The sequence below is a fragment of the Puma concolor genome, chromosome C1 (genome assembly GCF_028749965.1).
Source record: "Puma concolor isolate L17-30 chromosome C1, mPumCon1.1.hap2, whole genome shotgun sequence".
NCBI classification, from domain to species: Eukaryota; Metazoa; Chordata; class Mammalia; order Carnivora; family Felidae; genus Puma; species Puma concolor.
Window position 1 is genome coordinate 207,423,286 of NC_141674.1, and position 144,179 is coordinate 207,567,464.

At 45.2% G+C, this 144,179-nt stretch overlaps 2 protein-coding genes and 1 long non-coding RNA gene across 5 annotated transcripts; 1 reads left to right on the forward strand and 2 right to left on the reverse strand.

Annotated features, from left to right (window-relative positions):
• Positions 1-8,770: 8,770 nt before the first annotated feature.
• Positions 8,771-106,678, reverse strand: PAX3 (paired box 3). Of its 2 annotated transcripts, none has more exons than XM_086719743.1 (9): positions 106,245-106,678; positions 104,710-104,945; positions 103,263-103,389; positions 101,995-102,129; positions 40,666-40,871; positions 30,839-31,004; positions 29,533-29,747; positions 10,801-11,047; positions 8,771-10,302 (listed from the first exon to the last, which is right to left on the reverse strand). In XM_086719743.1, exons 1-9 carry the CDS (start codon positions 106,327-106,329, stop codon positions 10,268-10,270), a joined length of 1,452 nt encoding a protein of 483 aa, XP_086575869.1. In that variant the 5' UTR covers positions 106,330-106,678; the 3' UTR covers positions 8,771-10,267. The 2 variants fall into 2 exon arrangements, with proteins under 2 accessions (XP_086575869.1, XP_086575868.1); XM_086719742.1 differs by having other exon boundaries at positions 103,263-103,392.
• On the forward strand, positions 50,792-62,072 carry LOC147578694 (uncharacterized). Of its 2 annotated transcripts, none has more exons than XR_015255580.1 (3): positions 50,792-51,340; positions 55,620-55,704; positions 60,858-62,072. It is a non-coding gene; the product is annotated as an uncharacterized LOC147578694 (long non-coding RNA). The 2 variants fall into 2 exon arrangements; XR_015255579.1 differs by lacking the exon at positions 50,792-51,340 and adding an exon at positions 53,883-54,480.
• A 19,143-nt stretch (positions 106,679-125,821) lies between the features above and the next one.
• On the reverse strand, positions 125,822-129,527 carry RNF228 (ring finger protein 228). The gene has a single exon (XM_086719744.1). It carries the CDS (start codon positions 128,586-128,588, stop codon positions 127,551-127,553), a length of 1,038 nt encoding a protein of 345 aa, XP_086575870.1. The 5' UTR covers positions 128,589-129,527; the 3' UTR covers positions 125,822-127,550.
• Positions 129,528-144,179: the final 14,652 nt, after the last annotated feature.

Genomic DNA, 144,179 nt, shown 5'->3' on the forward strand with positions numbered 1-144,179 from the left:
TCCGGCTCAGGTCATGATCTCACAGTTTGTGAGTTTGAGCCTGAATGGGGTTTGCTGCTGCTCAGCGCAGAGCCTGCTTCCCTGCTTGGGATCCTCTCTCCCCCTCTCTCTCCGCCCCTCCCCTGCTCGTGCTCCTTCTCTCAAAAATAAAACATTAAAAAAAAAAAAAAAGACTGAAAAGAATATGCAAAGCTGAAAATGTCTCTTATGTTGGTGGAACAACATATTTGTCAAACGTTCTCCAGAGTTGGACTATGGTCTTTATTGTTTCAGAACTGGAACCAAATTGAACTGATAGAACTTGTTTTATTATAGAACAGTTTTATTACTGTCAAATATGTATAGTAACTTCAATTACCAACAAATAAAACGTTGCCAGGTATAAATTTCTATCAGTCTTTTAAAAACAAAAGACACGTTCCTCTGAATAATAACTACCATATAACTTTGTTCATTCTTTTTTTTTTTTTTAATGTTTATTTATTATTGAGAGACAGGGCGTGAGCAGGGGAGGGGCAGAGAGACAGGGAGACACAGAATCCGAAGCAGGTTCCAGGCTCTGAGCTGTCAGCACAGAGCCCGATGTGGGGCTCGAACTCACAAACCTCGAGATCATGACCTGAGCCGAAGTCGGACGCTTAACCGACTGAGCCACTCAGGCGCCCTTAACTTTGTTCTTTCTTTAATGATTCCTGTGCTGATCTCCAAGGCCTGAGCTTTTTAAGTAGGCTGATTACATCGGTATAAGCATATTTACACCATAATTTTTTTTTTTTTGGCAAATGTTTTCTTCGGTTTTAACACAAAGGTATACTAAAACTTAGCTTTCATCAAATAGTCTTACAAACTACATCATAAATTCATCCATAGATGTATTTATGAGCTTCTTTAAGCAGGAATCATGGTTTGTTTTGTCTTTTCAAGCTCCCCAGTCCTGGGAACTAGAGTAGATTCAGTGAATTCCCTGAAGCCCTACACACTCTCAATATTTTTCGACTCGTAAGACACCGTGCACGTTATATTATCAGCAAACTATAAGCACTAAAATACTACATAAAATTCTATAAAATGCTGTAGAATTTAGTGCTGAACTCAATTACAGCTGAAAACAAGTGAATCTCTTGTATTCAAGGCGCAAAGAACTGTTCGAATGCTTCACAACAACCAAGCATAAATAGTAAGTGACGATTTGGTTCCATTCAATAAACGCGTCAAGCAGGTTGACAGCAAACAAAATAAAGCTGGAAACGCAAAAATAACTGAGCCGCTGGCCTTGTCTTCCAGAAACTTAAATTGTGGAGGAGATAGACAAGTTTAAAACAGTTATAAAATTATATGGGCAAGGCTTATATTCCAGGTTTCTTGCTATGATAACTATAAAAGAACATGGTCCCTTTCTTTTTTATGTCCAGCTTTTTTTTTTTTAATTTTTTTTTTTTTAACGTTTATTTTTGAGACAGAGAGAGACAGAGCATGAACGGGGGAGGGTCAGAGAGAGGGAGACACAGAATCTGAAACAGGCTCCAGGCTCTGAGCTGTCAGCACAGAGCCCGACATGGGGCTCAAACTCACAAACTGCGAGATCATGACCTGAGCCGAAGTCGGCCGCTTAACCGACTGAGCCACCCAGGCACCCCTTTTACGTCCAGCTTTTTAGAGTGCACACGACCATCCTGCTTAACCCCAAGAAGTCGATCCTGTGACTAGATTCCTCTCACCCGTGTGTCCCCGGAAACTCTTGGCAGATGACTACCTCTCCTGTAAATCTGACCTGCCACCTCAGTCAACCCTCTGACTTTGGGAAGGTGCTGTGCATGACGCCCCTTACCCTCCCCATATCAGCAAACAGTATTTGCTTGTGTGTCCCCTTAGCCCCAACTTGGGCATGGACCCTTCCCTTAATTCCTTAGGATGACAGCTAAGGCCTGACTTCTGTGGAGAGCTGGGAACAACGGGAAAGGACGACAAAACAGAGCACTCAAACCTAGGTGCAATTTGTGGACCCTCCCAGATCCCTCTCCGTCCTTCCCACCCTGCTCTCCACGTAGCAGGCTGCTATCCGGGCCCACATGCGTGGCTCCTGCACCCTCTGGCTTCTAACTGGGTTCGGCCAATGGGACCCCCAGGAGGAGTTGGGAGAGACGAGGAAAATGAAGCCAGGATATTTTCCCCTTGGCTCCCTCTCCCTCGCAGTTGCCTCTGGATGTCTGTGTCCTTTCAAGAGCCATCGCTCTCAGAGCCAACCGTTCTACGTGACGCTCTCTTTCCAGGTTCCAGTAAGTTCTCCCTTCCCGTCCCATAGCAGCTCTCCTCCCCTCCCCAGGTTTCCACATAATCCCTTGTGATTGCCCTACACCCTCCAACTTTATAGATAATCTCCTTATTAGGAATCCTTCTCTAAATTTCCAAATTCAAGTGTGGCATCTGTTTCTGTTGACTGAGACAAAACCACGGTTGCCTGAGAGCACAACCCCCTCCCCACCACCCAAGACCCAAACGTTTCCAGAAGGACTCTCAGCGTGCCACTGTGCTTTTGGGAACAGTTGACTTCTCTCAAGCAGGCCTCTGCTGCTGTAAGCCCAGAAAGAAATAACTGGTCCCCTACAAGTAAATATAACACGCAAAGCTGCCTAGTTTCCCGACATCTGTACCTCCACCTATATGTTCTTTATTCCCCATCGCAGAGAGGATATTTGCTCCCTTCTATGTGACCAAGAAACCCAATAGGGTGCATTTGGGAAGGGGGAATGGGTACAATTTGTCCAAAAAGAGAATTTAAACGTGGAGCTTAAAAAGGAAGAAAAGTATTGCTTCCCATCTTTGCCCATCAAGGTTGAGCAAAGAGATCTTGGGGCCCAAACTCAGCGGAGCACCCCATTACACACAATTTGGATAATTAGTCACAGTGGATCGTCTCAGTCAGCCTGTAATGAAAGGTACTGCAGGTTCCAGACCTGCGACAAAGAACTTTCCACTGATGAAAATGCAGCTGGACCACAAGAGTTGGCATTACACCCCTCCCAAGCTTTTGAAGATCTGTTTAGAAAGGCAATAATCGGGGGGTGCCTGGGTGGCTCAGTCGGTTAAGCAACTAACTCTTGATCTCAGCTCAGGTCTTGATCTCAGGGTTGTGAGTTCAAGCCCTGTGTTGGATTCCGTGTTGGACGTGACGCCTACTTAAAAAAAAAAAAAAAAAAGGCAATGATCATAGATATGTGTTCCTTCTCCCCCAAGTTTCTTATCAGGTTCCCTAGGTAGAAAGTCTCTCAATCCATTATTAAGGAAAAAAAGTAATTGCTCATTTAACCTAATCTCCTATCCTTTGAACTCTATAAACTAGGGACTCCCAGAAGGCTCTGGCTTCTTTTGTCTGGAGCCCCCACAGCTAACATCATATAAAAATGAAACTAGGGGTGCCTGGGTGGCTCAGTCAGTTAGGTATCTGACTTTGGCTCAGGTCATGTTCTCACAGTTCGTGAGTTTGAGCCCCGTGTCAGGCTCTGTGCTGACAGCTGTTTCAGATTCTGTGTCTCCCTCCCTCTCTGCCCCTCCCCCACTCATTCTCTCTCTCTCTCTCTCTCTCTCTCTCTCTCTCTCTCTCAAAAATAAATAAACATTAAAAAAATAAAAATAAATGGAACTGACATGCCCTTTGACACTGCATCTGCCCAGTAACTTCCTATTTCTCCTTAGATATTCTGCCCCAGGGTCCCTTCCTCTGAAAAGTATACAATGCCAGGCGGAGTGATGCCCTGTCTCCTGGTGTTCCCACGCTCACTTTCCCTTACGTATCGCTTTGTGTCCCAACACGTTATTTACTGAGCCAGCTAATTCGGAGCTGGGGTCCTCTGGAAGCAGGGACTGTCTTACTTTCCATTAAAACCCCACTGCCCAGCATACAGGAGGAGCTCGGTAAGTATCCAACAAATCATTTAATTAGGAAATAAAAACCACTATCTCCCTCCGTCACTCTACAAGTAGTGAAAAGAACTGGCATTTGTGGGTTTCTGTTCAATGCTCAGGAGCTCAGGAGCTCAGCGTCCCAGATGAGCGGGACCAAACAACAGTCATGTTTTCGGTCCCATGATTCAAACTCTCCCGAATGCCACAGGATCACAAGAGCCTGGGGCACAAGATGTCAATGCACCACTTGGGGAAAAGCCCCACCACTACCGATTGTTGTGTGGTGATGTCCAGCTGGAGAGGTGATGGGGTCATAACACAATGCCAATCAGTGATTCCACACGTTTCACCCTCATTTATGTCACCCAACTGCCGCCTCTGTACATTTTTCCCTCTGGTTCAAGAACAGGGGGAATATAAGGCTAAGGTGACCTCATATGCCAAAGTGACCTCCCTCGGCTGCGCTGTGAAGAATGACCCTGACCGTAGCTCTGAGCCCCAGAAAGCCCATCAGCCAGTTCCCTGGTCGAGTGTGGCCAAGACTTCAATCCAGCCAAAGGCTTCTCTCTGAGCTCTTGCTTCATCGACCCTCTCTCTGCCCATCTCCGTGGATTCTGAGTCACAAGGCTGGGTAGACCCAGCACTACTTTTTAATAATTAGGTTATGGTACAGGTAGGTGTGAGAACCAGTGCCATCAGCCATCAACCAACTGGCTCTTTCACTGCCTTGTGCCATCTGCCTCGGTCAGAAACACCAGAAAGATGACTCTCGAGTGACTTGTTAGACCCCTGACTCCCGCTCCTTCCCTAAGCTTTTCTACTAATCCAATCCAAGATAATCTGTGTGCCTTTTTGGTCTTACATTAGCCACCTAGCTGGTCCCGCCCGAAGGATTATTGCAATATCAGACTTGTTCACCCCACTTCACACACCCTCAAGATTGAGCTTCTTCTTCAGATCATGTCAGGAGTACAGTACAAGAGAATCGCTCTTCATTCATTCATTTATTCATTTATTCATTTACTCAACCGGCAGCTACTGAGTACTCATTATGGGTCAGACATGGTGCTAGGCTCTTGGGATTCAACGGCCGGTGATACCAAAGAGTGGATCTATGAGAAACAGACTAGTTTGTATCACCAGCATTGACAAGAAGGCTGAGCCTAGTTCTGTTTCTTTCTTCTCTCTCACATATTATCCAACACTGATTCCAGACCCATGAGTGCTTGTCTGGGGCTGAGGTTGGCCTTGTAGATCTCTTTGCATAAACCCTGCTCCTTGTCACTTGCTCTGCTCCTCAGTGTTCAACACCAGCTCTCCTTATCCATAAATAATTAAACACCAAAAATCATTTACTCAGGATGAGGCCCAAGCCTGCGTCCCCAAATAGATTTCCTTTCCATAGACATCTTGGTTCTAGCTCCATAGAGTAATTACGTATTTGGAGGATTGAGTCGTCCATCATACGTCTGCACAAAGGGCATCAATAAATCTATCCCCTCCCCCCATTTCAGACTCTTTCTAAACTCACACCCACGAGCTAGTGACTTTGTCCCTCCCACTGGTTCTATTGCCAGGACTGAGAAGATCCCTCCGAACATAGGATGTTCCCCCAAATACCCAGCGCGTGTGAAAACCCCTTTCCAAACTGGACTAAAACAATTAAGTTTGTTCCCATCGCAGATGTGAAATATGATAGCTATTCCTAGGAACATTGCTGCCAAGGAAGGAATGACTCAGCAACTAACATTCCTACATCCGTTATTTAATAATTTGAGGTTCTAATGTTCAGTTTTTCCTTGTAAGTTTTCAAGCTAAACTGTATTACTATACGAACTACAGGAGCAGGAACTCCAACGAGTGGTCAGGACCGAGGGGAGTCAAGTCCTTGCTCCTCTGGAGATGGATTGGGTACAAACAAAAACACATAAATACGTCAGGGAAAAAAATGATTTCACAGAGACTTTCAACATGAGGAACATGAGCCGAGCAAGAGATCTCAGAGACACGCAGAAATAAGGGCGTCAAGAAGCGTATCAGCAAGAGACGTGAGCGACACACGCCAAGTTCTGAGATTGGGAGGGAAGGGAAAGTGATGTGAACGATCAGGTTCTGTCGTGTAATCCCACCTCCTGGAACTTCTGCTCTCATGTCCTGGGAGTGAATCATTATTATTTTTTTCAATACCTGCTTTCAGCTTGAGTTTGGCCCGAGGGTAGGTTGACGTCAGGAAGTGAGGACTGTGAGCAGGATTTGGAAAGGTAAAATGAAGACAGTTTCTGCCACCAGGCTGAGCAGAAGTCACAGCCTGCTTCTACTACTTCTGTGTATGACCTCGGCCCAACTAATAAACAGCTCGAGGCCTCAGTTTTATTTATAATTTGGGGCTAATGATGCCCACCTCACGGGATTGCATGAAGATTAAACAGGATAACCAAAGTGGTAAAGATGACCTTCCTACCCTGTTCTTGAAACATTTTTGGGGGTGGGGGGAGGGGGCGCTGGGTGGCTCAACGGGTTAAGCGTCTGACTCTTGGTTCCGGCTCAGGTCATGGTCTCACGATTCGTGAGTTCGAGCTCCGCATGGGGCTCTGCGCTGACGGTGAGGAGCCTGCTTGGGATTCTCTGTCTCCCCCTCTCTCTGCCCCTCCCCTGCTCTCTCTCTCTCTCAAAAATAAATAGGGGCGCCTGGGTGGCTCAGTCCGTTAAGCATCCGACTTCGGCTCAGGCCGTGATCTCACAGTGCGTGAGTTCGAGCCCCGCGTCGGGCTCTGTGCTGACAGCTGGGAGCCTGGAGCCTGCTTTGGATTCTGTGTCTCCCTTTCTCTGACCCTCCCTCGTTCATGCTCTTTCTCTGTCTCAAAAATAAATAAACATTAAAAATTTTTTTTTAATAAATAAACATTTAAAAAAATTTTTTTTGCAGTAGATCATTGTCTCTTTCTTTCTAAGGTTTATTTTTTTGAGAGAGCGAGAGGGAGAGAATGTGTAGGCAAGTGGGGGAGGGGCACAGAGAGAGAGAGAGAGAGAGAGAGAATCCTAAGCAGGCTCCAAGCCATCAGCGCAGCTCTCACAAACCCTGAGATCATGACCTGAGCCAAAATCAAGGGTCAGATGCTCAGCTGACTGAGCCACCCAGGTGCCCCTGGAAAAGATAACTGTCAAAAAAAAAGAGCAACATACTTGACTGGAAACAAGTGAGCTAAGAACACCTGACACATTTAAAGAATTTGGAAGTTTTACCTCCTGCACTTCAACTCCTGGGGGTTTTAAAAAGACATGCCTTGGGGTGCCTGGGTGGCTCAGTAGGTTAAGCGTCCAACTTCAGCTCAGGTCACGATCTCGCGGTCCGTGGGTTCGAGCCCCACGTCGGGCTCTGGGCTGACCGCTCAGAGCCTGGAGCCTGTTTCAGATTCTGTGTCTCCCTCTCTCTCTGCCCCTCCCCCATTCATGCTCTGTCTCTCTCTGTCTCAAAAATAAATTAAAAAAAAAGTTAAAAAAATAAATAAATAAAATTAAAAAGACATGCCTTAGATCAGAGCTGACCAACAGAACCTTCTGCAATGATGGAAATGTTCCATGTCTACACTGCCTGATATAGTGGCTTCTGCCTACATGTGGCTATTGTACACTCGGGACGTAGCTAGTGCAACTGAGGGACTTTTTAGTTTTATTTCCTTCTATTATAAGTGTAAACAGTCATACGTGGCTAGCTGCTTATGGAATTAGATGGCACTCCTTTAGATTTTTCTAGAACTTTCTCTCACACTGGACTTGAGGAGCCAGAAGAGTGACTTTAAGCTCACAGGCTCTGGAAGCAGTGTGCCTGGAATCAAATCCCAGCTCTGCCACTGGAGGATCTCACAAAAGTGCCTTATGCCTCAGTTTCCGCAACTGTGAAAGAGTAATGCTAATGATGCCTGCCTCATATAAGGTATTGGGAGGAATAAATAGATTAATGGAAGTAAGAGTCTCCAAGGGTATTATGACCCATTTACTCAATACTAACAGTGCCCATGGGGCACCTGGGTGGCTCAGGTGGTTGAGCATCCAACTCTTGATTTGGGCTCAGGTCATAATCTCACAGTTTGTGAGATCGAGCCCCACATCAGGCTCTGTACTGACAGCATGGAACCTGCTTAGAAATCTCTTTCTCTCTGTCTCTCTCTCTCTCTCTCTCTCTCTCTCTCTCGGAAGGCGGGGGGCGGGGATGAAGGAAGACAGAAGAGTGAATGAAGTAGGCAGTAAGGTTTTTCATGAAGAGTGAAGACAACTTCTAAAATAAAATAAATGACACAATATGAAAGCTCTCAATAAAAATTTCAGCAGGTGACCACTGAAGATGAAGACAGAGAATGTAGTCTGGAGGAAGACACACTCCCAAGTGGTAGTTGAGGAATTCGATCGCTTGGAGAACCACAGAGAGAGAAAAGAGGGCAAAGGGGTCTACTTAAACACCACATATACAAAACTAAAACCTTCAGGGGTGCCTGGGGGGCTCAGGAGGTTATGCATCCAACTCTTGATCTCCACTCAGATCACGATCTCATGCGTCATGAGCTCGAGCCCCGTATTGGGCTCTGCACTGACAGCAAGAAGCCTGCTTGGGATTCTCCCTCTCCCTCTCTCTCAAAATAAATAAATAAACATTAAAAAAAAAAAAAAAGAAACCTTCCGTCATTTAAAAAGTGTGCTCAACCAAGCTTGTTCAAGACAATACAATTGTCAGGTATGTGACCCTATCTGTCCATGGTATAGTCTAATCCAAAAGTCACCGTTGTCAGTGAAGTGTGTGTTGTGTGGACTTCCCATACCCGCATTTTTATTAACCCTACAGTCACCAATTCCCCAAAAAAGCAGTATTGGGCAAGTTTTCATAACTGTTTATTCATTATAAATAGTAAATATTTACTGCACTTTTTACATGAAAGACATTTTTACAACACATCGTTGTTGGTTGAGGCTGTGACACAAAGCCCATCGCCTTCTAGGACCAACGTATGAACTACTCTGGAACTACGCCTAATCTCACTAACCGACTACATCATCATCCTTAACTCTAAAGGGAATGTATCTGTGCCTACCTCGCTCATGGTTCCAAGAATAGAAAGAAATAAATAACACTGCCTTCCACCTTCTCGTTCCTCATAACATCTCGAAAAACAAATTTATTGACATTCTAAAATGTCACCACACAAACGTATGTAAACCTCAGTTCCTCTGGTCTTTTAATGTTGGGTATCCTTGTATAATTTAAAAGTACATGAGAGCCACGTGGACATTTCTGTTCTTGCCCTGCCTTTCATAGAAAAGAGAAGAATGTAAACGTCGTCATGTTAAAAGCATTATTCTCGAACATGGTCTCTAGTCAAAAGGAGCAAGCCGGGTGTTGGTTGTCCATTAAATGGCGAACATCATGCATTCTACCGCAATGAATCATGGGCTGCGAAAATAAAGCACCTGCAAAAATAGAGTTCTGATTCTGTTTCTACGGCCCTGGCCACTGCCAGAGCATCCGTGAGGTACACAGTATTGCACACCGATAAGCAGCTGTGGGAACGCACGTCACTTCTTCTCCACCACGCCCTCCCCCCAGGTTGGCCAGGTTGGCTTCCAAATGAAAACGAACTGGGAAGATGTCACATACCTCTCCCCACACCGAGAAAGAAAACAAGCTTTTCTTCCTGTTATCCCATATCCTGTCAGCAAGGCTGCCCGCCCGGGACATTATTTATTGACAACTGGGTTACAAAGGAGGGTGAGATCACAAATAATTTATTTGGGAGGTCCTTTACATCTAGTCTAGCTTCCTAAAAATGGTGCCACTTATTTTTATATCGATTTCCAGTGTGTAAAGGTCAAGGATTCCTCCGTTCCTGCTTCGTTACGTGAGCAGTTTTAAGATCGTAGAAGTGTCAGCATTGAAACATCAAACATGTCATACTTTAGAGTACTTTCTGACTTTACTTTAGAAACATTCTGCTTGCCTGAACCAGTCCAGATAAATCTCACACACACACACACACACACACGCACACACAAATGGAATGTTTTAGCTCCTTGATCATCAGCACGTAAGAGTTGGGGTATTTGATATGTAGCCATGTTAAATCATTGCCTTCAAATGTTGTGTTTGTCTTTTTACGGTTCCAGGCCTTCCTTTCTTCCATCGCGTTTGTCCAACATGTTCAAAAGAATTTGAGACCAACTACCGGAGGGGGGAAAAAAAGAAAAAAACCACTCTTCTTGGTCTCCTGTCGAGACTGCCCCCCAAAAAGCTGTTTTTGTTTTCTGAGGAGATTCTTCATGTGTAGGCTGGGGAGACCGAAACAAGGCCAGTTCAAGCTCCAAGTGGACAGTTCACTTACGCGATATCAGGCTTGAGATAATGAAAGGCACCTGCAAGGAAACACACACAGCTCTTTAGGTCACGTTGGGACAATTCACAGCAAGAGGCAAAATCAGCTACAGGCTGACGATGTCATATTTCATACCCTGGTATCAAAGGATGGAGACCAATATTTTTATTCCCGGGACAAGTTTGACACAAGTCTGTGTCCTTGGGATTATACCCCATGTGATCCTTGAGCTGACCTCATTAAGAACATGTGTTTCTAATGCCAGGGGTTATTTCATTTTGGCCAACCCTCGTGTTTTACCTAGTGGCAATCAGGTTTCACATCTCAGCAATTAATAACCGCAAGATGTTGTTGACATCAGTTAAGAAAATAATTAGACAAGGGAGCCCTTGCCGGGACAATCGGCTGGCTTTGCCACAACATTGATACTGGGATGTAAGGCCTAATGGTGCCTCTGCTCCCCCCCTCTTTCTTAAGGAAGGGTGGGGACTTTTCGCCCTTTCAGGAGGAATTCCCCCCCAGAAAGACCAAGGCTTACTTTGTCCATACTGCCCATATTGGTAGCCGGTGACAGGGTCCATACTGTAGCCCGTGGTGCTGTAGGTGGGTGGACAGTAGGACTGAGACGTTGGCAGACTGTCCAAGCTCTTCATATGGTCTAGTCTCTGACTGCAGCTGGCCGACACCGTGGTGGTAGGTTCCAGGCCCCCGGTGAGAGGGGAGAGAGCATAATCGGTCTGGGGCTGATGGGGCACACCACCGTGGTTGGTCAGGAGTCCCATTACCTAAAGTAGACAGGCAGATTGGGAGGAAGTAAGAATGCAGGGCAGACCAGATCAGAGCCGAAAGCTGAAAGCATCACCGGAAAGGTCCCCTTTTTATTTCTTCGGAAATCTGCTGTTATAGGGCCTTCCAGAAGACAATGACTGCAAGGCAAAGGGGCGTGGACACTGCCTCATGCGCAGTGATAACATCTGACTGCAGTTTCAGAAAAAAGGAAGGGGGGGGAGGAAGGTGTAGGGGGAGCGGGGAGGGAAAAGAAAAAGAGGTGGAAAGAGAGACTCACCATGCCTCTCGTGATAAAATCGGACTAGAATTTCAAAGAAGGGGAAAGGAAGGAGGGACAGAAGGACAGAGGGAGACATTATATCTGTTCATGTAGAGCACTGGCTAATCATAGATTACATCTGGAAGTTTCACATGTGATTTTTAAACACACGTTTGCTTATGTTTTTTAAAAAGCTCGGTGGAGTCAAATGAAATCCTCCTTGTGTATTTGCAGATGTCTAGGTCTACTTTCATAGCGTTCCCTCTCCAGAAGGTTCCTCTCCCTAACGCGGCCATCTTTCAGTAATTAGAAATAATTACTCTCTCCCCGATGTTCCCAAGCGTTTTATTCATCCCTCCCACTGCGCGATCATGACTTTGCTCACCTACTTTGAATTATGAGAGTTTTGAGGCTAATAACCTACTTACCTTTATAGTCCTAGAACCTAACTTGGTACTTGTCACATATTAGGTACTGAGGGAAGGAGGGAGGCAGGGAAGGAGGGAGGCAGGGAAGGAGGGAGGCAGCGAAGGAAGGATGAATGGAACGAAGAAAGGGAGTAGTAACCAACTGCCTCCATTACCTGCCTTTTCACTTCTTCTCTAAACATTTCATATATAAGAAGTGTTAAAAGGAAAGAAAAGGTGGAAATGCAAACATGTTCTAAAAAGTCCATTCGGGGGGCGCCTGGGTGGCGCAGTCGGTTAAGCGTCCGACTTCAGCCAGGTCACGATCTCGCGGTCCGTGAGTTCGAGCCCCGCGTCGGGCTCTGGGCTGATGGCTCAGAGCCTGGAGCCTGTTTCCGATTCTGTGTCTCCCTCTCTCTCTGCCCCTCCCCCGTTCATGCTCTGTCTCTCTCTGTCCCCAAAATAAATAAAACGTTGAAAAAAAAAAAAAAGTCCATTCGGTGTTGTTAATAACCCTGGAGAGCAAGAGAAGTTTAAAAAGAAAAGAAAAGAAAGAAAAACCACCTTGTGGTAACAGAATGACTTTCAGATGCGCATGGGGGAGCGTTTCGCAAACTCAAGCTCGCTGACCCTTACAGCCCCTCGTGATGGAAGTTAAGTGGCTAATTAATTTGGCAGCTGGAAAACTGCCACCCGAGAGAGGGAGGGATTTTTCTCGGCTGCTCTGATCTAGCAGCCGGGGTCAAGAAGCAGTTGCAGAAGAAATCCGGTACTGTGTGTAGAGCCCCCCCCAAAATATTACCTGTTTCCCAAGTATTTTAGTGTAGGAGCCCACAACTGCAGGCAATGCCATTATAGTCCTGTTGTGTCAGGGCGCCCGGGTGGTTCAGTCAGTTGAGCATCTGACCTCAGCCCAGGTCATGATCTCGCTGTTCATGAGTTCGAGCCCCTCATCGGGCTCTGTGCTCTGCTGAGAGCCTGGATCCTGCTTCAGATTCTGTCTCCCTCTCTCTGCCCCTCCCCTGCTCATGCTCGCGCTCTCTCTCTCTCTCTCTCTCTCTCTCTCTCTCTCAAATAAATAAAAACGCTTTAAAAAATTATTTAAAAAATATTCCTGTTGTATCTGAGGAAGAAATTAAAAGTACAAATAAGGGCAGGAGGAGAGAGTAGCAATGAACCCCAAGCCCCATCTCTGGCCTCGTGCTGTCCCCCGAGGTAATTCAGACCACAAAATCCTGGATGTAGGAGCTCCAGCAAGGGACTACTCTTGCATCCCAGAAAAGGCCCTAAATTAGATTTCAAAACCGAGGATGCCACAATCCCCTTTGGGAGAGGTCTGCATAATCCTCATAGCCAAACAAAATCTTCTTGAAATGCAGCTTTAAACAGATCTATCTTCAATTAGCCCCATGAGACAAAAGGGGGGGTCTGCTTACCACCTTCTATGGATTACCCTTTCTTCCTGTATTTTAACAAATCACCGATTTCCCTCACCTTTTCCCTTAAGAGCTATTCTCTGTTTCCTTGTCTGCCTTTCATTTGACTTGTGTGTGTGAGCATGTGAGAAAGGGGGGCCAGTGTGCAGAAAGGGACACAGCAATACCCAAATTTTTAAAGATGTTCCAGGGGCTCTAAATTTCCTTGAGTTATGTAGCAGAATAGCTTTTTAAAAAGCTTTAAAAACTACATATATTTTAAAAAATAATCATGTGACAGAGGATAGTTTTATTTTACTGGGCATTTGGAGAAAACGAAAGTCACAAAATAAAGAATCAGTCGGATTCAGAGCTGCAGTACGACAGAGGTCTCTAGAACATGGGGTTCTCATGGGCCCTACCCGACGCCGTTTACGGTCAGTTGATTGCTTCATTTTCTCCTTCTAAAAACTGTGAACATAACCCAGAATGCATTTGAGTTATTTCCTGAATGTTCTTCCACCTGCATGGGTTTTTTTTTCTTTTTTTGCCTTTGAGTTGGTGTAGATGATTTTACAGTATATGTTTGGAACATTCATAAAAATGCTATTGACAGTCTAGTTTATTAAGTATTTTGTTTCAGCCCAAATTATCCATTCATGTCTCTTAGAAGAAAAGGATCTAAAACGGAAGTCTTTCAGTGCCAAGCACATCCCTTCAAATCATGGGTATCTGGATAGGGAAAATAACGATATGAAAAATGTAACTATTTCAGTGAAAGGGGGTTAAATACACAGGGCACAAATACTTTACTGCAAATAAACTGTGCTGAGTAAAAACAAGTACTTAGAAAAAGCCGTTTGGTAATTACATGAATCCAGAGAAGAAAAATGGCCAATGGCACTGGGTAAAAAGGAAATACGTTTTAAACTAAAATAGCATCCCTTGTGAAAATACTTACCTGTAGTTAATATTATGTTATGATATTATATTATTACAATTACAAATATAATATATATTATATATTAGTATATTATAAAATATATAATATTAGTATATTATAATTATGTTATATTATAATTATGTTATGTAATTATAACATATTAATATTAATAAATAGTTAATATTATGTCACTTCAAAGGAGAAAAGGAGTACTCTATACACAATGAAGGTTGAGGAGTGAGAACGAAATGTTATTCAAAACATGCACACTTGCCCATGAGGTATCCTGTACATTTTTGTGATAAACTTTTTTTTCACCCTCTGCCATATATTTCTTAGTCTGCATAACTTTGAAAGCGGTAATAATGTTGTCCATTGGAGAAAACCTTGAAGATCCGAAAAGAGAAGAAATGAGTCCTTCCTGTAAGCAAAATTCAGCTTACGTTGTTCAGGGAGAAACTTTTTGCAGTTCTGAATTTATGAAATACTTTAGGACAAGACTTAAATCTAAGACCTAGAAGTGTATCTGCAGGAGGATGGAGAAGATCCAGCCGTATCTGCCAGAGCCGTTTTCCAGGGCCATTGGAAAGATAGTTCCTTAAGGTTCCAGGCACAGCGTCCTTAAGATGTTGCAGAGCATGACCCGGTCAGGAGGGATGGCTGCTGCGTAAATGGAACAGGAAGGAATCCGCGCTGGGTCTTCCTATCAGCATTGCCAATGTCACACACAGAAAGCAAGTGACAGCTTCTGCTTGAGCAAGAGCCCTTCGCTCAGCAGTCCAGGACTTGTAGTGGCCAATGTGAAACACTTAAAAGGACCAGAGCCCAACTTTGGTCTTCCCTGATAGAGCCTAAGAGACATACAATTTCCTACCAGTTCTTTCCACTGTGATGGTCACATATGGCCATCATTTCTTTCTCCAGAATTATTTAAGGATGGGCAAGAGGCACTGGCCCAAAATGGACACTAACAAATAATTCTAAACTAACATGATTGATTTCAGGGTTTCACATGGAGAAAACCTGAGAAATGTACATCTTTTCAAATAACTTCTCATTTGAAAACTGAAGAGGATATCTGTGTCGGGAAGTAAAATAGTGAATATATCAAGGCAACATGCATTACTTTCCCCTAACATAATTTAAAACCTCAAATCTCTATGGAAGGGTCCCATTACACTTTCATGTACATTTCTTTAAAAGCTATTTTGTATTTCATGTGGTTCAAGAGAAGCTATGGAAATTTCTTTTTGTGCTCCACAAAGAAGTTGGTAAACGAACTTCTTAGAGCTCCCCCAATATGGCTATGGAATGTCTTCTAGCCATATTTTCTTTCTAAGAATATTGTCACGATTTCTTTTATACATGTTTTTCCTACAGCAATTTGTCATTTGAAGCCTAAAATAAAACCTCCATTTGTTGCAAAGTGGGGTATGTTCCCCCCTCATAAACCATTAGTGAGCTATTTCTACTACAGGACTGGCATTTTTGCTAATTTTTTTTTTTTTTAATTTGGAGTCAAGGGAAGAATAATTGCCCAGTTTTCACAAACAATTTCAGAGGAAAATAAGTGCACTTGGAACTATTCAGTTCTGTCTACGGAACACTGACCACATTCTTACTAAATGCCACAGAAGCCCAGAAGATACAATGACCAAGATCGCTGTCGTGTCCCCCTGGGACATACAACTCCTTTGAGTCTGAGTACAGCTCCCAGGTGAGGAGTCTGAAAAGGCCTATTAAGTATATTTCTAAACTGTTACGTCCAAAAACACTTCCCAGACACTGTTTCTAGATTGTTTTAAGGATAAGCTTTTTAAAAAAAAAAATTCAAAGCCTTAGAATCATGTGCCGACGCTAATGCTGATTCCTCAGTTATTCAAATGATCAGAGAAATTTTCTGAAGATCTCCTTAAAGTCATTCTCCAGGTTCAGAATTCCGACCAGGGTGTTCATATCTTGATTGGAAGATTATACGGTTCAGGAAAAACTAACTCTCGACAATTATTCCACGACATCTTTCTCTTGAATTAATTTTCCTATTGTAAGATGAAATATAAAAGATAAAAACTATGGGCCAAATGAAGATTTACATTGAAAACAACGTGTCTGGAAAATATTTGTCTTCGCGGGTTACGGTTTTTGCCATCAGCTGAAAGGGCTCAGAGCTCATCAAAAATCTCAAATGATTTAGCAAATTATGGTGTATATCTCGGTGCATCTTTTTTCCTTAGTGGGAATCCTGGTTCGTGTCTTTGTTTTCTTGTTTGTGCCGAACTAATCTTGTGATTTCACATTTAATGATGCACATTTATTTACATTTTAGAAAACTGTCGTGAAATATAGCTATGTAGGCTATAAAGGGGTTTTTTTTAGTTTGTTTTTTTTTTTTTTAGCTTCTACCCCCCTCCCAAACTCTATATACTGGTTGTATATATATTGAATTTGGCTCTAATTTATTTTCAAAATGAAACAAAAATACTCGAACGTTTAAGAGTGTGTGTGTGTGTGTGTGTGTGTGTGTGTGTGTGTGTGTGTGTGTGTGTTTTGCTAACACGGCTGCTCTGGGAGTCATCTGATGGTTATATTTCAGTGACTGTACCTTTGAGGCTTAAAAAGCCTAAATTTGGACAAGGGAGAACCAGAACATTGCCTTCAGATTCAAATGCCTTAGGAGTTATCCTGCAGTTGATTAGTATCGAAATAATTAGATTTTTGGCCCTGTCCGTTAAAAAGCTGTAAGAGGGAAGTAGCCTGAGGGCAGAGTTTCTTTAAGGTAAGTATGGTGACCTTCTCACCCACACCCACAGTTATGGGAAGGGCATGGCCGACCTTTACCTAACCAGATAGAACACCAGTGCTTATAAAACAGCTACCACATCCTTATTTTTAATTTTAATCCTTAGCTTGCATTTTGCAAGGAGCTATGTTTAATGCATGATTCAAAAGTATGAGTGCCGGACAAGTGTGGTTCATACGCTGCGCGTATTTCTAAGATTTTTTTGAAAAGAGCACAGTGTTGTCTCGGATAAACCCTAAGTTCTAGGTGCCCTTTCATCTCCAGCCCTCTGGCCAATCACAGAATAACTTTTGTTTCATCAGTTCTCCAGGCTACCTATTTCTCAATAGAGCTAAGCTGTTAAATTGATAGCAATACTCTTTGGGCCCTGCCGACTAACACTTAAAACCAGGCAAAGACTCAGCACAGAAATGGTTTGCGGTAACGACGTGTATGTGCACGCGCATTCACACACACATACACACATGCACGTATACAGTGTTTACTTCTGGCCAATGATGAGCACGTCCATCTAGTACCAACAAAATAAAGCCCATTGAGAAAACGCTTATTCCACCTAAATGAAAAAGTATGCCAGTTAATAACAGTTGGTATTTGACTATGTTAGACCCACCATGGGTCATAATAAAATTCTCATATGTTTTAATTCATTTACGCATGCCTGCATTTAATATGCTTTGTGACCATGTCTACAATTAATATGATTTATGGGAAAAGAACATGTGCAATATTGGGGGGGGGGAGAGTATAGCGTAGACTTTTTTTCTTCTATGAATGAAAAATATAACAAAACGGCTCAAGGAAAATCGTTGGCTGTTAGCATATTAAGAGGGACTGACAGAGCCCTGAGTAAACTTGAGGGAGTTAATGATATCCTCTTATCTGACCCTGACACATTTGCAGCATGTAATTTACAGAAGCTCTGTCCAGGGAATCTTGACAAATGCTCCTAACGATGTCAGGGCAATGTTCCATTCTAATGGAAAACAGATGTGGGTCAGATACCCTCATTCATCACTTACCACAGAGAGTCTCAAACTCTCTCTGGAAGGAATGGCATTACCTGCTGTTAACTCTTCCCATCACCACCACAGTCCTCTCCAAGGTAAGTACTCAAACCCATCACCGCTTCAAAAACCTGCCTGAGTACATGACTGTAGAAAATCAAACATATATCTGGGTTTAATTTCATGACCACTTCAGGACATGTTTGCTAAATATTCACTGACCCTTTGGGATCTAGGATTCCAAATCACGAAAGCGAAAAGCTCTACACTTGGGTATCTCACAATACTTCAGGGATTAAAACTTCATCTCTAATTGCCCATAAACTAAACCTGCATTCCAGGAACTGGAGGGCTGATTCACCTTCATAACCATTCATAAATGCAAATCTTGCTGCACACGGTTCACACACACACACACACACACACACACACACACAAACTTATAATAAACTTGAAGTCCACGTTGGCTTTTAGAAAGAAGGGCTTCAACTCTGCCCCTCTGAAACCATGGATGTTGGGCTACACTGTATTCTCTTTCCCCCGAGATTTTCCCTTCCCCCCGGTGCTCTAACAACATGGAGGACAGACATTCCAGCCTACCAAGGGAGAAAAACAGTGGCCCATCTCAACAAGGAAATCTCTTCTTCCTTCCAGACCATGTGTGATGTAGGCAAATATTTCTATGGCTGCCCAAGTCCTAAGATGGAGTCCTAAGGCTCCATCTACTAAATGCCTAAAATTACAGAAGAGAAGCTTCCCTACCCTTCTCTTCAAGTGAAAGAAGGTATGTTCTCAGGGTAGAGAAAAGAGCCAACTGAAAAGACCAAGTCATACTAATTTAATGAGTAGATCTCAGAAAGGCGATTTCTATTAACCATGGGAAAGCAGAAGGCAGCCTTGCAAACGTCGAAGAATATACCTTTTAAGAAATGTGTTCCTGCCTATTTCACAGGATTTCCGAGATGCATGGACACTTGCAGCAAGGCCATCAATATGGGACGTCTGAGAAGACAGTCTTCCAAGAACCAGAAGCTACTACCCCACTAAGCTAAAATCCTATGTACCTTAATTCTCTTTCTTACCCAACTCCAGGGACACCGAGCCAACACAAAGATGTTGTGTTGCTCATCCACCTGAAATGTGCTTGTGTACTTTGCGATCATCAATTGGACAGTGGCTATGTCTCCTATTGCACAGGCAACTTGATAGATGCTGGGAACTTATGGGGCCCACAGTGAAACTACTTACATGGTTCTCTGAGCTACAGAAACTAAACTTGCGCCTCCCGATCTTGACTAAAGAGAGTCTTTGTAATTTACTGACTAAAAGACTATTCCCCAATTAGTAACTCAACTACTCAGATTGTCCCTTACTTTCAAAGATCCTTCCACTGTACCTGTTATTTTAGCTACCTTTATCTTCTACTGATGAGAGAGAAGCATAGCGTTCATCAGATTCGCTTATCTTTCCAGTCCCATAGGAGCTGAACCGTAGATTTTTCAAAACGTGTTCATGTCAATATTGTATTTCAATAAATCAAAATGAGAATGAGAAAAGGAACCATTAGGATAACCCTGCCCCTCCCCACTCTAAGGCCCATGGAATGACGGATCGTGGCCCTTATTCTTGCTGGAGTAAGTGTTCTTACATTCTTGCGATCTGAATTTCTCTTTAAAAAAAGTTTATCTAGGGGCGCCTGGGTGGCTCAGTCGGTTGAGCGTCCGACTTCAGCTCAGGTCATGATCTTGTGGTCCGTGGGTTCGAGCCCTGCGTCGGGCTCTGTGCTGACAGCTCGGAGCCCGGAGCCTGTTTCGGATTCTGTGTCTCCCTGTCTCTCTGCCTGTCCCCTGCTCATGCTCTGTCTCTCTCTGTCTCAAAAATAAATAAAAACATTAAAAAAAAAATTTTTTTTAAGTTTATCTATTTTTGAGAGAGAGAGCAAGCAGGGAAGGAGCAGAGAGAGGGCGAGAGAGAATCCCAAGCAGGCTCTGCACTGACAGCTCTGACATGGGGTCAAATTCACAAAGGGTAAGATCAGGACCTGAGCTGAGATCAAGAGTCAGACGCTTAACCGACTGAGCCACCCAGGCACCCCGTGATCTGAATCTCTCAAACAAAACTAAGTGTTGTACATTGTATTTCTGGGGACTCTCCTGTCTCAGGCACATGACAATTACTGCATTCTAAGCAGACAACAAAAGGAGTCCTTACTTCTGTACCAGTTTAACAAGAAGATGGAACAGAAGTGAAGACAGTTTAAGCAACGTGCCTGAAGACACACAGCTGATCAGTTTTGGGATCTAGTTGCTTTTGACCTTGAGGCCTCCTTCTTGAGATCAATGGGTTACATCCACACTGCAATCTAGTCACTAGAATTCTCTTGCCTCTCTTTACACCCTTCTCTGCCTTATCTAAACATTATTAAGCAGTTAATAGCTTCTTCCTTAAAATTACTCTTTTGCATGCTACGTTATTATTATACGGGTGGTGGGGATGGTGTGGACAATGTGTCCAAGCAAAAGATAACATCAGACATTAAACAGAAAGAAAATTCGCTTGCGGAAAAAAACCAAGGGAGGCGTTTTAGAAATGGACAACTCATGAGCAGATCTCCACCCATGTTTTCTCTCATTTAGCACTTCCTAGGAAGTGTTCCACAAAACCTGGTAGTTTAATACTCAACAAAAGGGCTCCACAGTTGAATTAGAAAACACTGAATTAGACAAACGTGCTTCCATACTGCAAGCCTTGTCAGAGCCTTTAGTAGTCTCATGGGCCCTGGGATTTTGAAAGATAACACTTATCAAATTGTTGACTCAGAATCCCTTTTCCCCAAACCACTGTTTCAGGGAGCCCACTATGGGGAATGAGCCTGGATTATGAGGCACTGTTTGGGTTTCTGGGTGTTCAAAGATGATTATGACCTAGCACCACTCCTCTAGAAGCTCACAGTAAAAGGGGGAATGGGTGCTTTGTTATGTAATACAGCCTGGTACGTGCTTTAACAAGGTGCAAACACACCGATGTACATCAACAGAGGCTGAAAGAAAAATTCTGCCTGCGAGAGTCATGGACGGGCTGACACTGAACTAGAAATTTTCCTGTGGAGTCACACATAAATAGACGCTCACCACTACGGAGCGTTCTTAAATCAGAAGTTCAGTTAAATTTTTTTAATGCAAACTGTCCAAAATGAGACATCAGTTTTGTTTTGTTTTGTTTTGTTGTAAGATAAAAAGATATTTCTTTCAAGAACGCCTGCCTCCTTCATTGTTCAGGGTTGAGGTTCTCTCACCAGGAGGAAATACCCCCTTTCCAGGTGGAAACACTATGCTGTGAGTCTACAAAATGCACTGTCTCACAATCTCCCATCGTTCTCATAGGGACAATCAGCAGGAACAGTGCTGTCGCTCATCTCAGCAACTCTGGTTTACCAAACTCCAGCTAAATGTCAAGCGTAATTTTTAAATATCATACAGTACATTGAAAAATACACACCTCTGATGAAACCCAGACTGTTTCGCAAAAACAGATTTCTTTAGAAAAAAAAGAAAACAAAAAATAGTACACAACTAATGACTAAAGCCAGTCTTCTGCGTCTGCACTACAAAGCACACATTCAGCCCCTAATTGAATAAATATGCAAGTATTCAGATTTCTGTAGATATTGCCATTTTGCAAATGCAGTAATAAATTAAAAGCTTTACGTTGCATTCCAACCACATATAAAGGGTTGATTCAGACCAGTGGCCTCACACTAGGACCCAGCACGGTCTTCCTGTGTTTTACCGACGACAAAGAAAAACTTTTTATTCTAGTAGCTTCGTTATAGACCCAGCAACCACACACAATTTTTTTCTCCCCCACAGCTAAAAAAATCCGAATGGGCCTAAAAACCATGGGCGTGTTGCGTTTGATTTGTGCAATGTACAGGAGAAAGCAGCTGATGGAGTTTCTATTTAAATCAACTCAGCAGACACACAAAAAATTTAATTCAGGGAGAAAGGTTTGCTTGTGGCTCATTTCAGTGAGATGATGTAAGATTCAGTCATTGATGCTGCTCCCGCCCTTCTTTCAAAAGGAGATTTTGGCCAAGTAGCTGTTTCTTTCAAAATTCTCCCAATCTGTAACTAACTCAAGAGGCTGTGGCCAGAGCTGACACAAACCAGGGCTTTCCTCATATTCTGTAAGGGTAGCAACCACAGCCTTCGGAGAAAAACCAAAGGCACCAGGTCAATTACAGCCTGCACTGAATTCAACAGATGGATTAGCAACGATGTTTTCACCACGGAGAACATCTGAAAACCTAGGCGGGGAACAGAAACATGCACACGGTCAACAGTGATCCTGGTGTGGCTGAAATGGGCTCATTTATGGTCATAAACATCCTGGAGCCTTCCTCAACACGGGAGGCTTTGGCAGCCTTGGATTTGAGCTCACGGCCTGCTTCAGAAATGAAACAATGAGACTCGAGCCTCGGAAGGGCTGCTGCTTTTGCATGGCATGTCTGTCTCTCCGTCCATCCGAGCTTTGTTTGGACCAATCTCTTTAATCAAAATCCCTCCTCTTTGCTCCACAGGTGACTTTCTAGAAAGTGTAGACAGAGGGAAGCGCCTCTTTGGGACATGGGCTGCTGGGCTGGCTCTTTGCAATGATAAAAGAGGGTGGAGGGCACAGATCCTGCAACCGAAAACAAATGGCCTGGCATGAAGCGGCTTCTGCATGTACGCCCGAAAACGTCCAGAAAAATCCCTCTCCTGAAACAGGAGCCGGCCCCGCCACCAGGGTGAATCGTACTGCTTTTCCATGGATCAGAGGCACAAGAAAAGGTCAAGGAATTACCACGCCACAGTGAAGAAGATTGCTCCTTGCGTGAAACAGAAAATCACCCCTTGCAACCGTTCTTAATGACTACACCTCATCCACGTAACAAGCTGATCCGCGGTAAGCTAGCCCTTATTCCTTCGCTGGACAAAGAACCATCAACTGGCCTTGCAGCTAAGGAATCTGAGATAATGCGAACACCGTGGTGAAAAAAAAAAAAAAATGACAAGCAAAATCAAAAGCAGTCTTGAGTTTTGTGTACACATATTAACACTCAAATGCTTCTCCCTAATAAGTTTCGGGATTAACAAATGTTTGTCAAAAGAAACTGCGCTGAGCAATTGAAGTCTAATTTGAAATGGAACCACGACGGTCTAATACATATATGCATGAAATGAGGACACTCGCTAACAGGCACGGCTGCCACCAAATATGCAATTTACATACATTACACACTAATAATCTCAATTTTAATATTATTCTTTAAAAGCGACTGGATGGGCGGCGGAGCTAAAGGTTTTCTTTTGTAAAATGCGAATAAGAACAAAAGTTGATCCTGGTTGTCCTCTGCCGTTAACCACGATCTCATTACTGTGAGGAGCTATTGGCTCTTTCTTGGGTCTGCCCCATCCCCTCCGAGCTGCGAGGATACAACCAGACCTCACAGATGAGTGGTCGACAGCCTTGATGAGACGTGCAGACCTGTGCTTTGTTCCTTAGGTGACGAGCGGCGAGCAAACATTCGAGCATTTTTAAGCCTTGTACACAACGAGTCTGCAGGAGAATTTTTTTTCTTTCCTCAGCAGATTATCCATGAAATAGGACAGGTGTACTGGTTACTCAGTTACATCTTATCCCAGACCGGGACGAAAATTTGAGATGAGGCCTCCGAGCATAGCTCTTACCGTGGGGATTTATTAATAACAGTTATAGGTTGCTTAACACAAAACTTTTTTTTTGTAATTTAAGCCTATTTTCTTATTTTGTTGTTGGTTTCACCCATAAACCAGAAACGAAAATCTGCCCATCTGCTCTACACATAAAATGTGTTCATAATAATCCAGATTTATACCAAATGTATTTTTAAGTATTGCTGAATCGAGAGAGCACTAAAAATTTATGGCCTCTGAGGTTGCAAAGAGGATTTCCTCTTTTTTAAGGAGGAAAATGCTTAAAATGAACATAGGAAAGGCTCAGAAAGCTTCTTGGATATCAAATGGCTCCGTAGGAAAAAAAAAGAAAAAAAAAAAGGTCCATGATATAAGAGTAAATGAATCAAAACCATATGGATCAAATTTTCCCTAAAATACACAGTTTGAAAAATTAAGGAGGAAAAGTGCTTGGCAAAATGTGTTTTAGGTTTTACCAAACCCAAAACATTTGAAGAATCATTTGCAATGGTTGATGAACCCTAAATGCAGCCAAGTTGGCCCATTTTTGTATACAACATAACAGTAAAAAAAAGAGAGAGAGAGAGCTTTCTAGAAACCATGTAACCCCACCGATACTGTATTTTACTCAAGAAATCATTAGAAGCTGTGACCAAAAACTGTGGTGACTGTAGACGTGGGATGGGGGTGGGGCACGAAATGATAGAAGTTTGTGAAATTAATTGGCCTTGTTTTTGGGGTTTGGCTATGTATGTTCTGGGGGGGGGGGCAGTGAGGGGAGTGTTTCTTGCAAAGGAAAGTTAATTGGAAGAACATGGGCCAAATGTTAATTAGTCTCATGTCTTAAGCATCTGGTAGTATTTCCTCGGCACTTCATACTCCAAGTCGACATTCCTTTTTCTCTCCTGCATGTGCAGCAAGGTGCTGGTAACATGCCATCCGGGTCTGCAGGGGGAAACGCGTGGTCTCTATTTCCCTGCGTTCTGTCTGCATTGTCCCCACACCAAGAGAACACAACTTTTCGAAAGAAGGCTGCTACCAGGGCGGGGCGGGGGAAAGCCCTCGCTAGAGTGACTCAAACGGTTTTCTTCTCCGGGGCTGTTTGTCATTCATGATACAAGCCCCATCTCCTAAAGGCGTTATGTAGTTCAAACAAAATGCAATTCAGAGACGGCAGAAAAGGTTCGGGCCATAGCCTATCCCCTCTGTCACCCATCACTGAGACTCTTGCCTCAGGTCCCCCTGACAGATCCAGTCTTTAGGGGAATATGAAGGCAAACCCTCCATTTGTGAAGCTTTTGGCCACGCCTGCAGGGAAATCAGGTCAAATATCATCAGTGCCAGAGCCTATGGAAAACTTGCTAGGCTATGACGCTTCTTCAGCAAGCGAAATGTGTGTACTTTGTGTTTATACAAGAATAACAATTGGAAGAGAGAGAGATTTGGCTCTTAAGTCCGCCGGTAACTCACCCTGTCATTTAGATGACCGCGTTGCACTGGCCTCAGTTTTTCCATAAGAAAAATGGCCGTGTTCCTCAGATATAGTTACTGATTTCCTCAGAACAAGATAAACTTGCCAACGATTAGGTGGTGCACAGACCCTTTCAGCAACTCGAGGAAGGCTATGCCCAAAGTTCCTAACAGTTTTTGTCAATATTCTGATATTTTGTTCAGATGCGTGTCAGTCCATTGCTGCTCAAATCTGGCCAGCTGGACAAGTGTGACCTTCCTGAGTCACTGCTTCACACCTGTCCCTCATGAGGCTGAGACCCTCCCTGAGAAAAGCACTGAGGACATTTAAGAAATACCATTTGGCTAATGGCTCCGATTCCAAGCTTCAGAGGAATCTTTGCTTGAGGGAGCAGACGTGTTGGAGGCTCCAAAAGAAACGCACGCACACACAGAGAAACAATCTGCCCTTCTTTATGGTGGTGTCTATTAATTTCTTGACAGGAAACTAGAAAGCCCACACCATCACAGTTCACACACATTCTAGTTCGTGAGTTCCAAGTGTGAATGGCCAACACCACTAGAAAAAGAGTCAAATAAAATGGGCAAATTATTTTCAACATGTCAACCAGCCTCCACTGGAAAGATCTACAATGAATTGACCATAATAACTCCAAAACCATTAGGCCCGATTCCATTTAAGTTAGTAGGTAGGGAAAGGCCTCTGATGAAATGTAACGGTAGAAAGAAGAAAGCTATATACACTAGTATCTCAGTTATATATATATATATATATATATATATATATATATATATTTTTTTTTTTCAAAGTTTATTTATTTCTGAGAGAGTGTAAGCAGGGGAGGAGCAGAGTGAGGGGGAGAGAGGATCCAAAGCACACTCCGCGCTGACAGCACAGAGCGCAACGCAGGGCTCGAACTCACCAACCGCGGGATCATGCCCTGAGCCAAAGTCAGATGTGCAACTGACTGAGCCACCCAGGTGCCCCAGTTATATGTTTCTTTAAAGGCATAAGACTCAAAAAATCTGGAAGGCAATATGCAAAAATATTAACAGTATTGCCCAGGGGAGTTTTTTTTTCCACTCTGAAGACACTCTTAAAAAAATGTTTTCCGGGGCGCCTGGGTGGCGCAGTCGGTTAAGCGTCCGATTTCAGCCAGGTCACGATCTCGCGGTCCGTGAGTTCGAGCCCCGCGTCGGGCTCTGGGCTGATGGCTCGGAGCCTGGAGCCTGTTTCCGATTCTGTGTCTCCCTCTCTCTCTGCCCCTCCTCCGTTCATGCTCTGTCTCTCTCTGTCCCAAAAATGAATAAACGTTGGAAAAAAAAATTAAAAAAAAAAAAAATGTTTTCCATTTTCTACAATAACCACGTAGTACCTTTATTATTGGGGGAAGTTAAAAGATTGGTAGACAAACTGAGTGAAGCTGCAAAAGCATGTAAAAAATGTATTAGCAAGAGTATCAGTTAACCTGAACCAAAAGTTTAGAAAATTTGTCTCTACTAAATGATTTTAAAATATGACAAAAGCCCCCCCCCCCCCGGACCCGCCGCTATTTTTCATGAAACCTGTTTCCTCTTTGCCCAACTGTGTACTCTCATGGGGGAGAGCCTACTATGGGCCGAGCCTCCCAGCTTCCAACCTCAAATCTCTCTATCTGGTGGTCTTCAGCAGGCCTCAAGCAAGCTCTCTGAGCCTCGGTTGATTTGTCTGCATATCGGATGGTCCAGAGAGAAGCAGGGGAAATGTAGGAGTAGGAGAGGAAGAGGAGACATGGAAGGATTAGTTCCATTTTGAATATCATATGATCTAACATGTTAATAAGCACTTCTATATAATAAGTCATAAGGCTGAAGACCCTTCCTCTTTATTTATTTTTGAAAGGGAGACAGAGTGAGCAGGGGAGGGGCAGAAAGAGAGGGGGGCGGGGGGGGTGGAGAGAGAGAGAACCCCAAGCGGGCTCCACGCTGTCGGCGCAGAGCCTGACGCAGGGTTCGAATTCGTGAACCATGAGATCGTGACCTGAACTAAAACCGAGAGTCGGATGCCTAACTGACTGAGCCAACCAGGTGCCCCTAAAGACCCTTTCTTTACTCTCTTCTTTGGTTAATAGGTAAACCGGGCTGTTCAAAGTGGCCTCGTCTTCAAGTTGTCTTTACAATATTCCTAACAAAGCCAAACAACCAAGGCTTGGTCCTCCCCCCTTGCTTAAATAGAGGCGATCCTGAGAAGTGATGAATCCCAAAGCTATAGAAATCCAAGTTCTAATTTCCAATTCTCCTACTCTGTTGTTTTTTAAATGTTTGGCATGATTCTGATCCACTCGCCATCTTTCACTCCCCAGCTCTGCCTGAAGAAATAAGGAGGAATTTCATCATGCATTATTTGTCCCTTTTCCAACTCACTGGGGATGTTGTGAGGACTAAAACAACATGGATTCCCCGTGGTAGTTTGAGGGGGAAATGTCTGGCTGAAATGCAAAATATCCTGAATATGTATGAAGTAATAGGTGAGAAAATTAACAGAATATGGAAGAGCATAGAAAAGAAATACTAGAGGAGTTGCCTGTGGAATTTTCCATTGCTTGATATTGGAATGATTCCCACTCTACTGTCAACTCTGGAATCATAAAATGAAAGATTAACAGTTTCAAGACTAAGTGCTAATAGCTCCAATTATATACTATAAAACATATAATATAATATACTGATTATAACATACAAGCTCATACGCTTACACGAAGCCAGGAGTTTCACTTCTAGAATACAGATTTGTGTCATTCTTCTGGTTGCTGCTGAACAGGAAAGAAATGCCAAGGGAGTGCTGGGTCTCACCTTACAGAAGCAGTTAGGGTTATTGAGGGTTACTTTTATTAAAACATTCAACCAAACCGTGTTCAAAACAGCTCTGCTATGGCCCCAGACTACTGATGCTAAAAACCGCAGAGATAACTACTTCTGATGTAACTTCTAAACTGTAGAAGAAGCTTATACCCTCTAAATCTGGGCATTTTAAAGAGGAATCTACTAATCGAAGTCTATGGTTTTCATGCAAAAGCACATTTACAAATGCCAGCACTTGGAAATTAAATGTATTAGAGTCCTGTAAGAAGCACGTTCATTGTTTTCATGTTGTTATTTTTCAGCCGAGGTTTAAAGCCACCTTATTTCTTATCCCAGGATGTGCTATAGGAATCTATGAAACTTAATTACATTGACTGTTACAAAAAAGGATTTATGAACTTTTGCCTTTAGGCAGAAATGTTTATTTCATTGCCTTTGCTATTCATTCTTTTCAACTCCGACGGCTTTGAACTTTTCAGCTGCTCAGAGTTATCACCCTCGTGCAGAGCCCAGGAACTGCACTCCCAACACACAAACCACAAGTTGAAGAAAACGAAGAAGGCGAAGATATATGAGTCGTTATTTTGGCCACCCTTTGTGCCATTAAAATCTCATTTTCTGCCTATTAGAATGCCCTCTTGGTGCTTAGGCAGCGGTGATAGTCGGTGATTAGTGTGTAATTGAGTATAATTGTCTTTTCACTTTTCATTTCTGTCATTCTGAGCTTCTCTCTGTTTTTCTCACCACCAAGAGGAAAAAGGGGGTTAAGAAAAGATAAAGCTGTTAAAACTCTCACTCTCCGCCCTGAAGAGATTCTCGATTGCAATTATAGATTGCAACCCCTTTGTGACATTTCTCCAAATTTAGTGGGCAGCTATCCTCACCACCTGGGCCAAGAGCTCTCTTAATAAAATCAAGCGATCTGTATTTAAACTAGTGCTAATAATGTCAACCTCACACAGATGCCACATGTAGGAAATTTATCCAACCCTCCAACATGCAATTACCAAGGCAATTTATTAATATGATCTCTGAAGAAAGGCTCACAGTCCAATGCAAATTAGAAAAACAATTACAACATTCAAATATCTATATATTCCCAAAGTAGCAGTAATTCTCCTAATCTGTGCATTTATAACTCATTTATCCCAGAGTTCTGTAGTCATCAGCTGATCTCTCCCCACGCAATTTGTTTGCTTCCCCTCCGATCGCTTTATAAAAGCTTTGGTGTTTTAATATTGGGTGCTTTTGTTCACAACCGTATCAGCTGATCAAGTACCTTTTTGAAAACAACAACAACAACAACAGCAACAAAGGTGCGTGAGCTTCTGACCCAAAGCTCAGACCTAGGGGTGGAGCCAACCACTGCCTTGACAACTCGGGGTAAACAAAGAATATCCACGATGACCTTAAAAATCACTTGGGTTTTAAGTCCAAGCTCCAACTTTTGATACGGGCCCGTAGGAAGGGTGGAGAGAAAGGAAACCAGAAAACTGAAATCATGTGGCTTGTAGAAAGAATACATTATGGTTTAAATTTGGCAATTCATTATACGACCGCCTCGGGGAATTGACTGTTCGGTTCTGGTATACAGCAAATCGTCTGTCTGGAAACACGGGACTGACCTGAGGTGAAAGGCCATTGCCAATGGCGGGGTTCATGGGGTTGGAGGGTCCAGACGGAGGCACAAAGCTGTCTGTATAGCTGGAAAATCCATGCCTGGTGCTGGGGAGGCAGTAGGCAGTGTTGCCGTCTGGGTTCGAAGGAAGAGTGCTTTGGTGTACTGTGCTCGGAGGAAGAGGCTGAGGTCTGTGAACGGTGCTGCTGGGATCCGACACGGCTGCAAGGGAGAAGACTGTCAGCTCGGAGGCACCGATGCAGGCCAGCAGAAGACGGTCACATCACCGAGCCACCGGCGGTATCTACCGCTCAGACCAAACAGTAATTTCAAACTGCATTCCATAACATGCGTATAGAGCCACTCATAACAGCCACAGCCACATCTCTGCACTTACGCGCAAGTACGTAACTGACGTCCATACTTCCCTGGCATACTCACCCAGAAAACGAGAGCAGAAATCACGTTAACAATGATAATGAGCCTATTTTGGTAGCGAATGTTATTAATCAGGGTAAGGATTAACCAGTGTCAGAATCGCAAGGCTCACATTTCTTGTCAAATATTCTTTTTTTTTTTTCATGTTTATTTATTTTTGAGAGAGAGAGAAAGAGAGAGAGGACCAGCAGAGGAGGGGCAGAGAGAGAGGGAGAGAGAGAGCATCCCAAGCAAGGTCTTTACTACCAGCTCGGAGCCCAACGCAGGGCTCGAACTCACCAACGGTGAGCGAAGATCAAGCCAAGATCAAGAGTCAGACGCTTACCAACCGAGCCACCCAGGTGCCCCCGGTCAAACGTACTTTCAAAGCACCTAAATATTCGTGTGGAACATCTGCAGTGCTATCTTTCGTAATCCCAAGTAATTTATCACTTATCCCATTTACCTCTGTATGCCATCCAGCAGTGACTTTATCAAAGCTTACCTTCGCTCGATTACTATTGTTAGTAACCATCATAGGACTTTAGTTAACTGCAGACTGGAGTACAAACGAAGTAAAATTTTAATAAAGCCATAGCTAATCCCATATTGATTTAGGAGAGCTGTTTTGTTTGGTCTCATTGTTTTTGTTTTAAAATAATGAAATCGTATTACATTATAGCACGGTTCATCTAGAGAGATCCAAATAATGTCATAGAGCCAACTATGTTTCTGAAATGTGACAGGTACATGTAGGATCACCTGATACCATGCAATCAACCTACAAGTAGCAACAACGTCAGCATCGCCCCGGGTTCCCCTGGCTGTGTAAAACAAGCAGCAGAGAAAGCCTTGGGAGTTACGCTTCAACCCCTGGACTCCCCCTTCCCCCATACCTTGCGGAATAGCTGTGGGCTGGTAAGATGTCTCCGACAGCTGGTATGTTGGCAGAGTCGGCATGGCGGTGGGAGGGAACCCCCCCGGAATGAGATGGTTGAAGGCCATCAGTTGATTGGCCCCAGCTTGCTTCCTCCATCTTGCACGGCGGTTGCTAAACCAAACCTATGGATTTAATTTAAAATTTGAGGATTTCACTGATGAAATAATAGTACATTCTTAAAGAATTTTTCATGCTAAAACAGATGAAAGGCCCCTTACGGACCTTCTGTGTTGTATTGTCAGGGGAGAAAGGAGAGTTAAATGTCAGGGGTCGGGAGAGGGGTTTCCAGGACCAACCTCGGGCCCGCGGAGCCCCCACAAGCCCCATGGCGACCATGGGCAGGGATGGCTGAGCATGACTGGGAACCACAGGAGCTCTCCACTGTCCCCATCACCAACACCTACCCACCTCGATCTCTTTCCACATCGAAGCGAGGACACAAGCACCTCTCGGACCCGTACGTGACATATATCCTAATTAGGGCTTGCCTATCACGCTAACTTTGTATTTAATATTTTCATCAGTCTGACTTAGCATTTCTATGTTATAAGCATAGCTCCTGTGTCATGATAATTGATTAAATGAAGCCATCTTACCATCTCTTTCAAAGCTGACACATTGTTCTGGTCTTAATGGAAATAAATGCCAAAGAGGTAAGTATTTCAAGAAATGAAAGCATTTTATTTAAGAAGATCCTTTAAATAATTAGTTTATTATTTCTCTCAACAACAGCTTAAAGCACCTAATCTACGCTATGCCAAGCACTATGATAACCACATATACTCAGAAAAACTTTGGTATAATATAGTAAAATGCCTTGAAAGAATTCAAAGTAAGTAGCCGGAGAGATGGCAACCATAGGGGTGAGAAATGTAACTTTACACCCAAATGTTAAGCAACTGTGATATAAGGCTTTTAATGGGACCCATCATCTTGCTCAATTCTTACAGCTGCAGCTTCAAAGTGGAACCTTTTTTTTAAAGTTTGTTTATTTATTTTTGAGGGCAGGAAGGGGCTGAGAGAGAAGAAGAGAGAAAATCCCAAGCAGGCTCTGCGCTGTCAGCACGGACCTGACGCAGGGTTCCAACTCACAAACCATGAGATCATGACCAGAGCTGAAGTCGCTTAACCAACTGCGCCAACCAGGCACCCCTTAAATGTGGAACCTTGGATGATTTGAGACAGCGTGTATGTGACGTTTCCCTTAAAATCAGAGAGTATTTCTACCAACTAAAGATAGTCTAAGTCCTATATCAGAAGTTCGTCGAAAACTTCACATGGATAAAGTACTGTGCTTGGGGGTCAGAGGGAAAAAGGGATGAATAAAATGTCAGTATAAGCCAGAATTCCCTGCACTCCAGCAGCTTTCAGACTTGTCCTCTGGAATGCACAGAGCGCTTAAGGAAACCAAAATAATCGCTGCCTGGAAGCAGAAGCTCCATATTTGGAAATGCAGAGCATCAGGGAGCGTTTGGAGAGGGGACGGAATTTGAATTCATTTTAGAATATGGATATGATTTTAACAAAAGGTCACTCCTGATGGAGGTGATAATACAGGAGACCAGAGTGTCCAAGAAAAGGTAAGACCTGATTTCCTTACAGAGCAAGGTTAACAATTAGACAACTTCATTGTTTTGTTTTTAAGTCATGGAAACTTTTAACAGAGTGGGGGGAAGACTTTCTCCATCTTGGAGCAAGAAAACCCAGTTTAACAAATACCTTGCCAGGGTATCTGCTTAAACTTTTGTGATTCACCCAAGCATTTGCCTGGAAAGCAGTCTAGTGTTCTCCTGCCATGTTGTAAGACACTGGTAAGGAAAGCTGTTTGAACTTCCTCAAAATACTAGCATTTAATGCTCCTTAAGTTTCCAACGGGAAAAGAAGGGAAGTCAATATTTTCCCATGTTGATACATAATTGAATTAGAGTTTTACTTAACTTAATAAATTGCCACCTGGGATAATAGAACCATGAACAGCAAGCAGTCAATTTCAGGTTTGTATCAACTGTGTTTTCTCACTGCAAAGCTAAGCATCTGTTATCATGACTCCCAGAAGTGCTTAGCACAAGCTGTTTGGGGCTGAAGGAGGCTGAGAGTAAGGAATGTGGGCTGTGTTCAAGCCTGAGTGTATTGTACTATCCCACACACCGTGGTCGTATTTTATATTATAAACCCTTCAGATTAATGAGTCACACGCGGCCCAGGTGAAGTGATCTCTGACACCTATGTGCACTGTCGGCTGGGAAGAGAGCTGAATTTTCAAAAGTTCACTCATTCGGACTAGCTATCCTCCCTTCTTCTGTTGAGATCGTTTGTGAAGAACTGAGTCCATACTTCCATCGTTATCAGAACATGCTCCCGACCTCTCTGTGCCAACCTCCTTCTGTAACCTTTAGATAAGTAGACCAAGTTTGATTTATCCAGTGGGTGGTGATGCCTGATCACTCCTTCAATCTCAACCTACTTTGATCCAAGATCACTCTAACTCCTCCATAACCCACTTTTTTTTTTTTTTTTACATGAAAAATGTCTTTGCTCAAACAAGAAGTAATAAGAAACATCACAACTTCCTACAAATATCTTCAGGCATCCGAAAGACTAGGGATGTATGGTTTTGGGGGGTTTTCTTTTCATTTTTCCAAAATGATACAAATACTGAAGACACTGAGTAAACCTACCAGGAGTTGTATTTAAAAGTTCTTAAAGTATTTACAATGCGATTTCTATTATACCTACCACAAAAGATGACGAGAAATTGTTGGGGGAAGCAAATCTTTACTGCAAAACAAACCTTCGACAGGAGGTTCAAGAGTTTGCCAGTGGAAGGAATTTAAATGATGTTTAAATTTAGGCTAAATAAATCCAGAGGGCTATTCCTGAGAGAACCAGAGATTACTAAGGACTGTCCTTCCTGTCTCTAGCCATTTAACCAGATTTTTTATTATCTTGCCATTGCATTTCCTAGAACCAGCTGTATCTGCCAAAAGAAACATTAATATATATATTAACAATAATATATATAATTTTATATATATTTTATATATAATTTTATAATTACATCCGAAAGTAGTCCTTGCCTTCTTTCTACTTTGAAACTCATAAAAGACGTAGCTACTGTTTTTAATAGGAAAAAAGTGTCCTTGAAATAACCTTCATTTTCAATATCTAAACTGACCAAGCACAGGGATCCTGGGGTACTGTTATGACCCCATCTTTGACTGAAAGACATTCTCTTAGCGTTCAGAGGTCTTATGTTGTATCACTAACATTGTATTCAATATTGTATCACTAATGCCTAAACATCAATCATTCATCTACTAAATGAGCTGGGTGAGTGCACAGCACTGAATAACTTCATCTGAAACGGGCGGAATGCATTTATGACTCAGTTGTTACAATTACTAGAAACTGCTCTTTGTTCTGCAAAGAATAGCATGGGCAACAGAAACAAACCGGCCTCTGATGTTCCAAAGGAGAATATGGGTCTTGCACCAATTTCTTAGCCAGTAGGGCAGAAAGAACAAGTTTTACAAAGTTGGCTACGTACGTGTTAAATGTAAGTCTATGATCTATAATTCAATGTAATCTCACCCTCCCCACACATTACCTGGCCTCCCACATAACACCTAACATGGTAAGGAAGTGGGGCAGGAGGCATACGTTGGTTGATAACGATATCAGCTACAGCTAAATGCTGATAATTAACTTGTATAATACCACAGGGCATCAAAACCCTCCCTCAAAGCAAGTTTTTAATTCATCTGATGAACTGCCACCTGGTTCATTTTCATCTGCCCCCGGATCTTTCCCTACTGGTCCCTCTACAGACCCCTTCCACAAAGCTGTATTCCTGCCTTTGGAAATGATCTTCAGACCCATTTCTGAGGTACTGTACTATCCAATGAATTTTTGAAGCAAAATTTAAATTGATTGAAAGATCCTCATCACATCATGATAACTGTGGGAAAAAAAGATAATGATCCACAAAAAGAGAATAAGGTTTTCTTAAACTTTTCTCTTCTTGGGTCACATACATAACCAATTTGTCCAGACTTTCAACAATACAAGTTGAAGAAAGCTTTGTGCTTTAAAAGATACAATAATACCTTTTATTTGCCCAGGTACAATGCAGACCGGGCAAAAATTGAATCCCATGCCCCCCACCTTGCTACCTCTGTGACCCTGAACAAATTGTTGACTATCTGTGGGCCTCTGCTTTCTCATCTTCTAAATGGGAGAAACAAAAAGCTACTTTACAAGATTGTTGTGACAATTAAGTAAGACACTACAATCAAAGCCCTTGAAAGAACACCTAGGATGTATTTAGTGTTTAATAAAAGTTAGCTATTGGGGTGCCTGGGTGGCTCAGTCGGTTAAGCGTCCGACTTCGGCTCAGGTCATGATCTCATGGTTCGTGAGTTCGAGCCCCATATTGGGCTCTGTGCTGACAGCCCAGAGCCTGGAGCCTGCTTCTGATTCTGTGTCTCCCTCTCTCTCTGCCCCTCCCCTGCTCATGCTACGTCTCTCTCTGTCTCTCAAAAATAAACAAATGTAAAAAAAATAATAATAATAAAAAGTTAGCTATGAAGTATAAACATCATGCCGTCACTATCTTAGACACCCAAGAATTAAACCCTTGCTTTGTCTTCCCAGCTCTGTGGTCTACAGCCAAAGCCTTTTGTGCCCATGAGCAAACAGGAAAGTGCCCAAATAACACCTCAAATAATTGAAAGCCAGTTTGGCTTGAATGGAGACTTGGGTTAAATTTGCTTCCAAGTTTCATGGATTAGTGCTAATTATCCCATGGTGTAAGTCTAATTTTGCCCATCAAGAAATTACTGGTTCAGATTTTTGGTGTGGTTCTCAAAGGCAAGCTAACCTACATTATTCCAGATGGGTTATTTCAAATGTAATTGGAAAAATGGGGAGAGGATATAATACTTAATGCTTAGAAAGGGAATTCACAGCATTTAAAATGCTTGATTAAACACAACATTCAGCGATGTGTAATGTGACAAGGCCAACATAGTGCTTTCCAAGTAGGTAAATTCGGGATAAGCTGCAATATCCCTGGACCTTCTCATTCACTCCACACCCCCTCTCTTTCCACATCCCACTCTCCCAGTGCTGCTTTCCAGCTGTGACCACTGTACAGAGAACAGGTCGGGGGCGGGGGGAAGAATGGGTAAGGTTGACAAGGAGAAGCGCCAGGCTCTGAGGAATGTCAGAGGACCGTGAACACACAGAAAGGCAAATTCAACTGCATGCATCTTCATTCACCCCAAGAGCAAACTCCTGCTGAGAATTTCAGGGTGATGATATTTTTGCATCATTACGGAATTCAGGCCCAAATGTTCCATACCTATCTTAACTTCTGAATGACACAGATTTGCTGGATGGCTTCAAATTCCCATTGGATCAAAAATCCAAGAAAACACGTGTTTGGCGAGAATGTAGAGAAAAAGGAGCCCTCGTGCACTATTGGTGGGAATGCAAACTGGTACGGCCACTGTGGAAAACACTATGGAGATTCCGTAAAAACTTAAAAATAAAACTGTCATATGATCCAGTAATTCTACTACTGGATATTTACCCAAAGAATATGAAAACACTAGTTCAAAAAGCTATATTCACCTTTATGTTTACTGCAGCATTATTTACCATAGCCAAATTATGGAAGCAGCCTACATGCCCATCGATAGATGAATGGATAAAGAAGATGTGATATATACATAGATAGATATACATATACATATACATATACACATACATATACATATACACATACATATACACATACATACATACATACAACGGACTCAGCCATAAAAACAAATGAAATCTTTCCATTTGCAACAACATGGATGGATCTAGAAGTTATAATGCTAAGTGAAATCAGAGAAAGACAAATACCATATGATTTCACTCATGTGAAAACTGAGAAATAAAATAAAGAAAAAAGAGATGAACCAAACACCAGACTCTTAACTATAGAGAACAAACTGATGGTTACCAGAGGGGAGGTGAGTGGCAGATGGATGAAATAGGTGAAAGGGATTATGAGGACACTTATTCTGATGAGCACTGAATAACGTATAAAAATGTTGAATTTCGGGGCGCCTGGGTGGCGCAGTCGGTTAAGCGTCCGACTTCAGCCAGGTCACGATCTCGCAGTCCGTGAGTTCGAGCCCCGCGTCGGGCTCTGGGCTGATGGCTCAGAGCCTGGAGCCTGTTTCCGATTCTGTGTCTCCCTCTCTCTCTGCCCCTCCCCCATTCATGCTCTGTCTCTCTCTGTCCCAAAAATAAATAAATGTTGAAAAAAAAAATTTTTTTTAATGTTGAATTTCACTATATTGTACACCTGAAACTAATACATCATTGTGTGTTAACTATACTGAAATTAAAATCAGTCAATCAATCACTCAGTCCCTATTGGATTTCCCTGAGAATCTCACATTACTGATGAGAAATCACGCATCCTAGATATTTAGTTATTTACTTATTTTGTTTTAGAAAGAGAGAAAGAGAGGGCAGGGGAGAGGGGCAGAGGGAGACAAGAGAGTGAATCTAAAGCAGGCTTCATGCGCAGTGTGGAGTCCAACACAGGGCTTGATCCCACGATCCCAGAATCGTGAACTGAGCCCAAATCAAGTCAGTTGCTCAATTAACTGAGCCACTCAGGTGCCCCTTAGTTATTTTTAATCGGGGGATGGGAGAGGGGAAGATGACATTTGAGAATATGACAAAGTCAGGGACCCCTCTCTGGTTAACGCTTGTGTATACACATACATATGCACACACGCACACACACACGCACACACACACACGCACACACACACACAGAGGCAGAGGCAAAGGCACAAAATTGTGTGTACAAATCTCAAGTCCCCTAGATTTCTTGAAGTTCTTCCATGATTATCCTGGTCATCTGTGGACCCAAACTGAGATCATCTGATCTAACCTATCCCATATTTGAAAACAAAACAAAACAAAACAACAACGACAACAAAAAACTGAAGCCAGCAGGATTACAGCAGAATCAAGTGACTTCCTCAACAAAACACGTTTGGCAAGCTGAGACCAAAACCCACATCTTGTGACTCCTAATTAAATGCTGTTTCCTCCAACAGCTTCCTTTGCTGTCTTCCATTATCCTGGTGGGAAAAGTGATACTTCTCTGCTTTGTGGAGTTCTCAGATGGAATATTTCCCAAAACTTTTGCACATCATAAATATTTGCATTCTTCCCCACAAAACGAATGCTTCCCATTATTTGCATAATAATACCCAGGAGGGAAATTGGGCACATCAGTCTTTGGTGTAATTCTTAGATTGTGTACTCAGATTCGGTTGTGATAAACACGACATAGCTACTGTCTAAACAAATTTTTATGAAATACTAACAAACGCCTAAGTTATTATACGTTAATGCCATCTGTACCCAGAAGACTTTAGAAATATTTTACTCAGGGGGAAAAAATAGAATGTAGACTTGTTTGGGGGGGGGGGGCTTCGTTTGGTGTTTGGTTTTCCCAGGTGCCCCAAATTAAACTAACTCACACTTTCTGGCTATCACTCAAGCTGAGTTGACTTTGTTACTGCTTTCCCAGATCCTTCTAAAAACTAAAGGATTTTGTTCTGGCATTTTAATCAGTGATTAACTAGTCCCTTCTTTTTCCTGCTGTGTTAAGTAAAAGATCCATATGCCGGGTGTTGTAGGGAATTTGTTAGGCTGTAGATCATAGCTGTGGTGCAAGACATGATGTGTCTCAAGGGAACTAATGAAGCTATAAGGAATGTAAAGAGTCACCGGGTTAAAGCCACATTAGGACAGCTGTTAGGTTAATGAGGGCCCTGCTTTGGAGAGGAGGTCACTGTATAGAAAAATATGAACCACTCTTTATTGGTTTGATCCCATGTCCTCTGCAAGTTCATGGGCCTTTCTCATTCTCCTCTGACATTCACGGAGCCAGATGTGAATGCAGGGCACTGCGCAAATTGCAAGGGCTTGAGATTTATTCCGTCCCCCGTCCTTGTTTTTGGCAAAGGCAGGAACGAGGTACAACAACACTGAACATTCTTTTAGTTTCCCGTCACTCTCTTTGTTTGATTTCTTTAAAATCCGTGCTTATTTTTTGACTCCGAGTGCAGAGCTGTCTTCTGTCTGTCTAAAGGACAGACTCGGGATGTGGGCTTGACCAACAGGGAGTATAGGGACCAAAGCCTGGAATCTAGTGGGCACTCAATAAAAGTTTGCTGGAAGAACAGAGATTGGAATGGATCTGACTTCAGATTTAAATCAGGTCATCACAGAACTATAATAAAACAATTAGATTTGAGGTATATCATATTTGTAACACTGTGATATGTAATAACAGAATACGTACACCACATATATTATATAATACAGTATTTATGTACACATAGTATCATAATTTGTGGTTAGTGGTGGTCATTTCTGGAGAGGAACACCGTATCCCAATGTAACAGGTAGAGAGATTCAATAGTTCCAGCTGTAAAACACTTGCACCATAACACCTCCCCAGATCTGTGGCCCTTCTCTTCACTCACCCTTCCATCCACGTCCTGCTTACACAATCGGTTGCCTACATTCCAGCTCTGGCTACCTTTGGCCACCGTCCTTTCCCTTCCACTCCCATGGCCACTGACCCGTTTCATGCCCACGGCTTCCACTGCCTATCACATCAACTGTGAGAGCCTTCCCCTGAAACCCAAGCCCTCCACAGGATGTGCTCAGCCTAGATGTCCAACTCTATTCCTCCCTGCCCCCTCTTACCTCTCCCTAGCCTCCAGCCAAATTGAACAATTCACTGTGCCTTCAACATGAATGGAAATGAAATGTCACCAGGTCTGTAACTCATGTGGTGACTCACGTTGTATTCACCGCACCCTCCCTGACCAGTGAATTTCTCTTTAGCTTCGAAAGTTCATCTTCAATCGGCCTTCTTCATGAGCCTCTCCTGTTACTCCAGCAAGATCTCATTCTTTCCTCTTCTTAACTCTCACTGCACTCTGCTTCTGCCTTAGGGTACTTGTTATATCTGGTTTATTATTATTATTATTTGTGCTGACTGCATTAACCATATTAGACTGCAGCTCCTTGAGACATTTCTCTTAATCCCTCTTAGCGTCCCTTCACTTTGTTAGCACTATGATACACGGAAAGCCAAGTCGAGTGAGACAGTTCTTCTGACGAGGCTTTGTAACCTGGAAAAGGCTATTTCTGAAAAAGTCTATAACAGGAGAGGTAATCAGCTGCATATGAGACGCACTGATCAATCTAGAGACCAGGTCAACTGAGCAGTTCACTGCTGAGTCTCCAACCTCACTTTGACTATGAAAGTCAAGTCACCGGGAAGAACACAGCATCTCCAGATGAGGCAACTTAACCAGAGAGAGGGGTGCCTGGGTGGCTCATTCGGTTAAGCATCTGGCTCTCGGTTTTGGCTCAGGTCGTGGTCTCACGGTTTCTGAGTTCAAGCCTCTCTGCTGACCGCACAGAGCCTACTGGCGATTCTCTCTCTCCCTCTCTCTCTGCCCCTTCCCTGCTCTCTCTCCCTCCTCTCAAAATAAATAAATAAACGTTTTCAAAAAGGCACTAGAGAGAAAGGTGGGACCTTTATACTACTAAAGGCTACAGTTCACAATGAAGTGCCTTCGCTAACATATTTATTTTCTTGGTTTCAAATCTGCTTCAGATGAGAGGACACTTTTTTGTTTCCTGTCCAGATTCAATCAGGACGTGGCTGTCTGGAGTCAGTACCTGTACTCGGGCCTCCGTGAGCTTCGCCCTCTGTGCCAGCTCCTCCCTGGTATAAATGTCAGGGTAGTGGGTTCTCTCGAAAGCTCGTTCCAGTTCCTCAAGCTGTTCTGCTGTGAAGGTGGTTCGGCTCCTGCGTTGTTTTCTCTTCAGGGGCAAATCTGGTTCGGAGTCAATGTCGGAGCCTTCATCCGATTGGGGTGCTGAGGCTAAAGGCACAAGAGAGAGAAGGTGATAAAATGGGGGTCAAAAAACAAGGGCGACCAAGCCTTAATGATTCAAATCCTAACGTCCATCCCCAATGTCTTCCCTGGGACACCAAGCCCCTCTCTGCAGCATTATATTATTAAATGATATCTCCTCCCCTATTTTGTCTCCAGGCCCCCCAGGCAGAAATCATTGTTCTCTGCATCTGTCAGTCGTGGTCCATTATGAGATCTTAGCAAACAGGGACGGCATTCTTTCACTTTTATGGCCCTTGTCCTTAACACTTAATGGGTACTCCATCTGTGTTTGATGAATGAATCATTTAACTTGGTTCCAAATTAACTTTCTCCAACTTTTACATGAGGAAATCTGTTTAAAACGGTGGTTCTTTAGAAAAAAACTCCAGTGGTGCCTGGGTGGCTCAGTCGGTTAAGTGTCCGACTTCAGCTCAGGTCACGATCTCGCGGTCCGTGAGTTCGAGCCCCGCGTCGGGCTCTGGGCTGATGGCTCAGAGCCTGGAGCCTACTTCCGATTCTGTGTCTCCCTCTCTCTCTGCCCCTCCCCCGTTCATGCTCTGTCTCTCTCTGTCTCAAAAATAAATAAACGTTAAAAAAAATTTTTTAAAAAGAAAAAAATTCCAAAACTAATGTAGTATCTAAAAAGCCAATAATAGTGAACTGTTACAGGATCCCAACAAATTTATAGACTCTACCGCTCCTACAGAAGAAATCATACTTATAGTTAGTATCTTATTACCAGATACTGAGAAATATTTAAGAAGAGTTTAGATACTGTTGATGTAAACCTCCTGAACTGACTCCAGAAAAAGCAGGCATAGTCTAGTGACCTGTCCCTACACCAAAAGTTCAAAGTCTGGGTCTCTGCTGAATGGCGAGCAGCTGCCCAGAGGCTGTCGCCTCATTTGAGGAACACGGTGAAAAATTTAAATACGAGTGCCTGTGTTCAAAAATTGTCGCAGTTGTGAGATGGCCACAACAGAGCATAAAAAGCAAACACAGAGCCCTTCTGAGCACGGGGCCATGAGTGAGTGACTGCACAGGTCACATGTCCCTGAAGCCAGGCCCGTTGCAGGCCCCTTCCCAGCAAGTTTGAGTTTGTCTGTGTTAGCAGACATCAGGGAAGGAGATTTTCCATAGTTAGTGTGTGAGCATCTCCGAAAGAGAGGAAGGAACCGGGAAATTAGATAGGAATTTGCATTAATGATGCAATATGGCATCCGTGAGTTCTGGCAATAACACAGTAACTGTCAGCCTGGAGAGTGTTCTGAGGTTTGTGGGCACAGCAGACACAGGGCTCTGGGCAGGAGCACAGCCATCTCCCGGAGGCCCTGGACATCAGGGCAGTAGCAGGGGGCCATCAGAGGGCTCTCAGGCCACACACTCTGAGCAGAGCTCAGGACACCCAAGGGCCTTGCTCCTGAGCATATCCAAATGCACTCTGAAAACTCCCCAAATAGCTGAGGGATCCTCTGGGGAAGGGGCTGAAGTGTGCTATCTGCAAATGAGGAAGGAATTGTAGATCATTAATGTCATTGTCAAGGTAACTCCTTTGCACACCCAGGCTGTAGGACCCGAGGAAACACAGGTGGTGCCAGAAGCGATGACAAAATGCAAAAAAGTACCAATTCTCATTTATCTTAAACTCCAACAACTCTGCCCTACAGAAATCAAAAATGTCATTCGACTTCAGTATCAATTATAAGCTGCCCAAAAGGGGTACACGTCCAACATAACCCATAAATATAATTTTAATTTTTTAATATTTAATACTTTTGTAATTTACTCACACTCAAACTTGAAAATTAAGAGAGCGAATTAATAATCTATATGACAAATTAAAGAAAAACAAGTTCCTGTACGTAAAAGCAAAATGGAAGCATCATATATAATGCTCTGCTATATGTTAGCCATGAGGCTTGGTTTTTCAATTATGTTGTCTAATTTAACATAAAATGGTTTCATTTTCTTAGTTTATTTTATTTATTTTGAGAGAGAGACAGAGAGAGAGAGAGAATCCCAATCAGGCTCCACACTGTCAGCACAGAGCCCAATAGAGCTTGAACTCACGAGCCAGAAGATCATGAAATGAACCGAGATCAAGAGTTGGATGCTCAACCGACTGAGCCACCCAGGCGCCCCTAAAATGGTCTAATTTGATATAAATCTTGTTTTAGGATACTTAGGAAATAAAACCAGACTTTCTTTAAGTGTGGGAATGTTTCAAAGGAGCAGTAACATGCTAAGAAATGTGCCATACGTTGCATTATAAACTTTAAACGCTCCCAATAGAACTTATGTGTGTATGTGTTTGATAAATGTGAATCCGATTAAAAGCGCTGTAATTTGTGCATCATTGTAGGGCAGTGGATCTTGAGCTGTTGGAGCATCAGAATCACTTGAAAAGCTTGTGAAAACACAGATTGCTGCCCCTAGCTCGTTCCAGAGTTTTCTGCTTTCACAGGTGGTATGCCAACTTTACTGATCCTAAACGATACTTTGAGAACCACCTCTACAGAATATTCCAGACTCTCATTTTCTCTCCCCAAATTCCCCAGTATATAATATTTTTCCTGCTGTAATTTATCAAAGCAACACTTCCACATACATAATACACTTTTCAAGAAATGGATTAGTTGTTCTCCTAAGACCATTGCGTACCATAAAATGCTTCCCTTCCCTTCTTCCAGTTTCTGTTGCCCTGACTTTTCTGTCTTCTGTAAATTCAGGTGCAAACCCCAACAGCATTTAAGGGCTGACCAACAGCTTCCTCTGCCTGTGAGAACCTTAAATCTTTGCTTCCCCTTTCTCTGACTATGATCCCATTAGGATAATAGTATGTGGAAATTTTCATGTTTCCTCTGGGAGTCTCTAGGGTTATTAAATCCTCCCAAGTAAATATGATGTGCCATGCACTGTCAGGTCAATTAATCAACATCACCTCTAGTTTCTGAAGAAAGGGGGCTGCTTACATTTGCGAGTACCAGTGAGAGTTAATTCTGAGGGTCAAGGCCACCGTGTTCCACCTGAACAATCCACATCCCCCTGAATATAAGCTTTGTGAGCCTCTCTCCATCTTGTTCACTGTTGGAAGCCTTGGAACACCATAGGTGCTCAATAAACACATGATGACTGAATGGAAACACCAGGTAGAATTTAAGTTTTGGACCAACACTGATTTCTCTGCCACTATTTTGCACCTTTAAATGGAAATGCTGCCCTTCTGAGTCTCCCAGCATGGACTGAAATGAGGTTCAGGAGTCCACAAATCCTCAAACATTATTTGGAAGTTTTTGCAAGTATTTGCGTAACTGTATTTTTCTGGGAAATAATTATCAATTTTTTCTGAGGATTGTGATTTTTTTTAAAAAAACAAGTTGATCACCAACAGCTAGTAATTAAAAAGACTCAGAACGGGGCGCCTGAGTGACTCAGTTGGTTAAGCGTCGAACTTCAGCTCAGGTCATGACCTCGCGGTTCACCAAGTTCGAGCCCCGCATCGGGCTCTGTGCTGACAGCTCAGAGCATGGAGACTGCTTTAGATTCTCTCTCTCCCTCTCTCTCTGCCCCTCACCCACTCACACTGTATCTCTCTCTCTCAAAAATAAATAAGCATAAAAAAAAATTAAAAAGACTCAGAATGTCTAGGAGTTCAATAATACAGGCTTTGCCACTAAAAATAAAATTTTCTTTGACAAGCTAATAAGTCGCTACTTGTATTTCTAGACTGCTTATTCAAGAGCAGTCCAATGGTTGTGCCTAACTAGGAAAACCTCCATAAAGCACCATTTCAAAAGACACTGAGGAAATGACTTGCCTGATTTCTCTGCAGGAAAATTATCCGAACCAATGGATCCTTTCTGGCAACATGAAGCCACAGTTGTACCAGTTAATTCTAACTTGTCCCCATCTGTACAGCCCAAAAGGATGTGGGCTTGAAGATATGTTAAGTCAGCCACCCAAGACTAATCTACCAGCCAGGAGATACTAGCTACTTCTAAAGATGGAAACACTACCGTGTCTTGTATCACCAATAGAAATAAGATTCATTATTTGTGCAGAACACGAATCACAATAATGTCATGAATGTGAATCATTCCGTTTTTACCAAAAACAAGTCTGACACTTACATTTTAACAGCACAAGAAAAAATATTTTGAAGTTCATCTATTTCACATATTCAACTTTCCTCTAGATACTTGATACAAAATACCTAATCCTCCTAAATATTACAGCAAAGTAAAAACAAGGCTTTTTTTTTTTTTTTTCAGACAACTCAACACAAAGAAATTACAGTTTTTCTAATGCTATGACTTGGACCCCACAAGACAGTTCTCTAAAATAGACTGCCGGGATATAACAACTAGATTAAATATAATCTCTTCAGTAATATAATCTCTTTGGATTACTTCTTCTGTCTAGCCTTAATATTAAGAGGAGATTTTCAATGGCATTTAAGTTACTCAGTCATATTCTACACACGCCTTCACAAAGTTTGCTTTATTATTCATTAAATAGAGATATTGTTCCCCAACTTGAAATTCCAGAACCGCTCTCATAAGAAACCCACACCAACATATGATACATGACTTTTTGAGTGGAGATTGTATTGCTCTAAATTGCATAATTCTCCAATTTTACCCCAATCCATATTCTTATCAGACCTTGAAAGTTTTGACTCTATTTTCAAAACCCCCTCACAATCCATTTTCTGACTTACACATTAGTGTAATTCAATGTCTCCAATGAGCCTGGAGCAAACCTCTCTCTTACCAATGTAAGTACACAAAAACCCTGTGAAATAAATACCCCTTTGTACAAAAAAAGGAAACTGAGACTCAGAGACAACATTATTCAGATCACGTGACTAAGGAAGCTAGGATTTGACCCAGGTGTATGGGGCTTCGGAGGACATTCTTTCTTCTAGCCTGGTATGTTCTAAATAGGTGCTCAGTTCCTTCCTTTCTCTCTCTCTCTCTCTCTCTCTCTCTCTCTCTCTCTCTCTCCCTCTCTCTCTCTCTCTCTCTCACGTGTGTGTGCGCACATGCACACGTGTGCGCGCGCGCACACACACACACACACACACGGTCCTTTTGAAGAGAAATACCAGAAACAAATCCAAACAGGAATTCTAATACAAGTTATTTAGCTGATTGCCACCAATGACTCATTTGTCCCAGGTTTTCAAAAACCTCCTAGAATCAAATGAAATTTATGAAAACACAACCGTTTAATATTATACACCAAATCAATTTCCTGATCGAATTTAACTCCATTCAATGAACATTTATTGAATTCTTTGTATATTCAAGTGTAGTCATTAAACAAGGGTAAAGCCCTAAGAAACTAATCCATTTGCCAAGATGCTGAATGAATTTATTTAAGAAAACAAAATAGTCTGACCATTTGAAGTCTCCCTTAAGAATCATTGCAGAGCCCTGGTCATAAGATCCAGCGTCAATCTAGAAGATACTATTGGTCACAAGCAGTTGAACTGATCACTCATTTTACAGCTTTACTAAATCCTTCTTTTTTGCTATTAAAAACATCTTAGTGAAAGGATCTCAAGCCCTGTAAAGTAACCTCAAACTGTTTTCAGACAAAAGTGCAGGAATAAATAACTTGAAATCTGTTGGGGTATTCACAAGTTATTCAGTAGATGCCCCACAGTGATCCCAGGCCAACAGTCACCTCTCCCCAGGTGCCTCAGTGTTTCAGTTCCGTGCTTTGTATGAAAGGTCATTTCTTCCTTTTCCCTCTCAAGCTAATTTTAGGTCTCAGGAGCCAAATTTTTAGTGACCCCAATGATTTCACATTAACTCCCAAGATTAACCTTGGGAACGTGGACATCATCAGTTTAAAAAAAGAGAGAGAGAGAGAGAGAGAGAAAGAGGTCAAGCATAGGCAACAATCATTACCCCCACAGGATTACAAATTCTTCCTTCGGAAACAAATCAAACTGGGAGGAGAAGGCAGAAGTATTTACCACCAGTGGACCAACCATGAAGTTTAATTAAAGAAGGAATTACAGAATTAGAGAGTATGTCTTTGTCCGTTAACCCCTTGTGACCTCTTCTGTAGCCTGAAGAAATATTTCATCCTAGTTAACGCTATTATACATGAGATCTTACCTCAATTTTATAGGGATTTAGTCACGTGGACTTCTATAATTATTGGTTTCCAGACCAATATAATTCAGGGATGGGAGACAGGCAAAAAATGGAGAAACAAAATAATTCACAAGCATGAATTTGGCACACTGTCTTTCTTCTCAGCAAGACCTTTCATTTGAATAATTAAAGAATCAAAACATGACAACCATTTAAACTCTATGTTTGTCCCAGATATAATACGATGCAATTTACAGACACAGAGGAGGTGGGGGGGGATCTCTCTCTGCGGGCTCTGAGGCTGAACGTCATCATCAGTCATTCACTCTAAGATGGCCCCAGACCACATCAGACGGTCTTTTCGTCTGTACTAATCTTTGCAAGCTCGACCTATCAGCATGTGTACTCAAAGCTGTGTCTTGCTGATTAAAAAATAACAAGAATACAACACAAATTAAAGTAAGAATCGTGCCTGAGAGCTCCCTGAGATCACTTCCTCCCATATCCGAAGGTCTTAGGGGACCTCGCAGGTATATTCCACAAGGTCTTTCACGGGTCAGCTCAAAGTTTGAGGCACCCGCTTGGCTAACTGCAGAATGTCTCCTGCGTTTGTGAGTGTTGCCATCCAGCATGAAGGGGACGATGGGACAGCTAACTGTTTTCTGATGTGAAGTGGCCCTTCTCCACTGAGAGAGATGTGAATGACCTCTCTCGTGTTTACTCGGGTGAAAGCCAGGAGGAGTGAGGCAAGACTGATATTCCCTCACAGACCCAGAGTAAATGACAAATGACATTTTCCCTTTGTGATCTTTGGGATTTTTGTTGACTTATTTGGAGGCTTTTGTTGGATCCCAAGAAATGGCCTGTGGCTGAGGCCTATTCTACCGATTTCCACGCTCCATCTGTGGAATCCATCAACGGGGCATTTTACCCTCATTCAGGGGTCTGACACCTGCCTGGCAGGGAGCAGCAGACACAAAGAAAGCCAGGAGTGGATGAGAAAGGGGAGGTTGGTTGTTGTTTTTTTTCTTCTTCCAGGGGCGGGGGGAGGTTGAAATGGATGCACAGTAGGGGTTAATCCAAGCCAGTCTAGAGACTTCAGCACCTGGAACCTTCTCTTCCACATTAATTCACAAGCTGAGAAGTAATCGGCGACATTATTTTTTTAAGTGTGTTTAAATCCTATCTAGGTCAAGAAAAGAAAAGAGATACAGAAAGGAAAAGAGATACCCGCCTGAAAGGAACACACGGGAAGACTGACGACCAAATCCAAAGGTGGACGTAGAAAGTGCGCGGACGACCTAACAAACGATCAAGCATCCAAGAGAACTTCCCAGAATTCCTGACTCAGGGACGATTTGAGGAGTTGTTATTTTGCTGGTGGATAAACAGGGAGAAATGGCCCGTCACCCCACCGGTGGTCCATGTGGAGGGGAGGGGGTCCTGTTTTGCTTTTTGTCGCCTCTACAACTTCTCCAAAGGTGCCAGCCAAGAATCTTTAACAAGTACCCCTCCCCCCCCCCCAAAAAAAGAATAAGAATAAAATAAAAGGAGGTAGGACGATCTGTGGCAAGAATATTCTGGGCTTTCTCCAAGAAAGGTTCTTTTCAGAACACTCCATCTAATTAAGACCCGCAGCCACTTCCCCACTGCGGCCCCTGCCCCGCAGTCCCCATTTGGGGGTTGCAGAGATGTAACGCTATTCCCCTCCCCCCGCCCCCAGGTCCTTCCCTCGGAAGCCGCCTTCTCCCAGCACGGGGTCATTAGAAGGAAAATAAGCTCCTGCCAGGTTGGTGCTAATCAAAATAGCACAAATAAACCCTGACACTCAACAACTCCCCGAGTGCCTGCCGCCCCGGGAGGAGAGTACAGATTGGTTATGAATCCGGCCAGCCGCGCGTGCTGCACACCCGCCCCGGAGTTCTCGCAAGTGCACGACATGGACCGTTGGGTGTTTACTTAAGATAAGAGCTATGGAGCCGCCAGAGCGGCCAAGCTGCCTCCCAGGCGATGAGCAGCACGGCCCCAAAGACCCCCCAGAGCCTAAGGTCCCGATCTCGGCGCAATGTCAGGTGCGCGGCGCACCTGCAGCTAGGTTACGCTGAGACACCTTAACTCGGAGTGGAGTTCCTCCCAACCGCCTCGCCTGATCATCGGTCACGGCAAAGGCCTCCTTTGTAACAACAAAGCCAGAAAGAAAGGCTTATGCTTCCTTGTTCGTCACAGCCCCGCCAGTAAGTGGCCTGTAACAGCTATATGCACTTGATACATTTAAGGAAAAACCTGCCTGGGCCCTTTTTCTTCCCGCGATACAGCAGCATCTCGTCTGGGGGAGCCGCAGAATCGTGACCAAAGTGTTTCAGCACCTTCCTCCCCAGGCTTCAAGTGCAGGACGCATCCTTGCTTGCTTAGAGACCCTGACGCTGACCCAGATTACCTCGGTGGCTTCTTGAACCCTCTGGTTTACGACCTGGAGGTGCGCGTGACGAGAATTGCTCTCAACAACATGAATCTCTCTCGCGGAGGGAAAAGATGAAGTGACACTTCCCTACCCCACCCCTGCAAACGATTTTTATTTGCAGTTGTCTAAGGGCTTTTTAAAAACGCCGCGGTCACTGCCACTGGAGCATTTCAAAGAGGAACAGAGGAAAGCCCCCAGAAAATGTGTTGCTATTCAATTAGGAAAACTGATTAGTTGACTAATTAATCAGTTAACAGCTTTCTAAGAATAGTCTCCCATGATAAGAATTTCCCCCCTCAAGAGCTTAAAAGTCAGTCATAATTAAAATTAAGAACCAGAGCTCGCTCTCTCCGTGTTAGGTCCCCATGGCCCTAAAAGCAGGCAAGCTAGGTTCTGGTTTCCCGGGGACTGGGCTGCATGGAGCAAAGAAAGGTAATTTGCACACTGAAGGGGAACAGGAAAACGGTAGTTCTCGTGAAAGGAAAAGAGCCAAGTGACTTTTATTTACAATTGCCAAGAGAGAGGCCATTATTGACCATATGTGCCACAATGGCCCTCTTATCACGGGCTGGCCATCATGTCCTTTGGGAGCTGTTAATGAACTGGGTAATTGAGCTGCTGACATGTGTTACCAAAACAAAACAATAGGAAGAGGAGACAAATGAACATTTTATTTGCCAATCAGAGTAGGTTCGCCTTTTCACGGAGTTGCGGCTAAGTTACTGACTGAATACATAAAACAGTGCATTGAAAGCAAGCAGATGTAGACACAATAATAGTTAACTGACAGCTTCTGGCCCATCTGTGCTTAACATTTTGTTAAAGAAATTACTTGACTTGCTAAAGAGGCCAATCATACAGCTGCCCCGAGTGCTACATTATAAGAGATAAATCATTAGCTAAACTGTTTCATGTTTAAAATGACAATGCTTATTAACAGTTGCGTTGGGACATTTTTGCCGGCACAGCTTGACACAGTTATTACTTGCTAAAAATGGGACAACTCCTGGATTTTCAACAGAAGGGAGTTGGGGCAGGGGGAGGAATCAGAACACTGCAAACCCTTTGAAAGAACAATAGGCATTTTTAATCTCTCACGATTAAGTCTGCATTTCTAAGATGTTACAAATTGGGGGGGGGGGGAACCTGTGAAATGGACCACAAGATGATGTTCCATGTGGTAATTAGGTATCTTTCTTCCATATCTCTTTACTATGGTGGGGGGTGGGGGACACCATGTTGCAAAAGACTTGCTGTCTGAGAAGATTTGGCTAATGTTTTTGTTACTGCGTCTGAATTGAAACCACATTTTTTTCCTCCAGGTCCAAGTGTGGTTCATCCACTGCCATGCAGGACGGCTTACCTCTGAAATCATGTCTTTGTAAACTGGTTACCCAGAGATAGAACATGGGTCCCTCAAAGCCCTTCTTGTGATGATTCCTTCAACATTCTGGGCAAAATTGAGTCAACAGTAGCAACAGTGATATATGAAAGGCTGCTATTCTGACTCACTGACTGCCTGGTATAGTCAACTCCTGCTTCCTTCCTCCTTCATGTACACGTTCTTTCATTTTTCCCAAAACCCTATTGGAGGAGTGTTGTCACCCCCATCTTATAGATGAGAGGGGGAAAAAAATGAGGTCTGGGGAGTAATGTAACCTACCTGATCCATGAGAACGCAGAGAGGTTATCCAAATATAAGATCGTATATATCAAATATAAGATCTAATTAGCATTGCCATTTGAGGAGGAAGATTGATGTGGGCTGGAAGAAAAACTGTAGCCAATATCATCACATTTTTTTCCCTTCCTGGTCTACACTGCCAGGACTCAGATGTCACAGTCAACTCTGCAAATCAGTTGTGAAAACACGACTATAAAAGGTGAGTGGTATTCTCAGTGGTGGTTGGTGTGTGTGAAAATTATGTTATGCACAGTTACTAACAGAGATCGCTGGCTATGAAACGGAAACCCTAGCTATGTATACAGAGCTTTAAAATAAGACACCACCTGATTCGCGACACAGTGGACAAAGACAAAGAACCACCCTGCCTTCACCTTTATTTCCCACGACTGGATATTTTTGCCATTGTGCGCATCAGTCACTTTCACGTCGACAAATAAATCCAAAGCAGAATATATAAAACAGATAACAAGTTGCACAAAGAGCCTTTCAGGGGGTAGAAAAACAAAAGAACGCTTTTGCCACCCTTATTGAGACAGGACTAGCAAAGACACACGCGACCCACGCTGTTTTACCGACAACTAAATTTTGTCAGGATTAGCATGGCGGGAGATATTCGGGGCGGGGGGGGGAAACCAAACACAAGAAAGGCAGATTTAAGAAGAAAGTTAAATACGACACCTTTTGTGCCAGAAACCTACATAAAGAGATAGACGCCTGACAGCCTGGACAGACCAGGGGAAAGCATTCCTGCAATTGCCGAACCATCAGAAACCCTAGGCCAGTCCCTTCGTCTCAGAGCCGAAGCCCAGAGAGCAAGCAGGGTTGTCCAGAATCACACACATGCTTCAGGAAACAGCGGCTGATGCTGTCCTCGGCACCAAGGATGCAAAGACGAATGATGTGTGGACTTAAAGTCAGAAAGCAAAAGTCGCATCACCTGGCTCCCACCTCAGTGCTCTCTCCACGGAGGCCAAGCCCGGGTACACACAGAAGATAATCCAGCCGTGTCCTGCAGCAACAGGGGGATTAAACGGCCTCTCAAGGCTGAAACACCTAGATACATTATTTACCAAATAACGGAGCCATAGATTCTGTGAGCCTGTGATCTTTAATATAGAGATCAAATTCGTACATCGATGCTTTCACGGACACCTCCCATATGGCATTTCAAGATTGTTTCTTCGCTTTTTGTCTCCTACGGGATTCCGTGAGGGCTTCAGAAAAGGGGCAGCACAGGAAGCTTGTTTTGAAAATCCAAATCTTACCTGGGCCAATTATGGCTTCTTGGAAGAGAGAAAGAGGTAATAACTGCACATAAGCGAAAGAGGAAACTTTTCCTGGAGGCAAGAGAGGAGGCTGAGCGTAATTCTCGCTGGCACAGGAATTAGTGGCAACATCAAGGTCACCGTCAGAAATCATTCACGGGGGGCGCCTGGGTGGCGCAGTCGGTTAAGCGTCCGACTTCAGCCAGGTCACGATCTCGCGGTCCGTGAGTTCGAGCCCCGCGTCGGGCTCTGGGCTGATGGCTCAGAGCCTGGAGCCTGTTTCCGATTCTGTGTCTCCCTCTCTCTCTGCCCCTCCCCCGTTCATGCTCTGTCTCTCTCTGTCCCAAAAATAAATTAAAAACGTTGAAAAAAAATTTTTAAATAAATCTGCGACTAATTATTAAAAAAAAAAAAAAAAAAAAAAAAGAAATCATTCACGGAATACCTACTGCGCAAGAAACTTCAGTCGAGGCTGGGAGGGAAGGGAAAACGAGGAAGAGACAGTGATTTCGCCCCTTCAGCCTGCAGAGGTATGAGGCTCAGGTCTGGGAAGTTGGCCAACCAGTTGAGATGACTAAGTAGAGGGTATGAGCGATTTATCAACCTCCCCGCTTTTTGAAATGTTGTTTTCTTCTCTTTGCGTCTGAGCGACAGTCACCATTGAACTCAGAAGTGATTCCAGAGGTCTGGGCACACAAAGCTGGCCGTCTGGCAGAAGACCTCCAGCCCTGGAGACAGGCCAGTCGACTCCAAATGCCCAATGGGCCACTTCCTCTCTGATATGGGGAAAGCTGCTTAACCCTTGAAACCGGTTCTTTCGTTAGTAAGTGTGGCTCAATACACCTGCCTCAAAGGCGGATTTAAAGGAAAGGCAAGCGGGGCGCCTGGGTGGCGCAGTCGGTTAAGCGTCCGACTTCAGCCAGCTCACGATCTCGCGGTCCGTGAGTTCGAGCCCCGCGTCGGGCTCTGGGCTGATGGCTCAGAGCCTGGAGCCTGTTTCCGATTCTGTGTCTCCCTCTCTCTCTGCCCCTCGCCCGTTCATGCTCTGTCTCTCTCTGTCCCAAAAATAAATAAAAAACGTTGAAAAAAAATTAAAAAAATAAATAAATAAAAAATAAAGGAAAGGCAAGCGTTTGTAAAGCACAGAACAGTTCCCGACGAGCAATATATCCTCAGCAAATATGGCCCCCCTCTGCCTCCCTTCACCACCATATTGTCCAAGCTCACCAGGCATAAAGGACTAGCATGAGGAAAATGCTCTCTCTAGGTTAAGACTGAGGGAAAAGTGGCCACTGAAGCCTTGTAGAAATTTCCAAATTTGTGAAATAAGAGTCTCGTCCAATGTCTCATCTGCTACCTCTTCCAAAGATCCTGTCTATAATCAGCCAGTATACATGTATCCAATTAAAAAGGGTATTCAACTCTTGCTCCATATCTAATTCCCTTAGAAACCCAAAATGTTGGCCAGGGTACTCTACTCCTGCTGACCCAGGACACGTGTCTGTGCTGTGTGTCAATGTTTAAGGTAGCTCTGAAAGTAAATAAATTCTGTGCTCCCAAGTACCTCAGGGCCTGAACAAGAAGGCTGATGGATCAAAAATCAGGCAACTAGCCTAAAAGAAATTAAATATACTTGGCCTCCCCTCTATGCCAACATTCATTTTGGTTTCCATGGGAAAGAGCTTTGAATATGTTTGCTCGGAGGCAAATTCGCATCTGCTTTTATGTCTACTGATACACGTCTAAAAAACAAAATTGAAATATAGTTTTAAGCAATTCACTCTCTGATCGTGTTGATTAGTGTCCCCAGCCAGTGTGAACAGCTCAGGCACCCAGTCTCAGAAGAAGAAGGAAAAAAAAAAAAAAAATACAAGGATGTCTTCGGGAGCCGGCTTCTATGTGAATTACTAGACAACTGCCTTGCCCCTCTACGTTGCCTTTTCAGGAATAATCTTTCAGAACTGAAGGGAAATTAATAAGGAAATGCCGGGTAGAACGGAGCAATGGAGGGAGAGAAGAAAGAAGAGAAGAGGGTTAGCTGTCCATCCTAGCAAAGACGAGTAATAATGCAGTAAGTGATTTTAGAGTCAGTGGGTTGACCCCAGACACTCTTTTCCCAAAAGACTGATGACAAGTCCTTTTGAGTTGGGAAAGCCTGCTCCGAGGGACGAGAGTGGGAGAGTGAGGGTCTGAAAACATGTCCTGATCCTTGGCAGCTTTGAATAAATTACAGACCCTCTTGGATGGAAAGCAAAGATAGTCCTACTCATGTTTTCCACTCACGCCAGCCAGTGATTTTAACTGGGAATCACCCCATCAGCATGTCAGGATAGTGCTAATGTTTAATCCAATTCAAACTCAAGTCCTACTCTTCACTACCCAACGATAAGTTTATTCCTAAGAAGAGTTTCATGGACAAAATATATTTTCTATTTTTGGGGGCACTTTTGTTTTCACACGGTAAATGTACATTACAGTAAAAAATAAAATTTGGGCAGTGCAAAAAAAAAAAAAAGATAACCCCAGAATCCAAAACAATCACTACTGATTTTAAATTAAGGAGTTAGATTCTATAAATGGACGTTTGGCTGGCTGGCTGGCTGGATGAATGGATGGACAGAGCAAGAGTCAGATATAGATTGGCCAAACTTCTTTACTTGTTTCTTTCCAGTCTTTTGTTCTGTGTATATTATTAACGGAATGTAAGGTTTTAAAAACTCTTTCTTGATTAATTACACCTTAAAAAGGTAAATAAAACTCTTCCCTCCAGCAAGCATTCAAATGAATTTATCTTTGTCGTTTCGGTAATAACAACAAATTTGGTTGATAGTATTATTATGTGCAAATTTCACTTGAGCTCTGAGATTCTGTAGCACTACTCCTTCCTGTTTACTCATATACACCTGCAGATACACTTGAAGGTGCAAATATAAGCATGTGCCCATCTCTCTACATACGGACCAAGATAAATGACATGTACTCGCACTGCATTCACAGGACGCCAGCGTATAATTCACTCCAACGAGCACAGAAGCTGTTCCCATACATCTCACTATAAATAAGCCAGTCTTGTTTAAAAGCTTCTCAAAGGCCTGAAGCATCCAAGGTGGTTGTCTTTACTGGCCATTCCTCCCAATCCTTATCCCCATTTCTAACTAGGCTATCACTAAGTAAGAGGGGGCCCCTAAAATGCTTCCTTCTCCCTGATAGAAGCCAGAGCAGGATCAGTATGTGCACAGAGCGGGACACCGGCTGGAGAAGAAAACCAGCAGAAACACAGCAAGATGACATCCAGGTAAATAACAATGTAAATTACGGGGGGGGGGGGGGGCGGGGATATGAATACATCACTGTTTAAAATCTTTTTTACCACTACTTACTAGTGGTCATGCTTTACGTTAAACGTGCTGCTTAGCATTGGAACTTTAAAAGCTAGAAATCATTTTAAAGATCATCAGACTGTACTTTACCTTACAGATTCAAAACAAAACAAGACTGAGTTTCAAACAGATGAAATGATACTTCTATCATCACCTGGCCTGTTAGTGGCAGCGTTAAATCTCAAACTTACATCTTTGAATTCTAAATTTTGGTTCTTTCCTTTTTATCACAGTGTCAACGCATAATTTTCTGTGGCTCTGTGGCTGAATTGACTTCTATATTCTAGTCAGCTCTGGTAGCTACAGTCCCCCTCCCAGAACCACTGAATCTAAAGATGAATCAGGGGCGCCTGGCTGGCAATTCTTGATCTTGAGGTTGTGAGTTCAAGCCCCACGTTGAGTGTAGAGCTTATTTGAAACAAACAAACAAACAAACACTTTTAAATAAATATGAACAAAATGAGATGGACTTTGGACTCAAATTGGGCCTTGGGGGGAAAAAAAGTAAACATTTAGCCTCCCAACCATTCTATGTACATCTAACCATTACATGATGCTGTTTTTGTTCCTGACTTTTAACACTCTTTATTATATCTTTTTAACAATTCTGTGAGTTAGACAGTATTATCCTTTTTAAAAAAATAAAGTTGACACTCGGAGTGTTTAAAAGGATTTGCCCAAAGTCTCAACAAGCCAGCTAGGCATTAGCCAAATAAGTGTTGAGAAGATAATCATCAGGCCTTCTCTCTTAAAATGCATGAAAATAATTTCTATCATCTTAGTACCATTAGCAAATTTCTTTGCTCAAGTAACATATATATTCAAATATAGATGACTAATAACCATTTTTATAAGAAATAATGATTAGTGTATTTCTGAGTAAATCCGCTTTAAAATGTAGAAACCTATTAATTTTTTTTAATTTTTTAATGTTTATGTATTTTTGAAAGAGACAGAGAGAGCGTAAGCCAGGAAGGGGCAGAGAATGAGGGAGACACAGAATCCGAAGCAGGCTCCAGGCTCTGAGCTGTCAGCACAGAGCCAGACGCAGGGCTCAAACCTATGAACCGTGAGATCATGACCTGAGCCAAAGTCAGATGCTTAACCAGCTGAGCCACCCAGGCATCCTGAACACTAATAATTAACGCGAAGTTGAACACATATGCAAAAATCTGCTAAGGGTTCACTGTATGGAACTATTTTCACTGGACTGGAACAAACATACTTTTCCAGAATCCCATGAACTTGCCAAAAGGGACCAAGGACTGGTCCTATCTTGATTTTCCCACCCTAACTAACTGAACCTGGCGTGCCCTTTCTGCCCATCTTAATGTGATGTCCTCATAGGTCCCCAAACTTCCCAGGAACCCCCCACCCATCAATACCCCTCTTTTCTCTGGACTGCAAGAGCACTTCATACTTTCCATACATTCAGCACTTGTGCTTCTTAACTGAACTATTGACTAAACTTTGAGGTCAGCTCTTTTGCAACCAAACATTTCTCTGACCACTTCCTTGAATTACTATAAATTTAGTTGTGCGTCCCAATGGTGCTTTTTCATTTAATGGATCAAACAGTCAGAGGTCAGCAGAGCAACTAGTAAGTCCATACAGACAAATCTAATGAGTACAAACACCACCGAGAGCAGGTTTTGAGGGATCTTGGTTCTGTGCTTGCCAGATGAGTAGTTTTGCGAGCAAAAACTTAGAGGCCATTCTAAGAGCACTGGCTTTGTGTGTCAAAGTTCAATGGTTACTTTGACCGCCATGATGCTGAAGAATTTGCAAAAGAGAAGCTGACTGATGGTGTCACGGCTCCATCACAAAATAAGGAAAGAATATTGAGGGGCGCCTGGGTGGCGCAGTCGGTTAAGCGTCCGACTTCAGCCAGGTCACGATCTCGCGGTCCGTGAGTTCGAGCCCCGCGTCAGGCTCTGGGCTGATGGCTCGGATCCTGTTTCCGATTCTGTGTCTCCCTCTCTCTCTGCCTCTCCCCCGTTCATGCTCTGTCTCTCTCTGTCCCAAAAATAAATAAACGTTGAAAAAAAAAATTTAAAAAAAAAAAAAAAATAAATAAAAAAAAACAAAATAAGGAAAGAATATTGAAAGAAGCACAGAGACCCCATTCTACCTCAATCTTTCATAGAACTCCAGTTAATTTGGAAGGCATCCACAGGCCATAGGTAAAGAGACTTTCTCTTGGTTTCGGTTATTACCAATGAGAAAAAAAATACGGCAAAGTGCTCAGTAAACTGTAACGGTCGCATAACATGCATGTTTTTCTCATCACCATCACCGCCATATTGTCACTATTATTGTAGGAGATGATGCAGCACCAATTATACAAAATGTATTAGCCAATGTCAAATTAAAATGGCATTACATTAAGGCTTTCACTTTCTCTGGAAAAGAAAAAGATGAGTGTATAAGAGGTTCTTCTTTGATCAGCTAAAGACACGTGCCCCTCTTTTTCCCAAACTTCTCAAATTTCTTTGAATACAGGAGGACACCAACAGCGTCTACGTGCTTCTTTCCCAGAGAAGATCTTTCCCTTTCACAATTTCTTCTTCAACTGTAGGCCTTATGGAAGATTAACCCTCAACTTCCAGGATCCTACTTATCTTTCAACAAAGACGTTCTTCTTCCCTTCCAAAAAGGTTTGAGTAAGTCCCACCCTGAAAATATAGAGCCAGAAGCAGATCGATGTTTTGTGGAGCCTGAAGTTTCTACAATTTGGTGGCTGGGAATGCTGCTTTTAAACAAAGAACAGGGGCACCTGGGTGGCTCAGTCAGTTAAGCGTCCAACTCTTGATTTCAGCTCAGGTCATGATCTCAGGGTTGTGAAACTGAGCCCTGCGTTGGGCTCCACATTGGGTGGGGAGCCTGCTTAAAATTCTCTCTCTCTCTCCCCACCCTCCCTCTGCCCCTCCCCCACTCGCTTGTGCGTGTACACACTCTTTCTCAAAAATAAATAAATAACAAATACATAAATATTTTTAAATGACATAAAACTAGCTTAATTTGGCATGTTTTACAAAATTACATGACCATGGGACACACTGTTGAGGCCTTTGCAGGAATTTGAAAGGCATCCTTATCAGTGAAGGTTCTGAAGTTTGCTTTGTTATAAACCCACTACCACTCATGAATTGCTGCTAAAGCCAGAAAGCCCCTAAATGCAATGCACAAGAGAAAGACGCTCGCTTTCTACATCCACACGTCCCTCCACGAAAGGTCTAAACACCCATCAACAGCGGCAATGACAACCCATCCTACCACAAGTAGCAGGGACAGACAAGTCAACCAGTAGTCATAATTATAAGCTACCTAGAATCTTTCACAGGCGCATGGCGTTTCTTGCCCAATTCTGCTGAAATCAACTCTTGGACGTAGCCACTTCCACAGCCTGCGAGTAAAGCTTATCCTATAAACTATAACAGTGGAGACATGCCCTTCACAGATCGTTCAGAGAACCTCATGATAAATATGGAAGCCATTTTGCTTTGTCTTCTAACCTTCAGGAAGTATCCTGGAACCTGGAACATATCCTAGGTAGGGATCTCATGAGCCTGGTGACACCCTCGCGAAATCACTGCCACGAGTGTGGTGCCTTCCACGTGCATGTTGCTTATACCCATTAGGGCCTCAAACGGAATGCAATTGAAATGTTTGGGGAAAGTCTACTTTAAGATGTTTTCTGCAATAAATACGTATGACTTTTATAATAATGGAAACAGTTCCAGTGTTGAGAAGTACCCTCAAAAAAGCCTGGGTCTTCTTATGAGAAGTTGCAAAGAATCCCAACAAGCAGGCTCTGAGCCGTCAGCGCAGAGCCCCACGCGGGGCTCAAACCCACGAACCATGAGCAGAAGTCGGACACTTAACCAACTGAGCCACCCAGGCTCCCCTGCATTTCTTCTTTACTTGCATCTGAAGATGTGGCTTTATTCTCATCTGAGATTTCTTAAATCCTGAATAGGGTATAGGATGTCACATAGCTTTACCCCAAATGACTCACTGGGGACTAGATTCCTTTACATTTCCTCGCACTTGTAGATACATCAGACACTACTTTCCGCTAATCTCAGAGCAGTTCTACCGCATCATGTGAGAAAGATTTATTACACATGAAATTTTGAGCCAACCTTGCTAAGACTCCACAAAATTAAAAATGTACATTTGCACTTATGGACCATCTACCCTATCACTTCAATGGTCTTCTAGAAGTGTTCCATTTGGATAGCCAATTTGGGGTGAGTGAGGAAGACTGTCAACCCCCCTCGCCACCCCCTCACCCCTCCCACTGTCACGTGCTTTGCTGCATAACCAGAAGATGCCAACAGAAAGAACCCTAAGCATGAGAATCACCACAAACAAAGATGTGGCGCTAGGAAATAACATAATTTCTTCCAAATTAAAGACGTGAAGGTCTACACCAGGGAGCAGCCAAACACAAACCACAGTCGATATCTGCATGTCCTGTGATCCAAGGATGGTTTTTATACTCTTAAATGGTTGGGGGGAAAATCCAAAGGAAGCAGAACATCAAGAGCAACTGGGTGGCTCAGTCCGTTAAGTGTCTGACTTCAGCTCAGGTCATGATCTTGCAGTTCGTGAGTTCGAATCCCGCATCAGGCTCTGTGCTGACAGCTCAGAGCCTGGAGCCTGCTTCGGATTCTGTGTCTCCCTCTCTCTCTCTGCCCCTCCCCTGCTTGCTCTCTCTCTCTCAAAAATAAATAAAAACATTTAAAAATTGTTAAGAATAACATCAGCACAGAAAGACTAAAGGAAATCTTCGCGTCTATAAATACAGATTATTAGGACATAGCCACACGCTTATGTATTTTTTGTGATCACGTGCTACAAAGGCAAGCTGACAGAGACCAATGGTCTGCAAAACCAAAAATACTCACTCTATAGCCCTTTGCAGAAAAAAAAAATGGCCTGGCCTATACAACGACCAACATTTTATGGGGACTCAATTTGCACCAGGTACCATGTCAAGCACCTTTACTTGCTTTCATTCATCTAAAGCAAATGAACACTATGATCATCCCTTGTTTTGCAGATGAAATGCTGAGGCACAGAAACAGTCAGGTAGCTAGTATGGCGTGGGGGGGGGGGGGTCTGATGTAATGTATACGGAGATTCATGTTTATTGATTCTGGGCCAAGCTTCATCCCCAAAGCCCATCATCACTACCACCATCCGAGGGCACGCAAAATACAGAGCCAAAACTCTCACTTTTCCCTAGCATGTCTCAAGTCCCAATCCTCCTGTGGCGTGTAGGAGGGGATGCCTGGCCCCATCTCCTGCTGCTGTCATTCCCTCATGTCCAGGCATGAATGAAGCCAGAATTGTGGGGGACTTTTTCCCACAAGAATCCAGGTCCCTGTGTTGTTACTCAACTTCATACAGCCGGTGCCACATGTAATTCACGGGCTAATTACACCCAAGAACCACGCTATTGCTCAGCGTGAGCAATAGCTCAGAGAGAGAATGAGGAAACTCTTCTGATTGGACAACAGTTTCCCAGGGGATGTGAGTCTTGCTGTTGTGGTTACTTAAGTTTCATGTTGACGTTTGCTTTGACTTCGGACTCTTGGATTATCTTGGATATCTTGGATTATCTTGGATATCTTGGATACCTTGGATTATCTTGGATATCTTCGGACTCTTGGATATCTTGGATCTCTATGTTATACACTCGATGACCTCTGCCATGAACCGCTGGTTACACCCACAGAAATGGTAGAAACGCAGTTGTCCCCTCACTCCCTAATCCTATGCCCCTGATGCCCCATACATCGCTCTCACCCTGTTTATCCAAATTGCCACCACCGGGGCAGCAAATTTACCAATCCGCTAAACAAGGAAGCTAGAAGCAGCACAGAAGAGAGACATATTCTATTCCCAGGATCCTGTTCTCAACCCAGATGGTCTGTTGGGCACGTTGCCTAAACTGTATCGCTCTCACATTCCCCATTTGTAAAGGAGTAATAACAAGCCACAGGTGATTATGAGGAACCAATTTACAGGGGTATGAATAGCCTCTGAAAAATGCAGAGTACTAGAGAAAGGCAAACTAAAGGTAAGCCACGGTGTTGAAGTATAAAATGTATATCCTGGTTTGACATTAGTGTGCTAACTTTCTCGAACACTGAAGACACGCTGGGGTGTGATTCAAGGATTCAACACTTCATGCTAAGGAAGACTCCGGATGTCGATACCAATCAATCTAGATGGTGCACCACCAGAAACGGCAATAAAACAAGTTGTCAAAGATAAATACGTTGAGACACATGCTCTCTTTCCCAGGGAGGAAAAAAAAAAAAAAGGTCAAAGTTTTTAATAACTTCGTCACAACACTTTTCTCTAATTTTACATTCATTTATTCACAAGACAGTTGGACTCCCAATCCCAGTATGTGTTCGGTAGATACATTCTTTGCCAGGGGATGGGAGGGGGTGGCCGTCACAGTCTTGTCCCACCCTTACATTTAGATTGGGTTTGTTGGATCCAAGTATGCTGGCCTGTTCTGACATGCTTCCTCCTACAATAAGAACCATCGATGCTTTAAACATACAAGGTTACCCTGGAGGTCTGAAATTCAAGGACTCTTCCATGTCCAGAAAGACCTTTGGAAATCTAGATTTCCCAGAGTCTCTGGGTATTATTTTACGACAAAGGCACCTCTGAGACCCACCTCTGGGTCTGCCCCTCCACTGATGGAGACATCAATGCCATGATTACTTAGGATGCAAGAGAGTATCGTGGCTGGCTGAGAACGCCCAAAGATCTCTTCGAGATCTTCTTTTCATAGTATCTTCCTATCGCTCTAGGGCATGAGGATATCAAACACCTCAGTTAATGTCAAAACGCATGTATCACAGAGTGTCCTATGCTTAAGGCTTACAATTAAACGTTCTATTCTCAATTCGGTTGAGCACGTTGCGATATCAATAGAAATGGAGATTTTGCCTGATTCAATAGCCAAACACATTTACAGATTTCACTGGAGAAAGAGGGAATGTATATAGTCTTCAAAACCATGAGCCATGGGATCTGATTTTAATACTGAGAATGAGTCAGGCGTATGGTAGGAAATGCCTGCCCTGCCTAAATGTGGTCAAAGTCTCAAGGAGATGGAGAAAGGGGTATCCTTCTTGCTGGAGCGTCCTCACTGGGTGATAAAATCTTAGCATCACTATTACATGGGAATATTGTGCAAATCATCTACCAACATCTGCATCAGAATCACCCGAGGTGTTTGAGGAAAATGATGATATCTAAGCCCGACCCCTGTTCTGCAAAATCCAAATCACCTGAAAGTGATCCTAGAAATAGTCTTTTAAGCAAGGAACCCAGAAATTAAGTGTAATAATGACAACATTTGTCTGGCGTTTACCGCGTCAGTCAATGTTCTGAGCACCTTACATACACTAACTCAGGTTCTCTTATGTGTGACTGGTAGATTCCATGAAGTTGGCGTACCACTGGGCTAGGTTTTCGCCTAACGCGTGGAGAGTCAAATCCTGGATCTGTCATTTTTCTGCCACTATGGCCCTCAAAGGGCTACTTGATCTCCTCCAACCCCAAGGAACTCATGTGTAAAACAAGGGTGATCATTCCTAATTTGCATGGTGTTGTGATGATGGCCTTTCTTTTCTTTTTCTCCTTTTCTTGGGGGGTGGGGGGAGGGGGAGGATAGCATATCTGTTACACATTGAGCTCAAAAGAGATGTGCTCCAAAACTCCTCCGTGAACTGACAGAGGCACACCCTTCCTACCACGAGAGCTCAGGTGCATTTGAGAAAACGTCCCTAACTGGGCAGTGATGATATATATGCCCAGTCATATGCCTTACCCACAGTTCAAGAGCCTCCTTGAAGATGAGCTATCACCTCCCTATGGCTTGTGCCAGGTCCTGTCATTGGAAGCATCAGAGCCCACGGACTCTTTCCTTCCTTCTGGGATTGGGGCTGTACCAGAACCAATCACATTCCAAGGGGGCAAACTGGCCCGACAGGCACATCCTCTTGAGTGTTTTCACAGTTCCCATGAGGGACTTTTTCTGCGCACAGAAAACCATTCTTCCCTCCAACCAGCCACAAGGACTCTGCTCACCATCCCTGGAAGATTCCCTGATCCGCGCCACCCCTCCCTCTCAGCCCGCTCCCCCCTCTCCTCCCCCATCCCTCCTTGATCCCTGGGCTCACACCGAGGAAGGCACTTCCTGATCCCTCCCGCTCCCTCTCTCCACTCCCACTGAGACAATCCCCCAGGCACAAAGACCCCCTAACCTCCTCCAGGCTCAGCCCGGGAGACTCGGAAACCGCTCTTTGATTTCTCTACTGCAAGGAATTAACTTTTCTTCCCTAGTAGCCTGGAAGTCTCAATTTCTCATAAATACAAAAACAAAATACTGTATCTAACAGCGATGTTGAAACGGACAGTCTTTCACATTTCCTTTTCCTGAAACTCAGGACGTGAGTGCCAATACAGTACTTTTAATGCGATGCTCCCGGACACGACTTGTGTTGGGGAAAGTAACCTGACTCCATCCCAGAAAGCCGGCATTGAATTTGATGAACTGGCTCTCCATTTTGAAATTTTACACTGTCCCTAGACCGACTCTCCCTCAAAGCACAGATGCGGCCACCGACCCTAAACTCTAAAGCTCAAACTGCAGCACGGAAGTGACTCCTGGAGCTGTGAGATAACTTTTGTTTAATAAGGCAAGTTGGAGACAGTGAAATACAACTAGTAATAGTTACAACATGTTGTATAACCCGCTAGTAAAATCTGGAAAATATTCACAGAATGAGCACACAACAGGGGCAACAGTCCACAGGCCATTTTTTTTGGTGAGGAAAAACAGTACTAAATGAGGGGCGGGGGGGGGGGGGGGGAGCAGGTTCCACATAGATATACACTTTAAACTGTCTACACTTCGTTTAAATGTCTCCGGGTGCCTTCTCCCAACAGGGACCCAATCAATATTTCTTCAGTAAATGGCTCCGCATGTTCAGACCTTCAGAATTTCTAACTCTTCACCCTCTTTGTCTGCCTATTGGAATTTTGCACATCATCGTAATTCAAGATGGATTTTGTTTTCCTTCGCTTTTAACTCATGCAGCCAAACATAAAGGGCCAATTAATACTACACTTTCATGTTTTGGGCACTCGTACAAGCCTAGGACAATTATTTTTCTGCCCCAACAGCTACCAGAGAAGTTAAAACCTGCATCACCAGTGAACTTTTAAATAATTCTTTGAGGCTTTATCACGCTCGTTCCGGAGACTCCTGTTGCCCGTGATCTCCACGAAGCAACTCACTGCTTATTTTCCAGACATTGTTGCAAAGTCACTCGTGATTCTGTGTACGAAAGGTCACCAAATGAACTACCTGCTCATTGGTCTGTTTAGAAGGCCCAGGGGCATGCATGCCCGTGGCCACCGATCCCAAAGTCCCACTGGGATATTTTTCCAGGAAACAATGAGGAGTCCTGGGGACTCTGGGGCCCTTGGCATCTGAGAGAGACGCGCAGAGCCCAGGGCCTCCGGGGCTGGAAGGCTCCCGGCCGCGCAGGGACCTTGCGCTTTGGGCTTTGGGGCCCGCGGGGGTCGCCTGCGCCGCCTGGCCGTGGTGGCGCCCCCCTCGAGGCGTTCCCACACCGGAGGGCTGTGGGAACCCAGGCAGGGACAGAACCGCAGACCCTTCTGGGGGAAAGGGGAGAAAAAAAAGGACCGCTTCAAGGAAGAGGAATATTCGAGAGACGTCCTTCCATCCTAAAACCCACTTGGTTTTCTGGAACGCTCTGGGGCACATTTGTATTTTATGTTAAATCAAATGAGGACTAATTCACATCGTCACCCTCCTTTTATTGTTTGTTTGTTTTTGGAGGAAGAGGGGTAGAAGGAACAGTGTATTTATGTGCCCCTATCTATAATTTTAGAAGAGATGCTCATGCATCTAAGCCTCTAGTATTTCATCCACAGAGTGGGCGTATGTCCCTCACGGCATTGTTTTGACGATTAAACTACGTATGTGAAGATTTATTTTCCTACACCTATTATTAGTATTATTACTCCATATGAATTATAAGTGAGAACAATTTTTATTCCATTAGTAAATAACCTTTAATAAACCTTATAGGGTAATTTTTTAAGAACTGAATATTCTGCCACAAATTTATTTAAATACAAAGCTTATATTCAGAGCCTGAAGGATGGCCCTCCCCCCCCCTCCTTTTCATTGACCTAGAGATAAACTTTGACCCCTTGTTTGATAACCACATTTTTCTGAAGATGCCTTGTTCCTTTCAAGAACAGCAGCTTGGCCCCAGAATCTGGAAACTGACATGCTTCAGTATACCTCTTTCCTCCCTTTTTGGCTTGACAGCAAGAACCTTTAACCTTTAGGCTTGATTCCTAAACCTTGTGTATTGTTTGCAGTGAGAGAATATTCGGGGGCAGACGGAGAATTTGCCTCATTCTAAATTTCATTGGGTTGCTGACTATATCTTTCTAAAGTGTGAATCTGAAATTCGGTTCTTAAAAAAAAAAAAGTATCTTATTGGCAATGCTGAGATTTTTTTTTCTTTTCTTTTCTTTTCCCTAAGTCTTATTCTCTTGGGTCAAATCATGGCACTGATTTAACACACACTATAAAAATCTCAACCCCTGAGGCATAAGTGAGCCGCTAAGCTGACCTCGACAAGAAAACTGGAATGAGGAAACTTTTTCCCGCAGATTGGAAGTCCCATGGCTTCCTCAAAAGAAAAAAAAAAAAATTAAAATGTAAAATTTTCCTAAACCAAATGTATTCTATATTTTACCTTATCTACAGCAGCTGAGAACCACTTTCCAAGAATGATTTGTTGGAAAGCAAAAACCTGCTCTTACTGCTTCTAAACGAACACACACATACTTGTAAGCAACCAACACAATTCATCCAACAAAACATCATTGTTGAATAAACCCATTCCCCACTTCCGGCTACATTCTGAAGTGCAAATTCCTAATGTCTGGAATCCTATTAAAGACAGGAATCACATTGCTTCTGCCTGTTTTATCTTAGATCAAAAGGTAAAACCAAAAGATTGTACAAAGCAAAGAAGAACTTTGCAGGTAATACATGATATATCGAATATAAAGACTAGGCATGGCATTCTACCAATCAACATCTATTAAGAACATCAAAATAAAAGGGATTTATAACTCCGAGTCCAAACAGAGAAATGACACTGGGAAATAACACTGTGTTTAGAGAAAGAAAATGCAAGTGCCCATATTGTTTAAATAGTTCCAAACCAGAGCTGGTGCCACAGAATTCAACACTTTTGCCTTTTTCCTTTTTGTTTTAATGGGGGGGGGGGGAGGGAAGACAGGGGAATCTCATAACTTGTGCCTTCGAATCAGAAGTTTATCAGTGGCCTTGGATCAGTCACTTAACTTCTCTGAGCCTTGCTTTCTTCATCTCTGCGGTGGGCAACAAAATGCCTTTTTACAGCCCATCACAACACTGAAATGGCTAATAAAAACTACAGGTAAGGGTGCCTGGGTGGCTCAGTCGGTTAAGCGTCCGACTTCGCCTCAGGTCACGATCTCACAGTCCATGAGTTTGAGCCCCGCATGGGGCTCTGTGCCGACAGCTCAGAACCTGGAGCCTGTTTCGGATTCTGTGTCTCCCTGTCTCTCTCTGCCCCTCCCCCACTCACGCTTTGTCTCTGTCTCTCAAAAATAAATAAATGTTAAAAAAAAATTTTTTTTTAAAAACTACATGTAAAGGAACTATAGCCAAATGACACATTATAATTATCATGGCTGGATTGTGACAGTTTTACTGAGCTAGATTTCTATTTTTTTTCTTTAACTCAGAAATGCAATAACTACTTTTCATTTACGGGTGGCTATATTTCAACACCATATGGTCTTAGCTGAGGAACAAAACTAGAAGTATTTCTGGCAACGTAAAATTTAAGAGTAATGCTTAGAATCACTGAAGAATCACCTAGACTTTGCATAAATCACGGAAATGAACTCAAGTGGCCACAAACGTGGAGCACCGAATCCTTCAGTGCAGCACAGTCTCAAGGCGAAAATTCCTGAAACTACTTAACTGATTAACCTTGGATATTCATTTCAACGTACGGTTTTTACGGAGTAACCTGAATTCAGCGGACTTATCTGGTCCAAAGTTTCCAAAATCAGGCCGACACACCGAACTATTCTGGCAGACCTGGAGTGCCCATGACAAGCTGCCAAGTTGCCCAGGATGATCGGTTTTAACAACCTCCCTAGAAAATCCAGGAGTTTGACAGCCATCTCTGCCAATCTGAGAGCCACATGTTGGATCCTTGATTACGTTTGAGATTCACGTGTTGAATCATTGGTTAAGTGTTCACTGTGAATTCTGCTCTACATGTTAGAAAGTGTGGAGGAAAAAAAAACCATGTTAAATACCTGGCATATGTGTCAATTTCTATAAAACATTAGGACAGAGCATTCAAAGTTCACTGGAATTTGGCAAAGAAATTCTAGACTCGGAGGAAAGGATACCAAGATTATAACGTCTCTCATTATTCCTTTCTGAAGCAGAGCAGGGGTGGTTTTCTTTCTTCACTCAAAACAAGAAAGAAAAAAAGGGGGTGCCTGGGTGGCTCAGTCAGTTAAGCGGCCGACTTTGGCTCAGGTCATGATCTCACAACCGTGGGTTCGAGCCCCGCGTCGGGCTCTGTGCTGACAGCTCAGAGCCTGGAGCCTGCCTGGGATTCTGTGTCTCCCTCTCTCTCTCTGCCCCTCCCCTGCTCACACACTCTCTCTCTCTCTCTCTCTGTCTCTCAAAAAATGAATAAACGTTAAAAAAAAGAAAGAAAAAAGCAAAGCCTCCTGCCATCTACTCCCCTCCCTGAGTTTCTGATATCTTAGCATTTAACTCATGGGCTAGACCATTGACCTGGAAACCCTATAATATTGCACATTTACAAATGTTTTTGAAAGGACACAAAGACTTCAAACCATATACATTTAATAAATGATAAAAAAAAAAAAGCCATGGGTAGATTGACCTGGTCTTCATGAACATACATCAAATACCTTCCTTGTTCTCCGAGATCGATTTTAAATGTTGCATGACAAATGCAGGAAGCAGGTGAAACGCATGGTGATTCAAAGTTCATCTCTGGGGTAGACATGACTTTCCTCAACCTCTCTGACTTACAGCCAAACATTTCACTAAAATCAAGCACTTACACAGAGGAAGAATTGGTAACAGAACGACATCCCCCATTTGGAAGATAATGTTATTAATTTTACATGGAATAGAAACAGATTCATTTTATTATCACCCTCTGATTGCTAAAATGTTTAAAGACCAAAACAAAATAGCTTTCAATAAATGAATTCTTCCCAGCAGAAATTGTTAGTAGATACAGACAAATGTACATGGAAAAGCAACAAAATGGATACAAACAATTTTGAAAAGGAAGAAAAGGTTGAAGGAATCACATTAGTGGATCTTAAGAATTACGACAAAACTATAGTGGTCAAGACATTGTGGGATTAGGAAAAGGAAAGGCACATAAATCAATGGAACAGAATAAAGTACAGAAAGAGACCTATACAAATATGGCCAGTTGATTTTGACAACAAAGCAAATGCAATTTGGTGAAGAAAGGGCAGTCTTTTCAACAAACGGTGTGGCAACAATTGGACAAATGAAAAAAATAAACAAACAAACCTTGCCCTACACATAAAACCACAAGCAAGAATTGATTAAAAATGGATTACAGACCTAAATGTAAAATCTGTATTTAATACGAGAAAATCTTCATGACCAGAGGCTAGGCAAAAAGTTCTTAGATGTGACGCTAAAAAGCACAACCATAAAATTAAAAATTGACAAACTGAACTACATTGAAAGCAAAACTTTTGTGCTGCAAAAGACACTTGGAAGAATTCGAAACAAACAAACAAACAAAAACCAAGCTAGAGACAGAGAGAAAACATTAGCAAATCATATATTTGACAAAGGACTTGTATCCAGAATATAAAAAGAACTCTCAGAACTTAACAATGAGAAAACAAAATAGCAATTTAGAAATGAGCAAAAGAGTTGAATAGACACTCACCAAAGAGGACATATGGGTGGCAAAAAAAGCGTATGAAAAGATGCTCTATATCATTAGACATTAGGAAAATGTGAATTAAAACCATGATTAGGTTTCACTGCACATCTGTCAGAATAGCTAAAATTTAAAAAAGAAAAAAATACTGATAATACAAAGGCCTGGCACAGATATAGAGCACCTAGAATGTTCATGTGTTGTGGGGCGCCTGGGTGGCTCAGTCGGTTGAGCATCCGACTTCGTCTCAGGTCATGATCTCATGGTTGGTGAATTTGAGCCCCGTGTCGGGACTGTGCTGACAGCTCAGCGCCTGGAGCCTGCTTCGGATTCTGTGTCTCCCTCTCTCTCTGTTCCTCCCCCGCTCACACTCTGTCTGTCTGTCTCTCTCTCTCTCTCTCAAAAATAAAGATTAAAAATTAAAAAAAAAAAAAAAAGAATGTTCACGTGTTGCTGGCAGACCGATATAGCTACTGTGGAAAACAGTTGGGCACTTTCTTACAAAGTTAGAAAGTTAAACATACACTTAACACGTGACCTGACAATTCCACAACCTGGGGTAAAGATAAATGAAACTTGTGTTCACACGATATCTTTACACAAATGTTTATAGCAATTCTATTCACAATGAACAAAAACTGGAAGTAACTGAAATGTTCAACAGGTGAATGGATAAACAAACTATGACACATCCATTCAATTGAATATTATTCAGCAATAAAAAGGAATAAAATGTTGACACATGCAATGACTTGAGGGAATCTCAAAATAATTATACTAAGTGAAAAAAGCCAATCTTAAAAAGCTACATATTATATGGTTCGATTTATAGGCTATTCTTTTTTATTTTTTTTAATTTGAGAGAGACAGCAGGTGCACATATAAGCAGGAGGAGCGGTGGAGGGAGAGGGAAAGGGAGGGAGAGAAAATCCCAAGCAGGCTCCTCATTCAGTGCAGAGCCCAATGCAGGGCTCGATCCTACAATCCTGGCATCATGACGTGAGCCAAAATCAGGAGTCCAATGTTCAACTGACTGTGTCACCCAGGCAGCCCAATTTATAGGATATTATTTTTTTTAACGTTTATTTATTTTTGAGAGAGAGAGAGAGACAGAGCATGAACGGGGGAGGGGCAGAGAGAGAGGGAGACACAGAATCGGAAGCAGGCTCCAGGCTCTGAGCCATCAGCCCAGAGCCCGACGTGGGGCTCGAACTCACAGACTGTGAGATCGTGACCTGAGCTGAAGTCGGATGCTTAACCGACCGAGCCACCCAGGCGCCCCTAGGATAGTCTTAAAAGAACAAAACGACACTGATGGACAACAGATCAGTGGTTTCCAGGAGTTAGGGGTGGGAGGAGGGTATGATTTGAATGGGACAGCAGAGAGAGTTTTGGGGTGACAGAACTATTCCCTGTCCTGATTGTGAGGCAGTTACATGAATTTATATATGTGTTAAAATTCCAAAAAAGAACAAGCACACATGTTCATAGCTGCACCATCCATAAGACTCAAAAGGTGGAAACAGTCCAAATGTCCACCAATGGAAGAATGGGTAAACAAATTGTGGTATGTGCACACAATGGAGTATTATTCAGCCATAAAGAAGAATGAGGTACTGATATATACTACAACATGGACAAACCTTTAAAACATTATGCTAAATGAAAAAAGCCAACCACACATCATATATCCTATGATTCCATTTATATAAAATATCCTATGATTCCACTTATATAAAATAAAAACTATCCCAGAAGAGTTAAGGACATTGAGACAGAACACAGATTAGTGGTTACTAGGGATTAGGGAGCATTTCCTTAAAGGTGCAGGCTTTCCTTTTGGGGTGATGGAAATGTTTTAGACGTAGACAGATCTGCTGGTTGCACTACACCACGGACGTACTAAACGCCACCGAATTGTTCCGTGTTTTTTTTTTGAAATTCACAAATACAAGAAATCCAAGAAAGTCTATTTGGGACAATTTTGTAACAATAAATTTAAAGTAAAAAAAAAAAAAAGAGAAAATTATAAAAATGCAATGAGTTGATAACTCCAGGCTCCAATTACCTCCTTGAACAGAGCATAAAAGTAAAGATGTTACATTCTAGAAGACTTCCCGTTTGTGTCCATTAGGCTCCGGTCTTCCTGAAACTGCTCCTGCAAGACGGTCACTCACAGGAGGAGAATGTTTTGTCCAATTAAAAAAAAAAAAAGCCTCAGCTGTCTGAAATTCATTTTCTTTTCAAACACTTCCTTAATGACCATGTTAAACTGACCTACCTATGGGGACAACATAGATGGACCTTGAAGACATTATCCTGAGTGAACTAAGTCAGACAAAGACAAATACTTGATGATCTCACTTTTACCTTGGATCTAAAAAAGTCAAATTCATAGAAACAGAGACCAAATGGTGGTTCCTAGGGGCTGGAGGATGAGGGAAGGGACGAGAAATAATGACTACGAGACGTGACGCAGGTGTTAGCTCAGCTACGGTGGTAATCATTTTGCAATACATAAATGTGTATCAAACCATCATGGTAGATACTTAAAACTCACACAGTGTTATCTGTCAATTATATCTTAATAAAGCTGGGGTGGGGGGGAAGCAACCCACTTAGCCTTTGGAAAATGTGGCTGTGTTTAGAGCATACTGCCTGTTAATTTTTAACAGAAGAGAGATGAAAAGGGGGAAGTTTATTTTGCTTTTTTTTTTTAATATATATTTATTTTTGAGAGTGAGAGAGACAGAGCATGAGCAGGGGAGGGGAAGAGAGAGAGGGAGACACAGAATCTAAAGCACATTCCAGGCTCTGAGCGGTCGGCACAGAGCCCGATGCGAGACTCGAGCTCACTGACAGCGAGATCATGACCGGAGCTGAAGTTGGACGCTTAACCGATTGAGCCACCCAGACGCCCCTTATTTTGCCTTTTAAGACTGAGGAATTCTGGTGACAGGACCCCTTTTTGTGTTCAGCTGCTTGCCAATTCCCACCTACACTGTGTTTTGGCCGCTCCGTGTCTTTGCCCATGCTGTTCCCTCTGCCTTTAATACCTTTCCTCTTCAGTGCTTTTTGCTCTGGCCAACTCCTAGTCATCTTCTAAAACTCAGCTCTGAGATCTTGTCCAGGAAGCATCCCTGAGGCTGGGGATGGCCAAACAATTTCCCCCTGCATTCCCACAGTGCCCTGGGCTTTACAAGCCCTTCAACGAGTGATTGGCAGTGATCTGCTCACGTGACCATCTTTCCCCCAGGCGATAGGCTTCTCAAGAGGAGAGGGCATATTTTGCTCATCATTATTCTTTCCAGTAACTACTGTAGAGTAGACATTCAATAAGTGTGGTTGGTTTGTGCGGATTGTTGTGTTTCTCATAAAACAATCTGAATTGGTGTCTGAATAAGTTCTAGTCTCTCCTCATTCACACAGGTTGTTACTCTTGCTTTGTGATCAATTCTGATTCTCCAGGTTCTATATTTTCCCAGTGGTTCTAAGTTAGTTTCGTGTGGACTTCTAATATCTGGAACAAGGTTTTTCTGCTCTTTCAGAATACCAGAAGTTGGGACATTTGGCAAGCCAGACTTCAAACAATTCCAGAACAGGATGATGGTTTTGACTTCTTTAGCTCATGTACACATGCATAGAATCTGACAGCACAGCCAGAATTCTCAGTTAATGCCTGTGAATGAATCAAACTCAACCAACAAATCAGGAAAGTAAGCCATCTCCTACCTCCTGCCATCACCTGGCTCCCCGTGCCTACAGAGGGTTTCTCTCCAAGGGTTTAAAGGCAGGACAAACACAACAGTGCCGGAAGTATCCAGTAGCTAACCTAGGTTTTGAAGGACTCTCTTTTTTTTCTTCTTAAAATCTTATTTTTTAGAGAGAGAGCACGTGCACAAGCGGGGGGAGGGGGTGGAGGAGAGAGAGAGAGAGAGAGAGAGGGAGAGAGTCTCAAGCAGGCTCCATGCCCAGTGCAGAGCCCGACGTAGGGCTCGATCCCATGACCCTGGGATCATGACCTGAGCCAAAATCAAGAATCAGACACTCAATCGACTGAGCCACCCAGACGCCTCTTCGAAAGATTCTCTTTTTTAAATAGATTTACAAACACAGGAAACAACAGGTGTTGGCAAGGATGCAGAGAAAGGGAAACCCTCTTACACTATTGGTGGGAATGCAAACTGGTGCAGCCACCCTGGAAAACAGTATGGAGGGTCCTCAGAAAGTTAAAAACAGAGCTACCCTATTATCCAGCAATTGCACTACGAGGTATTTATCCAAAGCATACCAAAATTACTGATTTAAAGGGATACATGCACCCTGATGTTTATAGCAGCGTATCAAAAATAGCCAAGTTATGGAGAGAGCCCAAATATCCATTGACAGATGAATGGATAGAGGATATGCGGTATATATATATAATAGACTATTACTCGGCCATAAAAAAGAATGAAAGTTTGCCATTTGCCACAACAAGGATGGAACTAGAGAGTATTACGCTAAGTAAAATTAATCAGTCAGAGAAATACAAATACCATGTGATTTCACTCATATGTGGAATTTAAGAAACAAAACAGATGAACATAAGGGGGAAAAAAAAAAGAGAGAGAGAGAGAGAGATGAAACCAGAAAACAGACTCTTAACTATAGAGAACTGAGGGTTACTGGAGGAGAGGTGGGCAGGGGGACAGGTTAAATGGGTGGTGGGTCTTAAGGAGAACACTTGTGATGAGCACCAGGTGTTGTGTGTAAGTGGTGAATCACTAGGCGCTACACCTGAAACTAACGTTACTCTGTGTTAACTGCAGGGATTTTAAAAACTTAAAATAAAAAAATAAATTAAAATAAAATAGAATGGAATAGAATAGAATAGAATAAAAATAAAATAAAACAAAACAAAACAAAACAAAACAAAACAAAACAAAATAAAATAAAATAAAATAAAATAAAATAAAATAAAAATAAAATAGATTTACAAATACAAAATCCTTAGAATGGGGAGAAAAATCACCGTAAGTTAGGGGCTCCCTCCGGTGCGTCTCTGTCCAGGCGATTTGCTAGGAACGACTACACAGAAACAATTCGTGACTGCATCCTGACTTCCCCTCCCCACCTAGAACACCTTACAACACCCGGCAAACAGCCAACACGCTCAGGGGTTCAAGTAAATTCCTGGGAATCCCGCCTCTGAGCCACACCCCACGAATAAGATGAACAAAGATAAAGTCTGGCGCTTACTGCGGGGCACAAAGTGTCCCTGTGTACTCTCTCATATAATTTTCAATCACGATTCTATATGGCAAGTACTATTAGTGGCCCCTTTTCATAAACCTACCAGCTGCAGAAGCACTTAAGTACACTCCCTGAAAACAGACCCACTCTTCAATACTCGCTCAATGCGGCTTGTCTCCCAGAAGCCACGACCCAGTTAAGCGCGTGCCAGTTGGGATACAAGTTCTGGAGTCAGGCAAACCTGGACTCTGAGCCCAGAACCACCTCGACAAGATGCATTACCCAACCTCTCTAAACTTTCGCATCCTTAGCTATCAGATAGGATGTACATTCTCATTATTGCTTTGTTGTTATCTGTCTGGCCCCTAACTAAAGGGCCGACTGTGAATTCAAGGATAAATTCTAATTGGGGGGAACCATTAACACCAATAGATCCCAAAGATCATCCAGATTCCAGGAATTCCCTATGTGCTTCTAGGATGCAGCTTTGGAATGACAGAACTAGGTTGCTAGCATCGTAAACCTGAGAAAGCATATGGCATCGAACCTGTTTACAGCAGGAGCTGCAAGTCTAATTACTATAACCTTGCTCTGTAAGCTAGATTCAGCCCTTTCAATCTGAAATGCACCACGGGATAGGCGGAGCACATGAAATAATCTATCTGGACCTCCGAACCACAGTCTCACCCAAAGGGGCATGTGATTCTGATAGTTCAGGCCGGTGGGCAAATTTAAAATGAGAGGAAAACAGGATGATAAATTGCTCTTCACTGGTCCCCAGCCTTCACTTACTGAAACAGAAACTGGGGGTTCGTGTGGGAAAAGGAGTAAGAAAACAGAGGCTAGAAGGATAAAAGTTGCTGGAAATCTGTAAATCACCCAGAAGTGGGGAGAGCATGGTGACAGCAAAGGCCCCCAGTTTTCCCACGAGAGCTGATTTTGATCTGAAAGGTACACCAGCATTTTCAGTATTCTAGGATCATGGACATCTCCTAATAGTTCCAGATACTATGATTTTTAATCACCCTGAAAAAGGACATCCAAAGGAGTCCTTTGATAAAAGAAACGCCCTCCTTCTAGAAGTAGAAAAGTTTCCGCGGTTACTACTGGTGAAATGTCCTAGCTCATTTATTCTACTTCTATTATTGCCTATGTTTTTCCTTATTTCACAATTATTGTTTACTTAGGTTTTATTATTATTTGGGGTATTTGGCGGTACTTTCCTCCCAAGACACCTAAGGGAATTTACAAAATCACATAGTTGATTCCTGCTAGTTAAGCTGTTACTGTTCTGTTGACTGTTTCTGTGGTAGAAAACACCTCTTACCCACTCAAACATTGTTCTGTCGTAGCCTTAAACAGGACAAGGAGGGAGAATGTGTGGGTTGACTCTACTATATAGCTAAAGTCATTACTAGATTCAAAAATTAACCATATAATTTGTTTTTCTAGTTTTGCATACCGATCATCATTGGTGACCCCCCCAAATCAGGTTTTTTTTTTAAAACAAGGAAAGTTTTCAAGCACCAGGGTATGATTGGTGCGTTAAAAGGCAGAGTGATGGAGTATTTACTTCAATAATGGACTTTTTACAAAGGCAGAAACTTTTATATTAATAGCTACATTCTGGAACAGTATGTCAAAAAGCTGCATAACAGATCCTTCAGATGAATTACTGTCCCTCCAAACAAAATCCATTATGCACAAAACGCGACATCAAACGACAATGTGCAACAGCCCATGTTTCAAAAAATCCGAACAGCGTCCTCAGGGACCTCTTTACAAGCCAGCCTCTGTGTTTTGTAATTTAGAGACACCTTTGGTTCGACCTATCTGCAGACATTTATACAGGTGTTTGGGGTTTTCTCCGTCTCTTACCTATCCACCCCTGGGGAAGCCTGGAAATCTTTTTTTAAAATCAGTTTGCTCACACTTGCAAAGAAGTGCTCGGTTAATGTTTTTTGTCTTTCAAAATGACCCATAAAAAGTGGAATCCAAAATTATCCCCGCTCAACACACTGATAGAAACCGATCCAGCCTCCAATCAGACCCCCAGCCCTGCCACCCCACCTCACCCCTCTAGGTGACGTCTACGAACCCCCAGCTCAGCTCGGCGGTTACCCAGGAAGGCTTTCCAGCCGCTTCCCCCCAAGGGTGTGTCAACAGCCAGCCACGATGGGGAAAGCTAAGACAGGAATCGCCGTCCGCTCCAATCTCCTCTTCTCCACGGGGGCAGAGTGGAGTGTTAGCCAAATCCTTCACATTATTTAAGCACAGCTTTTGCTGGCTAATTTTTTTTTTTTTCCTAAAGAACTTTCCTAGATGGGTAAACATGTTTGTCTTTAAGGGTTGTTGAAGAAGCAATCCTGCATATTTCAGCCAGCTCCAGATGAATCGAGTTAAGTGACTCTCCAGCATGCTAATGTTTGAAAATCCCATATTTGTGCCATATTCGGACTTTTTACTAGGAACTCGACTTCAATGCAGCCCCCGCCCCCCCTCCAGCCTCCTCCTACCCCTCCTCCTCCTTTATGTATATATGTTGCATAATTATGGAGCAGTGAGTATTTATCACCTTTTCTGGGCAGTAAGCAGAAAGAAATACAATACCATTACTTCCAGTTACTGCCTTTCCCAAGATAATTAGGTAACACAGCGGAGGGAGCCTCCGTAGGCCTAATGCTGTCCAAGTTAAGTGATTGACATGGCTCTGTCTGGCTGCTCTATTAACTGTTTCATTTTGTTGCTATTTGCAGTTTGCTTGGCTAATACTCCGAACAAATACAGACTGTTTCTTTAGCCCCTTTTTTCTCTTTGACCTTCTCCTGCCCATTTTCTTTGACTCACTTCAAACTGCCTTGAAAAGGCCTGTTGAATACACACAGTCCATCAGAGGCCCAGGTTCATCCCTACCCTTGCCCCGAATGCCTTACTTCAAAGATGGGCCGCATTCTTTAATTGCCCTTTGAATTGATATCAAAGGGTCACAATGCGAGTGCCAAAAGAGAAAGGGGCTTTAATGAAGCGAAGAGCTGCCATTCATTTGCAGATAAGCACGTTTTTATGCCTGAATGGTCACCGCAGCTAAAGGCTTGGGGAAGGGGAGGAAAAGACCTTAAGCAGTGATTAGTTCAAACAAACAAGAGTAAACAAATACAAAAAAAAAAGTCTACAAACAGCGACAACATAAAATAAATAATAAGGCTAAATTCGTGAGCCGCACATCCCCTCCCAAACATCCGTTAAAAAAAAAAAAAACAGCAAAAAAAAAAACCCCTGTATGTCGTTAGCAAATCCATTCACCATTTTTAATCCCATATTTCAACACTGAAATTCCAAGGGCGGGACTTAACAACAGGCCGGAGATAAAGTATTTTCGCTTTGTGCCATTGGTAACACCGAGGTAAAATGTTAAGACTTTAAAACGTAGGGGGGGAAACATGTACCCTTCGCAAAAAAAAAAAAAAAAAAAGTCCCAGTGCTCCGGACATAATTACTTTGGATGTGAACATGTGTGTTGAAATGATTGATGCTTCACTAACCCTTCCAGCGCAGAGAATTTAGTTTGAGTCTAAAATAGTAAAACGCTTCTATCAGTCATCTCTAGATGTAGACGAGATCTGTCCCAGGGAAATCACTATGTGGTGGTGCCTTCATTTGTCCCCTTGTGATACTGTAGCTGCAACAATAGACTCAGTCTATCAGCAGCACCGGAGGTCAACAGAAGGTAAAATACTGCTCAAATCGTAAGTGATCATAGTGAAAGAGTAAGCTTCGCTTCTCCTCTCCATCATTCTTCTTTTGGAGAGGCTGGTGATTGAAGGAAGCATTTCAGTCTCAGTGAATTATCATCTTAACTAAAGCTCAGACAACATCCTTGGTGCCCGGATACAAAGTGGATGGATGGCTGGCCTCTGGCAGACGCAACATTCGGACCATCCCCTGGACTTTCCTTCCCCTCCCCCCCCCCCCCCCCCCCGCGGATGCCTGATAAACAGAGTTCAGTTTACTCTCCATGACGTAACAAGGAAGGTCCTTGTTCAAATGGTTCAAACGGCCTCTGAAAGTGAGATGCCAATTTTGAATTCGTGCGCAGAAAATTGCCACTGCAGGGGCGCCGGGGTGGCTCAGTCGGTTGCGCGTCCGACTTCGGGTCAGGTCATGATCTCACAGTCTGTGAGTTCGAGCCCCGGTCGGGCTCTGTGTTGACAGCTCGGAGCCTGGAGCCTGCTTCGGATTCCGTGTCTCCCTCTCTCTCTGCCCCTCCCCCACGTGTGCTCTGTCTCTCTCTGTCTCAGAAATAAATAAAAACATTTAAGAAAATTTAGAAAATTGCCACTGCTAGGTCAAGAGAGAGAGAGAGCGAGAGCTTATCTTTGAAGAAATCAAAAGCACCTTCTCTTCACTGGCCTTATTTTCCATGAGCTTGTCCCTCTGGTTCATAGTTGCCAGAACAGAGGGAGAAAAGGGCAGCAAATAAATGTCAGAGAGGCAGTCAATCTGCATAAATCTCCAACTCCTTCCAGAGAAACTCCTTCCTGGCCTGCTGAGCCTTCTAATCTTGTGACAGGAGCCAAGAGGCATCAGAACAATGTAGAAATCAAAAGCCTTATTTTGCCCAGATCCAAACCCCTAACAGCACTTTCTCCCATCCTGCTTTTCAACCAGAAATGCACCAGGGTGCTGCTCTGCAGTAAAGCAGTGTGATCTCAACAACTAGGTCCCTTCAGTCCCGCATACGGAAGGAATTCTGTTTTGGGCTGACCACAGGAAGATCCACTTTATTCTTATTAGGCCATACTCAGAAAGCATTAAGGCAACTCAATCAGCTCCCAAATCTTGTTTCAATAAGCACAAAAGCAAGGAGATTAGGAGTAAATAATGCTTCATATCTGTTCAGAACTCCCAATGTGTTCAGGGCGTTAATACCTCCCTCCCATGCTTGGAGCTGGTGGAGCAAATATCATCAGTCCCACCTCAGAAGAACCCAGCTCAGGGTGGCGAGTGAGTTTCCCTCGATCACACAGCTAGTAAAGAGAGTAGACCGGCTCAGAAAGTACAGTCATTTAACTCCGAAGTCTTTCATGAAATCTCAGTTACATCTGGTGCAGAAATAGATTTTGGCAGCCCAACGTGCTCTGGTTTCTTTACCGACAGCCACAAGTGGAATAAACTTCAACACACTGCAAATCCAGCTTAATGGGCCACAAGAGAAATGTTTGGACCATGTATTTCAATTTCCTCATACAGATGCAACCATCGATTGGCTCCATTCAAACGAAGCAATAATAGCAGTGCCAATAGTAATGATTATACTTCACAGGCATCCAGGGCTTTACGCGTACAAGTGTTTTCACACCCACTACCTGATGTCATTCTATTTTTTCAGATGGGGGGAAAAATACGTTTTCACTTTCATGTCAAGCGCCTAGGAACGAAGCAGTGTGAATCTCGAATATGCCCTGGTGTCAGGTGAAGGAAAGCATCGGGAAGTTTTCACATCTAAACAGTCTTCTCCTTAACGCTGCCCGAGTAACGGGTTTCTTATTTCCTCTGTGACTCTCGATCAGACTCAGGGGCGTTTGATACTCCAGCAGAATCGATGAGCCAAGGGACAGATGGCTCATGCCAGCATTCTCTTCTCCACCCACCTTTCCATTCACAGCTGGCAAAAGAAGTTTCCGAAACTCAGGTCCGGGGGAACCACCCCTCTCTGAAGCTTTAGCCTGCAACGTGCCAACACGGGAACAGGAACGCACCCAACGTCACAGTTAGCTGTTTTGTTAAAGGGCTCTCCTAAACGTAAACGGGAGTCTTGTCCCCTCTGTCCTGAAGGTTCGCACTTTGCCTCTCTCACCAACTCATGACCACAGGGCTGAGCTGCTGGCTTTGCGCACCACCCTCCACACGGACAACCTGGCCCGGGAGATCTGATGAATATTTAGTGCCGAAGACACAGCAGCCACAGCTCCTACCCTTTATCCCCTGTTAGGAATCAGAAGCGTGCTCGCAGGAAACTCTCACCTTCAGGGAAGAGCAAACAGAGCAGCCTGTCCTGCAATTTGCAGACTTACAAAAGTCGCATTCGCTCGGCTTCTTAACACACGTGAAGTCTACCTCTTCCGCTCTCGCCACTTCTCCCAAGAACCAGCCCGGAGTGAGTGTTATGTCAACTAAAGGGGCTTAGAGGGGAAGAAAATGTGATCCAAACAAACCTCTAGGAGCAGACATCCTGCTGTAGGCCTTCAATGGGAAACAGTTGTCATGAAGTAATAAGAATTTGCATAATTTGGGGGAAGACTGTTTTCAAAGTCATCTTCTTTTTCACCTGCTTAGGCCTTTGCCGTGTATGGCTTTGGTTAAGTTTTGTTGATGGAGGCTCATGTTTAACCAACTGTTTTTAATTTACAAATTAAACTTGTCAGAAGTAGAAATCCTTCCCTTGGAACTCTTCCAATATGTCAAGAATTAATTCTAATGAAAACGGCATTGCCTAAATGCAGGATGGCCAGTCGCTTATTTTATTTACACAAAGTCCTTCTCAGTTTCTTTGATAAAAGCAGCTAAATCTTTTTCCTCTTTCATGTTTTGTCAGCACTTGATTCCTTTTGTCCCTTGGCTATTTGCCTAGCTGTGGACAATAAGGCAGGAAGAAAAGAAGCAGATTGTTGGAATGGCCCTCAATAAACCTAATTATGACATGTTGACTGCCCTCACCATGACAAAGTCAAGGGACCCAGGCTTATTCAATTACCCTTGCCAGGTTTCCCTTTCAGACCTAAAGTTATCCTTTGACTGTTTGTATTTCTGAACAGTATTCATGTTCATTGTGAAAGAAAATCCCCCGGACTTTGAGGGGTTTTTAAGTTGATGCTGTTATTGTAGCTAATTTTTATTAACTGAATGATAACATGATAAAGAAATAGACTTTTGTGATGTAATAAGAACAAATCAGTGTGTGCTGAAAGTTACACCTCTCTTGCCTTTCTCGTCCAGCCACCCTGGCAGGACGTGTAACCTGAATTAATAAACAAAATAATTTTTCAACCTGCGCGTCCCTTACAACATGATACAGAGTCTAGCGCCACAGAACGGGACTGTTGCTTCGGTGTGATTCTTCTTAACTTAAAAAAATAATAATGACACCATTTTGGTGTGTGTGCGTTCTGCGCGTTTTGTTTTGTTTTGCTTTTTAAGCGCCAAGAAGGTTCTTGGCCCCATTAACACCAGAGAACATAAGTTCATTGATACCTTTATGCCAACAGCTATTTCTTCAGCTGTTTGAGATAGACAGGATGAACAGTATTTAATTAAAACTCTGGCTGCTGGTTGGACGAGCCCTTTCCTCCTCGAACAGATTGTTCGGAGATCACGCCAGTGGTTCCCGCAAAGCCAGTGTATAAAAGCTGTGTGTCAAGTCAACAAAAGAGTGGAAAAATGAAGGAATGCCAAAAATCAGCTCCTGATCCATCGTAGCTTTTAAGTCAACTGGGTCTGATAGAATTAATATTCAATTGTATTTAAAGCTGCACAAAGCTTAGCAAGAACAATTGTTTTGTAAGTTACAGCATCCCTCGGTAATTTCTTTTCCTTTCTTTCTTTTTTTAAATTTTCTGTTGAGAAACTCATTGTTCTTTTTAGGTAATCTGGCAGCCCTTGGGACTATGAGAGAATAAAAGTTCAACCACAATATGACAAAGTAGGTGTTATAATTTCTTCAATTTGTTCGTCAACTCATTCCCTTTGTTAGAAAATTCCCATCGTTTGAATAAAAGCGAGCCTAAATCGTAATCTGCCCTGCTAGCTCATTTGGACTTTGGCGTTTATTTGCTTTCTAGGGAAATTACTTTTTTAATCCTAATGTGAGAAATCAACTTCACAAAGGACCTTGAGAAATGAAATAGACGGTATCCGCAGCGTTTGAAGAACGTTCAGAATAAGTTCTCTCTAGAACGTTTTCTGCTCAGCTAGCCCCTCTCCTTGCACACAGCAACACTTTCATTTTCTCCAAATCCTAAATGGATATTTTTAATCTCAAGCACCCAAAATGAACTGTACAACAAAGTCTTTCAGCCTCGTTAACATAAATAATTTCAGCGAAATGCATCCCTACCTTGTATGTTATAGACTGTCACTCTACGGTTAGCTGTAGCATTTGATTTCATTTCTTCAGTGAATATCAATCTGTATTCACACTGACTTTAAAATCCCTCTGAGCAATCACAAAACAACCATAATAGCACTCTACTGAGAAACAAACAAACAAACAAACAAAACCACCTCTTTTAATAGCACAGCAGAAAACAGTAAATGCCTCACCACAAGAAAGTTGAAGTGTTCTTCCAAAGTGTTCAAATTACTTTAATCAACGAATGTAACCTCCTGTCTAAAGGAAGTTAAAAAATAAGTCTGCTCTTGCTACTTTATAGTGGAAATATTATTAAAATATCCAAGATGTCTCAATATTTTAACCTGAAGCATATGTATTCCTGCATTCCCTAAAATGCTTTAATGTTTTCATACAGTTAAATAGAATGGCAACTCTTCTCCGAATCTCGAATCTTGCTAGCACTTCCCTAAGAAAACATGAAAGAAAGTAAGTGGAGGAAATCAAATACTAGGTCGAGCACTGCTCACCACCCCAAACTTGGCAACGCATTATAAATGCCTGCCGTTCTAAAAGTTATGTGGTTATCTTACTATTCAAACTATATTAAACAAATATATGCCATAACTCACCAAATCAACTTCTTCAAACCTGCTGGGAGTGCAGTTCGTGGGCAGCGTAAGTCGGAGGTTGGCTTATGGATACGGAAAGGCGAGTCGACAACCTGAATTGTTTTGATTTGTATGGAGTTACTCAACAAAAATTCTAATGTTGGCTAAGAGTAGCTAAGATCAGATTTCTTCTTTAATCTGCAGGTCAAGTGGTGACTGTCTCTCTTATCACATAAAAATTTTCATTTGCGATTCAAAGTTCAAAATCGCAATACATTGGATCTGACTACAGGATAACGACTAAGAAAAATAGAAACAAACTCTTTCGTATGGTAAACAGTAGTTCTTATTATTCTGAATGTATAAAGGGGTAGAGTTCCCCTTCCTGATGTTCTCATTTTATAACGTTCAGCTTCTATTTCAGAAGATTAGTTGATATTTTGTAGCAATATTTGCTCACACGTGTTTCCACAAACCTATTTGTTTAAGATAAGGAAAGCCTCAACAAACCTTGAGCCATAGATTATCAGATACGTAAGAAAAATTATGCATGCAGAGATTAGTCTGGATATTTTCATGCTCTAAAAATTCTTCAAAAAATAAATTTTCACAATGCATTTTACATTGTTAGCTTTGTCATTTTGCCTCTGCAGTGAAGGTTCACCATATTTGAATGATTCATTGTCTATTTTCAGAATATAGACCTATAAAGTCAATAGGTAGATGTTGACTCCTCAAATAATTTTCTTCCGCAAAAATAAAAGAATAAAACATTGAAGAGAAAAAAAAAAATTCAAACCTCGTCTTGATAGGCTATGACATCTTGCCTTGAATTGTTTTCAATGCAAGAAAATTATTTCTTACATTCTTTTCAAATTTCTAAAACGCTTAATTGCAAAGGCCTTGCAAAAACAACAAAAGTTTTCAGATTTGAAATTATATACTGTTTAATCTTTGAGTTTTCTCTCAAACTCTACTATGCATGAAAAAATTTAATTGATTCAAATATGATTTTTTTTTAATTCACGAGTGTCTATGCGTGTCTTTTAACCCAAGGCAAAAAAAAAAAAAAAAAAAAAGCCACTTTATCTGATTTAGTTTTTGACAACTACTGATGGGGGAGTTAATTTATGTTTAAAATACGACAGCAGAATCAGATGAAGTGAACGCACCATTGTCTGATTCTCTCTCCTCAAGCCCAGTTTCCAGCTCTGACTTGGTCAGCTACCAGAAATCTCACGTGTCCCTCTCTGGTCACAGGAAAATATGTCCAGACACAGACGATTTGAAAGAGGGAATGTTACTGTCCTGCTTCAGCAACTCTAGCTTAAAGGGAAGCTCTCCAAATAATATCCCCAGGGGTTTCCAGACGCTTCTGGAAGCCACAGTTTTGACAGGAGGTACAAGAAACCGTGCACTGCCCCACGTGGACGGGGAAGAGCCAGCGGGTCCACCTGTTCAACAGTACAGCAAGCTTCTGTTCCCACCCTCACCGTTCCAGCACCTGGAATCCTTCTTTCCACAGATGAGACAGATAGGAGTTCCTTGCCTTCTAAGACATCCTTGCCCTGATTCTCCGGCTGCCCAGAGGCCCCACTGTTTCTTCAAACAGCTGCCTGGGGCTCCCGGCAGAGTCTGCTGAGAACAGACGCGACACGTGGCCAGAGCCACCACGTCCTGCCAGAGCTGGGACAGACCATACCCTTCACCTCGCCAATGCCTCTGTTCTCGGAGGAAAGGAGAATGAGGCCCAGAGAGGGAAAGCGACCTGTTCATAGCAATGGTTTTGGAGACCTACAAGAAACATCTAAAAACTGCCTATTCCAACTTCTACAGCTGAGGAAATCAAAGCCCTCCCCCGCCAAAATTGGGGCTCTTGCCCACCTCTCTGTGTCCAGGGAATAGATGGATGTTCCTCATCTTCTGGTAAGGAATCTGTCCAGGATCCCTCTAAGGGGCTCCCTGCAAGGACCTAAGATGCTGTGCGATATCAGGGCCACATAGGAAAACTCTCAGTAGCTCAGACTTTGGTCCCCTAAGTAAACAGGATAAGGCATGAGAAATGAGGAAGCATCCCGGCCAACTCTAAGGCCTAAGACACAGTGGAGGGAAATTGAGTATTATTATTATTATTATTACTACTACTATTTTGCTCTCACACAGGTGTACCAGGCCGTCTCCATGCTCAGGGACCATCTCTGCTCACTTCTACCTTTCCCACCCGAAACTAAGCAAGGACAAGGATAAACGCAGCTTTGAGGGACCCGAAGCTTTTATAGTTGAGGGAGCCCCTTCTGAGCAGTAAATACGAGCAGACCTTAATTTTGCACCATTTGCCAAAAACCTAATGGCATGAAGACGCTGTAGGTACCCTTCCAGAGCCTGCAAGGGCCCACGCAGGTGAGGAGCCCCGGAACTCAAGGTTCATTCACTGTATGATAAGCTCACCTCTCTGACAAGGACTCGTCTTTTATCCTCCACCTGAGGAGGCCTGGGGGAGATGTAGACTGTTTCTACGTGCTTGTGCCTGCTGCCATTACCTAACACTTGTAAAAGGTCGATCAAGTCTGAGTGGTCAAGCCCCCACTTTGGGGGCTCAGCAGGAATCCAGGGTCGTCAGTTCATAGGCCACAAACATGACAGGCTATTTCTGAACCCCATATATCATGGATGCAATAAATCCCAGCTGTTCCCCTGAGGCGCTCGTGGCATACGTTCTCCAAAGCAACGTGTTGCTGAGGCTCTCCAGGACTCCAGTACTGAGAGTCTAGGAGTCTCTGGCCATCCAGAAGCTTCCTAGAAGTGCTTCAGTGCACTTGCCGGAAGCTTTCCCAGCCAGTGGATCCATCATGGCTGCCCCTTGGGCCCTAGTCCTCTAGAGGAGGGAGCCTCACTTCTTCTGACCTCTGCCATCTGTCCAGGTGGCACTAAAAGTGTTAAGAGCTCAGATCAGATGTCTGTTCCTTAGGAGGGTTTTGAGCTCTGAGGCAAGATAGGCCCCTCAGTGCCCTCCACGCCTGTGGCTCTAGGCCAGAACAGACCCTTTCTGTTCTTCAGGAAGTCCAAAGGACACAAGCCAAGGCCCTTCCCTGGCACCCAGGAAGTGTGGAAAATCTACCTGCGATGGAGAATGCTCTCGGCCCTACCTGGACCTGCCTCCTCCTGGATAGCTCAGTGGTGTACCACACCCGGGCAGGCCATACTCACCAGCAAGAAGCTCCCTCATTTCAGAATGAGTCTCACCACTCACAGTGAAGAGAGGATCCACAGGGGTGTGATTGAGGGGCACCAGAAACCCATCCCTTGCCCCCACCCCCCACAAAAATGTCCTTCCTACTTGGACACCTGGAATTCTACCACTAGAGTTTCTTTCTTCCACGCTAGGTTATCAGCTCCCAGGGTCCTTCTGGAAACTACCAACATCCCAGGAAGAGGTAATGGGTTGAAGTCTCGATGTGAACGAGGAAGAGTTGGTGGAAATAGGACAAGGGGTGGGGGACACAGGGAAGGAGAGGAGACGACATCCAAGACCGACCTCCCTCTTTTTACCCCAGGTCAGCCCAGAGAGCCCTTTGTGAAAGGCAAATGGGGGGAAACATTTTCAAAAGATTTGAAAGGCAGAGCATTGGGGTAGGGAGATTTTCAAACATCCCTGTAAAAGGCCCAAACTTGTTCCGGTAATATCATTTCCTATACACTACAGTTTGAGTGACAGTTCTATTTTTCCTGAAGCTTTTCCAAAAGGATTTTCCAAGTACCAGGAATTGCAACGTGAAAGATTGTCATTGTCCTTCCTAATGAATTTAATTTGGGTCTTCAACTAAAGGAAAAAATAAAAAGGATTCATTTCCGGGGGAAAATTGTTAAACTAGTAACATTAAATTATAGTAATTCAATAAAATGATAAAGTTAGCAAACCAAATTCAGACCAAATTTGGTGCTCTGTGTCATTTGTATTTTGTAATAGGGAAATTGTTCCTCTCCTTATCTGCCCAAGGTATATGCTAATACCCCATTAGAAATAAAAGCCCGTTAGGGGCGCCTGTGTGGCTCAGTCGGTTGAGCGTCCGACTTCGGCTCAGGTCATGATCTCATGGTTCGTGGGTTCGAGCCCCGCGTCGGGCTCTGTGCTGCCAGCTCGGAGCCTGGAGCCTGGTTCAGATTCTGTGTCTCCCTCTCTCTCTGCCCCTCCCCTGCTCATGCTCTGTCTCTGTCAAAAATAAACATTAAAAGAAAAGAAAGAAAAGCCCGTTCAGGGACTTAGTTTCAACTTCCCTAAAAAAGGACAGACCCCATGACACAAGTGCACCAGGTAATGAGGACTTGCTCCCATCTGCACAAGAGTTGTATGTCCCCACCCTCTACTGACCACCACATGAGCCTCTGAGGGACACAAGGTGAGGCGGCCTTCCCAGCCACCAACTGGCTTTCGGCTCAGGAATGGCCTGAGACACACCAGCTGACAACTTTCCACAGGGAAGAAAAAGACACTGAGGATTCAGGCCCAGAAAGTTCCCCGAGAAGAGCCCAGAAGCTAAATCCCAAGTAGGCCAGTTGACTTTCCAGCCTGGCCTCCATCTTGGAACCCAACCCCCAGTGTGTGTGTGTGGAGGGGGGGTGCCAATACCCAGCATCCCCCCTAAGCCCTGGACTCTTCAGCCTGGCTCTTTGTAGTGTCTGACCTGATGCTGAGATCCCAGTCTTCCGTTTGCCATCTTTTTTTCAGACAAAAATTCAGCAAGTATTCAGAGCTTGGCAGGGCCAGTGACCACAAGCAGACATTGGCTTCCAGGAAGAAACCATAGAAGTTGCCTTTCTGCCGCCCTCTGACAAACGTGTGTCGCGCGCACACAAACCCCGGATGTGCCCTGTCTGCACAAAAGCCAAGCAAGCCTACCGCCTGGAAAGTTTCCACACTGGATGGCTTCCCAAGTCATATTCCTCTCTGGCATGTTGCTCGTCTGCCGGAGGCACCGTGAGGAGACCCCATTTATTTGCTGGACTTCCTGAAATGGACTCCCAGCCCCTTTTAGAAATGGTCTGAGAAGATGTTAGAAGTTCCAACATTTTTCAGATTGAACCAATGATTCCGGACCCTGAGGTCCCATTGACTTGGGAATCACGAAATGGAAAGTTGAAGTATTTCCCCTAATGAATTCATGGGTCCCTTTTTATTGAAAAAAAAAAAAAATGGCAAACGTACAAATCAGAAGAGGGAGCTGCTCTCCCACCAAAATCCCTGCTCGCTGACCCTGAGCCAGCCCGCTGGAGAATGTTCTCCCCGTACCTGTGTGGATGAGAACCGTGTAAAGACGCGTCAAGTATCTCAAGTTCGGTTACTCTGCCGACACAGCTCTGAAAACCGCATCTTTCCCGGGGTCTAAATTTCTGTTGGGAACGTCACAGCAATCTGACAAACAAATCAACATTTCTTCAAACTTAACCCCTCCCTAGCCACCCCCACCCCCACCCCCAGCACCCATCCTATGTGGAGAGTTGCCTACTTTTGCCGGGAGTAATCAGATGTCACAAATTATGGGCCTGATTCGATCCAAATTACGCACCGAGCTGGGAGAGGGCAGGGGAAAAAAAGCTGCTTCTGATTCTTCTCAGCTCTTCACAGATGCTCTGGACACCAGGCCTGTTTGCATGTTCAAACTGACTCCTTTAGATTTCCATAAGCAAGTCAGAGAGGAAGCAGGGAGAGGACCGAGAGGATCCCCCTAGCTGCGTTCTGTCGAAGCACACACAAAAGTTCTAGCAGGAGAACTCACCTTCCTGCCACTGCCTGGCACAACCGTGCTCTGGGGACGGGCGGCAAGAACGGTCAAGAAAGAAGACGGGTTCTGTTTCTCGGTAATGTTTGTTTTTTTAACCAAATCAAGATTTTGATTCTCAAAAGCAAATCCTAGCTCCTAGCTTATTCTCTCATTTCTGCAAGGCCCATTCCTAAAAAGGAATGACTCGAAACCTTCACTTCATAACATTTATTGGCGCTCACATCTTCAGTTTTCCCTAGAGGGTTTGCAGCGGGTTGTTTTTCTCATAGGGTTGGAACACAGCTCTCTCTGGCTCATTTCACAGACTCGGACTTCCAGCTTAGGTAAGCCAGGTACTTAACAGCATCAACAACTGAATTCCTGGGCATCAGATTGAAGGGAAAATAGGCTGAAATGATTTGAGGGAGGCGAGGTATGTGCAAAAACATAAAAAGTCCTTTGTGCATAGGAGGGAATGGATACATGCCCCTTAAGAGTTTGCAAAATTAAAAATCAGCCTTTCCCAAACTCGAGAAACCCCCGAGAGCACCGGGCCAGCCCGTCTCAAGAATCAGAAATACAAGACGTGTTTTACTATTCATGACCTGCTCTCTTACTAGTTCAAACCGAATTTGGTGACCCTGAAAGACAACTTCTCTTTCGTAACTAAACCATCAGGATAAGTTGCCACTAAATTGTTATAAAATTATCCATAGTTTTTCCAGCCCAGAAGGAAAAATAACTAAGAAGGCTTAACATAAATATGTTAATAAATGACGGGGGTGGGGAGTGAAGCGAACAGTAGATAAGAAAAAAAGAGGAGGGGCGCCTGGGTGGCTCAGTCAGTTAAGTGTCTGACTTCGGCTCAGGCCATGATCTCGCAGTCCGTGAGTTTGAGCCCCGTGTCGGGCTCTGTGCTGACAGCTCAGAGCCTGGAGCCTGTTTCAGATTCAGTGTCTCCCTCTCTCTCTCTGACCCTCCCCCGTTCATGCTCTGTCTCTGTCTCAAAAGTAAATAAACATTAAAAAAAAATTTTTTTTTAAAGAAAAAAAAAGAGGAACCAAAAAGTCAAAGAAAAAAGCTTTCCTGGGATTTAGAGATTTCTCCATTTGGAACAAAAAGAGAGTAGAGGAAATTTCCAGAGTGTAGTCGCTACTGGAAGACCAACTTCCTAAGCAGAAATTTCAAAATCTCGGCTCCTATAAACATACAGCGGTAGAGAAAACTGTTTCATTTCTCTCGTGCACGTAGCCAGCATGCTCCTGTTCCACGCTAAGTATCCCATGATTTGTTCTCGACACAGTACTAAAATTCCACCAAAGCCACCAAAGTTGCAAACACTTTCTCTTTGTCCCTACCATGGAGGAATTATTTTATAAATAAACTCACACATGTTAGATTGGAAACTGTCTAATGCTAAATAAATCACCTTTTGCCATCGCAATGGAATATTATACAGCTATACAAAAGGCTGCGGAGACCATCAGACCCTGATGTGGAGTAATTGCTGAGATACAGTCTCAAATGGAAAGAAAAAAAAAAGCAAGGCACAGAATAGTTTCTATAGTGAGCTACCATTTGTGCAAAAGGAGGGAGAATATTTTTTAAAGAGAGAGAGCAATGTAATTATTTATGTGTAGACTCTCTAGTGGGGTGACCAAGATACTGAGGGACATAGATGAGAAGAAAACCTATTAACACCTGTTCCTGTAAATCCTTCTGTATCTTTGGAATTAGGCGCAGAGTGAATGCTTTACTCAGTCAAAGTAAATGGGACGATTTAAAAATGAAATCTGACAAAGTATATATTTCTTTTGAATGTTTGCATCAACACGAGTACAATCCCCGGAATAAAAGAACGCTTCCCTTTTGAGGCTGAGAGTTGGCCCCCATAATCCAGGAGTCCTCTTGCATCTAAAAGCCTTCGGGGAGGGGGGGGCGCAGGGGTGCAGCACAGTCCAGAAGGAAGGCCCAATGGCTCGCCAGCGAATTTTTATCAGTTCACTGGGGGCCGCCTGCCGGGACGCCTAAGCCCCAACAGCTGCATAAACTGGCTGTGCCCCAGCCTGACCTATTTCAGAGACAGGTCAGACCAGTGCATGCGGGGATAAGAAAACAACCTTCCTTTTCTGCAGTGGCTGCACCAGCAAGGCGCTCCAGCAGGGGAAACGCGGGCCAAGAGCTCTCCAGCCCCCTCCCCCCAAGCCTCACAAGCCAGGCTACTTTGTTTTCAACTCTCCAAACGGCACCCCGGAAAACACAACACACAAGTTCCCGAGCTCGGGAACTGGATGGAGGGAAATCGAATAGAAAGGTCACCGAAATGTATCCTCCAACTTCACGAATGCTATTTTGGAAAGTTTCGTTAATATTTCTGAACTCGAATTTGATAGGAGAGGGGTTAAGAAGAATCATGCACAAAGAAAGAAGAATGCACAAAATCTCACGTGCAGAGCTAAGGAGATATTTAAGAACACGGAGGGGGCTGAAGAGGGGACAGACAGAATGAGAGATGATGCAAGACCAATTCCGGAAAATGCAGCATTGCAACAGAATTTCACAAGTAAGAATGCATGTATGAGACCGATTTTCAAACAACAACTTGTTTGTCAATCTCTGGAGAGAAAGGAACTTGTGCAAAAAAAAAAAATCGAAGAAAAGTTTGATATGGAGGACTCTTAAAGAGCCAAGTGAATCTAAGAGAGAAAAGTAATCTTTGTAGAACTAGGAGAAAAACATAATTTAGAAATATCTTTTGACATCTCAGTGAATGGCTTTAGAATTTTGTTATTTTTCTTATCTATTAAGACAATAAAATCTGTTACATTAAATAGTGGCTTACAAACTCAATCTTTTTGACTCAGTGAAAGTGGACTCTGTGTGCGTGTGTGTGTGTGTGTGTGTGTGTGTGTGTGTGTGTGTGTTTCTTCATTGTTGCTCCTAAGCCCTGAATTAAGCTTTTATCTGCCTTTGGGCAGAGCCCATCTGCCAGCAGGCTGGTCATTTTCTGCACATTCAGAAGGTTTTCTCCCCCAAGATTTTGAGTGTTCCTATCATACGTGTAATTTGCACATAACTTGCATTTTCTCATTTTCTTCTCATATCACCCTGGGAAAGTAGTATGATGTGCCCCATCTTATAGACTTCAAAGCCGAAGTTCAAGAGGATCACACCTGAAGTGTGGTTGGTCTCAATTTTAGAGTAAAATAAGGGACGCAAGAACCCTTTTTACCTTGGGTACTGGGCTCTTACAATGCAAGCAAAGGCAGGAAAGAGGACTTTGGGTGTGATTAAGTCAGAACATACAAGAAACACTCAATCAGGAAACTGGCCAAGTAGGAATTCAAAAAGAAGAAACCTGTTGCTTTTCTTATAACAAAATGAATTGGACCAATTAGTTTTCTTTAGTTCAGGTTAAGCTCAACCATGGTAACTGAGACACACACACACACACACACACACACACACACACACATAGCCAAGATTTTCTTAATCATGGTAATATATTTGAAAACTGGCCAAACTTTAATATGTTTGAAGACAGACTCCATAAGTCTACAGTTATTTAAAAATAAAATGCTTTTGGGGGTGCCTGGGTGACTCAGTTGGTTAAGCATCTGACTTTGGCTCAGGTCATGATCTCACAGTTTGTGGGTTTGAGCCTTGCCTCAGGCTCTGCGATAATAGCTCAGAGCCTGGAGCCTGCTTCAGATTCTGTGTCTCCCTCTCTCTCTCTCTTCCCCTCCCTTGCTTGTGCTCGCTCTCTCTCTCTCTCTCTCTCTCAAAAATAAATAAACATTTAAAAAATGTTTTTTAAAAAAGATAAGCCCTATAAGGAAAATAAGGAAGATATTAATATCCCCATACAATGCCCAAGTGCCTGTCGACTGGATAAGTCATGTCTATATTAGGGTTTGCCAAAAAACATAGATAAGAAGGGTATATATTGACTGTACTATTAGCATTGCTGTGTACCTATAAAATCACCAGCCTACAAATGCAAGCTTTCTATTAAAAATGCAAATTTGTGCGTGACCATGTAAATATTTACTATAAAAGTACATTAAAAACCAAACCAATCCCTTTGGTTTAATTGCACAGCAATTAACTTTCTTTTCTTAACTATTCTACCCTAACTTACTTATTATTTCCATCTAACGACATAAAGGCAAGGACATTTAATTCTGCGGCAGTTTCCAGAAATATGCCTACCAGCCGATCATAAAAATTCTGAAAATTTACATTTAAGCCTCCGTAAAACTATACTATTTGAATTCCCAATATGACCCTGGACATTTGTTAATGCTGAAAATTAGTGGTATTTCCTCTCCCTCAGCCAAGAAAAGTCTCTCCTATCCTCGTCACAAAGCGTTTTGAACAGCTATTTTTAAATGGAATCCATTGATTACCCCCCTAGAACTGAGATTTTATGTTAATATACTGTTGTAGATGCATTGAATCTGGCCAAAGAAAGTACATATAGTCACAAAATCCCAAAATATAGTTGAAGGAGACAAATATACAGCTAGCTTCTTGTTGCCTGTCATGTCTTCTAACTTGTTTTACTGAGGGAGATTGATTCCTCAATCACTGCAGTAAGGAGGACATAAAAACTCAAGACTACTTTGATCAAGTTGCTTCACCCCAACGAGAAGAGTTTCTTTGTTGTTGTTTACTTAAAATCCTGCAACAAAAATCAAAATGCTACAAACTTTGCTACATGCAATGTGCAGGATAAAACTCTTTCTCAAGATTGCCCTTCTTAGGAGAAATGTGCATTGAATCAAATTCTAAATTTTGCATCACCCTTTATGATGAGGCACTTTCTTCTACCTTAAAGAGAAGTGGTCACTTCCATAGCAGAAGTCTGTTAGTCTTAGTTTTTATCAGGAAGGAAGGAAAACCAACATTGAAGGTACGAATTCATAAAACCTTTCCTCAAGTGTCCTCAGCAACTGCTTTGCATGGTTTTCATATCTGCTTCTGACAATGATGACGTTTCTAACTCCTCTCCCCTGAACATATGTTTTATAATGTTAATGGGCATTTTGATAACTGTGCGTGTTCCAGTAACAAACTGGAAATTATATGGTTGGGGAGCATAATCCTAATACAGATAATTTGAGAGAAAGATTTCTTAGAAGACAGAGGTCTTGATTCCAGCAAAAGTTCCATGCTTTTGAGGCTCAGTGTTTGGCCCGACACCACAAGGCAGAGCTGAAAGGTGCACTGTGACCCTCTCCACCAGAGACTGGCAGGTACAGGGCAAGAAAATCTTTCCCAATAGAGCAGAAGATGGTCCTCTGTTCCTGATTTGCTGTGCATCTTCCAAGAGAAAGACAACTTCTGAAATTCCCTTCCACTTTCTCTGATCATAGTTCCTCGGTGAAAGGCAACCCATCCTTTTTTTTTTTTTTTTTTTTTTTACAATAATATCAAATCGTATTTTCCCCCCCAACTTGATTGAGATATAATTGACACAAGCCAATTCTCATATCAGGAATTCTGCCTTGGTACTGAGATCAGACCCAGTTTGGAGCTCGATTCTGCTGCCCCCCGCCTTCACAGTATAGGAATACATAGCCTGATACCCAAGGGGGAACAGTCACTTAAGCTCCATATGTATATTTCATATACATGCACATATGACGTATGCAACAAAGAACGCCCTAATGCTGCATCTGGACCCAGGACAGGGTAACCATAACAGATCTGAGCTGACTCACACTTCCAGCTTAATCTATTTCAGGCAGTTGCTCTACACTGAATGATTGGGACTATATCAAAGAACATTTGAGCACAGGTAGGTTATTAATTAATTGGGAGATGATAATAGAATAGAAAATATCCACTAGTAATTCTGTACGTCAAGACTCATCTTGTTCAAGAGTGAGTAAGAAAGAATAAAAACAAAATAAAATAAAATAAAGCCCTATGCACAATTATTTAGGACTTCAATGAACACAATCAGAGAAGAAGATTCAGAAAGACAGATCCATGATGCATATTTGAATAGCCAAAGCCTGAATCTGGCATAAATTTCACAACCTCAGAGTGATTTGTTGGAATTTGCAAATTAAGCACAGAGATGGTATTTCTAAAAAAGGTCTTGCAGGAATTTTAACTCTCATAATAAAAGAAAAATTTATCTAGATATGTTGAATTCTTAAACTTAAAAAAAAAAAGTCTAATAGTTCATCTAAACATCAACAGCCAAAAAGTCATAAAATCATTCAGGGAAATTTTTTTCCTAGCATTAAACAGAAGGGCTGAATAAGAATTGGGAGGTTGTGCTATTATCTCAAATTCTGATGACTCTAGAAAGTGTAATCCATTGGACAAATAAGTCTTTACTTTGCGCAACTGGATATAGTTTACTGCCAGCATAATTCATAGTGAGCAACTTATAAATAAACTCCAACGATGCACAAACTATACACAAATACATATCGACCCCTACATTATAGAGGGTTAAAAATATGCATGAGACTCATGTAAACAAAAAATATAGAAGCACATGTAGAGAAACATACTTAGTGTAACTCTCAGTTTCCTGGGTATTTAACTAGTCCCCACCTAGTTTTACATAAAAATCTGACCTCTTTCCTTTCCATCCTTCCAGCTTTGAGGGCAACTTCGGCGAAAGCAAGTTCCACATTTAGAAATTTAGGGATGAGAGAATGGTAGGTGCCATGCCTCCGGCCACCCTCCAAAAATGAGAATCTATTTGATGATAAATTCACCATCTTAGCCTAAGCTCAAAACAAGAAATCACCATAGGATAATTAAAAACACCCCATGAATCTCTTCTCTACAAACCTACGACCTGTAACTGGTTTGGGTTCCTATTTCTTAAAGAGAATTTGGCCAATCCTCCTTAGAGATTTCAGAGGAAAAGGAGGATTTTCCAAGACAGATAAGTTGAAATGATCCCGCTTTGATCTCTGTGGTTAAGAATCCCTCACAATAGAAGATGGCCACTGAGGGGCCGCGATCCCGGCCTTTTAATGCGTAACAATGCTATCAACAAACAGCTACTTAATCAATATTTGGCCAGAGCTGCTGAAAACTTCCTTTTCAGATTTTAATTCCTAGTTGTAAAACAACCCCAGAGCAGCCAGTGAGATAAGGCATTAAACTGACTGCTTAATTGCCTGTTAGTGTCTTGTTAGTTATATATGTACATTCTTAATGGTTCTTTAATCTTTATTTACCCACATAAATAAGTTACCTGTCTAGAACCCCACCGAACTGAACCTTCTCTGTCCTCAGTCCTGAACAAACTTTGTCTCACTCTTTGTTTAGGGCTGATGTTGCGACTTTTAACTTTCATTGGCTATTTACTTATGTGCAGCTTAAACATTTAACCTTATGGTTAGGAGGGATTTTTTTTTTTTTGTCTTGAAAACATATTTATTCATGGAAATTGAGTTCAGTGGCAACGCTCCTATTCACCTGATTGATTTCCACATATCCCACTCTCCTGAACCGCGGGGCACTTGCTGGTTCCGCCTCACTACCCCGGTGGGTTTTATTGCGAAGCCCTGGGGACTCTTAAATGACCCTTCAGTAATTATTACGCACTTGAAGCCCCTAGTCCCCGTTCCGGTGCTATCAACAATCAAATCAAGCCCCAAAATAAACATACGATTTCAAGCATTAATTAGAAAATCTGCATGTTTTCAATAAGGCCAGAAAGTAAGCATACAGCAGCCAAACAAACAAACAAGCAAAAAAGAAAAACCTGCAAAGATCTGAACTCTGGTGGTTTTCTTTTTTCTTTCCTCTTTTGTTTTCTTTCTTTCTTTCTCTCTCTCTCTCTCTCTCTCTCTCTCTCTCTCTCTCTCTCTCTCTCTCTCATCATTCCAACAGGAAAATCGCTACCATTACGTCCCTGAAAAGGACCCAGCCTGGTGTTTTAATTTAATTCAAGTGCTGATATTTCCAATACACTTTTACATGGGTGCTATTTCCTTGTTGCGTATTTTAAGGACTTCAGAAAACATAAACTTCACTCAAAAGACTAGAAGGCGACATTGGGGTCAAATTGAGGATTCTGACAAACGGACTTGGAGAGTGGCCTGTCCACTTTAATAAAGGTTCCGATGCCACAAACCTAAGATCTTATACCCCGGGATTTCAGTCTGTGGGAAAGTTCCTCCCCCCCTCCCCCGCTTTGCCTCGCGCCAAAACGTCCTTCCCTTGCTAAGTCGGGGGGAAGAAATGGCCTTCGTTCCTCTCGACTTCAGTAGCGCCCCCGTCAATGATAAAGTGTTCTTTTCATGATTCCATTGGAAACGAAATATTTCAAGGGCCTTTAAAACTTCTGTGCGTTTTTACTTGCTTTATCTTCTGCCCCGCCGAAAAACTGACAGCGTCCTAGTTATTTCAGAAAAGCTCACAAGGTTTCAAACAAAAAGGGACACGAGCAAAACTTTGGTCACTTTTACTTTCTCAAACAAACAAACAAACAAAAAACAAACAAAAAAAAAAACCACACAGACCTGCTTTTCATAAATGTCAAATAGGAAGGGAGAGATATGAATGGAGTATAAGCCCCAACCGACCTATGCTTGCGGTCTCTGAGCTCAATCTTTGAAACTGTTGCAAACCTCCCACACTCACTAGTGATTTTTAAAGCGGGAAAGGAAAGTCCTAGGAAAGTGTATCTCCAGCCTCAATCAAAACATCAATTGGGCAATCTGGCCTCTCCCCCCCCCCCCCCCCCCGCACTCCCGAACTGCCACATCAAAGCCTCTGCAACAAGTCGGTAATTGTAATGTTGCATCTAAATATTTAAGCGAGAGTCTTGCCGTCGCGTGTCCATTTACAGTCCTCATCTGTCCTCTAATTCCATTACGGCACAAAGCAAAAATGTTTCCCAAAACTCACAAACAGGAAAAGCGTCACCCTGCTGGAGGAGGAGGAGGGGAGAGGGAGGGAGGGAGGAGGAGGAGGAGGAGGAGGAGGAGGAGGAGGAGGAGGAGGAGGAGGAGATGATGAAGGAGCACTTTCTATTGATTAGTCACTGCTTTTGTGTTAAGGGCTTTCTTTAAAATAAGAAAAAAATGGGGGGAGGCTGCAGAAATTTCACTAATGTGAGCCTCAGGCAAGAGAGGGGGGAAAAAAAGGAGAAGAAGGGGGGGAGGCGGGCTGTGTCTAGATGAAAGTGAGAAGGACATAAAGGAGGCAATTGAGTCGGCTGCAGCCCGGCGAGCTAAGCTTCGAGCCGGCCGGAGCGCAAGGGAGGGGGCGGCGCGGCGCGGCGCTTTGGCGCAGGGCGCAGGAGTGGGGGCCGACCCATTGTGACGGCGCCCGCGGGCCCGCTCCGCCGCGCTGGGGGAGGAACAGAGGCGCCCATTGAGTGGCCGCGGCGGAGGCTGTGCCCACAGCCCCCGATGCTGCGACCGGGGCTTGGCTCCTGCGACTGCGCCTGTTCCGATCACGGTGCTGGCCGGAGGGCCGGGACCAAGCGGGGTGGGGGTGGGGATGGGGGGCGGTTTGCTGTCCCCCGGCCTCCCAGCTTTCTCCTTTCACCCGGGCAAAGGAGCTGGAAGGACGGACGGAGGAGGGCTGCACAGCGTCTAGTGCGCTCCAGGGCGCAAGGGCCTGAGCGCGCCGAGTCAGCACGCCGCGCTGCCCTTGGATTGGGCAAGGGGCGAGGGAAAGTTGAGAAGGTAAAGGGGGTCACCTAGAAGAAAGGCCAAACGCTGGAGAAAAACGAAGGCAGTTCTGACCTCTTTCAGGGTGCCTCTCTTCCTGTGCCCTCGAGTCTGACAAGCGGAAAGACGTCTCCTGGAAAGCCAGTCTCAGCTTCCGTCGCCCCCCTTCCCGGCCCCGCAAGGAAGCTGGAACCTCCAGAGAGAGTGCGTCCCCTGCTCAGAGCACCCAAAGGTCCTTTCTAGGCCAGCCTCCTCCCCCTCCCCCAGAGAACTCAGACCCCTTTGTCAACATTCATCCCGTTTTACAAGCGGGGGCAGTCGATGACTTTTGGTGCCCAAAGAACAGAGGTAATTTTTTTAGGTTCCTAGATTTCCCTTTAAACTATACTTCAGTCCTACACTTGTCCTTTCTCTGGGCCCCATATGCCCTCCAGGGCTTATCTGGAAAGGGAGCTAGAGCCGCTAAAGAAACGGTCGCCGTATCCTCTCTGACAACCCCAAATTAAATTAGGCTTCAGCCTCCGCGGAGTGTGTGTGTTTTCAACGGCACAGCCCCCGCTGGGGAGAATACTCTGATTTTAAAACTGGTAGCAATCGCCCTTGAATGGCAGCCGGCCCAGCTAGACGGCCCAAAAGACTAGAAACATTTTGTAGGTGAAATAGCCACTTTTTCCACGCTGGAGAGTCCATAAAACTTCCTGGCGCAGCAGCTATTGGAGCTCATTGAATAATTCATCCCTCATTGCAAGCCCATAATGTCTATTCTCAGCCCTTTGTGGGGCTGTTTTCTCTTCTTTTCTCCTTGAATTATAAAAAGGTTGCCTTCCTTTGTTCACATCAAGCTGCTGCGAGCTGGAGCTTTGTCTGGGCCGAGCTAAAGTGTGAGTTTCAATGGACTCTCCAGGCTTTGTCTCCCAAGTTCATCTCCAAGTGTAGATTGTGTAGAGAAGGCCTTCTTTGTAAAAGCTGGAAAAGTTGTACAAATGTTTGACCAGCTCATTTGGGGCGTTTTGTCTCCTGGGCCTCGGTTGCCTGTGCTGTGAGGGAGCGGCCGCTCGGCCGCCGGTGCCTCCAGCAACAAGTAGCAAAGCCGTGCCCCCCCCCCCCCCTTCCTGAGCCTCTCTGATAGCTCTGGGCTTCTGGGCTTCTTGCCCCTGTGCCCGCAGGGGCCCGTTGGGTTTGGGATTAGCTGGTTCCTCTCCTTCCTCCCTCACCAGTACCTCTCTGCTCCATCTAGGTCTGGAATAAAAGCTGGGGTGTCTCCTCAGAGACTACAGCAGAAAATCACCCCTCCCAGAGGAGAGGCTTAGACTAAGACTTTGTGAGTCCCCTGCTTTAAAGGGAGGGAAAACAACAGCATGTGTATCGCCCCTGCCGTGGTTGGGGGTGTCTTTTCTTGGTTGTCCGTGTGTACCGGAGCATCTAGGCTTCTGTGTATCCCCGAAATCTGCTGTTTGGGTTTGTAACATCTAAATCTGAGTGTCCCTTCAAGGTTGTGTACAGAGCTTGCCTCGCTTCGCCAAGCTGCTGCCATCCGCCAGGTTGGGCAATGAAGGCAAAAGCAATAACCAGCTTTCTACCCGCAGTCCTGACTCTGGAAGCCACAGTCCTGACTCTGGAAGTCACAGTGGGTGTTCAAGCCCATCTGGAGAGCCGCCTGCCCTTCTAAGGCAAGTCAAAACTCATCTCTACCCACCAAAGTCCAGGCCCAGAAGCAGGAACTCTAGGCATGGCTGGGACTCCAGGTGCCTCCCGACCGTCCATGCCTTTGAAGAGGTGCAACCATCCCCAAGGCCAAAACTGCTCACGGGAAAACTGCTGCAGTGACCCCTTTCTGGTTCAACTTCTGCCTCCCCTGGGGGGCTGCCTTTCCTTGGGCGGGGGCGGGACACCTTTAGGCTCTCCAGACCAAGTGCTGCAGGTATACGAGAAGGAAGCCGCACTTATGGCTCCAAAGGAGAGACTTTCTCTTGATGATGCCAGGTCACAGCCAACAGGGAGCAGGTGGCCTGTACCTTCCCGTGGAGACAGGGTGCCAAACCGGCGGGCCCAAGAGCCCACATCTTAGGCTGGTTTTACTTCCTAGACACACACAGAAATCCAACCCTATCGCATTTGAAAAACAATTTAAAGCACAAAACAGCCAACTTACATGTATGTATGTATGTATGTATAAGGCAACCGATGGCGTGGAATTTGGGCGCCCCCCCCCCCCCCCCCCCCCCCCCCCCCCGCTGCACCAAAGAGTTTTGAATCCTTCTTTCCCCGCCCTTCCTCTGATAATGGGAAACTCTGGAAATCTGGGCCTTTCCTGAGGGCGCAAAAGTTCCTTCAGCCTCCGGGGACTCACAGACTGTCCCCAGCCCCTCAACCCCCCACGCCTGGTCCTGTATACCTGAGGGCAAGTGGGAAGCCCTTCACCAAACCGCAGCTCGCGGTTCCAGACTCCAAGGGGCTGAGGCTGGTACAGAAGAAAGGCTTACAAAGTAGAAAAAAAAAAAAACAAGACCAGAGATTTTTGTTTTAATTTCAAGTGCGTCTCTGGTCTTTCATGTGAATGCTCCGTACGCGGGTGCAGTGGGTACCAAGGGAGAGACCTTGACACGAGCGGGAGCTGGCCGGCGCTCTGGGCGCCGACGTCAGAGCGCGGACGTGGCCGAGGCGCGGGCCTCCGTGCGCCGCCCGAGCGCGCCGCCGCTTACCTCGCTCGCTCAGGATGCCGTCGATGCTGTGTTTCGCCTTCTTCTCGCTCTCCTCTGTCTCCTTCCTCTCCAGGTCAGCCTCCTCCTCTTCGCCTTTCCCGAATTTACTCCTCAGGATACGGCTGATGGAACTCACTGGAGGCGGGGGGGAGGGAGGGAGCGCGGACGACTGAGCCGTGCCAGGCCAGGCCGTAGGAGCCCCGAACCCCCGACCCGAGCCGTAGAGAGGCTGCCTTGCACAACTCGCCTGTGTCTTCGTCGTTCTACCACCCCATTCACCCGCCCACTCCAATCCCCCCACCACACAGTCTGCACCTATCTACGCGGAGCTACTGGGAGCCCTAAGCCTGGGAAGCCCGCACCTCCCAAGTTAGGGCCGGGAACCGCCTTCTGTGTCCCACTTGGCAGAAAGCATTCCCCTTTTTGACCCTATAGACGGGGCTCTGGATCTCCAATCCAAGAGAATTCTCCGGCCATCCCACCACCCCTACCACCACCTGGGTATTGGACCCCCTCGGTTCGCGTTAAGGGAGGAAGAACCACAGCGGACCCGTCCCCTGCAATTCAACGTTTTTTTGAGGCTATAAAGGGTTTAAATTTCAACTGCAGAATCGTTTCCTATTGTAAAAAATCAAAAGAAAATGCACTCTCCCCCATTTATTTTTTCCAGATTCCAGTCTGGTAAACAAATCCATACTCTGAAATATCTCGTTCTCGCAGGGGTGGTGGGGGGGGGAGGGAGTTTCCTTTTAATTAAAAACAAACTCTCCCGCGCGCCCGCGCGCTCGCCCTGCGTTCGCCCCTCTCTCCGCCTTCCCCCGGCTGCCGGGGGCGCCGGATGGTCCCTGGGACTCTCGGGAAAAAGCCGGGCCGTTGCCGAAGCCTCCCCTCCTTTGCGCACTGGGCAGAGCCTGGGCTGGCGCGGCCCCATCTCCCTTCGGTTGGGGTTACCAAAACATTTGTTTCTCTTTAAAAGGGAACATCAATATTAATAAACAGTTGGCCTCCGCCTCGCGTTTCCTGCTTTCGTCCTCACAGAAATCCTCTTTGGGGAGCCGTTGGCGGTCTCTCAACCCCAGGACCAGCAGCTGTGCCCTCCCTGGGTAAAACACCCAGAGCGCGTCTGGCTCGTGAATGTTTCAGGGCCCTGGGAGGGGCTGCCTCCCGATCGCCCGGATGGATCTCTGGGGTGATTGTGGCTTGGATGACCCGCCCGGGGAATAGCGACCGACGTTGGCGCCTGGGGACGATGTTAATGGGCCTCGTACCTGAGGGCACAGTGTTTCGATCACAGACAGCATCCTTGAGTAATTTGTCTCGAATTTCCCAGCTGAACATGCCCGGGTTCTCTCTTTTGTATTCCTCAATTTTCTTCTCCACGTCAGGCGTTGTCACCTGCTTTAAGAGAACAGGCAGGCAGGCGTTGGTACCCAGGACTCTGGGCCAAATGTGGTGGCCCCATCGCCTCCAGGCCCGGTGGGATGCTCCTTCCTGAATCCCCTGGGAAGGTCCCCCTTGTTAGCAAAAGGACCTCATTGTCTGGAGCAATTTACTTTTAGGAAGGGGTAGAAATGAGATCACCTCACCCCTGTCGACCCTGTTCCTCCCTAGGTAAGCTTGGGCACTTAGGATAAATTAAGAAGACTTATAACATCGTGGGGGAGAGGGGTTTACTTTCTGATCCCTGAAAATAAAGTCAACTTCTTACACAGAAACATGAAAACGAAACTAAAAAGGGGAATGTCTGAAGGAGAAGCAGGAAAATCAAGTTACAGCTACAACTCGCACCTCTCCAAAAATAAGCACAAGATTTTAGCTACCCTCAAGAGCAGAATGCAGTGTAAAAGGTGATTATATGGGTTTTTAAAAATCAGAGTGGATAAACAAATACGGATAATTCGAAACACTGGGTCTTTTTTTTTTCTCTCTCTCTCAATAAAAGTTGTTTCTAGAGATTCTCGGAGAGGTTGGAAAGGGAGCTAGGAGCGGGAGGAAGGAGGGTGTTTGGAAGTCTTCCGTTTGCCAGAATCCTCCTTTCGATTTTGCCCCGTGGCAAATAGAAAGTTATATTGGATTTTCCCCACATCCAGAAGAAAAGGCAGACCCACTGCAATCCCCTCCCACTGAGTCTTAGCCAGTGTGACTCCTTCATTTTTTAAAAGGAACCAAAATAATTTGAGGATAGTACCAAACTGCTTTTTAAATGCCAAGTAATCTGCCCATTACAAAGGAAACAAATCACCCTAGCTTTTGACTCCCTGAAGACAATTTGGACTGGAGGAGATTGGGGACAGAAGGTGGGAGAGAAACCATTTAGAAAACCAAAAGTGGCTCTTTAGATCTGGCAAAAGTGGGTCGGAGCTGGGAAGATTCTTGGGAAACCAGCAACAGGTGGGCACGCACAGTTGCATGCTTCATGTGTTTGCCTATTGAAATAATTTGATGAGTATTCTAGGGTTCCGGGACATTCTTAAAAATGCTGTATCTCCTTTGCAAAAAGGCTGGAGTTTTCCCTTAGTGTTTATCAAGGAGCAGCGCCCAGGCAGCAACCTTGTTCTCCACCCCCCCACCCCACCCGCACACACACCTCTTTCTAGTCTTGAAAAATAACTCCTTGGAAAGCCCCAGATGAGCATCCTTGCCCCCTGCCCCGATCCTCCCTAACCGGGGAGACCACAGGCCTGGAGGCCTCCGGGGCCAGGCCCCAGCACTCACCTTGGGTTTGCTGCCACCAATGGCACCGGGACGGATGGAGCCGGTCTCCTGGTACCTGCACAGGATCTTAGAGACGCAGCCGTGGGACACGCGCAACTGGCGGGAGATGACGCAGGGCCGGATTCCATGGTGGGCCATCTCCACGATCTTGTGGCGGATGTGGTTGGGTAGTGGCCTGCCGTTGATAAATACACCACCGAGCTGGTTGACGCGGCCCTGGCCGAGGGGAGTGGACACTGGGAGCGGAAGGCGAAAAGAGAGGCAAAGGAAAAGTCACTTCTGGAGAACAGAGAGCAGCCGGGAAGATGAGCCCACCTAATTCCTGACGCTTGGGGACCATCCGCGTGTTACAGCCACAGCTGAAAATGCAAGACAGCCGGCTCCCAGCCCCAGCCCCTCTTCCAATCACATCTGTTCAAAGTATTAAGCAATTCGGGGGCACATAATCTTGTGTGAAGGGGGAGCAATGACAGCAAACTAACTTGCCCCAGAGAAACTGTCTTCCTTTTGGGCCCGGAGAAAGTGGCATCTTTGGAAGGGAAGACCCTCGGGCCAGTATCTTGAAGCTTGCTCGAGAAACAGCCTCCAGGCAGAGAGAAGGTTACCCAGACGCTGGCCTCCTGAACTCCACTCCTCCGAAACCCCGTTCAATTGGAACCACTCCTTTTCTAAGGGACTCAGAGGAGCTGACAGCCCTTGGGGTTTCTGACTGAGAGTGCAGCAGCCAAAGGTCAAAGAGGGTCCCCAAAGGAGGCCTCAGGTGGTAGCGAGTCACCTGTTACACCTGGGGACCCAGACGACAGCAGGGTCTGCAGGCAGCCCCCTTCACCTCCATCCATGCTCTAGGTATGACATTCTACTCCAGACCCAGCCTGAAGGGGGGACGCCTCTGCATCAGCTTCCCGCTCTTGCTGCCCCAACCTCTTCGACTATCCAAAGTCTTCCTGCCTTGGGATTCCCTTCTGGATGACTGCAAGGCAGTTCCCCCAAAAGGGTTTATGGAAACTTCGAGATGCCACTTGAGATGAATGGAACTCTAATTAATTAATCGGTTAATACTAAAAATTCCAAGCACGAAGCCACCGGGCTCCTGCCACTGCACTTTGCGGCCGGCGAGAAAATTCTTTCGGAACTAACAAGAGCTTAGCAAATGTCCGCGCAGCCGCGACAATTTTGAAAGGCCCTGGGGTGGGCAAAGTGCGGAGATGGTGCTTTCTGGCGCTCAGAAGCCGGTCCATCCCTTCCCCGCCGCCGCCGCCGCACTTGCAAAACAGCAGAGGAAAGTGGACCGGCCCGGAGCAGGCCCGGCCGCCGAGCTTCGCGAGGGTTTGCAGAAAGAACTGCGCTCTGTTTGCAGGGAGAAAATCGAGCGGAGATCTCTCCCCGACTGGTTAGCTCGGGGGGGGGGGGGGGGGGGTCGGGGCACCCAGGGAATGGGGCTCCCAGGGCACGCCGAGGAAGCCTGTGGCGACGCTGGAGCAGCCCGGCTCGGGCCCCGGGCTCCGCGCGGCGCTGAGGCGCCCCTCCACCCTTACCTTCCAGAGGGAAGCCGCTGCGCGGGTAGTTCTGCCCCGGGCCCGGCCGCATCATCCTGGGCACGGCTCCGGCCAGCGTGGTCATCCTGGGGGCAGCTTCGCTGGGAAATTATATCCAGGTGAAGGCGAAAGAGAAAGGCGAGCGCGGTGCTGGCGGCTCTCGGGAACTGCCCCCGAGCGTGGGGAGCCCCTCCCCAAAAAGGCTGGAAAGAGAGGGAGGGACGTGGGCAGGAGGGCTGCTCGCTCGTCGTCCAGAGAGCGGCTCGGGAAGGAACCGGGGAAAGGGGCGGGCAGGGAGGCCCCAGAGTCCGGGATCGCGAGCCCAGGGCGGAGAAGTTTGGTCTGAGTCTGAGCGAGTGGCCCTGCGGCGGGGGGCGCTGGGGAGGGGGCTGCGAGCGCCGCGACGAGCCAGGGAGGGGGGGGGTGGGGGTGGGAGCGCGGCCGGCCTGAATCTCCTCCCGTCGTGACACCGAGTGCGGGGATCCGGGCTCGGGAGCATTTATTAGTTCTTTCACCCAAAGCTTGGTCAGGAGCCCTGAGCTGCGATTGGCCGACGGGGAGACCGTCCCGGGTGGCGGAGACACGCGCTGATTGGGCGACAGCGGCCACTTTCTCTTCCCATCCCCGGCGGTGCCAAGGCCTTGGCCGGCCCGGAGAGGGACCCACGCTGCTCCCCTTCCCCGGAAGAGAAGGGCAGAGCCGTGGAACCTGGGAGAGACAGCCCGAGGGAGGTGGCAGCTGCTCAGAGGAGAGGAGTCCCTGTTTCTTTTTTTCACTTCACGTGTGTCCCTCTCTTCCTTGACTTTCTATTGCTCTCTTTGTCTCTGTCTCCCTCTGTGTATCTCTGTGTGGCTTTCTCCGTCTCTGACTCTCTCTATTCTTCCCGTTCCGTCTCCTTGTCTCTCTATGTCTCTATTTTTCTGTGACTCTTTTTTCTAATTTTTTTTTGTTTTACAACCACTGGAGGGGCGCAATTCCAATAAGAAGGCATTGGGACCCTCCGCCCGCCCCCCCCCCCCCCCCTTGTTTAGCTTTCCGTCTTCTGGTCAATGCCCCTTTGGCCTAGGTTTGTTATAGGGGTCCTCCCGGTGGGGTTCCTCCCAGGAGGAGTCCAGAGTGTGCTGATAAAGTTCTTTTGTCTTCTCGGTCTGGGAGCAGGAGTGGTGAGGAGCTTCGGCAGCCATCGGGGAGGCCCTAGGACTCGCTAGTTGAAGTCTGGGGCGGGGAGGGAGAAGAAAACCGCCTCTTGATTGAAAAACCCACTCTGGGAAGCCCCAGCTCTAAATCTCGAGGTATGGATCCCCAATGCGGCAGCAGAGATGTGTCTATATGTTAAAGTTTTGCCCGGCTGCTGCGTTTGTTCTCAGGAATTTATTATGGTATTCAGACTAAACTGCTGGAAAAATAAAAGGAGCGAAGTCTTGGCTAGGAGCTGAAGTGTCCCCAGCAGGATATGACGCCAGGAGTGTTGTAAAGGCTGTCTGTCCTTAGAGAAGGTACCATTGTGCATAGCCCTTTATTTATAACTTGGTAAGTGCCAGCGAACTCGCCTCCTTTACACCCCGAGTGCCAGCCCCGCGCTCTGCCTGCGCTTTATTCGCTGAAGTCTATTCAAGGACTGTCACTCTGGGGCTGCGAGGTATTCAGGGCCTTAATCAATCAAAAGGATGAGAATCGGGCAGGTTTTTCCCTTTGAAATAAAGGAAACAATGACTTCTGGGCTTCATGTTCCCCCTTTTCCTTTTACGATTTTTGAATTTTTCCTGCGCCGGAGTTCTCCACCCCTCTCTCTAGGTCCCCCATCCCCCAACTCCTTTGACAGTTTTTACGTGAAGGCGGCCCCCAACCCCACTTCCCCACCCCCTAATTAAGGCAAACTCAAAAGGGAAGATGGGGTGGGGGGGGTGGGTAGCTTATAACTGCTCAACCTTCTGGGAGTTGGTTCTTTAAAAATCCACTCGCAAGTGGGAAAAGCAGGCAGTTTTCGGCTGGCTGGGCTTCAACATTAAAAGGCTTGACTAACCTTCCGAGCTGTGGAGACAGGCCTCTGGAAACATGGAAAAAAGTCTGGACATCTCCTCACTCACCAAAGGGGGGGGGGCTGACGTGCATTCATAGTACAAAGGACAGTCACCGCTTAAAATGAAGCCCTATTTAACCTGATATTACATAAAATGATTCAATTTGTCAAGGGGAAAACGTTCTCATTTCCTTTTGGGGGATCACCAAAATCCGTGTCCTTGTTTCTTCCTAAGCCACTTCTCAGGGATTGCAACCCCCGAGCTAGAAATTCTTTTTTTTTTTTTTTTTTTTTAGTTTTCCGTCTTTAAAAAGTTGAGTGGAGCCGATAGGGCACTTTCTAGGGTCAGCGGTAGTTGGAAGAGGGAGGTACCCAAGGTGTATTTTAAGAGGGCAAATGCAGACTCAACTCGCCACTGAAAGGAACCCAGGAACATCCGGCACTGAGTCTCATTTGTATCTGAGCCGAGGGCTGTGTCTCCAAACCCTCGCGGCGCTGACCCGGCGCGCTCCGGCTGGATGTTCTCCTTCCCCAAATCTTGCAGATCAGGGAAGGTGCGTGGGCTGCAGACTCGTTCTCCCGGGTTGCGCGTCCAGCAACCGTGAGCGGCAGGGCCAGGGGCATCGTGGAACGGAGGTACTGCGGGTTGAACTGGATCTGGAAGTACCCATGGAAGCCAGTCCAGTATGCGCATCCATAAACCGACCACCACTTGCTATAAAAATGTACAAATGGAGGCCACGAGGGTGTGTGTGGGCGGGGTTGGGGGCCTCAAGCTCCAGGATCTCTACTCCCCGGCCTTCCCCTGCGGGAGAGCTCTTCTTCTGTAGCCAGATTAACTCATACCCTCTCCAGCGGGTGGCGGTCAGAGGACCCGGGAGACTCAGAGGTGGGTGAGAGGGCACCCTCAGTCTCCCGGCAGCTGGGTCATTAGGGCTGCGGGGCCACTTTGGATCCAAAGACCTCGGGAGTCCAAGTTCCTTGAACTTGGTATCCCTGATTTCCTACCAGGGAAGGCCGGGACAGCGGCCATGGCTGAAGCCCATGGCGCCCACTCGCAGCCAAACTAGACCAGGCCCGGAGCCGGAGCCTGGACATAGACGAGCGCAACAGGTCGCGGAAGGGTGGGGTGGTTCCCGGCTTTCCAGATTGGTTTCCAGAACGAACCCCGGTTCTACACTTCAGCCACTCCTTCCCTATCTCCGAAGCTCGTGCCTCCCTTCTTTCAGAAGTCTCTCCGGAAGCAGAAGTTACCCCCGCCCCCCCCATTCCCCGGAGCAGGAAGGGAGTGTCCACCCAGGCCCGGTCCCCGTTCCCAAGCCTCTGAGCCAGAGTCTCCGCGCCGCCTCTGGACGCGATACAGTCGCCAATTGACAAAGGAGTGGCCCCAAAGTGGGTCTTGGAAGGCAAGCGCCCTCGCCCTGCGGCACTGAACGCAGGTTTGGAAGGCAGCATCATTTCCCCAGGCTGACAAATTACCCAGAAAGCAGGCAGGAAAGTCTCTACGACAGTTTCAAGAACGAACGTGGTGTCCACCCGCGCTATCCGTGCACGTGCAAAATGCCACTGAAGCCTTGAGGGCAATAGGAAGATAATGGTGGGAGGCAGGGGAGAAAGATAACTCGCCAATGCCTCCTCTGCCCCGAGTTTCAGAGGAACGTCAGGTGAAATAGACAGCTGGCTGCCTGTCCAAGCCTGGGGCGAGCGTGCCGCATTCACTTGAACAAGCTTCTCCCGCTCCCGGGTTTGGATGTGTGGATCAACAGTCCAGTCGCGGTCCGGTGCCATCTGCTTTGGGCCGCAGGACGCCCTTCAGCGCGCAGCTCTCGCATTTGTGGACCCAGCCTTTCATGAACCTCGGACTTCTCTTGGCCTCTAAGAGGCGACCTCATTCTAGCCAGACAAAGGCCTTAAGAAAATTATGATCTGTGTAAAACACTGTTCTTGAGTGGCGCGGGCGGGGACGTCTGCCACGCAGCCACCCAGGCCTTTTTTGCCCCAACGGGAGGGCCGCGGGATCTGCAGCCTGGCGTGGTAGCCCCGCGGGGCCGCGCCTGTCCGCTCGCCGGGTCCCAGGCACCACCCGGGGTTGCAGTCTGTGGTTTGAGCAAACACCATGAAGCCCTCAATTTCGCAGAAAGGCTGCCCCGCGTTCACGCGAGGGAAATGCAAAGCACTGAGCCCTGGACCACGCGCGTCTTGGCCGGATGCGAGGATCCGGGGTTGGTGAATGCTTGGGTTAAACCCGCCGTCCCGCGCAGCGCCAGGCGAGGCGACCATCATTGGGCCCCCCGCAGTTGTTTGTCAAAAACTTTGGCGCCGCTCTTCTCCCCCACTGGAAAATCAGTCGGGATGAGGTCGGATTTAGGGACTGGATGGGGATCTGGGCGCCGCACTGAAATGTGATGTGCGCCAACCACAGTGATTTTGCCCCTGCGGTGCCGCTGCGGCTGGGGGAGCGGCCGGGAACGTGTGAGCGGATTCTCAATAAAGAACATATGGTTTGTGGGAAGACAAGAAGGAGAACGAGGAAAGGAAAAGGAAAGGAGGGGAAGAAGAGAGATGTAAAAGGAAAAAAAAAAGTTTAACGGCAGCGAGGGAGGGAGAGAATGAATCTCTCAGCAAATTGTCTCCTACAGACGTTTGTTTGGCTCTACAAAAATTATTTTTATGCAAATAAGGAAGACAAGATGCCAGAGCCCAATTCTCCGGGGGGAGGGGGGAAGCGTCTTGTAAAAAAAAAAATAGAATATGTCCTCTCTAATCTTCAAAAATGCTCTGCCCAACTCGGTGAGAATCCACGGCTCAGGGAGGGGGGTTGATTAATTCGACAATTGCTCAGCTTGTGAGCAAGCACGGTGTTTGCCTGGGGGTAAGGACTAAGGGGTCTTGGCAGGGCATCTTTGGATGTGCCCAGGGAAAGAGGCAGATGATCTGACGTGGGGGGGGGGGGGGGTGGCGGGAGTAGAGCTGGAGAACTTGATAGGAGGGCTGCGGGAGGCTGGAGGGTCTGTAGGGTTTCTTTGACGCCTGAGGCCAAAAAAAAAAAAAAAAAAAAAAAAAAAAAAAAACCCAGCAAGGCAAATGACCATTCCAGGAACTCCTGGAGTGGGGGGGATGGGATGTGGGAAACGAAGGTGGGAGGAGGGAGGGGAGTGGAGGAGGTGGGGGAAAGCTAACAGGCCTTTCACTTGGATCAGGCCAGGTCTGACTCCATGCGGCCCCACTGCCCGAGCCAAAGCTCAGATCTGCCACAGCTCCTCAGCCTGCGTATCTTTAGCCCCCGCGGGAAATTTCTCCCCGAGGAGGATTTCAGGGGGTGGGGACGGAGCGGATGCAAGGAGCGAGAAAAGAGAGATCTGCGAGAAGAATGTTCAGACCTGGGTGTCTAGCTGAACCAGGATGCACTGGATAGTGAGGGCACGGGAGCCTAAGGCAGCAGAGCTGTGAGTAAACCCAGGACCCGCAGTCCGCAGGGATTAAAATCTCGCCTGGAGCGAGAGAGACTGTGCAGCCAACTCCCAGCAGTGAGCGCAACAGGTGGGGGGAGGTGGAAGAGGCCGAGGCTCCCAGAGCCACGCCGGCTGGGGCCAGGGACAGGAGGAAAATAGTAGGAAGCATGCAGCGTGCACCCTGCCTCCTTGTGGCCCGTGGGAGCTCACCGTGCACAGAGGAGGGGCCCCCCGCCCCGGGATGCATCCGTTCCTGACTCCACCAGCCTTTCGTAGGGAGGAGGAGAAAAAGACAGAACGAGAAAGAAAAGAAGAGAGAAATGACAAGGAAAAAAAAGAAAAGGAAGGGGAAAAAAGAAAGGAGGGAAGGAGAGGGGAGGGGAGGGGAGGAGAGGAGAGGAATCACCACAAGCTAAACAGGTCGCCTCAACCCTTCCAATTTCTTAAACATCAAGAATGCCATTACGTTCCTTCGTAGACCTTAAAGTTTCTCTCCATCTCCCTTCCCCCAGGAAAACACTGATTTCGTGTTTTAAATTAGGTTTCTCTTTCTGGAGACGGACCTTTAAACTAGCCTTGGGTTTGGGGGGTGAGGAGTAGAAGAATAATTTTGATTTTAGAAGCTGGGAGAACCCTGGAGGGGAAACTGAAAAGATGAAAACTGACCATCCAGAACACCACAAGCGATCGAAAGGGGCCTGCCAGACAGGGTGGTTTAGCTGGAAGGAGCCCCCACCAGAAGTGTAGACCTGACGCTAACCGGCTGCCCAGAGTCCTGTCACAGAAAGCTGTCCCGCGTCCCCGCGGTGGCCCTGCGCGCTGGTCGCCGTCGCGGTCTTGCTTCTTTGCCCCGGGAAACTCCAAGAAGTATCCTGGCCCCCAGACCCCCAGGGCCCAGTGGGGGCCAAGAGTTAACACAAGTAGCCCCAAGAGAAATGCGCTTCAGAGAGCCTTTTTTCTTCTTCCCATTTCTAAACGAAATCTAATACTATCTGGCTGCAAAAATATATATCACTGGCCCAGAGACTGAAAGATTAACATTTGGATATGTAGGAAATGTAATCTGCATGGCTAATTGATTCCTAGCGTATCAGTTTAAAGGATAAAGATCGATATCTCCATGATGGATATTGTATTAATAGGGGCATAAATAAAGGCCGAAGAGTCGTTACCGAAACCTTTGAAGCCTCTTCCTGACTCCTGCGCCCTCCACGCGGCCACGCAGCTCCCCCCAACTCTCCGCCCCACCCCCACCCCCGCCCCTGCTGGGTGGGAAGCGCTTGCTCCCCCCACCCAGGGGCAGAAAGTCTCCGGCTAAAGCCAGAGTGTTTTCACGCGGCTACGCTTCGGGGAAAGTTTGCGCTTCCCCTCCCCCGCCGGGGCTGTAGCAGGTGGACAGCAAGGCGGGAGAGAGCGTGGTATTTTAGGGAAAACGCACCACTCAGATACTTAGAAACACAGACATAACAGTCACGTACGTTCACCCACACACATTCAGACACACGATCACACATTCATACGTAGCGGGTAGGTTCCCAGAGCCCCTTTGGCCTGGGGGACTCGAAGCTAGCGCTCCTTTCCATCCCTCAACCCCTCCCTGACGGCACCGTCGGAAGCTGGGGCCGGGCGGGGATCGGTGATCAGGCCTCCCGGAGATCCCCTCCAGCGCGTTGAGGGGGGCGGTAATGAGGCGCAACGGGGAGTGTGCGGGGCAGGGAGTGCCCGCCAGGGCCGGGCTAGTGCTCTCCAGGGAGGGAAGCCCACCTGCATCTGGGGTGGTTTCAGACGGAGTTAGGGGGATGGAGGTGTAAGGCCCGGGGGGTAGGTCCCGTAGGCGGCGACGTGAGGGGAACAGGATGGGGGACACTTCGGTCCGGAACAAGTCGGCCTCAACCGGGTGGTAGCCAATTAGTCCTGGGCCCCAGCGGCCGCCCTCGCCGCAAATCCCGTGAGGCCGAAAGCGTGTTGCAAATGCAAATAAATCACCCTTCGCGCCCTTCTCTCCATTAATTAAGAGGGACGTTTCGACTAAACGAGCGTAATCTTTATTAATTGCGCGGCCCTCGGAGAGCCGTTCGCATCAATCACGCCCAAAGCGAAAGCACAGGGGGCGCCTAATCCCTTCCCAGAGCGCTTTTGGAGAAGGAGCCAGAAGCTGGCGTTTCCTCCCTTCCGTCCACCTTCCGTGGGGCGGTCGCGTCCCACGGATCCCCGCGAGGAGGTCTTTTCGCACCCCACAGAGCCCTCTGCGCGCGAGGCCGGACCTGCCCGACCGTCCCCCCACTCCAGTCCCGCCCCCATCCGGGCACGCACTCGTGCACACTCACAGAAACCGACACACAGTGGCGTCAACACACTCACGGCCCGTTGCCTCCTCCCTCACCCTCCGTTCCCTAGCCCGGTGCACACCGGTTCCCTACCCTCCGGGCTCCGACGCTCATTGGCGGAGCCGGAGAAAACTCGATTCTGCGGACCCCAAATCCGCGCTCAGCAACAATCCTGGGGGCGCTCAGTTTACCCCCGGGTGGAGGAGACAGGCCTGGGGGACAGAAAACCCAGTCCAGAGGCCCCAAGGATGCCCGGAAAGCTGCCCAGAGGATGGAATTGGGAAGATCTTAGAAGCTGCCCAGGTGGCCCACTACTGGGCACGGAGGGGGTCAGAAGACGCCTGCTTTGGTTACGTGGGATGAGGGTGGGGTATCGAGGCTCCAGTTCTTGGCAGAGAAATCCGGAAAGGTCGAAGCCTCCAGGTCGTGCGTGGGAAAGCTGGCTGGAGATGGAGGTCGACAAATTCAGGTTCCCCGCAGCCCTGCTGAACTCTGAGGGCAAGGACCCAATGCTCACTCTGGAGAGTGCCCTGGGAAGGCATGTCTTGTGCAACCACCTCTCTCTACGTGGCCAGGGGTTGGTTTGAGCCAGAGCCCCTGTCACCCCCATCTTTCCAACTCCATCTTCCTGGTCCTCTCTGTACCTGGTCCTGTCCTCTCTGTACCTTGAGCCTGGACCATTGGGGCTGAGATTCTTCCCCTTAAAGAGATTCTGCTGGATTAAAAAAGGATTTGGGGACACAAATCTAACAGGACAGTGACTTCTGAAGAGGCCTTAACAGATGAGGTAGAAACTGTGCAAGCTTTCTTCTTGGGCTCTCTGCGTTCTGATGGCGAGGATCCGACCCCGAGGGACACTGGGTCCATTCCTAGTTCCCTTTCTTGGTTTTGCCACCCAGTTATTAATGCTGTGTCAAGCCTGGCGTCAGAGGTCGGGCCCTCAGTCGATTCCGCCCTCCAAAGGACTGGCCTGCTCGCCCTTGCGTCTTTGGGCGATCTTGGCCCAAGGAAGGGTCCCCCGGAAGTGGAAAGTCGCACCTCGCAGTCATCTGAGCAGGGTCCCTGGAACCGCAGAGCCCTGGCTCACAGCCCTGGGACCCACTGGCCTGAAGAGAAGCCCGCACTGGGGGAGCCAATAGGTATGAGAGCCAGTGGCCTGCTAACAACACCCTCCCTGGCTTTAGCGGGGCCCGGAGCACTGCCCTCTTCCCCACTGCCTCCTTCATGCCCAGCCCTGGCACACTCTGGTGTCTGACATTCTCCCATTCAATCATTCACGAACCCCTCAGAAAGTTCTCATTAAATGCTCAGGCTCCTTTGTTCCCTGGTCATCTCCAGGGCCCAAGACACGTGCAAAGCTGGCCCTTGAAGCCTTTCCCTGGTGTGGTTTTGATTATTTTATTCTACCCCTTATCTCCCACTGAATGGTCAGCTGGGTTCTCAGAGCAGATCACAGGGCGCACGCAAGAACTTTCATTCATTCCACACATACTTATTCAGCTTCTACGGCGTGCTGTTCCAAGCGCTGGGGCTACACTCCTCCTGGAAACAGACCAAAGTCATCCTTCTCCCGGCAGAGCTGACCGTCCAGAAAATAACTAAAAAGAATAAAGGGGCGCCTGGGTGGCTCCGTCGGTTAAGCGGCCGACTTCGTCTCAGGTCATGATCTCACGGTCCGTGAGTTCGAGCCCCGCGTCTGGCTCTGTGCTGACAGCTCAGAGCCTGGAGCCTGTTTCGGATTCTGTGTCTCCCTCTCTCTCTGCCCCTCCCCTATTCATGCTCTGTCTCTCTCTGTCTCAAAAATAAATAAACATTAAAAAAAAATTTAAAAAAAAAGAATAAAAATGCCACAGGTCAGGAGATTGGTTGCAAGAATGTGGATCAGTCTGGAGGTGCTGAAGGACTTGGGGGAGGAGGGGTGGGCATAAACCGCTGGAGTAGGGTGGGGGGCCTTGTTATTTCAGCCGCAGAAGCCTGAGCAGATCCTCTGAGGTAGCTTGCTGAAGAGAAGGGAGGGCAGGAAGGAGCATCTGGGGAAGGATAAGGCCAAAGGGATGGAGTGAAGGAACCATGTACACTGACTACAGTAGTGAGTGACAGAGTGACTGGGCATTCTGAAGCCGTGGAAAACTCGGGCAAGCTCTGGCCAGCCAAACCTGCAGATGTCCTCTTTCTGAGAAGACACTTCCTTCAGGCTACCAAAGTAGTGACAGGGAGGATTGAATCTTCTCACAAACAGGTGGAAGCTTCCTAGGACCAACCCTCTCTCTGCCTCCGGGAGGAAGCCAGATGTCACCTTTGGAGGTCCGGAGACTGGGACTTCCTGGTCTCCTCCCTTCCCACAGCTTGAGCCCATAGTTGTGGCTCAAAAATCCACGGGTTTGGGGGCCCTCAGCTTGGCCCCCATTGTCTGCAAATTGTATTTTTATTTGAAAGAAAACGAAGGCCCAGCTTCTTCCTGTCTAGGCCCTCCGGCTGACTCCCTGTCACTGGACCTGTCACTCCCATCCCCAAACAGGAGGAAATTCCTTCCAGGCAGGGGAAATGTTGGAAGAGCTAGAAGTGCCCTGTTTCACACCGTAGGGACAGACATGTATGTGTCTCCTGGGTGATTTGGGCAGCTGACCCCACCTCTTGGGGAATGGGAGAGGGAAATCTCCAGAGAAACCCAATATCCTAGAGAACCAGTTATCATTCTCCAGCTGGTGGTCTTCTGAGATACATGGAAAACAGGAACATTCAGGAGAGAGTGTCTTCACAAGGCTCCACAAATTACTGATAGAAAGGCTTGGAAAACATTTTTCCCTGCGGAGATTTGGGACCGAGGGACCCAACAGATAAAGTGGAGGCAACAGACTGGAGCCCTGAAGCGGGGGCTGGAAAAGAGGCCACAGCTCTCTCAGAAGGGTGCAGATATACCGCCCAGCTAAAGGGAGCAGTTCTTACCACAAAAACTACTAATGAAACAAAACTTTGGAGCTACCTAGCAGAGAAGAAAAACAGAAACTGTGTAACTAGGAGAAGCTGAGCAGGCTTATGTGGAAAGGGAATCCCTATGGCATCTCCAGACCTAAATTCTCAATCTCCAAAGCTGTTTGAAGAGGGTCTCAGAAAGCCCAGGCTGCCCTGTCGCAATGGGGTGGTAAGAGTCACCCCTGGAATAGAAATGATACTTTCAGGTCCCTCAAAACAAGGTCACATTTCCCTGGGGTGGGGGCAGGGGCTGCACTCTACTCGTCTGATTGGTGAGGAAGCCCCAGTTTTAAAAGAGCCAACACTGTGGTTTCATGGGGGGGGGGGGGGTGACCCAGGAAGGCAGGAGCCAGACCCTGGGGCATTCAGGACCAGAGTGGCAGGTCACCCTGGGAAGGAGAAATGAAAGAAGCTTTTGGGGCTCAAAAAGAAGGAAGTACCACCAGAATGGAAGGCTTGGGATGGGGGGGGAAAAACTCCCGGAAAGGGAGAAGATTGCTTTAAAACAGAAAAGGGGCGGGGCACCTGAGTGGCTCAGTCAGTTGAGCATCATGGTCACGATCTCAAGATCTGTGAGTTCGAGCCCTGCGTCATGCTTCGGATTCTGTGTCTCCCTCTCTCTCTGCCCCTCCCCTGCTCATGCTCCGACTCTCTCTGTCACAAATAAATAAACATTAAAAAATTTTTTAAACAGAAAAGGGGAGAGGAAGGAGGGAGAGAGAGAGGGAAGGTGAGAAAGAGAAAGGAAAGAGGGAGAGAGGAAGGGAAGGAGAAAGAGTATGACTGCAGAAGAAACAGTATGACTAAGATACTGCTTTTTTTAAAAAAATCACTTTTTAAGTTTTATTTAGTTTGAGAGAGGGGGGAGGAGCAGAGAGAGAGAGGGAGAGAGAATCCCAAGCAAGCTCTGCAGTGTCAGTATGGAGCCCTATGCAAGGCTCGAACTCACTAACCTGAACTCGCTAACGGTGAGCTCAGGACCTGAGCCGGAATCAAAAGTCCAATGCTTAACCGACTGAGCTACAGAGGCGCTCCAAGATATTTCTGATACAATGAATCCCAATTGGTGTCGATCAAGGTGGGTTCATACTAGACAATGATGAAGGACTGTTTCTGATATGAAGGACACATTTGCACTGGAAGTAACCAGAATCCCCATTTCACTATTCCAGAATATGTGAGCATGAAGGGCACACTTGTATATTGGGGATAGCGGGATATAGGGGAGTGAGACGGAGAAAAGGACATTAGGAAGGGGAGTACAATAGTTGTAACCCTACTATGTGCCAGACATGTCACATATACCCTTGCTTAATATTGACTTAAGAATAATTCCATGTGGCTTGCTCCCAAGGTTTTCAAATTCATTTATGTCAAAAATAAATGAAATGCAGGTTGGAGTTTTGCCAGCTTACACATTGACGAAGGGCAGGGTGATGGGAGAAAGGATGGATATAAATAAAACCAACCCTTGAAACAAACCCTTTTAAAGTATCAGTTACAGAAGTTGCCAGGGAGGAACCAAGGAAAGGGATTCCCTCATCCACTCTCTACCACAAAAGACTGCTCTGCCTTCTCTCAGCCTCCCTCCCAGGATTTGGACCACACTGTCCAGGAGTCTTCTCTGAGGACCAGTGGCCTGGGGTTGGCAGCATGAGACCTTGGAAGGCCTAGTGTATCTTGAACCAGCTTCTTGGATTCCCAATCTTGAATAAGCTGTTTTGGAAGAATTCGAACATATTTTGGGAGAACGTAAGTCCGTTATGCGGTGACAACAGTCCTCGATGACAATGATACATTAACATCACATGAATATATAATAGTAATACTACATAATCACATTATATTACTATTTTATGCTTATTATGTTACTATAATATTATAGTACTATTATATGTTATATAATGCTATATATGTATTACATAATAGTATTGAGCACTTTGAAGGTGCTGGCATTGTTCAAAGCACTTTACAGTTTTACGACTTCTCCAAATAACCAGATCGTATCTAGTTAAAATGAGGGAAAGAGGGCACAGAGAGGTTAATTAACTTGCCCTAGCCACAGAGCTAGGAAGTGGCAAAGCTAAGATTTGAACCCAGGGCATTTTGTTGACAGTCCTGATCAGTTAGAAAGCCATAGGTTTCTGGGTTGCCTGGCTGGCTCAGTGGGTAGAGAATGCTACTGTTGATTTCGGAGTAGTGGTGACTTTGAGCTCCACATTGGGAGGAGAGTTTGCTTAAAAAAATAAAATTTACAAAATTAATTAAAAAAAAAAAAAAGAAAGCCCTAGGTTTTCACCAGTCTGATTAAATCCCAAAGGGATGAGATCTGGGGACTGCCCAATACTTAACCTCTCCTTTGTTTGCTTTGTTCTGGTTGTAAATAAATTTCAACTAAAGTTACCTTTAATGTTTCTGGGAGGCACCGCCCTATCTTTTCTCTCTTGAAAAGAATGTGGTAATCTACTCCATCTCACTCCCCCTTTAAAACGTACTGAATGATACAATCCCACTGAAAATTTTTGCTTATGTTAACCAACCCTTTTTCTTACTCCCAGGGAGAAATTATTAGCCTATATTCCATGCGGAGAAGAACCTGAGACAGGTTGGTATCATCCACCCGCCTCTAATTCGGGCCAGACCTGTGGTAGGCGGGCTGAATATTTGCAGAAAGAATCCAAGTCTTCCTGACTCCCTGAAGACTGGCTATAAATCTGGAACGTGTCGTCACTGGGGCTTATGAAGTCCTCTTAGGCTCCCAGCCCAGGGGCGAACCTCGCCTTCTGCTGGACCGACAGGTGGTCCTATAAAGTCTGGTGGGAAGCTGGTGCGGCATCTGTGTGTGTGTGTGTGTGTGTGTGTGTGTGTGTGTGTGTGTGTGTGTGTGGTGGCGGGGCGGGGGGGGGGGGGGAACTCCAAGGAATTGACTAGAGGAAACCCAAGGACTCTTCAGGTACTTCCAAGCCCCCACCCTTCACGTTCGCGACAAGCTGGCCTGTCCCGGACAAAGGCAGTGTTGGTCTGGACACCTTTTGTGTCTTTGAAAGCTGTGGGGGAATGGGGGTATTGGACAGTCCAGAAAGCACAGGAGGAAGGAAAGACTGAGCTAACACCACTCCAAGTCCTTCGCAGGCTGCGACGGCCACCCCACTCTGCGTCTCTTTTCTTCTTTATCTCCGTATTTTGAGCTTCTCCGCTATTTTTAAGAACAGGTGCAAACTCAGAGCTTTGAGGAGGGCCCTGGGAAGGTCATGTGGGCATTCAGGGATGGTAAATACATCATCGGATCACAAATAACAGACTTTCAGCCCCGCAATGCGGGAGGAGCAGTCACAAAATCCAAGGCGTTAGGGCTGGGCTGAAGACCAGGTTCCATACGAACGCAAACAAACAAACTGAGCGGAGGTTTTGGATGCTGGGGTCGACAAGATACAGTGCAAACTGGTCCCCACCACCACCGCACCGCACGAAACCAGCCGTCACTTGAGAGCGTCCTTGTGCCTTTCATCCCGGCTTCTCTTGTCTGCCTTTCTGGATCACAAGTGCGCGCGGGTCGCGAGGCAGAGGATTGGAGCAAGGGACTGAGAACAGGACAGGCTCCAGTGGCTGGCCCCAGCCTTGTGGGGATCAGCCTGTCACCCCAAGCTGCCTCAGATTCTCTCCAGCCCAGGAGGCTACTGGAGATGAGGGACTCAGGCCAGCCCCAGGATGCGGGATTCCCCCTGCCGCCCTAGGACCTGTCCCCAGGGAACCTGTCCGGGTGGCGGCCCCCCGGGGTGGGCGGTCCCTGGGAATAACCAGGGACAGCCAACTGCTTTCCAACAGCCCTGCTTCCCCTTCCCCGCCTCAGAGCCCTTCGGCTCAACTGGGAGCCACCACGGGCGGGCGGGCGTCCGAGTCCAAAAGGAGAGAAATCGAGGTAATCCCCACCCTCCCACCCACCGGGCAGCAAACTGGGTCTCAGAGCAAATCCATTTACACCTGGATCCAACAGCGTGGAATTAATTTGCACGCTGAATGACTGCTCCGAAGGGTCTTTTCAAAGCATTTAATAGTTCTCCTAGTGAATGTTTTAAAACATGACACCACTAGATATGCTCCACAACCATCCTATTGGCGACCAGCAGATTCCTTCAGCTGTCACTGGCGATGACACTTACAGCTGTCACTGGCAAGGTTTTGTTAATTTAACCTCGAGACTTTCCTGGTTATCCAGATAATCCGCCCTCAAATCCTCACACTGTCACTGAATTTTGATGACTCAGGGGTCCTGGAGAGCACTCACCCATTTTGCAGGAACAGGGGAGTCTTGTGGGGCCCGGAGGCGCAGCGGCACCCGCCCTGCATTAGGAAAGATCACAGCACATCAAATGGAGATGCAAATATTTGCTTAACTTTCCTGGGAACACAAAGTCAACAAGAGTGTGTGTGTGTGTGTGTGTGTGTGTGTGTGTTTGTGAGTGAGACCGAGAGAAAGAGAGAGACCAAAACCAACGATTACATAGTCACCCAAACCAGTTAGCTAAATTTTGACCACTTGCAAAATCCAAGCATTTTTCCACATTCTCCCAGTTTCTAAGAGACCTGGTGGCGTTTAGTTCATTAAAGTGAGATTAAGGAGAAGGTTGTATTTCAATAAAAACGTTGTGAAATACAATGGCTTTCAAATCTCGCTGCACAGTATAATCACCTGGGGCGCCTTTTTAAAAATACTGATGCGCCTCCCCTCCTGCAATTAACTATATGTCTCTGGGGACAGACGCGTGCTTTTTTTTTTTTTTTTTTTTTTAAAGCTCCAGGTAATTCTAACCTGCTGTCAGCGTTGAGAACTTCTGCTAAGGTTCGCATCGGGTGATAAGTTTGCTGCGGGTGAATTTAACAAGAAATGGTCTCAATGAACAAATCAGTTGCTGTGCAGAGATTGGTCCCAAACATTCTTCCTGGGCAGTAACTGTTTATTTCTCACTTGGACTCAATTCTTCCCCCAAACTACAAGTCAGGTGTAATTGTTCTCTACCACTCAAGTTTGACAATAAAATATTGTTAAATCCACACACAGTAGACTTATAAATGTGTTATTTCTACACGATGCAGATAAGTCTGTCATTGTGGAGGGAGATAGTTGAGCCGCCCTTGGATTGCCATGTTTTTTTAAAAAATAGTAATTGGTCAAGATCATACCTAGTGTTCTGTTCTTGAAGTGATTAAACACTTTCTCTCCTCTTTATTTTGAAATGTGTTTTTTAAATATTAGGAGCGGGGAGAAGCTTTTGGCATATCTTTTCTACCTTCTTTCTTTTGCCTTCAACATTCCCTTACTCCACCCCATGGAGATGTGGTATTTCTAAACCAAAGAAAATCCAATTTTACATGAAAGACATTTTTTTTTTCTAAAGGAAGTGTACACATTCTTCTTGAGCTCCTAGGAATATTCTTGGAAATTGGATATGGAACACTTTTGCTTTCCCCAAATGTAAATATTAAACACTCTTTCTTCCTGATTTATAATCAGGAATGATGGTAAATGTATCACAGAAACAAACTTGCTTCTCTTGAGCGCATTTTAGTTTTCCCTAAGAGGACAGAAGCCTCAAGTTTGATTGATGGAGACAAACATGTTTATGGTATACATTACCAAGCTTTTCTTAAATGGACAATCAAAAGAGATTTAGCAAAAGATAGATAAAATCTCTCTCACACTTTCCCCATTCATATAACTTCAAATTAAGATCTGGGTGCAGTCAGTTTTAACCTTTATTTTAGAAATAGTTACTGTAGTAAATACTAGATATTCCTCAAAATTACACTGTAATGCATACAATAAAAACATATGGTTTCAAAGGGAAAGAAACGTAAATGCATACATAGCAGGGATGCAATTCATTGCCTAATACATGAATTTAATCAACCGTGTATCATGGCAGAAATGTAAAACACAAATATTAGCTAATGGGAAATAAATGATTAAAGAGGCTGAGTTGGGTCACGGAATCATGGGGGGGGGGGTTACTCAGCTATTAAGATTATAAATTTAGCCGGTCTTGAAGGGTACATTTTTAAAATAGCAAAGATGAAAGAATTAAAAAGGCACATAACAAACGATGAGAAATTTAAATTCAGTGTTGTGGGGGAAATTTCACTGCCCAGTAAACATGTCCCACCAATGCAGGTGCTATTAGCTTTGGAGGAGATTGAGCAGTCATGGTCGTAAAAGAAGGAAGCCAAAAGGAGGCATACCTTGAAATCTCACAATGCAGAAAATGATCGGAAATGGAGGCCAAATGTCCTTCAGCCTCTCCGCTGTCTTGTCACTGAATATAACACACTTAGGATTTTCACTGCGATGAACTGATTGCTCTGAAAAATCAAAGTGGTTTTCCAGTATATTCTTTCACCTTCCAAAATTCTTATGAAATCAGGAAAAGCAACTGTTTACCTAAGCCCCCCAGGGTCTCAGGAGTTATTAAGGGGAATCAAGCTGCTTAACATTCAGTCCAGGGGGTCCCATTCGGCCAACTTAAAAAACTCTGCCACTTACCTTATGCTGAGGGCTGACTAAGGTTTTGTGGGTAAAGTGTGTGACCAGACAAGGATCCTGCCCTTAGAAATTGAGGGCAAGATCTGCCCTGGAGTTTTAGATAAAGCATGTAACCATTAAATAAGACCCCTGGAGACAGTAATAAGTGCTAAGAAAAAAAAATTTGGTAGATATTCCCTTGGCATAGAGTGATCACAGCAGACCTCTCTGGAGAGGTGATATTAGACCCTAGGAAATCTGAGTGAAAACAAGGCCATAGATCCACACAGGGCTTCTGTTTCCTTTTTTTTTTTAATATTAAATTTATTGTCAAATTGGTTTCCATACAACACCTAATGCTCATCCCAATAGGTAGGGCTTTAGTTTCCAAAGCATTTTCACTCATATGCCCTTGTGTTGTATACAAGTCCTTAAGCCAGTCTTATAAAGTAAGCAGGGCTGATACGTGGTGTTCCCATCTTGTAGCAGAGGGAGCCCGAGGCTCAAAGAGGTTAAATTAATCACCAGGTCTTTCAAAGAAAGGAGAGCCTGTATGGACTCACATCTCCTGGGTGCTGCTCCTAGTCTTTAGATCCCACACCAATGTTCTTTCTAGATATGGATACCGTTCACCAAATCGTATTGCATTCAGAAGCTGAGTATTTAATCTATGACCTGCAAGGTGAGTTTCTTTTGCTTGAAACGTAGGCTTTACAGAATCATGATGGTAACTCTAACCTGATGCTCCAGAACCTAAGCAGAACCTGGACCATGGAAACCATAAGTTCTTGAGCAGGTGTGCAAGCCAGAGAAGGACTGCCTTTTTAAGTTTATTTATTTTGAAAGAGAGAGAGAGAGGAAGAGAGAGAATCTCAAGCAAGCTCCATGCTGCCAGGCAGAGCCTCATGTAAGGCTCGAACTCGGGAACAGCGAGATCATGACCTGAGCCAAAATGAAGAGTCCTAACTGACTGAGCCACCCAGGAGCCCCCAGGGCTGGCTTTTTACAGTGATTTTATTGGCAGTTAACACTCATGAGGTGGAGATGTGTCCAGAATTGGGTCAGGCACTTCCAAGAAGGTGACAATTTCCATGAGAAGGGAGGAAAGCACTCACTGTCATCAGGAGCCCTCTCTACAACTCATGGGACCATTTCAATAATTACCTTTTAAACTGCTTTGTCTTAGGAGCTGGTATACCAGGACTTCCTGCATGATGTAGGATGTGCTTTAAGATGACTAAAGCACATCTGCAAAATGGGGACTACTTGAATAACAGAAAGCAACTGGAAATTGAACACATGTTTTCCGCTGCTCTATCCTGTCGCTTAATTCCCGATAAGGAAGTCAGAAATGAGCTGCAATACAAAGTCAGCCAAGAAAAAATAAATCTCACCATGTTTAGGTACTGAACTACTAACTGTGTCTATTTTGTTTAGGAGTATTCTAGCTCAAATTTCTCATTATAAGAAATTTACATGTGCAACCTAAGAAGGAAGCAAAATGTGGCTTGTACTGTGACGGAGGCGATTCAGACATCTTTCTCATTTACAAGGAATGATTCAGTTTATGTCATTGGTGTACCTTCCTCTGTGGCATGTAAATAAACTCTATAAGAAGCAAGCTGGTCCCCAAATAACTTTAGACAGACTTCCAGGTTGCCAATTTGAGAGTGTGAAGTAACAAACAGGTGTGTGTGCACATGTGAACACATCATTACATACACAAAGCCAACTTCTGTCGGTAGCACTCACACACACACACACACACACACACGTGTAGATCTACCTGTGCAACGAAACAGTTATGAATGCAAACAGAATCTCAGCACTGGAACTAAACAAAGAGTAACAGATAAAAACGAACATAGAAGTAACACAAGTTACTTGCTGGAGGTGTAAACAAATCCAAGCTAGTTTCCGAAATGTGACTCTTAGTATCAGGAACATAAAAACATTAGGAACCTGAAAACATTTAGCAGAAACTGAGAACCAAATCTGACAGCAGAGTTTAGTTTTAGTGGATGTTATATTAGTGGATGGGTAAGCTGCTTCTCCCTTCAAAATACAATGGATAGATCTCCCTTGGCCTTCAGAAGTCCTGTGAAATCCTAGAAACAATTCCATAAAATGCCCGCCCTCGCGATGTACATTCCTCCCATGTGTGACTTATTTCTCTCAGCCTCATTCAAAATGTGAAATTAGGATTTGGATGGGGATGAGTATTTCAAGAAGAGTGCCATAAATAACTCGGAGCACTTTCCCCATGAAATAAATTTCATGAAAATAGGTTTTTTTTTTCTATAAATGCTTCTTGTTTTTATTAAGACACCGCAGACATAAAACACACCATATTGCAATTCCTAAATTGCAGCCATATCACTTATCAGTGACCAATAAATTACTTCACTCTATGATAGATACAAATGCTCCATTCAAGTTCAGTTAATAGAATAATGTCAGGATATCATGCAGACAGCTTGCATTAAATACATGAGGAATAATAGCATACCCTCAACAGCTTCTGTGATTTTCAGACATGAAAACTTTGTCTTATTCCAAATTTGAAGAGATGGAATAAAGAATGTTTTCATATAAAATACATTTGAAACAGTGGTTTTTTTTTTTCTTTAAAAAGGCATCTAATCCACCTGCAACATACACTCGTAATACATCTTTTTAGTTACAAAATCAGGTAGATATGTATTCTTTTTCATCTAATATGACCGATGTGAACCTTTCAGTGATTTCCAATATCAAACAGTTAAATTCAAAATAATATTTTCCCGGTAAGTGTGACATATATTTGTAATCAGAGGAAGAAAGACTTGTCAGTTTCGTCTTTGGGAGCTATTTTCTATTTTATCAGATAATTGAAAGTCAGTAGTTGTTCACGGTATAAAATCTTGAACCAATCACTAACACGCCTTTATTTTCTGCTCCTAATCTTGAAATGTATTTGGACTGGAGGTACGGGAGAAATATTACTGCTTATCAAACACTTCCCTGGAAATTTAAATGCACAAAATTTCCAGATGTATACATTCTAGAATAAATTATTTTAAAAACGAAATGAAGAAAAAAGGCAGAGGAAGCCTACAGCTTATATTCTGCGTGAATAGCTTTCAGTATCTTCCAGGTGGGGGCAACAGTAAGTCAGTTTTGAGAGGAGAAGAGAGAACGGGCTCTTTAAGCTCCCTGAGTCCAGTTACAGAAGATGAAATGACTTCCTGGTATAGTAACACTGTGAATAAAACAATCCTAAGTTTTCAGGATGGGACTTCTGGACTCCGCCGAGCTGGGAGCCGCGGCACCGGCAGCCCTGCGCGCGCCGCCACCTCTCCCGTCGGCTGAGTGGCTTCAGCTCCAGCGCGCAGGCGCGCTGCGCACCTGCCGGGGAGGGCGGGGGGCGCCCAGCTGCGCGCGGCTGGCCTCGTGTGCCGCCGCCCCGCTCTCCCGCGCAGTGTCCCCGGGGAGTGGACTTCACTCTCAGCGCCCCGGGCTCACTCGCCTTCCAGGACAGCCAGGAAGCGGGGACACCCTTCTTTCACGTGGACATCTCATTCATCCTTGCTCTGGACAATTCAAGTCCTTTCACAACTGCGGCAGACGTGCGCGCGCGCACCTCTCCCCTGAAACTCTCTAGTCGCGGCAGCCAGAAAATCAGCTCTCGGGCGGGGCGGCGGGGGCCCACTCCTCTTCTCCTTCTCTTTGCAAATCCTCGGACTCGGGGGAGGGACGGCCGTGCACTCTGGCGAGGACCTGGGTGGTGCGTGAAGCGGAGGGCGATCTTGCACAGTCCACAGAGACGGGACTCCCCAGCAGCATCCCCGCCTCCTCGGGGTCCATCGCCGACCCCGCGCGGAGGAGGCGGGGCGTGGGAGGCCCGGTGGTGGCCGGGCGTCCCGGTGCCGCACGGAGGGGGCGCAGCTCGAGCGCGCGGAGCCGGAGGCCCCCCCACCTTCCTCTCCGGCCGCTCGGGGGCTGGAGGTGCTGGCGGAGGCCCGGCTTGAGGCCCTGTTACGTGTCGCTCCTCCGCGCGCCGCCGCCAGCCGCCGCCCGCGCCCTCGGGCCGCCCCCGCCGCCCCCCGCCGAGCCAGCGGCCGCGCCCTCGGGCCGGTACTTGAGCCAGCAGATGACCCAAGTGACGACGACCGAGAAGAGCGCCAGGATGCTGGCCACCGACAGACAGATGGGCCCCACGGGCGAGGGCGACCCGGCAGCGGGGGCAGCGCCAGGGGGCGCCCCGCCGCCGGGAGGTGCCCCGCCGCCGCCGCCGCCGCCGCCGCCGTAGTGGTTGACGAAGATGAGGCCGGTGAAGAGCAGCACCACCATGGAGAGGAAGGAGAAGACGACGCACACGCAGCCGGCGGTGAGCGCGGCGCGCTTGCAGTTCTGGCAGCTCTCGTAGGCGCCCGGGGCGCGCAGGCCGGCGCGGGCGCGGGGCTCGCGAGCGGCGTCCTCCGCGGGCGGCGGCGGCGGGGCCGGGGCCGGGGCCGGGGCGGGCGGCAGGGCGGCGGCGGCGGGCGCGGCGCGGCGCGCGGGCAGCGGCGGGAGGCGGTCCTGGGGCAGCGGGTCGTGCGCGGCGCGCAGGGCCAGAGGGAAGGCCTCGGCGAGCTTGGTGTTGTTGGGCAGGCCGTGCACGCGGCTGTCGGGCAGCGGCGTGCGGTGGCGGCACACGGGGCACGCGATGGCGCCGGGCGGGCCGTGCCAGGGCGGCGGGCGCAGCGGGCGCTCAGGCGCGGCGCTCGCAGAGGCGGCGGCGGCGGCGGCGCGGAGCTGCAGCTGGCTCAGGCACTCCTGGCAGAAGGTGTGCAGGCACGCCAGCAGCTTGGGCGCGCGCCGGTCCGCGTCGAAGTAGTTGTAGCAGATTTTGCACTCGTAGTCCTCGAGCGGAGGCAGGCCGGGGACGGTCACGGCGGCGCTCCGAGCGGCCGCGTCCCCGCCGTCCCGGGCTCCCGCCGCGGCGACCCCGGCTCCTGTCGAGCTCCCGGGGCTGCTGGTTGGGCTCCGCTCGCCGCCGCCGCCGCCGCCGCTGTCGCTCGCCGGCGCTGCCATGGCATGATCCGCCCCTCATCGGGGGCAAGGTGAGGAGTCTTCCTCCCCCTCGGTCGTCGCCTCGGCTCTCGGCAGGGAGGAGGCGCTTCTGCCTCCCCCCTCGGGCTGCTGTCGCCTGGCGGGGGAGGCACCGCTGGCTGGGCCGGGCGGGGGCGCAGCGACGACCGCCTTCCCTCACGCTGCCCCAAGGCGCGGGCGCCTCGGTCCCTCCCAATCCCCTGGCGTCTCTCCGCAGTCCCCCCCTGAGCTTCTCAAGGCCGCTCTCCTGGCCCCTTTGGATGTCAGTTTTTGTTGGAATTGGAAGTGGAGGGAGGATGGGGGGGGCGGTGCAGGAACGAAATTTGGGGTGCGGCTGCTTCAGGATGTGGCGCCCTTGCACACACCCCCTCCCCCTCCCCGGCAAACAGACGAGGGGTGGTGGTGGCGGTGGGAAACCTGGTCCTGCTTTTTCCTTATTCCTCTCCCTCGTCCTCCTCCCGTTTACCCTCGTTATTCCATGTTTACTCCCCTGGGTTTGGGGCTGAGTCCCTGGCGGAGCCTCCTCGCCCGCCCCCCCACCCCCCACCAGCAAGAGCTCACCGGTGATGTAATGCGGGACCCGCGCAGGGAGGGCAAGCGGCAGCCAGGGCAGCGGCGGCAGCTCCGGTTCCTGTTCGTGAAAATCGTGGTATCATTTCTCCGTCCAAGGGCGAAAGCCAGTAATTACCCTGCCATTTATACACTTTCCACTTGTATTAGCAAAGCCCAGGTAGTCCTGCAGCATTCACAGGGTGGAAGCCGAGGGCTGGCATGTTCCTTTCACCGTTTGGAGGAAATTTTGGAGCTAAACGGTATCTTTCTTTCCCCCTTGAAATATTGCTTGCTGGGATTTAAGGAGGCAAGAAGACAGAGACTCGTAGCCAGGTCTTGCTGATTTCCTGGCGCTGACCACAGGGGAGGAGGTAGCTCTTTCGTTGGTGCGCAGGCGTTTTCAGAGGCGGGGGGAATTGCTGTTCTCAAACAGGTTCACGCATTTCAAAGTCTAGCTTAAACTAACCCCCGGCATCACTCACCACCATCTTCCACTTAAACTTTTAATATGCGAATGTAGAGAGTCAAAAATTCCCTGAGTAACTGGAAGAGATCCTCTTGATTTGTTAAAACTAATAGAAACCCTACTGGGCAGCTTAGCAAGAAGCAGTGTTTCTTGAAAGGAGCACTCAGTAGAACATAGGATTGGTGGTTTGGGAGCGGGGGGGGGGGGGGGGGGGCATCTGAAAGGTGCTGTTTAGATATTCCTAACCAGAAAGTTCTTCCCTTTTTTCTCCAGGTTGGACCTCCCCCCATGAAAAGAGAGAGAACCACAACAAGGAAGGCGAAGAGGAGGGTTCTCTGAGTTCCCATGAGATGGGAATGTTTCCACTTCTCCGTGTTATCTGCGGAAGGCAGTAAGATGCTCCAGAGAATGTTTGTGGAAAGGACAGATGAATGGAAAATCAGCTGAAGGAAAATGGCGGAAAGGAACCAGTAAGCTACCAATGCAGGAATTGCCCTAAACAGCTGGTAAGTTTCTATGATATTTGAAACGAAATTTACTGTTTACTCTTTGTGAATCGTGAATGTGATAGATGTCTTAAGGGTGAGGGGTCTTTGGACAACTTACTAGAGACCACTTTAGCTTTCTAGTTCCTGGTTTCAGATTTGATAACTATGACTTGGGGTAATACTGTTTCTTTTTGCAGTATGTTAGTTTGTGACGGGGGAGCTGTGATGAGTAGAGGGCAGGGTGGTGGGACATCAGGAGAAGTCCCTCATCTGGCCTTGGGATATTACAAAGTTATGCCATCCAGCCTCTGAGTGGCGGCGCTAGCTTCCTGTCCTTTTCGTTCCCTCCTTGAGCTGCAGGATTGTGAAGAGCCTGGAATCATGCATTTTGGATGCAGTTTTAAACTGGGTCCTTCTACGTAAGCCGTGACTAGCCCTGTACTGAGAAGAGACATATTGCTGTTGTGGGAAACATTTAAAAGCAGGTCATGGGGGAAAAACAAGCACAAAAACAGGACGGCTCCTGTGCGTTTATGTCTTGTCCTTCCCACCCACCCAGTTCTTGGGACATGTGTAACTTCCATGCCAAAAGGGGGTGGAAAAAGAGTTCTGAAAGTCCACATGTCTGCATTTGGGCCAAACAACTGAAGATTTTGAACTTTCACTCTATTCTGCATTCTCAGCACTGGATGGAAGAATGGAGAAACGGAGCATGGGGCTGTAGTGAAGTCTTCCAGCCTGAGCACTATTGACATTCTGAGATGGACAGTTCATTGTTGTTCTCTGCACTGCCAGAGGTGTAGTGGCATCCCTGGGCCCTAACCACTTGATGTCAGGAGCAACCCTTTCCCCAGTGGTGACATGGCCGGGGGGTGGGGTGGGGGGCGGTCCTTGGATCGCAGGTCTCCACCAACATCACAGATTTGGTTATGGGGAACCCAAAAGCAGAAACGTTTCCCAGCTTCTAACTGGGGCAAGCAAAGAGCACGTTGGTAGACAAAGTAATAATTTAGCAGCTCCCAGCATTTCTTCTACAGCTCACGGTCTCTTAGATACCATACCATCCTCTTTGAGAGGTCCAGGTACACTTTTCATCCATAATACATTCTGTCTACGGGCTGATAAGCGATTGCCAGAATTCGGTTAACGATGCTGGAATTTACTCTCTGGAAATTTGGATAGCTTTTTAAAGGGACCCAGTATCTCCCAATTATTTATACCCCAGGGCCTGTCCCTCATTATTTAGGACTCTCATAAAGGTGTCCCATGGGAGCCTTCGTCAGTTCAGTGAGGGGCCGTGACATTCCTGAAGGGTGTGAGTTTGAGTGCTGCAGGCATTTGCCCTAATGAGCTCTTGGGCCCAGTGCTCAAAGTTACCTGCAGCAGTAAATAGTAAAGCTTGGTCATTCATGTAGGAATTAGGCTTTCCTCGTGGTGAAAACTGTGTTGAAAGGGATCTTAAGTCAGAAACGAGGAACATAATATTCACATCGGGTTTGCATTGGCTTTGCTCGTGAATCCTGCTCCTGCCTTGGACATATTAGATAATCAGTATTGTCTGACTTGTGTTCTTTTTGAAGACCTGAGTAAATGAAAGTCACCAATGGTCTTAGGTAATCTCTTTTATATATATATATATGTATATATTCCCTTCATCAGCTGTCCAAACAGAGAGGATGTTTCGGTTTTAGGATTCATTGTCCTGTGTCCAAATGCTAGGTGTTCCCCCCACCCTCTCTGTGTAGTGTTCGATATCCTCGTTCGCTTTTTTGTGCCTCAGTTTTCCAAACTGTAAATGTCGGATGAGTAGTTAACGTAAGTCTGTTGTGAAAATTGAGTATCTTACACACACAGCCCCAAACCCCTGTTAACACTCACTATTGTTTCTATCAGGGGTTTCTTTTCCTGATCTCAACAGTCCTCCCAAATGCCCTGTGAGGGAGGCCCAGAAGGCTTGTGCAACCAACCCAAGGCGATACGCCAATAATGACAGAGTGGTCCTAACCCAAGTCTTCCATTATTTCAGAGGTAGAGATACAGGAAGCGACTCGGTCAGAAAGACAAGGAGCAGGAACCCTAACCTAGGAATCTAACCACGTATTATTGATCCATTAGTGGTAATAAGTAAAGGCCTGTATGAAATATGAGGACAAAGTGAAATCTCTCGTTGGTAATATTGGAAGAATAGATGTAGAGGCAGATAATGCCACTCAGAAGCAAGTAGTAAAGGAGTCCATCAAAAAGCTGAAATTTTAAAATAGAAACAGGATCGCGTCAATTAGGCATGTATTGAGGTCCTATTCTGGCAGGCATTATTGCTATGTGATAAGATACCTGGCCTCCAGAAACTAAGAGGATATTAAATACGTGTGCAAAACTTAGAGGCAGAATGAGGCACGCTTGTAGTCCAGGGGTGAGGTCCGGTGGGAATAAAGAGGAGAGAGAAATTGTTGGTGCTCTGGGGATGTAAGAAGTTTCCACAGACTCATGGTCAGTGAATTGTAGAGGGTTTAGAAAAATGCAGAAAGACATTCGTGGCGGCATCAGGGAAGGCGGGTAGGTGGAGGGCATGGCAGGTGGCCTGCTTCAGAGAGAGAGCGTGCAGAGGGTAGGGCACCATCAAGGGAAGCCTGGAATGCTTCCAGCCAGCCGGGTAGGGCTTAATTCTGCAGACAACTGGCTGGTTGATGGTCAACACATAGCAGGAGTGCCCGTGGGAGTTTGAGCTTGAGAGTGATACGTGGGCCAGAATTGGAACTGACTCTCAAGGGGGACACACGGATCAATTAAGAGGTTACTTGAGGTGCTAGATCTCATTGCTCTATACTGCAAAGGTACAACTTTTAAAAGAATGAATATTTCATTTATGGTGTAAGTTTCCTCTCATTGTGGAGAGACGGTACGGTCTAGCAGTTAAGAACAAGTTCTCTGCTGCCAGCACTTAGTAGCTGCATAGTCCTAAAAAAGGTCACTTCACCTTTTTGTTCCTCAGTCTTCTCTCCTCTAAAATGGGGGAGTAGTATCCACTTCCTAGGGTTGTTGCAGGGTCAAAATGAGTTAATATTTATTCAGCTTCAGACAGTGCCTGGTATGTGAAAAGTGCCATAAAAATGTTGAGAAAAGAAGCCACCTAGCCAGGCCCAAACTGCAATGATTAAAAAAAAAAAAAAAAAAAAAGATGCTTATTCTAGGGAAATTATCATTTCTTTTCAGTAAATAAAAATAATTCAGAATAAAAACCGATCTTGACCAGGTGATCCAAGTTAACGTCAATAGTGATAAGTCAAGTTAATCATAGTTACCCTGGATGTGATGTGTTGAGAAGGGCACTTTCTGTGATTCTCCTCTCCAAAACCTCTCAATAACCCCAGTTTAATCATGGGAAAATATCAGATAAATCCCAATAGAAGGATATGCTACTGAATACCCGAACCAGGACCCCTCAGAACTGTCAAGGTCATCAAAAACAGGGAAAGTCTGAGAAACATCACAGCCAAAAGGAGCCTAAGGCGAGAGGATAGCTAAATATTATGGGATATCCTGGATAGGATACTGGAACAACAAAGACATTAGGCAAAAACTACGGAGATCTGAATAAAGCATGGACTTCAGTGTCATCGTAGATCAAGATTGGTTCATTAGATGTGATAAATGTGGCCTAGTCACATAAGATGTAAGTAATAGGGGAAAAGGAGTGTGGAGTATATGGGAACTCTCTGTGCTATCTTTGCAGTTTTTCTGTAAATCTGAAACTATTCTACGATAAAAAGTTTATTATGATTTTTTAATGTGGTTAATCATGGGAATTTGCAATCACAAGGCCGCTAACGTTCTTTGGGATTAAGACGTATCTGCTCACTGTGCATTTGTATCGCTTCCAGTAAAATCCAGTAAGCAAGATTTGCAAAACCTTCCAAGGAAACATTTGATTTAGTATTTACTCCATTAGGGCATCTTAATACTTTTTACAATGTACAGATAATAGTAATTTTTAAAAACGTCTAGAAATTGTTCAGCTACTTTGAAGAAAATTTAGGAAAGAGAGTTTTATTATTTATTTAAATGTATATATTTTTAAGTAATCTCTGCACCCAACGTGGGCTCACACTTACAACACTGAGATCCTACAACACTGAGATCAAGAGACACACGCTCCACTGTCTGAGCCAGCCAGGCGCCTCAAGCAATTAAAATCTTCATCATATAGCCTTTGCTATATTTTGGATTAATTCTTTAAGACTGATTCTCAGAAGTGGAATTTCTGTAGGCCATTGTCCTTGAAAAATGCAATTTGCAAAATTTATTGGCTGGATGACTTTATAGTAAGCATTAATTATCCTTTGACAGTTTGAGTTGTTATTTAGCAACACATTTTGTCATCCAAGAAAATGCTTTTATTCTGTTAGTATTAGTATTTATGAAGGAAGAGCTTTTTTTGAAAAGAATATTTGTTTTCTCTTCGAGAACTTCATTGTAAGTCTTAAAACCATTTCTTTTTCCATTGCATGTTTTAATTTTGTTTCAGCAAGATTTGGGTAAAAACAAAGAATAACCAGGTAAATTTTGTAGCTTACGTGATAAATTCATCCTGTTTCCTCATATATTTTCTTGTTTCACTGGATTCGTGGCGTTTTGATACTTTGGCACTCTTGTGTGTTTCTCTGCTTAAACTGTAGTTTGTGCAAGACAATACATATCTGTTGTGCTCCCCAGGGACTATTAATATTTGCTTTTAAGAGTCTTAGCTTTCAGGGTACCTGGGTGTCTCAGTAGGTTAAGTGACCACTTTCAGCTCAGGTCATGATCTCATGGTTCATGGGTTTGAACCCCACGTCACGCTCTGTGCTGGCAGCTCAGAACCTGGAGCCTGCTTCAAATTCTGTATCTCCCTCTGTCTCTCCCCTCCCCTGCTCATGCTCTGTCTCTCTCTGTCTCTCAAAAATGAATGTGTTAAAAAACATTAAAAAAAAAGATTCTTCTTTTTCTTGGGGCACCTGGGTAACTCTTGTGTCTTAAAATGTTTTTCTTTTGTGTAAGAAATTTGAAAAATGACTTTTCTGCTCTGACATTTGTAGACCTTCCCAGCAGTATTTTACAATTTCTATGTCTTTCTACTCCCATTTTATAATAGGGGTGCTGATATTTAGACCATGAAGGTCCAAATCGCTTACCCAAGTCCATGGGGTAAATTTAGCTAAAATCACAAGCTGTATTTCTCTGAAGGCTGTAGGGGAGAAGGCGCTTCCTTGCCTTTTCCACCTTCTGAGGGATGCCTGAATTCCTTGCCTCATGCCACATCACTCCAAGCTCACATCATCTCTAGCTCTGTCTCTGGCCCTCCTGCTTCCCTCTTGTAGGGAACCCATGATTGCACTGGGCCCTCCTGGATAATCCAGGATACCCTCCCTGTCTCGAAACCTCTAACTTAACCACATCTGCAGAGTCCCTTTTGCAGGTATGTAAAGTAAGATATTCATGGGTTTGTGGGATTAGGATGTGGATATCTTTACGTGCCATTCCTTTCTTGACCATGTAAGCTCTGCAGCCCCATCAGGCTGTTACAGCTGGTGACTGGTCCTTGGGTCACATCCACCCCAGACCCCACTCAGCTGCGAAAGAGCTGAGAGAAGCAGTGTTTCCCAGTCCATCAACGGCACACCAGTGGACTGCAGTACAACTGGTGAGAAACTTCAACATAAAATATAATAACGTAAAAGCCGATATTTGGTCATAAGAGTGTCAGCACCTGAATTTCCATCCCTGAGAACTTTCTCCTGCAACCAGTCTCCTTTGCTGCCTGGAGTACTGAGGAATTAATGCCCCCCCCGGAGTAGCCCTCAATCAAGGACTAGTGAGAGGCTGGTGTGTACATACCCCGGCTCCCTCCTCCCTCCTCAGCCAAGTGAATTCTGAGGTGTCTACTTTCTCCTTGCTCTCTGCGTTGTGCCAGCAGAATTAAGGCCCAGACAGTCACAGTGGGAGCTGGCTGGACAGGGTACCCTTACTGGCTGTCTTCTCTTCCCAGCTTCCTGTTCTTACTCTCCTTTTGCTGTTCCTTGGGGATCACGTCTTCTCTCAGGGTCTGCTTCTGGAAGAAGATGTAGGGGGAAAATCTTTGAAAAGAAGGGAGAGCAGAAAAAGAATGTTGAGGGCCATCTGGGTAGCTCAGTCAGTTGAGTATCCGACTTTGGCTCAGGCCATGATCTCATAGTTCTTGAGTTCAAGCCCCACAGCAGGCTCGCTGCTATTGGCACAGAGCCAGCTTCACATCTTCTGTCCCCCTCTCTCTGCCCCTCCCCTGCTCATGCTCTCTCTCCCTCTCCCAAAAATAAGTAAATGGTAAGAAAAAATTTTTAAATGTTCAGACACGTTTTCAAAAGCTTTTCTGGTTGAGCCCCTCTTGAAGTAAAAACCGGAGAGGGGGTAATTGTAGCCCATAGATATATTGTAGGGGGTTCCAGGACATGAATGTTTGTGTCTCGCCTCTAGAATACATCCTGGGGAGATTCTAAGCCCCTAAGAGAAGCTGCACCCACAGGCCCAGAGTGGTATAGCGATGGGGTAGGAGCAGTTCCACGTGGGGAGAATCAGACACAACTTGTTCCAGTGTCGAGTCTCTTGATGCTCCAGAGCACTCCTGGAGAGCACACACAAAAGTTCCTGAGCGCTGAGGGGAGCAGATGTGTCTGAGATGGTCCAGAGGGAGATTATGGTTGGGAGACGGAAGAGGCAGGTGGGCCTGAGGCAGGAGGTCTCAGCAGCAGGGCGTTAGGGATACAAAGGACCACGGTGGGATGGTGGCCACCTGAACAGAGGCCAGCAAGGACCAACCTGCTCCTCCCCACCTCCTGCCTCTGCCCTCCTTGACCCCAGATGCCATCCAGAGTGAAAGGAGAGAGAGGGTCACGGTCCAGAACCGACTGACCTGTTACCCAAAAAGGTGATTTGTAAACTGGAAAAGAAGTGACCAAGTTATTGGCAACATTAACTTTGTTCTTCACTGTTATTAAAAAAAAAATGGGGAAGGCTGATAAATCAGGAGCATATAATACTGCACCTGCTGTCGGAGAAGGTCTTAAAATTTTTAATGTTTATTTTTGAAAGAGAGAGAGACAGAGTGTGAGCGGGGAAGGAGAAAAAAAGAGAGGGAGACACAGAATCCAAAGCAGGCTCCAAGCTGTCAGCACAGAACCCGACACGGGGCTCGAACTCACGAACCGTGAGACTGTGACCTGACCCGAAGTCGGATGCTTAACCGACGGAGCCACCCAGACGCCCTTCCCCCTGTTTGTTTTAACTGTGGTCTACCATTCATGTGGCCCCATGAAAGTAACCCTAGGAAAGCACAGGTTATTTGGACAATGTGGAATAACACAAGTATATTAAACTAAAACCAGTTTATTTTTCAATCTTCACACACATGTGCACACACACACACACACACACACACACACACACACACAGACACACACACACACACAAAGTTCCCCTGAGTCACTGTGCCCTTACAGCTCCAAGGAAGTGGAAGAATCAGTACCACTTTGAAAAAGAGGATTCCTGAGGAGCTCAGGGAAGGCTCTCCTGAGACGGGTCTGCAGGGAAAAGGAAGAGTGGAGACTCAAGTGTCAGACAAATGTGTCCTGTCTCCCTCCTTTAGGCCAATGAGCCCAGACAGGTGAGATGGAGCCCAGAACTTGTTATTAGGTGATATGAAGGGATTATTGCTGATTTTGCTTGTTATAATAATAGCGATGGGATTATGAAAAAAGTTCTTATCTTCTCTGTCCACTAAGTATTATAGGAGAAAGAGTATGACGTCTTGAGTTGCTTTAATACACCCCAGCAAAAATGAATACATAGATAAATACATATAAACACGGGAGAACAGAAAAAATAAGATTGTCACAATGTATTAAAATTGCGCATCTGGGTGGCTCAGTTGGTTAAGCGTCCGACTTCAACCTAGGTCATGATCTGGCCGTTCCCAAGTTCCATCCCCGCTTTGGGCTCTGTGCCGACAGCTCAGAGGCTGGAGCCTGTTTCAGATTCTGTGTCTCCCTCTCTCTCTCTCTGCCCTTCTCCCACTCACGCTCTGTCTCTCTCTCTCTCAAAAATAAATAAACTGTAAAAAAAAAATTTTTTTTAAATGGTTGAAGTTGGATGAAAGGAATTCGGGTGTTCCTTATACTACTTTCTCTTGTGATATTTGCAGATGTTCCTGTCAGTTGTTAATCTTAGACTCAAAATTGGCAGCATTCTCACAAAAATAGCACTGATAATGTTCACGTTTTTGAAGGTCTCACTGGCACTATGGTTTTAAGGGACTAAAGAAAATCGTCTTGAGTTCGGCTCTTTTATTCCTAATGTTTTCTTGACTCTTGTCTCAGCCGTTTCTGAGAAATCAAGGAAGAGCTGGGGCACCTGGGCGGCTCACTTAGTTGAGCATCCAACTCTTGATTTCGGCTCAGGTCATGATCCCAGGGCCGTGGGATCAAGCCCCGCGTCAGGCTCAGCGCTAAGCGTGGAGCCTACTTAGGATTCTCTCTCTCTCTCTCTCTCTCTCTGTCTCTCTGTCTCTCTGTCTCTCTCTCTGTCTCTCTCTCTCTCTCTCTCCCTTTGACCCTCTCCCTTGCTTGTGCCCTCTCTCCCTCTCTCTAAAAAAAATAGGACACCTGGGTGGCTCAGTTGAGGGCTCAGAGTCCTCTTTGGATCTTCTGTCCCCCTCTCTCTTTGCCCCTCTTCACTCATGTGCTCTCTCTCAAAAATGAATAAACATTTAAAAAAAAAAAACTAAAATAGGGCACCTGGATAGCTCAGTCAGTTGGGCTTCTGACGCTTGGTGTCAGCTCAGGTCAATGATCCCATGGTTTATGGGATCGAGCCCCACGGTGGGCTCTGTGCTAACAGCACAGACCCTGCTTGAGATCCCCTGTCTCCTCTCTCTGCCCCTTTCCTGTTCATGCTCACTTAATCTTTCTCTCTCCCTATCAAATAAATAAACATTTAAAAATAAAATAAAAGAATTGGGAATGCAAGCTGGTGCCGTCACTCTGGAGGACAGTATGGAGGTTCCTCAAAAAACTGAAAATAGAACTACCCTACGACCCAGCAGTTGCACTGCTAGGTGTTTGTCCACGGGATACAGGTGTGCTGTTTCGAAGGGACACACACACCCCCATGTTTCTAGCAGCACTAGCAACAATAGCCAAAGTATGGCAAGAGCCCAAATGTCCATCGATGGATGAATGGGTAAAGAAGACGTGGTAGATATATACAATGGAGTGTTACTCGGCAATCAAAAAGAATGAAATCTTGCAGCTACGTGGATGGAACTGGAGGGTATTATGCTAAGGGAAATTAGTCAGAGAAAGACAAAAATCATATGACTTCACTCATATGAGGACCTTAAGAGACAAGACAGATGAACATAAGGGAAGGGAAACAAAATGATATAAAAACAGGGAGGGGGACAAAACAGAAGACTCTTAAATATGGAGAACAAACAGAGAATTACTGGAGGGGGTGTGGGAGGGAGGATGGGCTAAATGGGGAAGGGTCATCGAGGAATCTACTCCTGAAATCACTGTTGCACTATATGCTAACTAACTTTGGTGTAAATTAAAAAAAATAAGATTAAATTTAAAAAAATAAAAATTAAATGAAATAAATAAAATTAAATAAAATAAAAGGAAGAACTAAGGGAGGCAGGGAACCCAGGTGCTAAATCAAACCTTTCGGAGCTCACTGCCCAGTGCAAGATATACAGGTTCTCTCTCCTCCTGTCTTTTCTCCTGCATTGCTGCTCAGCCATTAGAGCCCGGAGCCCCACCCTTAGCATTCTAGATATCTCTGAGTCGTTGCTCCAAATCCCAGAATGAGTGGATCAAGGGAGATGGAAGAGGATGTTTAGGAGGATATCAACGAATGCTATGTGAGCAGAATGGATGAACCGGACCGTCCTGTGCAGTGAAGCTGTTTGTTACTCTGATCTTTTCGAAGATTCAAAGAGATGCGGGTCTTGGAGGCGGGGCCCGTCCTCACCTTGGAAAGTCTCCGAGGCTCAGATTGCCCCACCTTAATCTCTGAGAGCTGCTGGAGATCATGCCTCCCAGGGCAGCCAGCCACAGCCCCAATTCCATACGCTTTTTCCTCTTCCAGTCATTTGGTGTCCTTCGCATGACAAAGGCAAAATTAACGGGACATGCAACATACATATCTCCAAACAGCCTTTCCACAGCCGGGCCCTATTAATCAAATCCGTATGGTTGATAGAAAAAAAATATTTTCCTTCTGGTAAGTCTGCCCTTTAATTAAATGCTATAAAAATAATTAGGTAGAGGGGCGCCAGGGTGGCTCAGTAGGTTGAGGGCCAACTTCAGCTCAGGTCATGATCTCACAGTTTATGGGTTCGAGCCCTGCGTCAGGCTCTGTGCTGACAGCTCAGAGCCTGGAGCCTGCTTCCGATTCTGTCTGTCCCTCTCTCTCAAAAAATAAATAAACATCAAAAACATTTTTTAAAAATTATTAATTAGGTAGAGAATATGTTTTAAAGTTAGAAAGGCTCTTTCTCCTTGAGTGATGAATCTCCTCTTTGGGAGGCTAAAGTGCAGTATTTTTAATAAAAAGAAAAGCAGCTTCTTGGATGCCACAAATGAGAAAACGAAGCTGCTACCGGATGGCATTTCTTACCCTTGTTTGTTCTGATGCTTCAGTCACTGCAGTGAATCCCAAGACTCTAAAGGCTGCCCACATGTGGTGAAATATAAGACACTCGCGTTTCCGACCTAACGCCAGGGATTGTCCTGACCTCTAAAGAGATGAAAAGCCAAAGATGGTGTAAATCCATGTGAGCAGTATCTAACCATACCCTCCACGGAAAGGAAAGGGATTGCATGTGCTCCTGGACCACGAGCAGTGAGGAGGTGGCCCAGCCTCCGAGACTGCTGTCTCTGGGATGCTTTGCAACGTCCTGAGTAGTGAAAGGCTTCCCAGACCCTGTAGGGCCAGGCAGCTCCTCGATGAGCTTAATCTTCGACTGCAAAATTTGAAAGGAAAGGGAATTTAAAATAAAAACATTTCAGACCCGGGGGTGCCTGCGTGGTTCAGTCGATTAAGCTTCCGATTCTTGATTTTGGCTCGGGTCGTGATCTCATGGTTTGTGAGTTCGAGCCCCACATCAGGCTCTGCGCTGACAGCAGAGATTAGATGCTGATCTGTTTGGGATTCTCTGTCTCCCAAGCTCTCTGCCCCTCCCTGCTTGTGTGCACTCGCTTTCTCTGTCTCAAAAATAAACATTAAAAAAACCCAAAAAACATTTCAGACCCATTGTGAAATTTCACTTTTTTTTTTTTAATGTTTATCTATTTTAGAGTGAGAGACAGAGTGTGAGCAGGAGAGGGGCAGAGAGAGAGGGAGACACAGAACTGAAGTAGGCTCCAGGCTCTGAGCTGTCAGCACACAGCCCGACATGGGGCTCAAACTCATGAACCGTGAGTTCATGACCTGAGCTCAAGTCAGATGCTTAGCCAACTGAGCCACCCAGGCACCCCTGAAATTCTCACTCCGTAGCTCTCTTGTTTTACACACATATATGATCAATTTATAAGTTCTTAAGTATTTTAGCTCCAAGAGAAATTTTTAAAAGGAATTTCTGCATTTGATTAGAAGAAAGGTAAACAAAGGTGAACAGAAGAATCACTAAAAGTCTAGATGTAAATGACCTCGATTCATCTGTGAGTAGTTCTAGGACAGTCACTGTTCTTTTGTGTATGTGTGGTAAAAAGTACATAACATAAAATTTATCATCTTAACCATTTTTTAACTTTATTTTTTAAAACATTTTTTAATGTTTATTTTTGAGAGAGAGCGACAGAGACAGAGATAGAGTGCGAGCGGGGTTGGGGCAAAAAGAGAGAGAGAGACACAGAATTGAAGGAGGCTCCAGGCTCTGAGCTGTCAGCACAGAGCCCGATGCAGGGCTCGAACTCATGGACTGTGAGATCATAACCTGAACTTAAGTCAGATGCTTAACCAACTGAGCCACCCAGGCCCCAAAGTTTATTTACTCATTTTAAGAGAGAGAGAGAGAGAGACAGACAGAGTGCAAGCAGGGGCAGAGGCAGAGAGAGAGAGCCCGACTGGAGGCTCATTTCAGACTTGATCTCATGATCTCGAGATCACAACCTGAGCCAATATCAGGGGTCAGATGTTTGGCTGACTGAGCCACTCAGGCGCCCCCTCCTCCCTCCTCCCCCCCCCCCCCGCCCCCCCGCCATCTTAAGTGTTTCATTCTTAAGTGTTCAGTAGTTTTAAGAATACATTGTTGATTGTTGTGAAATAGATATTTCATCCTGTATAACTGAAACTCTAAACTCATTAAACAACTCCCCTCTCCCCCTCCCACCAGCCCCTGGTAACCACCATTCTACTTGAAGTTTCTATGACTTGGAGTAAGTACTTTAACTACTTTAGATACCTCCTACAAGTGGAATATAAATACAGTATTTGTCTTTTTGTGACTGGCTGTTTCACATACATGACATCGTTCACCCATGTTGTAGCATGTGTCAGGATGTTTTTCCTTTGCAAAGTTTGAATCCCGTTGCATTGTCCGTATACACCACATTCTGTGTAGCTATTCATCTGTCGATGGACGTCTTGGCTATCGTAATCAGTGCTGCTACAAACACAGCCCACACACGTATCTCTTTAAGATCATGCTTTCCATTCTTTTATTTTTTTAACGTTTATTTATTTTTGAGAGAGAGAGAGAGAGAGTGGGCATGTGCATGTGCATGTGCAAGCAGGGGAGGGGCAGAGAGAGAGGGAACAGAGAATCGCAAGCAGGCTGGGTATTATCAGCACAGAGCCCAACTCGGGGCATGGGGCTCGAACTCACGAACTGTGAGATCATAATCTGTGCCAAAATCAAGAGTCGTACGCTTAACCAACTAAATCACCCAGACACGCCTCCAGTCTTTTAGATACAAACCAGAAGTGGGATGCCTGGCTCATGTGGGAGTTCTCTTTTTAATTTTCTGAGGCAACTTAATCTGTGTTCCGTAGTAGTTCTACCATTTTACAATCCCCCAACAGTGCACAAGAGTTCCAATATCCCCACATCCTCAATGACACTTGTTATTTTCTGGTGGTTTTTTTCCCCCCTTTGACAGTAGCCATCCTAATGGGAATGAAATGATATCTTATTGTTTTGATTTGCATTCTCTGATGATTAGTGATGTTGAGCATCTTTTCATATACTTGTTGACCATTTTTATACTGTCGTCTTTGGAGAAATGTCTATTCAGCTCTTCTGCCTATTTTTTTAATTGGTTGATTTCTGTTGTTGAGTTGTGGGTGTTCTTTATATACTCTGGATATTAATCCATTTTCAGATATATGATTTACAAATACTTCCTCCCATTCTGTAGGTTGCCTTTTCACCCTGTTGATTGTGTCCTTTGATGCACACATTTCCCATTTGTGTATTTTGCTTTTTGTTGTCTGTGCTTTTGGTGTCATATCCAAGAAATTGTTGCCACATCCAATGTCATGAAGATTCCTCCCTTCATTTTCTTCCAGGAGTTTTACAGTGTTAGGTCTTATGTTTAGGGATTTAATCCATTTTTATTTAATTTTTGTATTGAGTGCAAAATAAGAGTCCAACTTCATTCTCTTGTTTGTACTTATCCAGTTTTCTCAATGCCATTTGCTGAAGAGCTTTCCCCATTGGGTGATCTTGGTACCCTTGTCGAAGATCATTTGACCATATTTGTGAGGATTCTTTTCTGAGCTCTATATTCAGTTCCATTGGTCTGTTGGTCTGTGTTTATGCCAGTACCACACTGCTTTGATTGCTATAGCTTTGTAATTTTTTAAAAAAAATTTTAATGTTTATTTATTTTTGAGAGAGAGAGAGACAGACAGAGCATGAGTGGGGGTAGGGCAGAGAGAGGGGGACACAGAATTTAAAGCAGGCTCCAGGCTCTGAGCTCTCAGCACAGAGCCTGATGTGTGTGGCTCGAACCCACAAACTGTGAGATCATGACTTGAGCTTAAGTCAGCACT

Bases quoted from the DNA above. Each gene is read 5' to 3' on its own strand.
- RNF228 (XM_086719744.1), bottom strand. From the start codon at position 128,588: ATGGCAGCGCCGGCGAGCGACAGCGGCGGCGGCGGCGGCGGCGAGCGG.
- PAX3 (XM_086719742.1), bottom strand. From the start codon at position 106,329: ATGACCACGCTGGCCGGAGCCGTGCCCAGGATGATGCGGCCGGGCCCG. The intron at 104,946-106,244 runs GTAAGGGTGGAG...TTCCGCTCCCAG, and splicing joins CAGCGGCTTCCCTCTGGAAG to TGTCCACTCCCCTCGGCCAG. The intron at 11,048-29,532 runs GTCAGTCCCGTG...TGTCTACTTTAG, and splicing joins GCAATGGCCTTTCACCTCAG to GTAATGGGACTCCTGACCAA.